We start from the raw sequence: 112,813 nt of genomic DNA, 5'->3' as shown, positions 1-112,813 counted from the left end.
GATGGACAGGCGGTTTGGTGCGGGCGTTGTACCGGACCGTCGTGGTGAAGAAGGAGCTGAGCCGGAAGGCAAAGCTCTCGATTTACCAGTCCATCTATGTTCCAACCCTCACCTATGGTCATGAACGTATAGTGACCGAAAGAGCAAGATCGCGGATACAAGCGGCTGAAATGAGCTTCCTCCGTAGGGTGGCTGGGCTCAGCCTTAGAGATAGGGTGAGGAGCTCAGACATCCGGAGGGAGCTCGGAGTAGAGCCGCTGCTCCTTCGCGTCGAAAGGAGTTAGCTGAGGTGGTTTGGGCATCTGGTAAGGATCCTCCCGGGCGCCTCCCGTTAGAGGTGTTCCAGGCACGTCCAAATGGTAGGAGGCCGCAGGGAAGACCCAGAACACGGTGGAGGGATTATATCTCTCTCCTGGCCTGGGAACGCCTTGGGGTCCCCCAGGAGGAGCTGGACATTGTGGCTGGGGAGAGGGATGTCTGGAATGCCCTGCTTAGCCTGCTGCCCCCGCGACCCGGCCCCGGATAAGCGGAAGAAAATGGATGGATGGATGGATGACTTTTTAAAGATCTGGGCACCCTTCTTAAAATATGCTGGTAAAAGACTCACAACTATTGTATTAAAAGGGATGATAGATGACAATGAGGGAAACTGGGTAACTCATGTTTTTGGGTTATAAGGCAGGACATTCATTTTTAATTTTCCTATTTAAAAAAATAGCATTTTCTCTCCAAATGGAAATTGAGATAATTGTAAAAAAAATGTTGTTGTTGTTTTTTTACTACTCTTCACTTCTTTCCAGATGTGTATTTGCTACATCACTGTCAATTGTAGGGACAGAGGATTTTCATTTTTGTGGCCACAGTGTGTTGTTTGTTGGTTTTGTCTATGTTGGAAAATGCAATAAAAATATTACTATTTTGTCCATTTTTGAATCCTTTTTGTGTCTTTGTAAGTCATTTTGTGTCATTTATTGGTCAGTTTTGTCTTCTCATTTTGTGTATTTTTTGGTCATTTTGTGTCTTTTTTTAGTCATTTTGTGTCTTTTTTTGGTCATTTTATGTCTTTTTTTAGTCATTTTGTGTATTTTTTTGGTCATTTTGTGTCTTTTTTGGGTCATTTTATGTCTTTTTTTAGTCATTTTGTGTATTTTTTTGGTCATTTTGTGTCTTTTGTAGTCCTTTAGTCCAACATAAAATGTAATTTTGATTATTTCTTTCTACTATCAAAACACTATCATGCTCAATAAAAAAATGTAAATGTTCAAATGTGAAAAAAGGAAATTCAAATATAACATATAAGATCTGGATGTCATGAAGAAGTCATGCTTTGGAGCTTTTGGTGACTCCAGAGGGTTAAGATCTGTGTTTCTTTCTCTTTGGTGGCACCTATGGCAAATTTTGTCATCTGTAGGCATCATCTTTTCTTTGTTTTTTCAGCCAAACTGTTTATTAAAAATGCTAGCAGAAACCATAAAAAAATAGTACTCCACTTTACACATGCGCTTTTGTCGACCTACCCTAGGTGATCGAGAACACGTCTCTAACTGTACGCCCCTTGGGATTTTTTTCCTGGGAATGTCGCCACAGACACCCAGCTTGCAATACTGCAAAGCCAAGGGCTTATTTCAATCATTACTTCCTCCACCACTGACTAATGCAATTTATAACCACCAGGTACATTACCAGCCAAACTTAATAATAACATAATCACAGTCATGATTCAGTGAATAAAACTGACTATAATTATCTATAATTACTCCATCAGTTAACCGGCCAAAAAAAGCAGGAGATTTACAACAATAATATCAGAAAAAAGAAGCAAATTTGATTTATGCGCTCAAGATATTCACTGGCTTCAGTAAGACTAGGTCCAGTGATAGTGAGTGCTGACAATGATCCCACATCTAAACATCAGGCCTGTCCAGCTGTTGTGGACTGTTCAGCTTCTAATCAGTCAGTGAACAGTCAACCATGTGAAATCAACATTAGAGAAGAAAAGGTTTTTGCTTGTACAGCCAATTAATTGAATTTTGGAAAATTTGTTTATGAGTTCCTGTAACCCTACATGTTTTTTACTCCTTTTTGAAAATTATTTTATTTATTGAAATATATAATGAATTAATATTTTTAACCAGTTCCTTGCTATCTGTTTCATAGCTGCCATTTATACGTTTGCTTGTTAGTTCAGTTAGTGATATACCTCCAATAATTTGCTTCACCAGTGCCTCTTTAATTTGGAACATTTTCAGAGGTTATAATAAGTTGCCTGAATGTTCTTAAAAATGGGCAGAAAAAGAACACTGTGGTTCTTTTTGCTCTGAGAACAGCATCAATGACAGTGAAGTCCCCATCAAGCACCATATGGTCATGTGGTGCAGACTCTACAAGAGCCTTCCATGACAACGAAGGCGAAATAAGACAGGCCCTTAAGATGATAGCAGCCGGCAAATAGAAGAGACAGGACACTCAACATTAGGAATCTGCACTTTGGGTTGAATTAAAAAAAATGTTTTAATGAAACTGCACTGATGGCTTCATTATTGCATACTGTGCTACTGAGATTCAAGTTGACCGGCAGGGTCTTGCAGAACAAGGTGCACCTGTCAACTGCTGTGCAGCTGTTAAGAGTTACTGCAGTCCTGTGTGGCATCACTGTGTGAGCGGCTCCCAGAGTTTGAGACATCTGCCCGGGCTGTCTCTGGTGTATCGAAGGCAAATCAGCAGGAGACGCAGCTCAAAAGGAAACGGGGGGAAAAACTGTTGACAATTTACAGATGCTTTGTCGGGATGAGAAATTCAAGGTAGACCATAACACTGACAGCTTGCTTTAATGCTTTAGCCAACAGCTGGATGCTTTGGTATCTTAGTTAATGTCATCTTAAATGATGCATTGGTTACTCTAAAATTAGCCAAGCTATTGTCTGCACTGCATCTACATGATTCAGTCAAGGCCTTTGCAGTTGCTCTAGTATAGGGACCACAGAGCTCAGCAGAGAAAGATTATCCTCCTACAAATTTATTACAAGTTGAGAAATACCCTCCAGGCAACTTTCCTGTAATATTAGCACTGAGGGTTTTTCTAAGATTACCTGTTACCTCAGAGGGAGGATCTCTAATGAAATGCACAAAAAATGAACTACCACAGGGAATAAATGTTGATCAGCAGTGATTTTGCTGGATTTTGAGGATTTAAAAGCTCAATCCTCTCGACAAAATCAAGAAGAAAGGCTCAGCTACTTAGCGTTGATGTATTGTTTCATAAAAGTGTCCGGTATTGATGCGATACAGTTCACTTCCTCCCTGAAGATACAGGAATAAGCAGAGCTGGTTATGTTGGCCAAAAATCAATGAATGCAGCTTCTGAAGGAAACATTTTGCTGTTGCACATAATCATTGACTCAGGTTGAATGAGCAGGGATATCATTCATATGCTTCTCCTTTCTTACTATGCCCCTTGCATTGCTTTTATGTAGGTGTTTTAAATGTGAAATGATGTGTAATTCAGTTTCAGTAACAATGAAACACTGTAAATATATATATCACCCAAAACTGTATTTTTAAAAATACATTACTCCACTGCAAAATACACTGGCACCATGTTTGTAACAAAAATTTAATGTAATATATATATAAAAGCCATCACTGTAATTTTTGCATTTATCTTTTGCAAAAAATACTTTTTCTCACTGTTAAATGTGCTAAACACCATATCTCTAACAAAAATATACTGTAATATTTAATGGTAAAATCTTTAATTTATGCAGCATTTATAAAGTATTTTCTTGTCAATTATTTGGCAGAACAGCGTTTCTTTTGATGGAAAAACTTTTTATTTATACGGTAAAATATGAATAAAATGTGAAATCAACAGTGCTAATATCATTTTACCGCAATATTTTTAAGAATTGCACCGTATTTATTGCGGTAAAGTTCTGGCAACCACAGCTGCCATTTTTTTACCGAAAAAACAACAGTTGGGTTATTTTTACAGTGTAATTAACCCGCTCACAGGCCCCTTTTGACACCTCATTCACTACCACTACCTCTCTTTTGTGTGTGTATTCTGTCATTTCTAAATAAACAATTAAAATACATTTATTTCAACCCAGAGAAAAAAGTATTCTGAGTGACAAAATATTATTATCAGCATGTATGCAAAGGATGAGAAATGTGAATACTCTTTGGCAATTAGACTCCATCGTGACTTCATATGTTTTAAGGGAATGGTGAAGCAGAAGTGGAATAGGAAACACCCCTGTGGAGTCCAGACACTGGTGATGGTGATGAGACGAAGAGACGAAGTATTGATTCAAATATTATCAGTGGTTAGCAGCCCGCAAGTATGGGCAAGTGCACCAGACCAGTAGGTCAATATCAGCTATATTAATGTCATATATCATCGTATATATTAACATAGGTGGAAGTGACATTAGAAGTGTAAAAGCAAAGAGGGTAGCAAGGAAACAAGGAGAACTAGGCCTGCAAGCAGGACTGAACGGGACCGAGTAGAGGGAGCCGTCGGGGGAGGCCACGTCGGGGGAGGCACTGTGGGCTCAGTCCCTATGCATACCAAATGGCGTGTCCCCTACCACTGTGCTGGTGGTAGGTGTAAAACATGTTACTTGCTGTTGCCAGCAGGGGGCTCTATGACTGTGTGTCAATATAGACACGTGGGTGTGTTCAGGGCTGGACCCTAATCACGTGTTTGAAATTTGGGACAGATTGGACAATGTATGGTCAAGTTATCCAGTCTCGTGTTTTATGGCTAGACGGCATATTTTGGCGCCATGCCACGGCCACATAGTGTGACAGTCGGTAAAGTTTTATACAACTTTTGATCCCAAAGGCCTTGTGATGGTACTGACCAAGTTTGAAGTGGATCACAGTAAATCTGTAGAAGGAGTTCGTTAAAGTATGCAAGCTAGAAATGGCAAAAAACGCTGAAGTTGGCGGACTTCCTGTTGGGTTTGAGGTATGGGTCCAAGAGGCTTTTTGGTGCATCTCCACATGATTCATGTGTGTACCAAATTGCGTGTCTCTACATGAAACCTACTGCTAGGGCTAGGTATAAAACATGTGACTTCCTGTAGCCAGCGGGTGGCGCTATGACTGTGTGTCAATATTGATTTGTGGGTGTGTTCAGGGCTGGCCCCTCATCACATGTGAGAAATTTGGGACAGACTGGACAATGTATGGTGAAGTTATCCAGTCTGGTGTTAGATGGCGAGACGCCATATTTTGCCGCCATGCCACGCCCACATATTGTGAATGTCAGTAAAGGTGTTGATAAGTTGTGTTCCCAAAAGCCTTGTGATGGTACTGACCAAGTTTGAAGTCATTGGGATTAAATCTGTTGGAGAAGTTATTAAAGTATGCAACGTGGTCATTTTATGAAAGGGGGCGTGGATAAAGCATAAGGGGCGGGGCTTTATGAAATATTATGATTTAGAAGTGTTAAGGGCTGGACTCTGATGAAGCATGAGAAGTTTGGAGCAGATCGGACAAAGAATGGAAAAGTTATAACAATCCCGTGTTTTATGGCGAGATGCCATATTTTGGCGCCATAATGTGACTGTCGGTAAAGATTTGAATAACTTTTGATCCCAAAGGCCTTGTGATGGTACTGGCCAACTTTGAAGTGAATCAGGTTAAATCTGTAGGAGAAGTTCATTAAAATATGAAATGTGGTCATTTAATGAAAGGGGGCGTGGAAATAGCATAAGGGGCGGGGCTTCATGAAATATTATGATTTAGAAGTGTTAAGGGCTGGACTCTGATGAAGCATGAGAAGTTTGGAGCAGATCGGACAAAGAATGGAGAAGTTATAATGATTTCGTGTTTTATGGCGAGATGCCATATTTTGGCGCCATAATATGACTGTCGGTAAAGATTTGAATAACTTTTGATCCCAAAGGCCTTGTGATGTTACTGGCCAACTTTGAAGTGAATCAGGTTAAATCTGTAGGAGAAGTTCATTAAAATATGAAATGTGGTCATTTAATGAAAGGGGGCGTGGAAATAGCATAAGGGGAGGGGCTTTATGAAATATTATGATTTAGAAGTGTTAAGGGCTGGACTCTGATGAAGCATGAGAAGTTTGGAGCAGATCGGACAAAGAATGGACAAGTTATAACGATCTCATGTTTTATGGCGAGACGCCATATTTTGGCGCCATGCCACGCCCACATAGTGTGACTATCGGTAAAGATTTGAATAACTTTTGATACCAAAGGCCTTGTGATGGTACTGACCAAGTTTGAAGTAAACTAACCCTAGCCCTAACCCTAACCCTAATTAGGGTTAGGGTTAGGGTTAGGGCTAGGGTTAACCCTAACCCTAATTAGGGTTAGGGTTAGGGTTAGGGTTGTGGCTAACCCTAACCCTAACCCTAACCCTAATTTGGATTAGGGTTAGGGTTAGGGTTAGCCACAACCCTAACCCTCACCCTAACCCTAACCCTAACCCTAATCCAAATTAGGGTTAGGGTTAGGGTTAGGGTTAACCCTAGCCCTAGCTAGGGTTAACCCTAGCCAGGGTTAACCCTAACCCTAACCCTAATTAGGGTTAGGGTTAGGGCAAGGGTTAGTTTACTTCAAACTTGGTCAGTATCATCACAAGGCCTTTGGTATCAAATGTTATTCAAATCTTTACCGATAGTCACACTATGTGGGCGTGGCATGGCGCCAAAATATGGCATCTCGCCATAAAACACGAGATCGTTATAACTTCTCCATTCTTTGTCCGATCTACTCCAAACTTCTCATGCTTCATCAGAGTCCAGCCCTTAACACTTCTAAATCATAATATTTCATAAAGCCCCGCCCCTTATGCTATTTCCACGCCCCCTTTCATTAAATGACCACATTTCATATTTTAATGAACTTCTCCTACAGATTTAACCTGATTCACTTCAAAGTTGGTCAGTACCATCACAAGGCCTTTGGGATCAAAAGTTATTCAAATCTTTACCGATAGTCACACTATGGCGCCAAAATATGGCATCTCGCCATATAACACGAGATTGTTATAACTTCTCCATTCTTTGTCCGATCTGCTCCAAACTTCTCATGCTTCATCAGAGTCCAGCCCTTAACACTTCTAAATCATAATATTTTATAAAGCCCCGCCCCTTATGCTATATCCACGCCCCCTTTCATTAAATGACCACATTTCATATTTTAATGAACTCCTCCTACAGATTTAACCTGATTGACTTTAAAGTTGGTCAGTACCATCACAAGGCCTTTGGGATCAAAAGTTATTCAAATCTTTACCGATAGTCACACTATGTGGGCGTGGCATGTCGCCAAAATATGGCATCTCGCCATAAAACACGGGATTGTTATAACTTCTCCATTCTTTGTCCGATCTGCTCCAAACTTCTCATGCTTCATCAGAATCCAGCCCTTAACACTTCTAAATCATAATAATTCATAAAGCCCCGCCCCTTATGCTATATCCACGCCCCCTTTCATTAAATGACCACATTTCATATTTTAATGAACTCCTCCTACAGATTTAATCTGATTCACTTCAAAGTTGGTCAGTACCATCACGAAGGCCTTTGGGATCAAAAGTTATTCAAATCTTTACCGACAGTCACACTATGGCGCCAAAATATGGCATCTCGCCATAGAACACGAGATCGTTATAACTTCTCCATTCTTTGTCCGATCTGCTCCAAACTTCTCATGCTTCATCAGAGTCCAGCCCTTAACACTTCTAAATCATAATATTTCATAAAGCCCCGCCCCTTATGCTATATCCACGCCCCCTTTCATTAGATGACCACATTTCATATTTTAATGAACTCCTCCTAAAGATTTAATCTGATTCACTTCAAAGTTGGTCAGTACCATCACGAAGGCCTTTGGGATCAAAAGTTATTCAAATCTTTACCGACAGTCACACTATGGCGCCAAAATATGGCATCTCGCCATAAAACACGAGATCGTTATAACTTCTCCATTCTTTGTCTGATCTGCTCCAAACTTCTCATGCTTCATCAGAGTCCAGCCCTTAACACTTCTAAATCATAATATTTCATAAAGCCCCGCCCCTTATGCTATATCCACGCCCCCTTTCATTAAATGACCACATTTCATATTTTAATTAACTACTCCTAAAGATTTAACCTGATTGACTGGCAACAGGTAGTCACATGTTTTATACACAACTCATCAACACCTTCACTGACCTTCACAATATGTGGGAGTGGCATGGCGGCAAAATATGGCGTCTCGCCATCTAACGCCAGACCGGATAACTTCACCATACATTGTCCAATCTGTCCCAAATTTCTCACACGTGATGAGGGGCCAGCCCTGAACACACCCACGTGTCAATATTGACACAAAGTCATAGCGCCCCCCACTGGCAACAGGAAGTCACATGTTTTACGCCTAGCCCGAGCAGTAGGTTTCACGTAGAGACACGAAATTTGGTACACACATGAATCATGTGGAGATGAACCAAAAAGCCTCTTGGACCCATACCTCAAACCCAACTGGAAGTCTGCCATCTTGGTTTGAATATCGCACAATTCATCGCTTTTTCCCATTTCCACCTCGCATACTTTAACGAACTCCTCCGACAGATTTCACCCCATGGACTTCAAACTTGGTCAGTATCTCAAGGGCTTTGTACTTTGGGATCCAAAGTTATTGAAAGCTTTACCGACTGTCACACTATGTGGGCATGGCATGGCAGCAAAATATGGCGTCTTACCACAAAACTACACATCCTTATAACTTTTACATACTTTGTCCCATCTGGTCCAAACTTCTCATGCTTCATCAGAGTCCAGCCCTTAACACTTCTAAATAACAATATTTCATAAAGCCCTGCCCCTTATGCTTAATCCACGCCCCCTTTCATAAAATGACCACGTTGCATACTTTATACTGCATACAAATTTATTCCCATTGACTTCTAAGTTGGTCAATACCATTACAAGCCCTTTGGGAACATAACTTATCAACACCTTTACTGACCTTCTAATATGTGGGCGTGGCATACCGGCAAAATTTGGCATCTCGCCATAATACACCAGACTCTATAACTTGACCATATCCTTGTCCAATCTGTCCCAAATTTCCCACACCTGATGAGGGTCCAGCCCTGACCACACCCACATGTCATTATTGACACACAGTCATAGCGCCCCCCCCCCCGCTGGCTACAGGAAGTAACATGTTTTACACAGACACGCCATTTGGGATGCATAGGGACTGAGCCCAGAGCGCCACGCCGGACGTGGCCTCCTCCAACGGCTCCACTCTGCTCGGTCCCGTTCAGTCCTGCTTGCAGGCCTAGTTTTATTTATTCTTGTTTATTTGTTTTCTCTCTTTCGTTTGTGTCCCATGTCAAAACAAAAGTTGACAATGCTATTAGAAGTAGCACAATTAACGTACATGTGTCCCATTTTTAACCATGTCACTTCCAGTGCTCGCATTTTCCTTTTAACACCTTAACTTCCGGCATTTATGTGCATTTATTTTACTTTTTAAACTATCTTTATAATGTCTCTCCAGGTGTTTTTTTATCCCTAACCTTAGAGAAGTACTCGTAAGAAAACTGCAGATTTTTATCTGAATGTAATTGCTGTGTTTTCAGCTTGCAGCCATTGAATGGGCTGATAACAACCTTCTCAACGTGCCAGAGCACTTACCCATACTTATGGGCAGATAACCACTGACAAAGCCCATTCAATCATCCAAAAGCATTTGAAACAGGTGCAAAAACTGCTGGTAAAAACATCAACTTATCTGTGGTTTGCAAAAACACATAATGTTAAAAAATGTTGCTGGTTATGGGTTGCAAAGTAAAACTGGGGACTCTGGGCCCCTTAAGGGATTGGGGCCCAGTTTCTGTTTGCCACGTTTGTTCACCAATCAATGAGCGTTTGTATAAATTAACCAAATACTGGTCAGACATAATAATTCATAAATCCCTAATTACTTAATTAGTGATCAATGTGTTTGAATGTACTACACAAGAAGGCAACATACTCCATGGACCCTGAATGAGGACCCTCATGACTTCTTGATATGTGATGCATTGATAGCTAAGTAATTGTATAATAAATGAAAATAAATAAATAAATAATTGAAGCTAAGTCATGACTGCCTGAAAAAACCTTTCATGATAAAGACTCTCTTCCATCATTGCAGTTTGAATTGTTTAGTTGTATTTTTCAGAGCCACAGCTCTCCGGGGCCCGTCTGCACAGCCGAGCAGACATCTGCGGCAGAGACCCCCTTGTGACTCCCATCATGGGATTACAGAGCTGTTTGGAGCAGCCACATTTGATTTAAAGCCTGTGTCACACACACACAGAAAGCACTGCTTGCATGTGCGAGCAGGGACGATGGCACACTTCAGCATGAAAAAGGTGCTGAGGGAGAGAGAACGGCTCTGCCTCTCTGTGTCTGTCTGTCGGCCTTTTCCTCAGTGAAGTACCAGGGATAATTACTTATGAGTGGGCTGCTGTTGTTGATGGGGCAGGGATGGAGACAAGGGTTACACTGAGGTTTTAAAAAAGCTATATCTAACACATAAATAACCCCCTTTATCTCTGTCAAGAAAACACAGTGGTCATTTAAATGACCGCACTGCATCCAAAGCATTATTAAAAAAGGTTTGGCTGATAAATTGAGTATTTGTCAACTACATTACATTGTGTGATGATAATCTGCTTTATTATTTTGTCAGTCTGACAATAGTCCTTTATAGAATTGACAACAGTGTCTCCCACCTTCCAATCAAATAGAAAAGGAACCTCTTACACACTGCCTGGTGGTCATTTCAGTGCGTTTGTTTATGCAGACAAAAACCCAAGTCGTTTGATGTTGTTGTTAAAGACAATGATGAGAGTGGCGCTAGACTATTTTCTGGGCCACCCACAGAGAGCGTGCATCACTCAGCAGAAAAAAAGAAACAAACAGGATCAAGGAATGTAAGTGGAGACAGGATGAAACACTCTCAATTTGGGCACACGGGATGAGACAGAATGCAGAATGGTGCAGCCACGTCTTGGTTTTCCTACTTAAGCCAAGACAGAAAAGGCTGCTCTTTTAAAAAAACTGAAATAGGATGGCAGCAGACAGCGTTGCAGTGTGTTCACCAGAGTGAGTGAGTGACAAGAGCTGCAGTTGAAGTATACATTACCTTCTGCGGCACATATTGGCACATCCTTGCCACTCAGCTCTGAGTAATGATCTGTGCTGGCTCCAGGGGAAGTAACAAGGATTTATCAAGTCCTCCCCCTCCATATTCAAGCCCCCACAATGTCTATTTCACATGTGTGTGGGATAATGTGTGTGCATTTCAAAATATGCTGCAAGGTAAAAATACTGCAAGGTATGGACAACATAAACACCTTTAAATAATGTCTGCACCAACTGCATTACATTTTAAAGTTTAAATTGTAAATTGCCATATTTACTGTTAAACAGCCATATTTCACAGAGAACATATTTTCTGTTATACCTTTAGCTTTGGGCAGACTAGAGGTAAGCGTTTGCTGGTATTGTTACATTTTCAACTGCTTTCGTCTCCTCTTTGCCTCAACTACACACTCGATGAAAAATAGAGGCCTTGTTATGTCATTCACTGGTTTGTGTTAAAGCATTTTAGAGAAGGTAAGGCAAAGAGCTGCATCCAATTGCTCACATTCATTCATGCTCACAAACTTCAGCAAAGAAAATTGCCAAGCGCTATCCTGTTGGGTTGAATGCACACAGGATGCTCTGCTGTATTTTCATCAGCTCCCCTCCAGACATTTCACGTTGTTTAAGCTTCTCTGGTTCAGTCATACATATGGCTGTGGGGTTTATTGTCTTACCGTTTTATGGCTTCCCCATACAGAAAACTCCAAACACAACTATGTGCATGTGTTTAGTGTCTTTGCAGAACAGAATAGAACAGAGGTGTAGGAAAACTAATCATCTGTGCAGCCTCACACTGTCTCTGAGTATAAGAATAAATCATAAATTGAAATGGTTCCAATGTAAGGTTAGATGCTGTAAATATGTATTATGAAACAACAGCTTTACTTGCAAAGAGTGAGAAAACTGATTTGCATACTGAGCCGAAAGGCACTATTTATATAATATATACAGAAGACTGAGCACTAATCTGGGAAACGCAACTGCTATTTGCTTTTTTATTACTCATATTATTAATCTTCTGCTCTGAGTGCACTTCTATTGATTTGTGTTCATCATAATCTGCTATAAATATTGTTCAAGTTGTCTTGATAATGTTTACTTGATGATGCAATCTGCCCACTTTTTAAAAGTCTCAGCCATAATAAGTGAAACCTCAGCAGCTTGCTGTTTCAACCATCAACATGCAATATGCTGGAGTCCTTGAGGCACAAGGTTATGGAAGGGTTCAATAGCTGCTGCATTCATTCACATTCATCTCATTTTTCTCTCACTGATTGGCTGAAGGAAAGATTGAACATGTTCTATGAAACAAGACCAAGACTCAATCTATGGTAGCGTCTCTGTGAGGCTGTACTTACAAGGTACTTTGAGATAAATGCTGTAGTCAACAAGCAAACATTCAAATTCAAAGTCAATGCTAACATAATGATGGTCAATATCTTTGGTATCTTTCACACATGCATTGCAACCCTGAAGTCATCTAGACCAGTAGTTCTCAACCTTTTTGAGTCGCGAACCCCAATTTAACATGCATGTTGTCCACGGCCCCCGCTCACTGAACACAATCTCACAGTTCAGATCATACAAACTCAGTTGATACGACGAATTTTGTACAAATGATGAAGCAGACAACAACTAAAACTCTCTCTGTCTGAGCATTTCTATATATTTTTATATTTTATTGTTACTTTTAATCTAAGTCCTTTGCTATAAGTTTAAAGGCCCATTCTGACCTCCTGAGTGTGTAACAGTCAGCTTCAAGCCAGAGACTCCTTGGAAAGTAAGACCTTGATACTTTGGGATTTGTCAGAAAAGACAAAAAATTACCCAAAAAAGAATCAAATGGACCTCTATTCTCAACCTTGGGGTCAGGACCCCAAGGTTGAGAATAGCTGATCTAGACATCACCTGGAGAACCTGTATGTTGAATGCAAATGTATGAATCAGACAATCTTAACACTTCCAGTTTTAATGTATAAAGTCTGTGTAATGTCTGATTGAGCCCATGTGTGAGAATTCACAGTGGACTAGTGGGTGCCATTGTATCATACCACTGGCACAAAGGCACAAAGCGACCCCCAGAAATCATCTCACGACCCCAATTGGGGTCGGGACCCCAAGGTTGAGAATAGCTGATCTAGACATCACCTGGAGAACCTGTATGTTGAATGCAAATGTATGAATCAGACAATCTTAACACTGCCAGTTTTAATGTATAAAGTCTGTGTAATGTCTGATTGAGCCCATGTGTGAAAATTCACAGTGGACTAGTGGGTGCCATCGTATCATACCACTGGCACAAAGGCTGAAGAATACAAACATCCAAGGGTGAAGAGGAAGGCTCTGATTCTCTGGACATTGTGAGGAGTTGTGATGACAAAAACAGCTTTAGTGTTATTGCATGCATGTTTGCATGGTGAGATCAGGGGAAAAGTCATGATATCACTAAGAATACATCATCTGGAAACCCTAAATATACTTACCAAATTTTGTACATGCATGAAAGTCATGATTCCTACTATTAGGACTATGGATATTCTACTATTTGATTAAAAATACATTTCACTAAAGGAAACACTGCAAAAAAGGTGTGTCTAAAAACAAGATAAAAACACTAAATCTGAGGGAACAGATCATTTCACTTGGCAAGATTTCTTAAATTAAGATTATTAAATCTAGAAAAAAGCATGTTGTACACTTAAAATAAGAAATTAACTCTTAAAACAAGATAAATGATTAAAGCAGCAAGCAGTGATGAACTGGCCCAAGCAGAGTGCACTGACAATTATTTGTTTCTTATCAAGATAAAAAAAACTTTAGATTTAAAAGTGTCAGATATTTTATTTTGTTTTAAGAATTAATTTCTTATTTTAAGCGTTCAACATGCTTATTTCTAGATTTAACAATCTAAATTCAAGAAATCTTGTCAAGTGAAATTATCTGTCCATGCAGAAATATCATTTCCCTCAGATTTAGTGTTTTTATCTCGTTTTTAGACACACCTTTTTTGCAGTGCAAAGATGTCAACCTCACAGTGGTGCTAGAGGGAAAGTCACAAGATCACCAAATCAAAAGGATTCATCATCATGGGACCATGAATGTTTTTACCAAATATGTTAATCCATCCAGTAGATGTTAAACTATTTCACAGAAAAGGTGAAAACCTTGACCTGCAGCTCGCACTGAGTAATGGTAAATGGACTGCACTTATATAGTGCTTTTATCCAAAGCGTTTTATACTACAGACTGCACTCATTCAACCGTTCACACACATATTCATGCTGGTGGCGTAGGCAGTCTTACAACGGTGCCACCTGCCACCACTGGGAATTCATTCACAAACCGATGAATGCAGCATCAGTGCGAATAAGTCAGAGGATCACTAAAGGATTCATCATCTGGGCACCATGAATGTCTGACATGGCCAAAAAAACAACTTCACAGACCAATTAGCTGTTTCAGTGTTTATGCAAATAAACATAATCAAAGTGTGGCAACAAACATTAAAACAACCACAAACTCCAATCATGTTGAGGAAAATAATCTTGTATTTTGGCATTTGAAATAAAACAGCTCCTCATGAATCATCAGATATGTAATTAACTCCAAAAGGTCAGACAAGATTAAGAATTATTATTTGTCTTTGTACTTGGTATCTTTCTCCTCGCTGTTGGGCAAACCTGTCTGCCCAGGAAAGGGGGCGATCTTCAGGAAGAAATAGGGGTTACTCTGAACCCTCAAAGCCACCAGGATGGGGGTGGCTGCATAGAGCAGGTTAGCTGCCAGCACGGACCAGAAAGCATCATTTGGGATACGGTACGGAGCCGCGGTACGAGGGTGGAGGGACCCCCCGATATGAGTCCACTGGCACTGGAAGGAGACATGGACAGAAGGACAGAAGTTAGACGGCATTGTCATATACTGTGCTGCAAATTGTACCAATCAGCACATCCTTTCACTGTTTGTTCTATATTCACACTGATGGCAGGTCATTTGAAATGTCAATGTTTCTTTCCACAAACGAGACACAGGAATAAACCTGGAGGGAATGAGATACCTCGAGTTTGTCTTCCACAGTCATTAGTCTACTTTTAAAATATACAGAAAATGATCCTTTAAGGGAAGATAAGCTGCTGCACAGTGGATGCACAGACTTAAGAGAGAGAGAGAGAGAAAGCGGATAGAATGTGCAACCTCTTCTAAACAGTAAAACAAGGCTTTAATCAAGTGCTTCCTCACGGTTCATGGCTCCAATCTTCCTGTCAGGTTAGTATGAGAGAAAGCACCAGCAGCTTGTTTATTACAAAAAAATATGCTTCAAAGGATAAATGTGGTCCAGGTGATTATAAGCAGGATGAAAGCTCACAAGGAGTTGAATTGCAGCGATACGTGTGGTTGGTCAGACCTCTTTGTACTGAACGTAAACTTTTACTTTAATGTGACTTTAATCAATCAGAGTAATTATCCCGCTGACTTAGGCCCTGTTAACACTAAGGGAAAACGCAGATATTTCCATGCGGTTTGGCCTAAAACCCAGTTTTTATCACGGAAAACGATTATTTCTTAAAACTCGGGGCAAAGTGGAGAATTTGGAAAAGTCTGGTTATGTGTTGTCATGTCAACTGGGAGAGGTTCCCAGTTGGGTTAGGTTCTCACACTCATTCTATCTAGTTGTTTTGAAAGGAACAGGAAGTAGCTCGTGTTATTCGTTGTTCTTGATTCTGAGGATTCTGATTGGCTTGCATGGCTTTATCCTTCTCCCTACACTGCCGGTCATAGGTTTGGCATAGTTATAATGGCGCTCGACAGCGTATTTATGCGGGTTGATGTAAACGACAACTTTTTTGAAAACGGGGGGGGGGGGGGGGGATATTTCTTTCTCTAAATACCCTGCTATGTATAAATGTGACCTTAATGAAATACAACAAGCGCACTTCAGTATGTAGTACCCGTATTGTAAACGATGTAATCAGAGCCAGTTTCACATATCGACTGATCGTCTTTGTGGTGTTACCTGCAGCATGGCTCCGGCTAAGAACACAGTCCAGTCTGACATCCATGAACATCCGGGCTTGAGGAGACCGTAAACGAATGCACCCAACAGAGGGAGTCCATAGAAGAACAAGTGCAGCATCTGTAAAAACAAAACCAATCAGTTTATTTTGAACATTTGAAAATCACAAGACAGTTGACAGTTGTTAGTGTATATTATAATGTATATTCCAGTGAATAGGGATTCTGAAGCCAGTGAAAAGTGCCCCACATAGTGAAGAAGTGCTTTACACTCCATCACTGTCAGACAATGTTGTTGTTGGGCCCTGACCAACAATCCAGCAGATAATTAATGCAGTACATCCTCGTTCTCCTCTGGCCTGCACTGAACTTCAACTACTCTTACTGAATACAGGAGAGGGATGTTTTGAATGTTGGAATAGCCTACAAACATTACAACCACCCTCAGAATAACTGGCTGCATTAAAGCTGCACTACCAGTGTGGAAAAATACTTGAAAATGACAGTAAAAGTAGAGCATAAGATAACGAAAAAAATTCCTCTGGGGAAATTTTGAAACGGCCATGGGGGCTACTGCCGGTGTGTGTACACTAAGATGAGATTCTTCAGAGATTTCAAACAATTAATACTAGTAATGTTATGATACTATATTATATACAAGGAGCATGTTTCAAGTATGTATTTATACAGCAACCTATGCCCTTTAACCTCAAAATGTGTTTGTGTGTGTGTGTGTGTGTGTGTGTGTGTGTGTGAAACATGTGTATCTGGAGGAGTGTGCGCGCTTCCGCGCGCATTTGTGTGTGTGTGTGTGTGTGTGTGTGTGTGTGCGTGTGTAACAAAAATCGCCTAAAGTTACCTGTGTGTGTGTGTGTGTGTGTGTGTGTGTGTGTGTGTGTACGTGTGTGTGTGTGTGTGTGTGTGTGTGCGTGTTTGAAGCATGTCTGAGTGCATGTATCTGTAACTGTAATCAGAGCAAAGATCAAAGGCAATCAGAGCAGAGCAATCAACAGAATTAACTGCCACCAACTGCCAAAGTTCCGACACAGTGACAGCAGCCAGAGGTGGACAGACTGGAATTTCTGGCCATGAACAGAAAGCATTTTTGGCAAAACCTTAATACCTATCATTGATCCGACTTCACTTTTAGTGTTCTTCCTGAACATCTAAAAAATAGCTTTGTTAGAGCAATCTAAAAAAACTGTTACATTCTAACCCTGCATCATTTTATCACCTCAATCTAATCTCACGTTGAGTGTAATATTTTATTCTGCAGTGTGACGTAACTGCAGTCATAACATAAATGTAATGTGAAGTGTAAAGAAGTAAAATGAACTGTCACAAATTGGAAATACTCAAATAAAGTCTATTAAGTGTTCTTAAGTGCAGGTCTCAAGTATTTTGCCACCTTGCAAACACAAATTTGCACCCTCAGCACAAATTACTACTCCTACACAATGGTCGTTACGGAGACTTTCTTGGCCTTCAAAAATATTTGGTGCATGAAAGCCAGCTTCCTCCTTTAAAGAAAAAAAAAATCAAATTATACCACTGAACAGTTTCTTTTCATTCTCACTCTGAGGTCTAGATGAATTCTAATAAGTTCAGCCCAAGGCCTGAAAGCCAATCATATATGCCCTTCAGTCTTTTGTTCAAATGTCTTTTTAGTGCTGCCACGGTAATCTGTCACATACCGTTCATCATCATCAATGAATAAAGAGGTCGGTCAGTGCAGAAACAGTGCAAGTTCTGCTGATTTTGCTCAAATTTGCTAAGTTTTTATGTGTTTTCATAATATTTTGATGGCTACTTCTGTTAAGAGAAGAGTTTATTCAAGAGCTTTTTTAATTGAAACGGAGCAAGTCTGGAGGACACCATCACCCTATTCCAGCTGAGTTGAAGAGGGGTTTTCGTGGCTGTCATGGTGGTGCAAGAGTGAAGACAACTCAGGCAACCTTCTATTGAAAAGCAGACAGTAAGATAGGTGTTGGAGAATCAGTCAGTTTTAATACATAGACTATGGGTTACATGGTGCTTATATGAGAATCATGTTCTTTGATCTTTCAAGCACATTCAACACTATCCAACCCAACATACTCAAAAACAAGCTCACAGAGATGGGAGTGGATCTTTCCTTCATCTCCTGTATCAAAGATTACCTGACAGGAAGACCACAGTATGTCAGGTTGGGGAACTGTGTTTCTGGGACATTAATGAGCAGCACAGGGGCTCCACAAGGCACTGTTCTGGCTCCATTCCTGTTCACACTGTACACAGCGGACTTCCAATACAACTCTGAGTCCTGCCACATCCAGAAGTACTCGGACGACACTGCTATTGTGGCGTGTATCAGGAATGGACAGGAATCTGAATATAGGGATCTGATAAAAGCCTTCAATGACTGGAGTCACAAGAACTATCTCCTACTGAACACCTCAAAGACTAAGGAAATGATCGTAGATTTCCGCAGATTCAAGCCCCCTCTTCAGCCAGTGAATAGTTGTGGGGTGGACATGGAGGTGGTGCCAAGTTCTAAGTATCTAGTATACCTGGATAATAAGTTGGACTGGTCCCTTAACACAGACACTCTCTACAAAAAGGGGCAGAGCCGCCTCTTTTTCTTAAGGAAGCTCAGATCTCTTGACATCTGTAGTAACATGCTGCAGATGTTTTATCAGTCTGTGGTGGTAGTGTGTTGTTTTATGCTGCAGTCTGCTGGGGAGGCAGCATCAGACACAGAGATGAAAGGCGGTTGGACAGGCTGGTCTAAAGAGCTGGTTCTGTGGTTGGAGCCAGGTTGGACACACTGGAGGAGGTGGTGGAGAGATGACCTGCCAAGATGTTCAAGGCCATCCTGAAATACCCGGATCACCTGCTCCACAAAACCTTTATGGACCAAAAAAACAGCATTGGACGTTGCAGGACGGAGAGATACAAAAGATCCTTCTCTCCTACAGCCGTCAGCCTGTCTCATTCTGACAGAGTTACTAGACTAACTGAATTTCCCCTTGGGGATAACTAAAGTAATTTTGATTTGATTGATTGATTTGAACCCTGTGCAACAAACCAAACTTCATTTCATTCTTCACTCCCACACAAACACCCACGAGACACACACAAATACAGATTTGCAAAGGCCGCTACCTCAGACATACTTTCACATGCTGCACACACACCCTCCTCCCACCCAGTGAGATGCTGATGGGGGGCTTTGGGAGAGGGATTAGCTTATCAAGTTCTCAGCATGCGGTTCGTCTGTCTGATCAATGACTTGCAATTGTGACCGGACTGCAGCCTCGACAAGGTCTTTGGATAACCTATTGACAAAGCTGTGTACGTTGAACAAAACACACCAGAACCCGCAGCCGAGTAGGGTCAGAGGAAGAGAATGAAAGAAAAGCACACCCAGCCGGAGTAATAATCTGTTATCCATCTTACGCAAATGAAAGAGAGAGACAAAGATTCACTGGCCTCTCTACCCTCGCTCATTGTTGCTGTAATGATGAAAAATGGCTCCGTAATCAGCTGCGAGCTAAGAGAGTGGAAGAGATAAGGGCAAGCCTCCAGCACACTCAGAGTGATATCCATGAAAGCAGAGGTCCATTATGTGGCTGGTTATTTAAAACAGGCTGCAGAGGAGCGTTCAGGTGCTGCAGCAACAGACACATAGGCTTCATGTGGAGAGGCTCACCATCACTCTGGGGTAGCCCACAGGATCCTTCAGGTACGGCTCATAGTGCCTCAGGTAGATGGAACAGGCTTCTACTGGAGAGTCCAGAGCCACCTACATACAGGGGATGGACGAAATATGATAACAAGAACACCTCAGAATATAATGCATTCAATCTGACAACACTGCAAACTACAACAGCAAATTAATGCTCATTAACTCAATTAATTGAATATATTGTTTGTTAAAGCAACATAATACATCCTCCACACTTGCTCAGATTGCAAGCTATGTGTCTTTTAAAACTACCATTACAGCCTCTTCCTGAATTATGTCCATAACAGGGATGTGATGTACACTCACCAAGCCTCTGATTGTAGTGAAGGCCATGGCAGCTACCAGGAGCAGCACCAGGATCAGATCCAAGGGACGCCAGATCAGCTTCATGCTCTGAGCGTGCTGAGCCTACGGGCCAACACCACATACAGTATTGAGCTGGTTAGTCAAGGTTGTTGTTTCACACTGTCCTCTTATTCTAACTTTTAACTTTTAACTAAGGAATAGCTCTTTTACAGTTTCATAAAGCAGCTTTTTGGGCCACTTGAAAAAACAGGAAACAATCTGCAAAGACAGCATTGACATGTCCTCATAATTTAAGTTGATAAGGCACACTGCAAAAAAGGTGTGTCTAAAAACAAGATAAAGACACTAAATCTGAGGTAAATGATCTTGCTGCATGGACAGATAATTTCACTTGACAAGATTTCTTAAATTAAGATTGTTAAATCTAGAAATAAGCATGTTGAATGCTTAAAATAAGAAATTAACTCTTAAAACAAGATAAATTATCTAACACTTATAAATCTAAAGTATCTTGGTAAGAAACAAATAATTCACAGTGCACTCTGCTCGGGTCAGTTCATCGCTGCTTGTAGCTTTAATTTATCTTGTTTTGAGAGTTAATTTCTTATTTTAAGTGTTCAACATGCTTATTTCTAGATTTAATAATCTTAATTTAAGAAATATTGTCAAGTGAAATTATCTGTCCATGCAGCAAGATCATTTACCTCAGATTTAGTGTTTTTATCTTGTTTTTAGACACACCTTTTTTTGCAGTGCAACTTGTGTGTTTTTACACATCCAATAGCTACATGAGCCTTCATTTGTTGTCCTGTTTTTGTCCTCATGATGAATCATCAAAGTCCAATATTCTCCCTCCTTTTAGCTCTGTTTTTGGTCTCCACTGACTCCTGAAAAAACACTGGCTGTAGTTTGAATAAATACTCCACTGTGTTCACTCGCAGGTTGCTAACTTTCTGTCTGCTCATGGTGCTGGGTGAAGTCGCTTCATTTGAGTTAAAAAGCAGCTAAACACAACAATTGTAAGAGTGAACCAAAACAGTAACATTGTGAGCCAAAAAACAAAAGTATGAGCTGAAAGATGCTAAAAGAGTCTTTAAATTGAGGGGAACTGCAGTGTTGTATGATCATTTTCTGTTGGTTCATCACCATGAACAACATAACTAGTCGTGACACATTGTTAATAGGAAAAAAGATGATGACAGCTGCACTGCAAAAAAGGTGTGTCTAAAAACAAGATAAAAACACTAAATCTGAGGGAAATTATCTTGCTGCATGGACAGATAATTTCACTTGACAAGATTTCTTAAATTAAGATTATTAAATCTAGAAATAAGCATGTTGAACGCTTAAAATAAGAAATTAATTCTTAAAACAAGATAAATTATCTAACACTTCTAAATCTAAGGTTTTTTTTTATCTTGGTAAGAAACAAATTATTTGCAGTGCGCTCTGCTCGGGCCAGTTCATCGCTTCTTGCAGCTTTAATTTATCTTGTTTTAAGAGTTAATTTCTTATTAATGCGTTCAACATGCTTATTTCTAGATTTAATAATCTTAATTTAAGAAATCTTGTCAAGTGAAATTATCTGCCCATGCAGCAATATAATTTCCCTCAGATTTAGTGTTTTTATCTTGTTTTTAGACACACCTTTTTTTGCAGTGTGCTGTACATCCAAGACATATCGAAGACCAGGCTAGCTTGAGTATGAATCTAGTCTGCAGTAAGTTTAGGCTGTCCCAAGGCTAAGGACGTAGCAATCATCATCACCTATTCACTATAGTGATATGGTTCAGAGTCAGCTACTGTATATCATGACTCAAGACGGTTACTGAATGATGTGATAGGAAAAGGAAGTGGCTAACATAAAAACATTTGGTAAAACATTGTAGTTCCACTTGCTAACAAATGCCACTGTAAATTACAGCAGCTCATAAAAATAAATGACTTAATTGGCTGACCTGTGTTATCATTCATGTATCATATTCAACTTGACTGCGCTGTATGTTACCCTGATTAAATACATTTAGCGGTACATACTGCTCTAAAGCGCCCCACATTCATAGCAAGAAGTAACCATTCATGGGGTAGACTCACATTGTATCCACCGATTAGCGGTCTGTCCTTGGGCCTGGTGAATAATGTGATGGCTCCCCACACAGGCATCAAAAGGAAGAGAAAGTTGAGCCAGAAAGCTGGACGGATTTCGGACCCATATTTGCCTGCCATAAAGAACAAAAAAAGACACTTTTAACGTTTTTTTACTCACCAAAATACGAAGACAAAATCATCTCGATGTCAATCTGTAATTAAGCTTCCAGATGAAACCTCTACAGGAGACTTCAGGCAAAGGCATACAGTACAGTCGCTCTGTGAAAACACAATCTTGCCTGTAGACGGGATTGATCTTGTGACACTCATGTATTCAGTTTGAAATGCCAACAACAGATGCTTTAAGTCTGTTTCTGCTTTGTTCTGAGGGTTGTGACGGCAGCCGAGGCGTCGATAGTGTGTGTGTAGTTGGTTGGCAGACTGAACTGTGACACTGATGCTACACGGCAGTGCAGATGTTCACTTGATTAACGCTTGTCATCACGGGACAGGCTCACCTGCCACTATTCCAGCAATGAACACACTCATGTTGGCACACAAAGAGCCAGCCCAGAACAAGCCCAGGGTGCGGTAGGCTTTCCTGGGAGAGAAACCAAAAAACAAGAGGGATTATACTTTTGTAGAGACAGCACTGCCCTACAAAGCCTCACTGCAGTTGCAATGCAACTACATTTTTGGTCAAAATTGAGTTAGAACTAAAAATTAACTCCTTAATGTCTTTTTTATCTTGGGACAAAGTTTTAGATTTCAATTTTGCTTTATTTCAAAGAAATAATGATATAAAAACCACAAAATCCAACTCAAAACCAAGCAGTAATTGCACTTACCACAGTGTGCTTTGGATATATATATTAATTTAAACATTAAAATTATAGAAATTATACGTTTATTTGAAAGGGAAATTATTATCTAGATATTGATTAAGTAAAAAAGTGAGATAAAATGATATTAAGACTAAAATATAAAATTTCTTTATAATATTAAGTCTAAAATACACAAATATTTGAATAGACTTGTTAAACACTTTTAAATACACTTGTAACAAAATCAATTTGAAAATGTTTATTCACTGAAAACAAAATGTAAAAGCTGAAAGAAGACAACAACATTGTAGTTACTGCACTCTGTTTATCATTACTATTAAAACTTATTATAGCAAAACCAGAGTGCAGTAACTACGTTTTTGGGGTCAAAGGTCAAATAAATCATAATGATTTTAGAGCATAAAAATGACATCATCAATACATGTAGAAATAAGTGTCATATCACTTACATACCTATAACCCATTTGGCTGGCCAGTTAAAAAAATGTTTTAAAAAAACAACTTTAAAGCAGTTTTTCTCAGTTTTACCTTTTGTGTAGTTACTGCAGACTTTGTAGGTCAGAAAGAGTAAGGTAAGAAAGAAAGTACAAGAAGTTTGATCAAGTGCTGGTCAGTTGAGGTAACACAGACTATTTAACCACTGTGCCACCGGGGACATTTTCGGCTTTTTAATTCTAATGAATTAATTTTTAATTTAAGGTGTTTTTAATTTTGGAAGTTTAACCTCAGCTCATAAATCCAGACACTCAGAGCCTTATGGACAATAATTTCCCCATTGATACCCATTATAACTACAGTTTTCCATCCTACGGCCATTACATCATAAGATAAGGCATTCTATTATTTCAGTTTCTGCTATTTTCAACTAGATTGAGCCATTTCATGTTTGTCCTACAGGGCACTTTTTTCTTGGTTTTTCCACTCTGATTTTTACTGCTGTGAACTACTACTGTGGATCACTGTGGTGTTTGATGCAATGCATGAAAAACATGTTGTTGCTCATCATTGACATATCCCAGATAGTGAGGATATTTCAAATTTAATTTAAATATTTAATATTCAGAAAATAATTAAATTTGGTGCATTTTTGTTTTAAAAGAAAAACTGGCATTGTGTAAAAAAAAACTGGCATTTAAAAGGTTTAAATACAGAAAATGGGTTAATATTTGGTAACGATGATTAGAATGCATGTTGATTAAAAGATTTATAGTTGGAAAGTAATATTAATGAAAAAAATGTATGGCAGTTTTTGACACTGACATTTTGTCCTCTAAAGACATCTGAGCAACTTTTTTTTGAAAGTGAGGCACAAGGGCTAGTGGTAATCTCACACATCTATCATACATGTTTTGTGTAATACAAAGCCCAGCACAGTTTCTCCCAGTAGTATAAAGCTGGCATTGTTTTAAAGAGGATTTCATTTCAATGAAAGCACCTGCCCGAAGGCAGCACTCACTCTGAACTCCTGAACTGACTAAACTTTATGACTAACTCCCTCTAGAGGACTCCCTTTTCTATCAAAATAAATATTTTATTCAGGCCATTGGGTGAATTTTACATGAAAAAGGCAACTTGTGAATCTCTCTTTCAATTTTTCTAATAAAATGAAATCTATAAAAATAACAGGTCTGAAGCCTATGATGTGCTGAAGCTAAGTTTACTCTTGGTGCTGATATGTATTGTATTACTGCTACCTTATACTGCTAGACATAGAGTTGAAGATGAATGAGTTTGTGTATGTATTTTTATTGTATTCATAACAGAAAAATATATACAAATTAAAAATAGTTGGTGGTGCTACATAGAATTGTTTTTTTTGACAGAGTTTGTGACATGAGACAAACAGGACATAAGTATAAAATAAATGGCACAGCAAGAGAATAGCACTAATTCAGTTTTTAGACATTAAACCGAGAAAAGGTTGCCAGATTTTTTTAAAAGATATCCTCTTAAGCAGATATGATGTACCTGATTTTCTCCAAGTGTAATACATTTCCCAGCTCTCTCAACCACATTTCAAATGTAGCAGCCCTTTCAGATTTCCAAGACTGTAAAATTAACTTTTTGGCTAACAATGGTGAAAGGGAGATAGCCTTAGCTTCACAACTACTTTTCACACCATCTGGATTGGCCCCGAACAACACGGTGAACAGGTCTGGGTTACATGGATAATTAAGGGCCTTAGTGAAGAACTCGAACAAGGAGCCCCAGAATGGTTGTAGCTTATGACTAGCAAGAATAAGTGGGATAGTGTTCCCTCTTCACTTCGACACCTAATTCATTGGGGTGAGACATCTGGAAATATTTCCTGCAATCTGGAGGGAGAATAATGTAGTCTATGTACTACCTTGAATTGAATCAAATGATGTCTTGCATTGATTGAGCTACCACGGATGGACCATGGATATTCTTCATACAATTCTCCCATATCTCATCAAAAGTTTCCCTATCCAATTCCTTCCCCCAAGCCTCTTTAAATGTGTCTGACAATGTGTTATTCACATTTTGTATGATTCCATAGAGTTTAGATATTGCCCCTCTCGCATATGGTTTGATTTGAAAAATAACTGTCTAATGCTACGTGCTGAGATTTAATTTGTATTGTGGAACACAAAAAACTTTCGTTGTTTTTTGATATTTCAATATTAGGTTCAGATCAAAAGTTACGAAATGGAAAAACTAGCACCAGGAATTAATTTGATTTTAATATTTAATTGGTCAGGTTTACGTGACCCGGAAGTGAGCCGTTACTCGCTTCTCGATTCTACAGGACCTCAGGTATATTCTCACAAACTTACAGGACTTTTCACTGTGGAATATCAGTTTAAAATGCACTTGAATATTTTCTGTACAGTAAATATTCAAGTGCATTTTATGAATTTTAATATAATGAAAGTCAACACAACAAATACATCTTCGGCGCGACGCAATTTAGTTTTTTCACGTGGTGTGTTCATGTAAAGTTAATACTTCATCTCCTCTCTGCAGGTAAGAGTTTTATACTGAAAAAAAGTGATAAAGAATGACAGTTAAGGTTTTATCCTTCATGTCAGCCTGTTTGGAGCAGTTTCAATGGATTTGCCATTAATATCACAACACGGGTCACTACATTATATAGTGACGGCTGGTTTGACTACGGAGAAGCGAGTGACTGGTCACGTAAACCCGATCAATTAAATATTAAAATCAAATTCAGTCCTGGTGCCCGTTTTTCCATTTAGTATTTTTGATCTGAGCCTAATATTAAAATATGAAAAAACAAGCATTTTTTTCCCCGTCTTTTTGTGTTATAATAGAAAACAAATAACCAGTCAATTTTTTATTATTTGATTTTTGATTGCCAATTGAAAATGGAAAGAAAGAATGATACACTGATTGGGAATGCCTGCTGTTACTGTTGAAAGGAGGCCAAATGACCAAACATTTCTCAATGTGAAGATTAATGAGTTTGATTTGACTTTAAGTATCTTGACCATCACCTACCTGTCTGTTATCCTGCTGATCATCACCAAGTACATGATGAAGTGTGCTATCCCATCCCAGTAACACATCATGATGGCGTAGGCTGTTCCCAGATAGGGCTCTCCCTAAAACACAGACATTTCATGGATAATGTGCAAATGACAGAATGTGGTTTGAAAAAGAGCTGGTATAAATCCAGTTATTGGTGTGAGAATGAGAAACCTACTGTCTTTTGGTAGAATTCCATAAAGCCGGAGATAATGCCGTCATATTCCAAGGCACTCACAAGGTCAATGATGCAAGTAAAGGAGAATTCTGCAAAAACTGCAACGGCGAAGACAATAAAACATTTACCTGATACTTCACATTAAAAATGCCTTATTGTATGAGTAATTTTGTTTCAGGTGTGAGTATGTACAGTGCTACACACATTTATTAGACAATAATAATAACGTTGTTATTACAATAAAATATGTATAACAACAATAAAAACGTTGTTGTTTATATGGCAAATAAACTGAATTCACCGTTTTAAACCCATATTTGAGTCAGAAATTAATCAAGCATAACATTCAACCACTAAAAATAAGTTTTCTGTTCAGGAATGCAAGTAAATAACTATAATTTGACATCTTAATCAAGGAATAATAATGTGCTTTACTGTATTTTACATTTTTTTTTGTCAAGTAAGTAAAGTAAATTTGAAAATTCATGGATAACAATAATAATTTTATTTTAGAATTTGAAATATCATTTCCATTAAAGAGCTTCTACATACTGGTCTGTTAACCATTACAGAAACATAAAAAAGGATTTTTGTAATTATTAAGGACTTAGGACATCTGTGGCACAAACCGGTGGTCTATAAATTTGTTAAGCACTGTGTGTGTGTGTGTGTGTGTGTGTGTGTGTGTGTGTGTGTGTCTGTGTCTGTGTCTGTGTGTGTGTGTGTGTGTGTGTGTGTGTGTGAGGACTTAGGACTTAGGAAACCTTGACATGCTAAGCAGCTTTTTCAGCTTTAAACAAAGATGTTTAGAAACCACTGTGATTTTGCAATTTTCATGTAATTACTAGTCTGCTTGCTCCAAAAAGCCAGTTCACATACAATGTTTTAGCAAAGATTGGCAAGACTGTAATGGCAGAGAACCTCATGTCTCTTAAAGTTCTGTTAAACAGCCTTTCTTTTCTCAGCTTTTTAATTGACTACTTTTGAGTTTAAGATATTCTCCTTCATCTGGCTAGTCAGTGATTTATGGGACAGCGTGGGGAGAAAATTAAGTCTTGAGCAGTGAGGTGGGCTGGAGGGATATTTATATTGAGTCCATGGTGAACAGGCTTCTTCTATCTTCGGGTTAAGAGCTCAGCACACCTGAAAGGCCATGTCCACAAGGCAGAATTTAAAGTGTAGAGCTGCACAAACACCTGAGTGGCATATGGGTCCAACTAAAACCTTAAACTAAAAACCCCTTACCAATGCTGGTACAATGGCTGTAATAGACTCTTTTATATCAACACTTCTACTCCCTGAGGGCTTTTTGGAGGTGAGAGTTTAAACATTTTTACTTTATACTCACACTCCACCACTTAAATAGCAGATACAGTCTGCCCTTCCACATCATTTGCATATGTATATCAAGTATGCATACACCAGTAACTCCCTTTCCAGATTCACATACTTTCTTTACAAATGACTAGATTGCAAAAAAAAAGGACTTTAACCCTCTGGAGTCACCAAAAGCGCCAAAGCATGACTTCTTCATGACATCCAGACTAGAAAACAAAGCAGCGTGGAGCCCTACTGTAAATTTACCTCTAAAGTTCTGGCTGTAAACTCCATGAGGCCAGTTTCAGTTTGATGATGATATGCCAAGTAAAACTGGAGACAAGCTCAAATATATTTTGTATAAAATGATAGAACTGGATGTAACCTGGATGTTATATTTGCAACATTTGTTCACATTTGCAACATTTAAAATTCTTTATTGAGCATGATAGTGTTTTGAACGTAAAAAAAATTATTCAGAATCACATTTTATGTTGGACTAGAGGACTAAAAAACACAAAATGACCAAAAAAAGACACAAAAGACACAAAATGACCAAAAAAAGACACAGAATGCCTAAAAAGGCACAAAATGACCAAAAAAGAAACAAATAAGGAGACAAAATGACAAAAAAACGCACAAAATGACAAAAAAAACACAAAATGACTAAAAAAAGACACAAAATGACAAAAATTGTTACGCTAAACACAAGACACAAATAAAATCAAATAAAAAATCAAATAAAAAGAGTCACACTAGAATAAAAAACAGAGTTGGATGACAGGATCACACACAATCACAAGATCACATTTATGTTGGTTTTCTTTTTTTCCTTTTTTGGTTCAAAATGTTGATCCATTATGTCAAAATAAAAAATAATCATTATTAGGTCATATAGGTGAAGTTGTGCTGAAAAAATATATACCAACATGGCATTTAAACATTTTTAAGTGGTGTATACAGGCAGGATGGAAAGGATTCAAAAATGGACAAAATAGCCCTAGACTCCATAGAGTTAAACATGATCAAAGCCTTTGTCGAGGGGGTACTGTGAGTGCCAGGAGGGCAGGTTTGTGCATCCCCAAGGCCATTGTGGACATTTTTGAGGGAGAGAATCTCACTTAACAATGAGTGGACCACACAACAGATGCCAGCTTACCAATACATTGACTACAGCATGTTCAGCAGATGATCGTGGGGAATGATCAGGTGCCTCAGACCATAATAAGTCATCATCATTGTGCAGTGCAGCATGAAATTCACTGTCACAATAAAATTGAGGAGTATAGCAACCAGTTTGGGCATGGATGGATTATGAGACAACGGGCCCCTCAGCACAGACATGCAAAAGGCCCCACAATCTTTTCTCCCTTTTACCCTTGTAGTCATTACAAATCTCTGTTGTGTGTCTTTGTGATCATTTTAGTCTCTGTGTAATTGTTATCTTCCTTTTTGTAGTCGCTTTTTTGTCTCTTTGTCTCTTTGTAGTCTGTATGTGTCTCTATGTAGGTCTTGGCTCTTTTTCATTGTTCTTGTGAGTCTCTTTGTGGTGTCCAATTTTATGTTTCTTTGTGGTCATTGTGTGTCTCCTTGAAATTGTTTTGGTCTGTAATTATTTTTCCATTTTTGTAGTCATTTACTATGTCCTTGTTTATCTCTTTATATTGTTTTTTGTGTTTCTATGTGGTTGTTCTTTATCAAAGTCCTTATGAGTCTCATTGTGGTCTCTTTGCAGCTACTTTGTCTGTCTTTGTAGTCGTTTTATGTTTCTTTGTGGTCATTTTGAGTCTCTTCCTTATGGGTACGTGTCTCTTTGAGTGGCATTTTGTAGGTGAAGGTCAGGTGGGCTTCCGACACTTTGAGACCCTGGCCCTGTGCCCAGTACTCCCATTTAGTAATGCATCTGTGAGTTTGGGCACACACAGGGGTACCTCTGCTGTCCATGATAAACTGTAAAAGGATGATTTGGTGGAAAACATGCCCATTGGACTGTTAATGACTGGTAAATGTTGCCTGGAGTGATATCAACTGCACAATACACATCCATGGTGGCAACATGTGGCGTAAACAATCTGAGGCAATGGACCCTTTATCCATGGTTACAACTGCAAACACCAGTTGGTGAGGTATGACTGTTGTGGACATGCAATATGCACACACCGATTCCACTGATAACTGTAGAAGGATACTATCTAGTATAAATGAGTCCAGAGCGTCTGAAGTTTGATTGTGATGACTTGCTGTGTGGACTTTTTTCAGAATGTCATTGTAAAGAGAGTGACTGTGTTGTGACACGGGCATCTCTCCACAGATATCACGGCTTAAACCATATCACATCCCTCCTATCTGTCCTTCACACACACACACACACACACACACACTTTGTCTCTCCTGTGTACCAGTGTCTCTGTAATCCTCAGGACACCAGGTTTATCTCTGACATCTAACAGGTGAGATAGCAAAGGGATTATGGCTTTCTATTATTGAGAAGAGCCTGTTACAGCGTTGTCCTCATTGTTGTGGTTCTCCCGCACAACACTAGCATCGCCCTGGGCTCTGACTTCCGCTATATCAACAGTCCCACTAGCATAGCCCCTGGCATCTGCTGCAGGGCTGTGTTTAGGGGGAAAACCCTTCGCTGGTAATGGAGAACATATTTGACCTATAGCTTTACACATGTCAAGTACAATATGATTCCCTGAACCAAAGATTAATTAACCCTATAAAGCCTGAACCATGAAATAATTGCCAGAAAATTCAATTTTTGTAAAAACTGAGTGCTTATTAACCTGCTGACGAATTTTAAGAAATAAATAAATTGCATATATGAATTCTAATTTGTATCATATTTGATACATCAGGTCTTTTTGTGCATTTTGTTGCTCACAAAGTTTGTTTTTTTCTCGAACTAACAAAAACATATAAACCCTAACATTTTTAACCTATTAAGACTTTGACTTTTCCTTTTTCCTCAATCATGCAAAATACATATTTTTTCCATATAACACAACATCATACATCTGCAGATATGAAGTTTTTTAATGCAGCAATGACTGATTCATTCGTGGAACCTGCATATCATTTTTGCTACATCTGGTATTTTTGTGCAATTTCTTGCTCAGTTTGTTTATCTTCAACACATGTATACATCAGGTTTTTGATGATGTAGAGGTCTCAAAAATAACTGTATCTAATATGATACACTTGGCTTTATAGGGTTAAGGGCATGCTAAAGGTGCACAAGCTGCCACGGTCCTGTGATCAAACTAATAACAAAGTTCATTATAACTTTCAGAGTAAGTCAGTAGTAAGCGGCAACCTCCAGGTCTGAAACTTGCATGCTTTCTAAAGGCAAGCAGGGGGTGGAGTCACCATTTTGGCTGCAAAATGTCTGGTTCATGAGAAAATGACACTACTTCTCTCATTTTCCTAATAAATGTATGGTCTCAATTTCTAGCTTCAAGTCTTCTTTAATACATATGATGTTCATTTTGTAAATTATGGTCCCATTTAGAGCGAACTAGATAATAAAGCAGGGTATGCTTTGGGGCGGGGCTCTTGTGATTGATATAGTTTCTGTCCTGGACCCTTTCATGATGTGTTTTAAGTTCATAAGAGTATTAAATGTAACATAATGGCTGCCTAAAAATGTCTTTTTACAGAATTTGGTTGTGCTAAAAGACACTCAGAAGAGTTGGCCTTTACGGATGCATCTTGCTAAGCAAGCTAGATGGCTATTACTAGCATTAGCTGAACTTCAAGTCACACTCTGGTTCCAAGAATAAAGATGGCAACCGTCGAAAGCCATATTTGAGGCTATAAAACTGTAGTCCACAAACCAGTGAGTGAAGTAATGGTGACTACATCCACTTCTTTTACACATCCTGTGGTTATGAGTGGACTATATGAATGGTTTTATACAGGAGCAGTGACTGTGGAGTCTTCACCTGTATGAACACTGATTGTGTTTGCCTCAAGTTCAGTCAAGGACTCAGCCTCAAAAGAATAGCTAAAACGTTAAGTGTGTTCAAGTGCTGTGAAGGTCCTCAGCTTGCAGAGGGTCTGGGATCAGTCTTGCTCCAGAAAAGTGTGGCTAAGCTTGGCTCTGAGCCTGATCTGGTCTGATATGTCGAAAGTTAAGCAGCTTTGTCAGGTGAAACATTGAATACAAGTCATGCTTCATACAATTCAACCTTTGTAAAACTGTATTATTTAGAAATATATTGCATGTGAGTTGGGAAATGTACATTGTGGTGCGACTTACCAAAGAATAAGACGTCTTTAGGCGGGTTTCCACGAGTGATGATGAAGTAGAAGAGGAAGACGACCACCAACACAGCAACGCCGATCCCCAAGATGGCATATGGTCTGATAAAGAGGAGATATTAAACATTTATCTAGGAAAAATAAAAACACATAGCCACAATCTCACTACTGACACTCTGCACTTTTCAACACCAATCTCCTTCTGATTTTCTGCTTCATTCTCTTTACTAATTAGTTTCTCTCATGGAAGTTGTGCCAGTCCTCTCCGCAGTACTAAATTAGTAAATGATGATGAATGGGAAGTCAGAGAGAATGTTAATCACACAGTACCCAGAGTAACCACATGGAGAAATAATGTAGAAGGGGAATGTGTGTGATGGATGCACTGATCCCAGGGCGAGAACAGGCACTGCTGGTGTACCTGGAGATCCCCGGTGAGACGGCCGCGTCACATTGGATTTAACTTTGTGATCTCCTACCATCTCTGGTTGCTTTTAGTACCAGGAGTGGCCTCATTTTAACCAGAGCTTTTAAAAATATATTGAGTTTGCAGCATCATTTGGCAAGAAAATCCTGATTCTGTGTTGCTGACAGTGATCTTATAAAACTCTTGCAATACTGTGTCTTTCTTATATTGTATTATATGAACTGGATTGCTTGAATTGGAATGGAGAATATTTATCTTGTTAGTCTAGATTGGGTTATCCCCTTCTTTCAAAAACAATGTTGCAGACTTGTTCTATTAATCCATACTTTATATGACAACAACACTCCTTTCTCCTATATTCCACCTCTCATACTGCAGTGGTGATATGGCTACCAGTGGCATAAAAGCACAGCTTTACAAAGGTTTAATCAATCATAGGCAGAGGTGTTGGAAGCAGGGAACTAAGGCCATGTTAGTTCAGCACTGCCCTCCATGTTTACTGGTCAAAGGTAGCACTGGAAAAGATTAATGTGTTCAAGGTATCTCCTGCTAAACAACATCACATCCTCAGAAAACTCACAATGTGTGCTCACAGAAGGAAAACAAATGTTGCAAGAGCAAAGGGAAGCTCCCTTGCTACCCTCCAATTCAACAGTACAGGAAGATTTATGCACACAATACTGTTTGTTTGCTGAGTGGTAGAGCACCAGGCATATTGTATGTCAAGAGCAATTTATCAAACTCGTCTGTGAAGTCTGTATTGATTGTCAATGTCCACAAACTAAAAAAAAGAGCCAGCAGAGATATTCACACAAGAAGAGTGTAAAAAGTCTGTCGGAAATGAGAAATATCATGCGGTAAAAAGTGTAAGAGAGGAGTGGAACGAGACCACAGGCTCTGTTTGTTCAGTTTATAGTGATGCAGTACACAATCAACTGCAGACAATAAAAGCAGCATCTCAATGAATAAGCAAACGAGATAACCACTGAATAAGAAAATTATCCCTTACAGCTTACACAAGTAATTATCTCCAACATCACATCGGAATATCTCCATAAATTCTATTCACATTTCCTTCTTTTTGCTCCCTATTCATCCACTTGCCCCTCAAAGAAATGGCAGGTTTAATTATTTAAAGAGTTTACACAAATAAACACACAATTGGCAAATTGAAAATCTTGGAATTAGCAGTGCTCAGGATTTAGGAGATATTCAGAGTGAATGTTTGAGTTTTAAGCCTGCAGTGTGCTCTAGTGGTAGAAAGGTATATTGTAGTACTTTTAGTCTCATGATATGGGAAGGTTAACCTGCAATATTTTCATGTATATTCTTTAAATTGTGTAATGATTCTCACAATTGTTCATTGTAAATCAATACATGATAGTTTAGTTCATAATTATACATGTTGTTGTGGTATAAAAGTTTTCCTTATAATTTTATAGCAATGATTTGCAGCTTTTCTTTACCCTAAAACAGAAAGGTGAAGACATAAGACACAGTAACTGAGCAATAAGAAATCAATAAATGTTCAGACTTACTCTTGGAACTCAGGAGTAGTGTTCATGGCATAAAGAATGCCGAGGGCAGAAAATGAAAATAAAAAGACAAAGGTCTCCATCTCTTCAGAAAATGTTCAGCCTCCCTGCAGAACCACAAGACTGATAATAAAAAAAAATCAACACAGATATGAGTTTAAAGTCAGTAGAATCTGCTCCAGTATTATTAGATCAAATCAATAGTCAAATGATGCCAAGACATCAATATTTTTCTGGAACTGGAATGAACGAAACAAATCTTTTAAGTAGAATTAAATTATTTGAATGTCATGACATAAAATCCCATATGAGATCTGCAATATTTGAATAGAATGGAAAAGAAGCAGAGCTGGCTCTTACCGTCTGGCTACCCTTTTGGTGGATTAATCAAATTACAGCTGGCCTGAGGCAGACATGGCCTTTACTGGGGAAATAATGAAGTGGAGACAAAGAAGCTTTTGCGGGAGAAAGTTATGCAATTTGGTTTTGTCAGAGATTTACATAAGTCGTATTAGTGAAAAGGCCGACATTCCATTTTATGCAGCAATACACTTTCAATTGATACTGATTCATTTCCAACAGAGCTCCTAATGCTGCGTTTTATGAAATGTTTGCATTGTGTTATACTCACAATTACTAACAATGTTATATGCATTGTGTGGATGTGACAATAATACTTTATTATTTTAGAAGAGTGAATTGTGGGCTCCTTTTTGCATTCTTGCTTTCTCTATTTATTCATTTTTAAATCAGTAACAGTTATAAACATCCTGGACAGAAATACATGAAAATGTCAATTTATAACAACCATAATTAATAAATGATAAGCTTATGAATTAAACTTTGGTTAATAGTTGTTTTACTGCTAACAAACAATGAGATGATAATTCGTAATATTTACAACCCTGAGTCCAAGTACTGGAAAGCTGTGTAGAAGTTAAACTTTAAATCATATTATATTATATATAAAATATATTGTTGTTGTACAAGTCTCAATTGCATTAGCAAATTATGGCATTCTGTTTTATTTACAATTAAGCCAATGTCCCAACTGAAGGGGAATTAGTGCTCTATTAGTGTGTTATTTTAACACACATTAAACATTTTATATACTATATTTAATATTTCTTAGTGATTATATTCATTTATTTTGATGGCTGTACTTAATATTATAATACCTTGTTAAATTCAAGTTATTATCTAAATGATGTTCACAGTTAACAAATAATTCCCACATTTATACCACATTTATATAGAAATGGTTTAAATGTACACAGCAATAACGTGCAAAATAACATACATTATACCATTGCTGATAATTAGTAATCATTATTAATTATTATGTAATTGTTTCCTAACAGTAACATAACCATTAACAGTGTTAATTAAGTTAACTATCAACTAAAGCTTTCCATGGTTGTCAAGTATTATCAAAAAGTGCCAAAAAAACAAACAAAAAAACACAAGATGTGTTAACTTCCAATGATTGAAATTAACCGCCAGTCTGAGTTTTGTAACAAAAACTTTTTTGCTTCTTCTGCAAAGGCATTTCAGAAAAACCAACTGAGAGTGCTTGTACTGTACTATTTACAGTAACTTTTATAAGAGTCACAATGAACAGCAGCTGAATAAGCAAAAAAATATGAAAGAATGGTTCTGCGGTTCTGTCGGGAAAAATGTTTTTACAGACCAATTTGGCCGTGACAGTGGAGACACTAACAGGAAGTGGGAAGTATATCTGCACTGCTTTTTCTTTCTCCTATTGTGATCAAAATTGCTCAATAGAGGCAACTCCCCGGGGTGTAATGGCTGTTTTTCTATGCTTTTTCTATGCCCAGTAATTCTTGTTTGCTACCGAAAGGTTTGCTGCATGATTCTCAACAGAAAAAGTATTGAGCTGGCTAAAATAAAAAAGAATCATCTCTCAATCATCCCTTATAACCAACTAGTGCTGCAGCATCTGCAGAGACCCTGTCTTCTGTCTGTATTAACTCTTCTCTTTTCCTTTTGCTGAGTGCGAGATGTTTTCAGGTGGCACCCATTGGGCCCAGAGATAAGAAAATAGCTGACACAACACAGAAAAAAAGATTAAATACAGCAAGGCGTAACACCAAACGGATAAACAAGAGGGAATCTGAGCTTTTCTTTCAATTTTTTTGAGTCAGAGATGAGGGGCCACTTTTGAATGCTGTGTTTACCAACGATAAGTGACAATTCCTGCATAGCATGTCTTTAAATCCCTTTATTAATTTGCTCAAACAGTCATAACTTCAAAATCCAGTTCACTTCAAGTATGTGCAGTATGTTTCCAGCAGGGTGCACCAAATCCAACTAAAAGAGGAGACTCTTTATGATTTGAATGACACTTAGTTTTGAGCTAAACATGCAATTAAAATATGAAAACTGTCTCAAACAACAGGTCTGTGCTGTCATTGCGTTGAACCAGATGTGATGCAGTGATGGATCAAGAGCAACTGGAATAGTCCTCAGTCATGAGCTAACCTGTATTATAAAGGTGTGACTAAAATGTGCCAGGATGCTGCTTTTACATCCTGTATCGTCAAGCAACACCTTGCTTATATAAGACAAAACAACAATATTAGACAGGGAGGACAAAGCACAACCCTGCCAGTATCTTACACCAACAATACCTTCCATTTGAACACACACTCGTGCACACACACGCACACACGCCGCCCGTTGCTTCCCAACACCCTCCTTTGTTGGGAAAAGGGGGGACTGTAATACCAGGAAAGCAGTGGCAGTGTGTGTTTGCTGGAAACAACTGGAGCTCTTCCAGCTCTGTCGTTCAATATCGTGAAATGGACGGATGGATGCCAAAACGAGACAGCATCCTGCAGGAGGAAGATGGACATGTACTCCATTTAACATCTAAAAATTAAATAGGCTTTTTTACAATGACTGTTTGCAGGGAAGTAGTCCGGGTGATTTGCTAAAACAAAATAATACCGTGCATGAAACAATGAGGAAGGATATTCAGTTTCAGTTTCAGAGAAAAGCATACATCCAGAATACAGAATGGGTCAATGGGTCTTTTTTTGTGCAAAAAGGTTTTAATGATCTACGTTATTCTCCTTTTTAAACTGAAACTTACTTAAATGTAATTTATATTGGAGATTTTTATTTTATTGTGCATTGATATTATTGTATCCAAATGCTTTTTTTTCCCAGCGTCATCTCTAAACTCAGTCATTAGTTTTTATCAATATTATTGGATATGACAGTAATAGTCATAGGAGCAGTGGCATTGTGGGCTAAATTTAGGCCCATGGCCTCGAAAACAATGGTCTAAAGTTAAGATATGGTCCCTTAATGGTCTTAAATGACTTGGTTCTTGTGTCAAAAATATCAGTTTACCATAATTTGTTTTGTTTTTTTACAAAATAAAAGGATATCTCTGAATTAAAAAAAACCCACACAATTTCTTTTTCAGATTCTCAACTTAAACAGCAGATAATAAGTGTTGCAGGGATATGTGCTCTGTGTACAAGTATATCAGTAATAGTTAAATTCTCATGGAAGAATTATTATATATAGACCTCTTTCCTATAAAAAAAAGTGATTGGAAAGACCTGAATAAATGTTCAGATATTGTAAACTTTAAAGGCTCAGATAACTTTAGAAGCATTTAACTGTTACAGGTACAAAGGATGTACAGTAGGCATATTGTATAAACCACACCATGCTGTATAACACAATAGTAGTGTTGCAGATAAATACAAATTAACCATCGACATTGAGTAGGATAGTATACTTTATTAGGCAAATTCTGAACTAATCAAGGTTTTAGTATAATTTTTATTATTACTTGGTGATAAGTGCTGATGTGTTGCATTAAGGCTAATAGTTGAGGTGTAACTGGTTAATTTCTCATCTTCTTCATTATTTCTGTTTATATGATATGATATGATATTATTTATTCTAATTCTAAGTGTTGGTTCAGACATTATTTATGTTTATTATAAGTGTATTACATGTATATTACATGTATATTATATTATAATATTGTAATGTAAAGCGTTGGTTCAGGTGTGATTAACTATTTCTGGTCTGGCTGTTTTCAGTGTATTTTTGATATTTTATTATATTATATTATATTTATATTTATATTATATTATATTGTTTTTTATATTATATATTATATTCCGGTGTATGAACTCTTTCTGGCCTGGCTGTTTTCGGTGTATTTTTCTATTCTATTCTATTCTATTCTATTCAGGTGTATGAACTATTTGTGGCCTGGCTGTTTGCTGTGTATTATTATATTATATATTATATATTATATTCAGGTGTTTGAACTATTTCTGGCCTGGCTGTTTGCTGCTCGCGATCACCAAGCGGCAGTGCGCGTGACGACAGCGGCGGAAATATTTTTTCGCTATTCAAAATGGCACCGTCTTAATCAGGAAGTGGAGAAAACAACTAAGAAGAATAAGTTGGATAAAATCCCTTATCACTGTTACTTTGACGCGAGTCTTCGTTTAAAGTCGGCCCGTGTGCTCGGGGTTTGGATTGAGAAGAAGAAACGTATTCCCGGTAAGTGTAACTGGAGGATCTAGTGAAAAGACGAGCGACACATCGGCAGCTGCCTCAACAAGACGCGTCCTGGCAGCAGCCTCTCCTAGGCGCCACGGTTTGAACCACGGGCTACCCGGCTCTTCAGCGGCTGACTTTAGCCTTATCATAGGCGACAATATCTGTAAACATGGACTGAGTTGAGACTGGGGGAAGTTGGGCTAGATGGAGAACATTAAAAAGGGACGCTGTGTGGTTGATATCTCCACATTATTACGCCACCAGTGAAGAAAGGCCAGCAGCTAACCAGGCTAGTTACTACGTAGCGAGCTAGTAATGAGCTATTGCTTAAGACTGATGTTAACCAGCAAGTAGCTCATCAATAAAAAGTCCGTGTTGGTGTTACCTTTAAAACAGGGACATGTTTGTTTGCGTGCCTGTCACACAAACTATTTTAATTACAGTGACAAATGGTAGTTTCCCCCAGCAAACTAACTGGTCAGATCGTGGTGATAATCCAATAGGCAGGCAACAAGGTACAAAACGAACGTACCCAGAGTCAGAAAACGGCTATGAGCTATGCTAACCTAGCTAACGTTAGCACACTTGGCTATACGAAGTATGCCTATTATTGTCAAAATGGTGTTGTCTGGATATATTATCGTGGTTATTGGCCGGGAAACTAAAGTGGACACTAGAGAATTGCTCGGTAGCCAACATTAGCTTTAGTGCTAGCGCCTGTTAAATGTCTCGTTTGTCGATGGACAAGCTAACAGTTGTAACAGTGTAACCTAGAGCCTTGGTGCTTTTCTTTGTGCTCTGCGGGGACCTATGTGCCTCGGTACCTTTCTTTACAAGATATGCTTACAACGGGATTGGTTGTGAAAAGAAACGTTGTACAAAGTCCATTTAAATGTATGCGCACTTGTAAACATGTAAACACAAGGAAATATTATGTTTAAGTTTAAAGCACACCTTGAGTTAGTTGTAAATGACTGGAGTTCTCCCACAGCTTTCGGAGATTAGCCCCAGTTTGTGTTTATTGTTTTATTTGGATCCCCATTATCTGCAGCTATTCTTCCTGGGGTCCGACATATAATATACAGTACATACAACTTAAATTAAGACAAACTGAAAGAGTTAACAATGGGAATAGTGAAGAAAAAAATAAAATAAAACCAAGAATATAAAAAATAGAAATTCTTCTTTTATACATTCTTTACACTTTATACATTTAATGCACTATAGCTATATTCATTGCGTAGAAGTTAATATACCATACTAACATATTATTCTATATTTTTAATAGTACATTAATAGTAATACAGTTGATTTATTAATAACAATTTCATTATTAGTATATGTATCCATTTAAGAGATTTTTTTTTCCAATTTAAAGTCTTTTGTGTGTGAAATGTGTTATCATCAACATAGGGAAAGTTTAAATGATCATTTTAGATCTAGGTTAGTACTGTACTTAGTGACATACTTTGGTCGGCTGCGCAGTCAATTGTGCAATGGTAGCTAATTGTAAACAATGCATGTTACTCATGGATGATGTTTCCCAAATACTTAAATGATGTTGGACCTGTGTATGCTGTGTGGGTTTAAGGTTACCCGGCAACTTGTCACTGTAACACCATGATGTGACTAATACAACATGTCACTGGTGTTTTTTCATAGCCTCTTTGTTTTAAGATCCAAATAAATATCTGACCTATAAACATTGGCTTAATGTGACAGAAACCATACATACTGGGATATTTGGGGGGTGACTAAGAAAACTGTGATCAGGAGGAAATGAAAATTGCCCTCACAAAGCTGTCCCCTCTAGTTCTTTTTCCTTTCCTGCAATTTTCACTCTAGTTCCCAGTGTGTCTGTTGCCTGAAGCCAAGGCTGGTCAGGCCTCATGCAAGCCTTGTCATAGTGGATTGCTATGGTTACTGGCTATTTTTTCTAATTATGTTACCCCCCTTTGGTGATGGATACTATTCCGTAACTGTAAAGTCAATGACATAGATTGTCTGACTTTTGCTTGAATTCCCTTAACCCCAGTAACATGGTCAATGGCCTTGGTGTCACTTGCTGTCAAATCCCTCTCACAGACAGGTCCGTCTCTCCATCCAAATATAGGTTTTAATAGCAATAGGCAGGCTGTTTATCTCTTAGGTTGTGGAGCATAAATACTACAGCTCACTGCTCCTTTTTTGTTTTTCATTTTAACAACCTATAGACTAAAACTGATCAACAACTGTCAACAGACACAGGTAGAAAATGGCTTCATTATATGGTACTGATTGTTTTGGAATGTCTTAAAAATTGTTTATATATTTCACACGTAATACTGGCTACTTTTGCCAACCAGTGTGCCATGTAATATTTTAAGGATATGTTGTAATGCCTGCCCCCTGTCCAGGCCTGTAACAGCATATATTGAAGTTATCTTCTGTACACTGCTGTTGGGTGAGTGCTAAGATGCATGTTTTTGCTGCACAGCTCCTCCTTTTCTAATTTCCCACTGTGGCAGACAATTGATGGCTCCCTGCCCTGCAGGGATGCAGAGGGTCACAACACACCGGATCTGTTGATAGTGTGTTTCGAGTCGACAGGAACTGTAAGGATGATACGCGGAGAAAGTGGGGGTATTTCACAAAGCAGGATTAGCAAGTTGGTCCGATAACTTTGAGAAGTGTTATGACATATCCTCTAAAATGTAAACGTATATGTTCTTAAATGTAATGTTCAAGTTTTGTTTACAGAAGTAGCATACTTTTTTTTTTTTTTTTAATATATAAATGCTCACTTGTGATGTGAGCTCAACAGCTGTGATCCATGGCTCCATAGTGGTTCGTGTCCCCCTGCTCTTTGTGACTTGGTTTCCATTCTCCCTTTGCCTTCATCTTTGCTATAGCCCCCTTTTTCTCCCCTCTCCTATTGGTGCCAGTGATAAATCTAATTTATGGCCCATGGGCTGATTAGAGTGAGAGTGAAAAATGTGGAGTGGAGGAGGGGATTCGGGGCTAGGTAATACGTTTGATTCAGTTCCTGCTTTCCTGGAATATGGCCTTCATTAGATAATAGTTCATGTATTAAACATAACCATGGATGTTTGGTCAGAAGAGAATAAAGAACAAGTGACGGTTGTTGGGAACATGTGGCCACAGTGTTCACTTCTACACTGTGACAAGAAACAACTAGGTCCATAACAATGGGATATTTGAGTATCCCATGTCCCAACTAGTATCCAGACCTGTAGGCTATGTGGATTTCTCCCAAGCCACATAAGAGGTCTGTAAGAGATGACTGAAATGCAGGAGAGCATGCCACACTCTGGCATTCCTCACTGCTTTGGTTTTCTGTGGAAAAAGTGTGTCACCAGCTCTCTTAGTAAAGCAAACAATGATTTCAAAATGGGTCTCATCCAGGAAGGAAATATTGGAGAAATATTTGTGTCCACATTGATGGATGGCTGAATACCTTGTGTGTCCTTGTTTCAGTTATCAGCTCAGTTTAACAACCAGCCTCATATGATAGGGAAGTAAAGAAATAAACAATAATCGGGGGCTGGCATACATGCTGGACTGAAAAATGTTTGTAGTCATATGCCACATTTTATACCCAATGATTTTTTTAAACAAATAATTTCCTAAATCTGTCTGTCCTCCGAGCATGTGAGTCTTATAGCAGACCTGATAACCTACAATGGTCTTTAACACATGCAGCCAGGCTCTATACTGATCTGCGGGTGATTTAGGTCACTGCTGGGCATTGGACTCTTTTCCCCTGATGTTTGACATGTGATGGATGTGGAAGTTACAGCGATATTTGCATGTATGATAGTGGATACAGTAAGATGCAGATGTTAAGATGCAAAGTAGCTAGCTTTCTTTTTTGTTTTGTTTTTCTGATGACTACTGCAAACCTGATGGCAGCATTTTAAGCATTAGTTTAAAAAATAAAATAAATAGTTTTTTTTACACACATAGCCTGTAGATTATTATTGTTGGTAGTCCAGTTGGTTCCATTAGATTTAAGGTCAAATCTGTCATGAAATTATGAATTGATAATTTCAATACAATACGTGGTCTTCTCTCCGCTTTGAGCACTCATGATCAAAGTGGAACAAAGCAACCAAAACAAATTCTTTATGTGGGTGATTCAAAAGTAGTGAAAGGTGAACATTACTGAGCTTTTTTTCTTTAGCCCACTGCTTAACCACAAATGTTGAAAAAATCAGTTTACTGTTACAACAGTTAAGTTGAAGGCCATATTATATCATGGCCATATTATCACTGGTCACTGTAGTCCCTGTCTAGTGAGATGATCCAGTGTCAAGAGATATGATCACTGCACACCACACTATTGATATAGTGTGCTATTATTGTAGAAAATTAGCTAACTAACTCACCAACTTACTTCTTTTTTTGTTTTAATGATTTTGGAATTTCTGGTCTTAGTGCCTAAATGTCAGAGATGTCACGGTGTCCTTTAGAAGTGCATTTGCATTTCTAAATGTAACTGCCCTTTACAAACACGTTACAAGACAGTGAAGTTTACCTGTCAATACAGTATGAGTAAATGTTTGCCATTCTTGTTTACTAGAGGCTTGGTAATAAATCAGTCTCAAGGATATTTGTTTTAAATGGGTTGGTTACGGAGAGATAGACATCTGTGAATCTGTATTGGTCAGCCTATTCTGACACACAGCTTCTCCCAACTACTTCATTTTTAACCTTTTGCCAAATTTTAAACTGCGTCATTCTACATTTTTTGTATTTCCATTGTTGGCAGCCAGGTTTATTTATTTGTCTTACCTTACCTTTTTCCTTACAGAATGGTTCAATTCAACTCATGTGACGTGCAGCAATTGCATGTGTGTGTTTGTTTTGTTTTCTTAAGTGAGGCAACAGTTTTATTTTCCCTTGTCTTCTACCCATCCCTCACAGTTATGGAGGTGAGACTTGTGAGAAGATTAAATGGATTAGAGCATGAAGAGAATGAGTGCTGGCAAGCATGACTGGAGGGAGTAGGATAATGCAGTACTACACTGGAATTCAGATTTCTTATGAATGGCATAACCAGACTGATCCAGGATTATCAGGCCGTACTGAGATGATATTTAAGTGTTATAAAAGTATCAATATGTTGGTTTATATGAATTTCTTTACTGTAATACTTTTAGTTTAATGTTAAATATGTTGTATTAGAGATTTCTTGCATTTATTTTTTGTGCACGGGGCACTTAACAGTTACAACTTAAACTTTGGCAGGAACACATGCCCTTATATCTGAAAAGAGCTATTGTACACATGTACACAAATACGATATTGTGGAAAACATACTTTCACAAAGATGACTAGGTTCTTCATTTGAAGTCATTTCTATCCCCATGGGCAAAGGCTCAATTTCATAGGACATTCAGAACAGAGGATGTTTCGTGGGAAGGTGTCACATGGCCCTGACATCTGTCTTGACATTGCAACAATGCATGCACCTAGAGGTGTGATTGACCCAATATAGCACGAGAAAATGCTTGCAAAAATGTTATGTTTGTTTTCATAATAATAACAATATCTTAGATGTCTCCTAGATACATCCCAGATGAGATCAGAGGACTGGAGAGGTGGCAACAAAGTGCATTTTCTGAAATTCTCTCATCTGGAACTTGTCCTCTAGTGGGCGCTTGTTCTTAACTTCATTTACTGTTTTTTTTAATTTTTTTTATTTACACTCATTGGGTTTTCTACTCCTTTTTTTGGTCCACCTAATCACCTCATTTTACATAATATGTTGAGAGCAGATTGTGCCTATCGGACTGATTTTCTGCATGATTGACTGGCTTACAGTGGCTTTACTGTTCAAGAGTACGATGGCAGCCTCAGTTGATACCAGACAGATGAACTGAATGTTCATCTTGATGTTAGCATAGCAAAGTGGCACAGACAGAGAGACAGACTCAGACAGGGACCCTGAAGCTGTGCGTGTGGTGCAATATTTTCAAGCCTGCCAGAGAAGTGAGGTCAATCTGAGTGGAGCAGAGTTCTGTCTGGGTTTAAACAGCAGCAGAGAAAGAGTTCAGAAAACTTCAACACGAGGCAAATTCCCCTACAGAAATGGAATGAGTATATTTTTTTGTGATTTCATTTTAAAAGTTTTGTTTTAATTCATGTAAGGAGTATACACTTTAGACTAGAATACTACACAACATGATATTTGGATAAACTGACTTAAAATTTTGTTTGTAACATCACAACATACATGTCCTAGACTCTAGTGCAGCAGTGGAGATTTGGAGAGTGCATTAGATCGTTTTTGCCTGGTGTTTTGACTGACTCTGATTAACCTAACTGAGAGGGGTGGTTAGGGGGCGGAGATTCAGATTCAGGGAACCAGCTGCCTCCAATCGGCAGCAGAATCCATCAGGGGGTCAGGCTGGGTGAGAGGGAGAAAGAAAAATGAACATAAGTAATGATGAACATACATACATAATGAACTAGTGGAAACACGGCTATAGATGAACTAGAAAGGCACAGGGAGAGCACAGACCTCCACCCGGATCATTCCCTACCTTGCAATGTTAACCAGAGTGAAAAGTGTATCGCTCCAATCTGCTTCCTTGGCCACAAGACACAATTTCCATTTATAGCTGTAAACAAAATATATCCAGATTCCACATCAGTAACTTGCATTATGAGTATGCACAAACTATTAATAACACTATGTCCAGCCTTCTTGTCCAGAGTACTTTGGAAACACATATGTTTAAGTAAAATAGGCTTTTGTCTGTTTATGTAATTGGTTGAACCAGAGCAACAAAGGATAGAGAGCCACAGTCAGCTAGCATGTGTCATCATCCTTTTCTGAGGAAATTAGATGTCAGAGAAAAACGGGCCAAAGAGGCAGCTAAGTGGATCGTTCTCTCTGATCTAGTCAGCCTTTGATCTATTTTTGGTGGGTGCTGGTGGTGGTGGTAGAAGTAAAGGGATTTGCTCCTAAAATGAGTGTCATAAAGCCATCACAAACCAGTGTTTGTGATCTTCTTCTCTGCTGTTTGCCATGCTCTGCTATGGCCTTCATTGTCAACGTCTTTTCTGCCCTCACCTTTTCTTTCTCCTTTCATTTATTTACCACAACAAAGGCATCCTCTGAGCCACGAGAGCTTGATTAAGTCCCTCCTTGGTGGATAAATCACTTTAATGTCTCATACAGCAGGTGTTTGTGGGCACAACGATATTTATCATCATGGCAAAATGGTGCTGAATAGCCACTTGTAGTGGGTTGATGAGAATCTAATTAAGATTAATTGTTATTCCCCTGTAAGTAACTAAATCTTTGAACCCTGCCTTTCAGTCAGACCAAATCATTTAAATGACTGCCCATGTGTTCAATGTGTTCCTGTGCGCTGTCCCAGTCCAGAGAGCCTCTTTGATAAATATTTGAACGGGCGAAATGCAATAACAACAGGCTCTTAAAACCCAATTTGTTTCCATTTCCCGGCTTTTGATAAGACAGTAGATTGGGTTACACAGTCATTCGATCATTATTCTCCATCCAGTTCCTAGCCGGTCATTGGGCTGTCCACAGCCCCTTTATGGCAATGTCTGTGATACTGAATGGAAGTTGTGGTTGTGGGGAGGCGAACAGGAACAGATTGGTAGCTAACGTTTATGTCCTCCCATTTATGTGCTTAAGGGTATGTGCCGTGCATTTGTGTGTTTGTGCATGTGCACACAGTAACAAGTATAGGCGAGCCTTTTGTGTTGAAAAAGGTGCCAATTAATAATGTAGGCTGTTTTGAATGACGAAGCTCTGCGTTTCCCTGAGAAGTAACTTGTTCCTTTTATGAATATTTCATCACAGTAGCTAATGAATCAAGCCAGTGTAGGCAATCATAACCAACTAACAGCCCCCTAGATGGTCTGGTGTAAAGCAGCTGGGCCTTGATCATTTCTAACCTGATTACTGGTGATGCTGATGGACTCTGATTGGTGATGAGTGAGTGTTGTGCGTTGGATTGAATAATTGCCATCAGCCTGCTTGTTAATTGTGAAGACATGCAGAATATAGGAGAATGACAGATGCCTACAGAGGGCAGTCACGGGAGAAACTTGTTTATTTTTGCATGCACTAATACTTTATTTCCATGGCATGGCTCGGATAAACTCAACTTGTCTCAACTCCCTTTAAGTACTTAGTGCTTTTCTTCATTTCATTTTGCACTGCAGATAGTAGCCTCTCTATAGACGGGGTGATCAGCTGATAGCTATATCCACGCCACGTGAAACTGCTGTGACATCAGTCAACATGACACTTGCTGGATCCTGTCATCTGCTTATATTTCAGCATGTTGTCAAGTTTATGGTGTTGAAGGGCTAAACAATATTATCAGAATTGTAATATGGATTAGAATGATATCCAAATCCCCAGGAGGCGCAATATTTGGTGAAGGCAATTATCTGCCAAAATCCCAATCTGATTTAAGTGTTGCTGTAGAGATGTCCCAGAAAAAATCTTGGTCCAGATCCTCACCATGTCACACCATCATCATTATATTATATTTTTCAGTGAAAATGAAAATAATGATGCAAAAATAGCATTCCCTCTAATATCATATTACATTTGCATTATCATTTAAAAAAAAATGCAATTAAATTGTTTTGGGATTGTTCACCCCGAAGGCAAAGTATTTTTTCAAAAACCTGGGCTGAGTGGATAAAATATTGCTGCCTCTGTGGTAGCATGACTATTATAACTGGCTAATAAAAAAACAAAAAAGAGCGAGTTGAGAGCCATGTTGTACCATGCATTGGAAGTAAAACTTTACTGTACATGCTTGTGTATTATTTTGAACGTCATACAGTATCTCTTACTCATACTGTTTTTGCTTGTGATTTCTTTTTCCTGGCCTTTCCACGTATATGGGTGGTTGACGTGAACTCAAATTCAAAGTGAAAAAAATAATAATTGAAAAATATATGTCAAATGATATATAATTATATTCCCTTATATGTGAATAATTCAAAAATGAATGTGTCCATTTCTAATTCTTCACATATTATTCACTTTTTGGTGTGGTAGTCCTAAAATGTGTCCACCGGTGCAACACAATAAAGAATGTCATTATTTAATTCAGAGAATGTTGGACAGATAAGATAGATAAGCCAAAGGCATATTAGTTTGTCCCAATTATATTTCCACATCAAACATACCCCAAAAAAATTCAGAATTATGTTATTTATATACTATAAGATGTACACATAGAGACTTCACCCAAATGCCTGGGTTACGTTCATTATAATTGGTATAAAACCCAAGGAATCTTCATTTCATCCTTATAGCTGCATAGTGATGATAACATTATTGTACTGTCCCACACTTTTTACATACATTTTTCATTAAAATACCTTTTCCACTCACTATTCAATTTGTTGCACCACAGGACATTCCGTTGCACCATTGGACAACAGAGTACTAGTATGCCCATGTCGTGTACAAAGTCAAATTAATTATCAAACATTGTCAAATTTACTTTCTGCGTCTCTCTCTCAGGAAGTTCTCTTTCCTCTCAGGATCTTCATTCAGCCTCTCCCTAAACTTCCTAGACCTTTCCTTGGTGGTCATCTCAGCCTCTCACTTTCAACATGGAAATCAAACTAGCTTTAACAAAACAGGGAAGGAAGGTTTGAGTTGTGTTGTCCTCAAATTCTGAGGTTAAGAGAAAATGCAAAAAAGCTACTTAAATTAGTCATTAAAAGTTGCTCTCGTTAAGGTTGAGGAAGTTTGCACCCATCCATGATCTGATGTCAGCCAGACAATCAAGCAATGGCTGGAGTGCAGCCTGCCCATCAACATTAAGAGGCAGATATAGCTGGACATCTTCTGCAAAGCAGTGGAAGGAGATGTTATGTTTGACTAGGATGTCCCCTAGGGGTAAAATATATAATAGGAAGAGGATGGGACCTAGTATAGAGCCCTGAGGGACCCCACAGGTGAGGGGGGCAACAGAGGAGAAGAAATCCCCAAGCAGGACAGAGAAGCTCCCGTCAGCCAGGTAGGACGGGCCATCCAAATGCGGCCGTCCATTAACCTCCATTCATTTTTTAGACTCGGATTATATCTCTTTTGCATATTTAAACTAATTTTTCAACAAAACTTGTAATACAAAAAATGTTTGTTTACATGTTTGCTTTCACTATGTTAATTTTCATTATGATAGGAGTAAAGGAAAAAAATAAGTGAAACTGACTTCATGTTGTACTATAGGACAGTGCGTTTCACCAGTGGACATTTTCGAAATCAATGCTAGTTTGCGGCCTAGCTATATGAGAGACATTCTTCATCCTGAGAAACAGTGTTAAGGTTTACATTATTTTCAATTATCAATCAATGTAAATTGATAAAAATATTCAGATCAATACTTAAACTGCGTTGTACCAAAGGACTACCTTAAGACGACCAGTTCCAACACTGCACGGAAATAGTAATATTATGAAAATATTTGAGACAGAACTGATCTTGTGTGCAGTCCACCTGCTCCAGAGATGTCTTCTGTCCTTCCTGATTCTGGAAGGACCCCTCTCAGTAATGGGGTGGTCACATTAATGCCTGTTTTATATCTACATAATGGCGTCGCTCCAGGAGGACACCAGTTTTGCGGACAAAATGTAATGTGTCATAATAACTCTACGTAGGGACCTTAACACTTATATCCTCTAGATTCATTAAGTAAACACTCGTATGACATGCATTCAAGTATTTTAATGTATTTAGATTAATTTTTCATTAAATTACAGTTGTTTTAAGATAAGTAATGCTACCTAGTACAGTTGCACCGGTGGACAAATGTCATGTTCAAAACAGAATATTTGCACAGTTGAAGAACGATACTCATTGTTTGCAGATGGATTAGATGTAGAAGAATGAACTGCATATTAAAACATTAATTTTAATGAAATATTATTAAATTTTAGTAATATTTGTCACTGGGAACACAAAAATTGAGCGTCACGTCAACCACCCATATACTAATTGACTCATACACAACAGAAACAGCTGTGTCTGCACTGGACTTGTTCAGCCAGTGATGCTTCGCACTTTGCTGAGCTCACAGGCACAAATATGTATCCAAGATGTAAGTGACCAATATATTGACTTGATAAGGTTCCAGTCGGTTTCACGCACATAAAATGCAAACTGCCTTGCAGCCAATGTACCTGATGGATGGAAAATGGAAGTGAGAAATGCGTCTACAATGCATCCACTGTCACCCTGCGTGCCCCATAAAGCTGATTTTGAGAATGTGGTTAATGAAGATGAAGCAGAGCTGTGTGTTGAAGGATTTTCTCAATGCCTTAAGACGGATTTAGTATGTGGCCCAAAGAAAAGAGATGAGATGAGTGTGACTGAGATTCATACATGTGAGAGGTGGTGAGTCCACAGCTGTTTACAAGATCGAGAGATAAAGATAAAAGTGTGAAACTAAATTTTTTTTTTTGTGAAGCCACAGAACAGAAAATGCCTTCCCAAGGAAGTAAAGTGTAACTGTAGGGACACAAGACAAAGAGATAATAACTATGCTTCTGTCTTACACTTAGCAAAAATACAGTGTTGTCTTCCTGTCATACATTTTCTTTCAGTTGTTACTGCAGAGAGACACATGTATACATGTGTTTTACAGCTTTATAACCAAAATGCCTTTAATGTAAGTTAATTATTGTACACGACAAGATGAACACCCTTAATCCATCAAACGTGCACCTACACTAAAAAATCTGTTCTGTGGAAGTGTGATTATATAGCAGCACCACATATGAGTGTGCATTTGGAAGTGAGGTACCACACGCGCCAGGCTGGGTGGTTGCGCTCCTCGTGAGCGTTAATCGTGACTTAGCAGCTTAAGGAAGTCACACTTCCCTGGATGATCCCCATGTGCTCTGGCCACCACTGATACTCACTAAAGGCCACCAGCATACAACCAGGCAGTTCCTTCTTCCACAGCATTTTTTTCCATCCCACCTTACGTACTTGCAGCACATGTTGGGTGCTGTAATAATCATATAAACACACATCTTGTGCTTTTGAAGTGACAGAGGCATTCTGCTTGTTAACCTCTGTCTGGCTGACTGATAGACACAGTAACTCATGCAGCTAAAGGGAACCAACTGGCCTCGGATGTGGCCACAACGCTGGAAATACTATTTATAACGTCACCAAATGTCCATGTTTACAGTCCTTCTGCACTGATAAGTCTGTATATTTTGACATGTTCAGCAGCAGTATGGGCTTGTTTCAGTTTTTAAAGATATTACAATTACTGCATGTGAAATGGCCTAATCTCCCTGCAGTGAGCTTTTGCACAAGGCCACCCACAGAGAAAGAGATGGAGGTGGAGGGGGTTGTACAAAAACCCAGCAGTAACCTTTGAAGTAATTAACAGATTTAACCGATTACACTGCAAAAGAGTCTCTCTCTCTCTGTTTCTCTCTCTCTGTGCTGCTTTATAACAAAGGTTTTGTGCAAATAGGACATTTGTGAAACAGACTATAAATCCAGATATTGACAAAAAATAGACCTTTTTTTAAAATAACCAGGCAGGGTTATAAAAATGACTTATGTGTGGGCTGCTTTTTGATGAATGGACTTCTTGTGTCCCTTGTGCTCCTGTGGGCATGTTTCTTTCTTTATCTTTGCTTTTCTTTCTCCCATATCTCCAACCCTCTTCCCCCGACTGAGAGCTTTCTTCATCATGTCCCTCTTCCTCTCCATGGTGGTTAGGGGTGTTTTCCGGTAATGAGAGGCCTTACAGGAAGGAGATATGTGGGACCACTCTTACAATGATCAGTATTGATTATCCTCAGAGGCTCGCTGGAAGGGTGGGGGTTCGGCATTTTTCTGTTGCTAAGAGACAGCAAGTGACATGGTGGTGGTTGACGTGGCTATGGGGGATGGAATGACGGCGCCTGTCTGCTCAGGTTCATCAGGAGAGCTGGTAGTGTGCTTTCAGCTGTCACACTAAGGCTACGTTCACAGTGCAAACTTTGGTGCTCAGTTCAGATGTATTGCTCACATCCAGTTATTTTGTTTGTATGTTTACAATATCAAATGATAGTGCAGGGGTGCTCAAAGAGCCCAAAAGAGTGACAGTTTAGGTAACAGTTCTGAGCTAACCCGGATGTGCAAAACATAACAAAGATGTCGTACACAAACATTAATTTATAAGTTGATGTGCAGTGAATGGCAGCAAATTTGAAAGCAGATGATAACAAGGATGAGCATGAGAAGAAAGAGAGCCAGATTTCAATATTGACGTTTTTACCGTATCTTCTGTACGGAGGTGTGTGTGTGCAGATGCAGAATTCCTCAGCTGATGTAATTAATCAAATGATTCTGTCAGCTGAGGAATGTGTCCTGTTACTATCAGTACTACAGCTACTACTACCACCACTACTCAGTTGCGTCATATTTTGCTGAAATGAGCTGTACTGCTGTACTAAATGTACTTTCAGACTGCTATCACAGAATAATCTCTGCATGAAAACTAGAACTGTAGTTTCATATACATCACTGCGGAACCACAGGCTTCAATAGAACAACACAGAATTACTTTAAAAAACGTAAGTAATTTAAGTTTCAGTTTAGTTTCTCTGTTGCTAAGCTGGTTACATTAATGCTTTCGCTTTCTCTCACTCAGTCTTTTTTCTTCCTCTCTTGTCCATTACATAAATTTTGCTCCGTTTACCACCAGGTAAAGTCAGATTGAAGGAGGGTTGAGATTAAGTACAAATGAGCCTTTGACCTGCATGTAGCCTGCATGTTGAACTGAAAGGGATATAGCAATGTATCAAGACCTTTGACCCAGATAAACTGGCAAGATGCTTCATAACCTTTGATGCATCCAAGCTTTACAGCCCCTCAGGGTTTTGCAAGTACAATTCTGCAACACCGAAGATGCCTCAAAAGGCCATCTAAACACACTCCCTGATTGCTCTGAGCTGCCTTGCTTTCCTGTGCCTGTCGTCATCTGGGGATGGAAGCTGTCCATTAGGGCTGCACAATTAATCGATTTTAATCGTAATCACGATTTTGGCCCCACGATTAAATTAACCTGATCGTCGGCGATATTTCCATTTTAAAATGGGGCTCTTCTACATATCTAATCAAGCACTTTCTACACCAGTAGTCCACCAACCACCAGGGGGCGAACGCATAGTTAACGTTTCATGTAGCTGCCTAAATAAATAACCAGCCAGTGCTAAGCAGGATGTGACGTAGTACTGGACGGCACAACAACATGCTCCATTTGTAAAAGTTGGCCAAGCACTGTTGCCAACTTAGCAAGTTATTGAATGTGCTGCTGCTGCAGGAGGTGTTCACTTAGCGATCTCTGTTTGTTTACAACAAGCACCAGACACTGTACATACACTAAAAACTGTTCCTATTGTTTGTTTAAAAATAGTGCAATAAAAATACAGATGTTTTCCCTAAGATGATTAAAAATCGTGATTAGTAATCATGATTACAGTATTGATAACAAATAATCGTGATTATCATTTTGGCCATAATAGTGCAGCCCTACTGTCCATTCATATTCAGAAGAAATCAAATGTCCTTTGCTTCAGATGTTCTGCCTAGAAAGTCTGCTAGATGGTCTTTATTTTGGGGTTTCCCCACATTTGCTTCAACCTTATCCAGACAGTATCACACCGGCAGCTTGTGGATAAAATGGCCTCCCTTTTGTGTGTATTGGCTGTGTGAGTGGTGAATATGTTGGGTCAGGTCTCTTACATGCACACACTCAAATAAACAAAGGCTCTCTTATTTAGACTCTCATGAACTCTATTAGGATTTATTACCTCAGCTTTGTCCCCAGTGAACACGTATGGCCTATGTTACAGACTGGGGGCAAACTGGAGGAAGGAACAAGCGAAGGGAGAAGGGTAACAGTTTGATTAACAAGGTGTGCCACTGACGTTACACAGACGTGCATTGTGGAGTGCTGAGAGATTAGATTTATTCAGCAGTAAAAACTGTTGTTTGCTTGGAAAATATATATATATAGGGTTGGGGTCTATGCCTCAAATGAAGGCAAAAATGGCACCAAAAAAGAAACTTTTATTTAAATAAAAGAGAAACAGATTGTATAAGCACATATAGTGATAGTATACTTAAGCTGACTTCATACACATTATTTCATATTTCTGCTGTCATAAAACCTTAGTGTTAGACAGCAGCAGTACAAGCTGCCAGTGTCTGGCTCAGTTATTTGGTCTCTGTGTGAAATCATATCTGAAGAAAGTAGGTCATTGTGGTCAGTTTCCCAATTAAGCCTACAGGGGACTGTGTCTAATTTATTCAGACAGAATAAAGAGGGAATGCTGTAATGTCGATGTGTGACAAAAGAATAATTCCTACCCCCTGCCTGTATATGTTTTATATGGGCTTTAATTTCTAAGTTTTATATATATAAATGTATATATGTGTGTGTGTGTGTGTGTGAGAGAGAGAGAGAGAGAGAGAGAGAGAGAGAGAGAGAGAGGTAGAATGAGAGAGAACTTTAGCATGCAGGAAGCCTTTTGACTATGTCCAGACAGTCTGGTCTAGCTAGCCTAACCTGTCATTATATTGGGGGGGAAAAACTGCTTGAGCTGTAAAACACGCACGCACACGCACACACACACACGCACACACACACACACACACACACACACACACACACACACACACACACACACACACACACACACAGTGTCATGTAGACTAATATCTTGTGATACCTGATTGTGAAAATGTATATTTGTGATAAGTCTATAACGCAACATGTATTATAACGCAAAACCAAATTATTGTCTGCACTAACAAGGACTAAGTTGTACCCGTCACAGTATTGACTGTATATTTTGTAAATACCACTAAACGTCTATATGCTTGTATACCTGAGCATAGGTCAGTTCCTTTCCTTTGCATCCCAGCCTGTTTGTTCTATGTGGACCTCCTGCTGGGATTTTAATTGGTCCTCTGATAAATATTGAACCTTCAGTGATGTCAGATGACAGCCAGCTAATAAGCGCTGTCAATCAATATATAAGCTCACACTGCATTATGAATAAGATCTGAATTCAGTTTGTGTTGTAACAGATGGAATCACTCTTGAGAAGTGAGACCAATTATTTGTCTAACCTCCTTCATATGATTAAAAAAAAATTAACAAAAATGTATTATTATGTAAAATGTTCATACAGTTTTAACTCTTTATATATGTCTGTTTATCTTTTATGGCAGACTTACAGTAATACGCTCTCTAGGATGTCTTTTTTATTTTAATCTTAATTGTTTGCTTTGTGTTTCCCTTCGTTAAAGTTCAGGTACAAATGGTACTTTTATCTCCTTTACATTTCCTTTGTCTGCCAACATTACAGCTCTTTCACTGTGTTTTGGAATGAGGGTATTGCATTAAGAAACATTTTAAAGAAGTGATATAAGCTACACTTTAATATTTATTGGAACTCTTGCGTTTGTACTTTTGTTTACAGATTTTCAGTTAAATAACAGATGTGGTATCGGTCACTTTGTTTGCTTGAACAAATTTGCTGCAACTCTTCTAATGTCTCTTCGCCCATCTCTCCCTTTCCTCCACATCCCTCCATATCTGCTATCTTCTTCAGGTCATGGAAAGCATTTGCCCTTGTTAGAAGTACTATCTCGGACACAGCCAGCACGTGGGTGGCAGTCGAGGGGTACATATCCTAAGTCAGTTGGTGGTCATGTGTGAAGCTGTGTTCTGATGCCCACCCTCCCCTCAGCGCTGGCCATGGACGGGGAGAACTACCTGCATCCAGAAGGCCCTCAGCTGGACACCAGCTTGTTCTCTGTGGCCTCCTCTAACATGGAGGTATGCTATGGGACAGGGCTGTTGCAGGGGTGGTTCAATGCCTTCTATCAATTTGACGTGTGGGGAGCTGCTCATTGACATGCATACACATGAATCAATACTTTTACAATACAGCATACTTTTGACAACCCTACACACAATCACACACAGCGATAATAGTTCTATTTCACACAGCCCAGCCGACTTCTACAAGGTTGCTAAAGCATACAGATAAATATTTTTGCACTCTTAGTTAGTGAATAATTCCAAGCGCAAGACGGTAGGCCTCCATGCAGGGTCTCCATGCACACTTGTGTTTTTGTTCATGTTTGTGCAGCAGAACAACATGCAAAAAGACTGAGTGAAGCTGAATATAAATCGGCATGTGTGGTTATTATTAAATACTCTCTCAGCCAGTTATATGGCTGAAATATGTGCCACCAGAAACTGAATTTGAATTATTTATATTTGAATTTGAATTGCGAAACTTGAATAATTGCATTAAAAAAGATGAATTTGAATCACATAATTTGAATTAGCATTGTTCAATTTGAATCATTGCATTGTAAAACAAAAATTACAAATATTTCAAATTACAATCTGAATTGTAATTTGAAATTTAATTTATTAGTTTGGAGTTTAGTTAGTTTGGAACTGATCATTCAGAAAAGGCGTTCTGTGTATCTGCGCTCGATTGCTCTGCCTCAACTACCCGGATGTTCGTTGCAGAAAATTTAAATTTAATTTTGTGAACTGAAACTGAACATTCAGTTCTCACAATTCAAATTCAAACTAATACATTCAATTTCAAATTACAATTCAGATTCAGTTTTTAAATGCAGTGATTCAAAATGAACAATACAAATTCAAATTATGTGATTCAAATTCAGTTTCTGGTGGCACATATTTCAGCCCATACAGTTACATCTTTGGTCTCGTAGCTCTGAAACTGCTGTCCCAATGTCACATAGTTTGTGTACCTAAACATTAAGACACAAACACTCGTATATTTACTCTTAGCCAGATATGCACTGGTGTATGTGACTTCTGCATAACAATTATCAAAAAAAGTGCTGAAGGAAGTGATCATGCTCTTGGTATTAATTGTCAGGCACTGTTCTAGGCAAATATTAATGGGTCATGCCACCCAAATGTTGTCATATCTTTAGCAGCATCTAGGCATGCAAATTGTTTAGTCTTAAAGTTCCATCACGCCATCTTTTTAAATGAAGTTCAATGGAATTTTACTTTTTGGTGATAAGTTAAATTAGGAAAAGCTCAGTTTCACTTTGAAGTGGAAGTGATCTCTACCGTAAAAAAAATTCCATTAAACCCCACTGCAATCAAATATGACAGAAATTCAGAAGAATTTCCAAAAGCCTCAGCTCATACAACTGAACTATCTGCCTGTCTAAACAGTTACATGTGGTTTTTAGTTCCAAAGATGTGGTTTGATGGTATATCTGATATGAATATCCTATGTATAGTTCTCAACAACTGTAGATCGCAAGAGGCGCTTGTGTGACTGACAGTATTTCCTTTTGCTGTATTGTAAACCTAACAAATGGAGTTGGTTATGTCTGCCAAAATATTCCTCACTGAAGGGAGTTATTTGTTATTTTAACATTATAAGTAAGCTCTATTTCACTTATGTTCAGTGCTATTTTTCTTTGCTTGTTCTCTTATCATGACAGATTTCCATTTTGTTCTGTTTTAGAGTTCAATATATGCCTCCTCTGGTTCATGGGGATCCTACCCTCAGCAGGCTGGATACAGCATACACTGCCCTATGCAATCTGGAAACCAGTAAGTGAATACAAACTCACAAACATGCTTGGCAATATCGAGAATGACAGTATATCAGCTGAAAACGTGAAGTGAACAAGTGAAGATGCAATTACTTTGAAGTACGTTTTCGCGCTGTGCACTATTTTATACTTTATTGTGGCTGAGAATGTTGCGTAACAAATACCAGCAGGCAGTGGTGTTAAGATTATGTGCCGAAAACTCTTGAAATTGGGTGATAACAACCCACAGGAGTTTCACACATCAGCTAACAAAATGCACATTAGCCCTGAGACTTTCAAGTATCATTTATTTGTAGTTATTTTTATTATTATAGTGTGGTGTTTGTCTAGAGGGTGCCTTATGAATGTTTTGCTAATGGTGTGTGTATTTTACTAATGCATTTGCGTGACTGCCTCATCCACATGACAAACAATTTCCCCTTTATTTATAGACCTTGTACATAGGACACACAAACTGAATTGCAAAATCAAGTCATTTATTATGTTTAAGTGAAACCAGACAGATATGATGAAGTCAGAGTTGTTTATTCTGTGAGAGATATATTTTACTATAGGAGTAATACAGGATCTAAAAGTCTATGTTTATAGTCATAAGTTACCGTGTGTCTGTCAGTGTTGAACTGGAATATAAGTGAAGCTGCTTGTGTCTTAATCAAGGTTATTATAGTTAACGAAAACTAACGAAATAACGAAAACTAGAATTGAAAAAACATTTTCAGTGACTGAAATAAAAATAAAAACAAGAGTTTTTAAAAAAAAAACAATAACTAACTGAAACTGTATTGTGTGGTTACAAAACTAACTAAAACTTACAATGAAAATTTCCTTCGTTTTCGTCTTTGTCAACTTTTTTCATACATAAACCTTTTTGGTTGATATGAAACCTATTTTATCTGTCTGGTTTAATGGCTTAATAACCTTATTGGGGCTGAGATGGATAAAAAGGAAATAAAGGATACATTTATTGTGACCTCTGGCACGACCTCTGGTTGGGTGAATCTGGCACCCAACAAATACCCCATTACAAGAAAACTAAAACTAACACTAAAACTAATAAAAACTAAACTAAAATGAAGCATTTAAAAAAAATGAAAATAATTAAAACTAGCAAACTCACTCTAAAAACAAATTAAAACTAACTGAATTTGAAAACAAAAAATCACAACAAAATTAAAACTAAAACGAATAAAAAAAACCAAACTGTTATAACCTTGGTCTTAATTGAGTAAATTCAGCACTATGTTTGTGCCCAGTGGGTAGCTGTCCATTGTAATTCTTTGCTAACCTTTTTAAGGTAAACATTCGATCCTTTCTATGAACTTTTTGAAGTTGAAAATTGTTTGAACAGAGCCTTGAGTGTTTGAGACGTTATTCATTTCGAATTGATTATTTATTAGTCAATATTTATTATTTCCCACACACACGTGAGTGTGTGTGTTTGAATGCGTGTGTACATGAGAGACTGCACAATTCAATGCTGGTGTAAGACCTTTTGCACAGTGGCCATGTGGCAAAAGCAGCATGTCAACAGAGCAGAAGCATTTGCGGTCCTTGTCTGTGTCTACACTGCATCCGTCGAGCAATAGGATTGCTGTGCGACTGTGCAAATATGTAATGATCACACTTTATATATACGCTTTGGATGTACTTTAAAGATGCAGCTGAGTCATCTACCTGAATGCCTTTTCCTATGTAGATTCGGTTTAGAGGAGGTTGGACGCCTGACTGCTGCAAATAACTGTTTCAACTAGGGGTGGACATTTTATTTCATGTTATTGATATTAAACAGCATGTCAACATCTTGAAGACCAGAGAGAAAGATGACAGAGTATGTAAGCGGAGAGAGAGAGAGAGAGAGAGAGACTCAACTGAAGCTACTGTCACGTTGCTCTGGCGTGTGAAAGCCCTACTAAGAAATCTATCAGTGCCTTAAAAACTGTTAACATCAGCATGGTATTATTTTACCAATATAAGGACACATAAGGGATGTGTGGTTAAAATTGAGATTTGCGTGGTTTTATAATATATCTACCGGTACATGAAGTATTGGTTTTGTGATTGAATAGATAAGGACTTATTTTATTATTTTAAAGAGATTCCATTGTCTGTAAATCAAAACTTCTAATATGACTTGGGTTTAGTCATTACTAAACATGTGTCACACAACAACTCAGGAAGTGTTTGTTCAAGTAGTGTATTTTGTATTGTTATTGCTGTCTGTGCAGTGTTTCTTTGAAAGTTCAAGCAGCAGATGACGTGAGAGCACAGTCTGTGGTTTTCAGGTTCACTCAAAGGAGAATTTTCTGACATCAAGCTGTTTCTACAACAGGCTTTCCTCAGTTTCCAACTCTCGGTGTAGAAATATCATGAGCAAAATCATGATGTGTCTGTGGTTTAGAGTGATTGAATGTCATCTTGTGACCTTTTTTTGTCTTACTGGGCCTTTACAACACAATAATAATGCCTTGTGGTTTGAAAAGGTCTTAATTCAGGATTTCTCTCTGTCGATAAATGTTTTGTCCCAGAGTGACCACACATGTTCTTTTAACTTAGCACCAGTTACTCACTGTAACCATTTTGGCTGCAAGTAAAAAGCTAACAGGTTTTAAGGCTCCAGCTTTTTCATCTCTCCCTAGTAGGGCTGCACAGTTAATCAAATTTTAATCGTGATCACGATTTTGGCCGCCACGATTAAATTTCCATTTTAAAGTACGTCTCTCCTGCATATCTAATCAAGCACTTTCTACACCAGTAGTCCACCAACCACCAGGGGGCGAACATATAGTTAAAGTTTCATGTAGCTGCCTAAATAAATAACGAGCAATCGATAAGCAGGATGTGACATAGTACTCGACATCACAACAACACTCGCCATTTGTAAAAGCCGGCGAAGCAGTGTTGCCAACTTGGCAACTTTGTTCCTATATTTAGCAACTTTTCAAACCCCCAGAAGCTCGTTAAGAAGAGTAAGAACGAGTCAAAGCGGCACAGTCCTCCTGCAGCAGTCTTTCCTAGCTGCAGAACCAGAGGGGATGTTAACCCCTGTAGCGTCCAGTCTGCAAATTGCTAACAGGCTAACAGTTAGCTCTGTAGTAGTACAGTGTGTATGTGCTGCTGCTGCAGGAGGTGTTCACTTAGCGATCTCTGTTTGTTTACAACAAGCACCAGACACTCTGTACACACTAAAAACTGTTCTTATTGTTTGTTTAAAAGTAGTGCAATAAAAATACAGATGTTTTCCCTAACATGATGAATAATCGTGATTAGTAATCGTGATTACAATATTGATTTAAAAAATCGTGATTATCATTTCGGCGATAATCGTACAGCCCTACTCCCTAGTTCTGTTTTCTTCACTCAGTTCACTATTTCTGATATTCGGAGAGGCTCTTTTTTACATGACCCTGCACTCGCTCCTCTTTTCTTCCATGGTCTACAGCTGACTGCATTACACTACACTGTTACAGTCAGGATGTAATTGATTGAACTTTAAATCCAGTAGTTTTCTTCTCACATGGCCATTGAGAACAAGCAGAGGAGTGAATGGATCACATGGCACCAGTGAGGAAAAACTGTGAATGAGCCAATGCTCTGTTTGCATTGATTGATGCAGTGACAGACACTGACCTCTGCACAGCAGAAACTATTCTTATGAGATAAAAATGTCACTCTTACTCTTACTCTTACTGCTTTGAGTTAGCAGAACAGATTTATAGGTCACAACACTGGACAGCATTGGCATCATAACAACAACTTCTGTACAACATAATACAATCCAGTGTACCAGCTTTCTGAAAGGTAGTAATTATTAAAAAAAAACAGTTTTTGTTGAGACTGTTTTAGAGGGGTGTTGGTTCTTTTTCTATGGGTGTAACGTGCTGTGTTCCTGGGAACCAAACAAATCTGACGGCTCATGTTATATTTGTCCTGGCAGATGTATCTGCTCCCCTTCCTGCTCAAACAAACATTCTTCAACTGGCTGAAAACACAAAAACACAAGCTACAGTTTTATTCTGATTATGGCATTAATGTCAGTGAGACAGATTGATTGTGACCACCGTCTGTCTGACCACCTTCTGTCACCTGGTATCCAACTAATACTTTCCCTTGCTCATGGCCCCTCCTTTAACTCAGGGCTCTCTTTCCATCCCTTTGACGGCAGCAGGTATCTGTTTAATTTTCAGGCTCAATCACAATCACATGTAGCAGATCTGCTGATTAGATTTTGTGGAACTAGCACCAAACTGCACCAAACTGCAAAATAACCACAGAAACGTTTATGCATATGTGAACAACAAACTTGGCGGTTGTGATTAGTTATTCTGTACAGTTTCCACTGCAGTGAAAGCGTAATTCACTTCATTCCTAATGCGTGTTGCAGACCGACATATGGGGACACATAATGTAACACACACACATAACAGTATCACCATATCAACAGTGCCTACTACTTACTGACCACATTGTACCTGCCTAAAAAATACAGTGTTGTACAGTAAAAATCTTGACACTGCCTAAAATATATTAGGTTTTCATGTTGTTCATTTATTTTATAAACTATTTAAAGAGGGAAAATGAGTGCAACTGTTTTTGAATCATTTTAACTAACAGCAATAACAGTCTGAGAGAGAGAAGAATAAGAAACGGACCACAAATCTTCTTCTGTTTTAATGTCTTGTTTTCTGATTTCTGATTACCCACTCTTAAGTCAGTCATGAAGATAGTGTGAAGTATTTAAGGTTAACATTGTTATGTTAAATAGGCTTACTTTATATCACTTGATTCTGAATCTTATATTACATTTTGAAAATTTGAGAGAAATATAAGAGCATCTGTCTTTTGTCTTCCTTTTTGAAATCCTTACACCAAACTTGATCTGCTGTCTGCCCGTTCTCCATTATTGGCTGTTGATACAGTATCAGCAGTGCCAGTGCTATGAGTCAAGGTCCAATTACTGCACCCTGGTGATAGCATGAGAGTTGGATTACTTGATTGTGCTGGCTGTAAGGAATCATTCTTCCAAGGAATCTTAACAGCAGGCAATGAATGTGTCACTGTTTACAGTATCATCTCTACATTGCGTAAATGGGGCAGTTCTCACTAAGAAGCTTCTAACATAGTGCTCTTGCTTAATTTTGCTTTAAACCTCTGAAGTCCAGGAGATTTTGGTTCAAATTTGTCAACTTTCTATGCATTCATTTCTGTCTCTGTTTAGCATCTTTCAGTCTGTCCTTACATCACATACATGGCTCCTTTTTCTCCACACAAACTTGGCTATCAGTCAGATATTTCATTTTATTTTAATTAAAGTATAAAGCTGCCAGGAACCGAAAATACAAACAAAAGACACAGGTGTCTATGGAAATGTACCATTATTTATTTATTTTTATTTTTACCATTTATACACACAAAAACAGCAGAAAAAAATTATAAATAATAAAACTACAAATTCTATTTGCATGTAAATTAAAAATAGTAATAGTTTTCATTGCAGAAAGAAAATTCACAATTTACAAATGGTCTAGAAACATAAAAGGCACACCGTGAAACCGCTATTATGATTGCACTTTCAACTGGCTTTCTCAGTTTGTCTAAATATCATTTATAAATAAAGTTATTACTGTAAATAAAGCGTGTATTTTCAATTAATAGATGTACTCCAGAGGGTTAATACGTTATGCCCGTCTTTGTCTTAACAGAAAAATAAATCTGTGTCTTGCTCAGGTCCCACATTTATGCATTTTTCACTGCTGATACAAGGTGTAAAGAAATATTTAATTATTTATTATTATTAATTGAGTATTGGGCTTAATTTTCCATTGCACGTCCTACTGCAGTTGAGGTGTGTTGAAAAGATGCTGCTTAGTCCACTCTGAAACACTTTAAGTCCCCTTTTTTACAAAGTAATCAACAAATATACAATGAAAAATTAGTATCTTTACAAATAGCATTGGTACCTGCCTGGCTTATATGTTTTTAGCCTCAAATAAGAGATTGTGAAAGAATTACAAGGATCAAAAGATGACCTGTACTTAGCTTTAGTCTGCATAGTATAAGAAGCCTACATGTACACAAACAGTAAGTCAGCTCCTTTGGCTGAGAGCCACCCGACCAGATTTGTGTTGTTGGAAAGCGGCTAATGTCGGCCTGCCAAGACTTCTGCTGTAATAATATCACTGTCATATCACTCTTGGCTGAAGGGCCAGGAAGGGGATTTCCACTGTGGATGATTGTTACCATTACAGCGCTATGATCTTTCCAAGAACCAAAGCGATTATTTTACCTGTACCATCTCATGACCTTTCTAGCGTAATTTATGTTTATAATTCCTCACGAATACTATAGTTACTCTGTTTTGTTTTGTTTTTCAATTGTATTAATGAATTTCTTATTTGGGCGATTCTCATGAAGCTTTGTAAACATATTTTTGATTCACATATTCATTACTGCATGCACCCAGATAAAAATGTCATGGTTTCCCCACACTTATATACAATAAATATTTAATAAACTTTATAAAAATAAATATACATTTGTTTAAAAATGTATAATTTAACAGAATATAATCAAACATAATGGTGAACAATTTATAAAGAACAAAATCTGAATGAAAATTGAGAAAAAATGTTATGGTAATGATAAAACTGTTTGCATTAAAATGTGTACATTTTAATAAAATACATTTTGGTGATACCAGCTACCGTTGAGCATATTTAAGTGCTTGCCAAAGAAAAAAAAGTTCTTTTTTTTATTATTTAAAAATGTATTACGGTAATGAATTTTGTCCAGTGTCTAAAAATGTCAGAAAATACCTTACATTTTTTTTTAAATGGATATAAATTCATATTAAACAGTGACTTTAGATCGTATATGTTATAAAGGGTCAGCTATGAGCTGTACAATGTTCATGAGAATCACCCATTTGCCTTATTGCAGAACCAAAGCCATAGCACATATCCCAAAAAGTATGTTTACATCAGAAATTGACATGGTGAGCTGTTTACATCACAACCCAGTGATATTTAGCATTATCTAAAATAAAGTAGCTGAGTCTTGAAACTGATACTCACCAAAAATAGAACACTAGATGGACAGTTAAATTTTGCTACATGCTGTTTGGAGAGTTCAACAAAAAATAAACAAACACAGGAAGTGTGTTTTTTGGGTAGAGCGGCCTCTATGTACTGGCTAAAGGCTGCCCTCTCATCCTCTCGGTGAGTTTTGAATCAATCAGTCTCACTGAGCTCTGGCCCCTGGTTGAGCACCCAGAGCCAAATCCTGTGAATAGCTTTGGCCAAGCTCAATCCCTCTTGAGCCCGAGCCCTGGCGCATGATTGGATAAGAGAAAAGTGGGAGGGTACAGTTCCAGTTCCACCTTATCAAAGGTTTAGTTTTGCTTTCGTTTTGAGTGTATGCCAACCACACAGCGAAGTTGGACGTTAATTTATGGTGCCTTTTACTCAGGAAGAAACTGAAAATATTTCATGTTGGGAGTAAGTTGGTGGACCTGTGTCTGCTGTTAACACTAGGATCAGGGAGAATGATTGGTACTAATGAAAGTTGGACACTGGATACTCAGAGCGGGTAGGAACTGTTCTTGTTCTCCATTCTTTGACTTTCTGTAGATGTCTCGCTCATGCTCTCTCTCTCTTTCCCTCTCTACCTCTCACTCACTTTAATTAAGCCTTTAACTCTTCTTGCCTGTCTGACTTGATATATGTGTTTCTATTATCCTTCTTGTATCTTTGACATTTGAAGTTGTTACTTTGTTGCCTGTGAACACCTGAAATCTTTGACACTATGATTTAGAGATATAAGAAAGAGTGTATTGCTTCACTCCACTGGCATTAGTCCCTTCCATAATTAAATCTTCAGACCATCGAAAACAAAACAAAATATGAAAGTGTTTCCACTTGTTACGTTTGTGTGATGTGTTGGAACAGCTAAAATCGTGATGCGATGCAGTAGTACAGTGTTGGGTCATTTAAGTATAGCAGTGAGGGATTACCATCAGAAAACATCATCCTCTGCTCTCACTATGACACTTGACCACTTGATCACATGAGATTCTTTTCAGTGCCCCTTTCATTTCTCTACTTGAGCTGCTTATTTAACAGTAATAGGAGGCTGCTCTTGTACTTGGCAGCTGTGAGGTGTAAATTTGTGTAACTGTATGAGGCTGAAGAAAACACCATGTGTCAGTTTTACTTGGAGAAGTAGCTGTTAAACAAACTGAACCTCTTCTTTCCCCTCCAGGCAATACCACAGCACTACCACCACCACTCCGGTGGACATGTACTCGGGATTCCCTGACGTGGACTTTTCTGGCATCAACCTCCCGAGGAATGGAGACTTCCCCCAGGTTTGTTTCATAAATCTCTTGTACAAGTTGGCGTACACTTATAGCTGCAAATTGTAGTATGTACTCTATGTATGTACTCAAACACAGTTGGATGGATTCTAGTTTTCTATTTTTTTCCTCTTGATCTTTCCATCTGTCTCCCTCCCTCTCTTCATTGCTTATCAGAGGGAAGGACCATGCCTCCCACCCACATCTTTCATCCTGTCTTCCATGTGTATTCAGCCCTGCTTAATTTACCATAGAGGAGCCTGATTAAAGGCTAGTGTTGTCTAGACGACTGCAGCACTACCTGCCCCGTTCCTGTCAAGGCATGTCATTAATAAGACACTGTAATTTACCATTCTTGTACACCTCCATGCTGCATCTTCACAAATCACTGTTAGGGAAACCGTGGATCTCTTTGTAATTTTTCTGCGATGCTTGGAATGAGTCCAAAAATTGAGATATGTAGTTGGAAATTTCTTTTTACATTTTTAACTCTTGTGCATACCTTAAAAAGTTGCTCTAATCTCTGTCAGTCAGAATCTTCCATTAAATTACATTTATAAATTATATTATTTTCCACTATCAGTCCAAATCAATGCTACCTTTTTTTGTTTGTTTACATAATGCTGCTGTTTTTTAAAGAAACACACACACTAATTATTGTCTGTATACTGTCTAGTATACAGAAAATGTTGTATCAAAAATTTGTGGTTTAAATTGGGCCGTTTTTTATCCTTTCGTATCAGAGTATCTATATTTCATCCACACAATTTATTATAGTCTTTTTTTTTTTTAAGACAAAAATGTCCTTACTGATGCACAAAGATTAAGTTATAATTTGAATCTCTTTGGGATTTTCTCCAACTGAGGAAATACAACTGTAAGAATAGGCTTCTTTTTAGGATGCACATTTCTTAGACGTAGACAGCGAAGCTTCAACTCACTCATACATTTACCTCTGTAGTCCAGATGATAAATAGCCATCCTTTGCATTTTCTATTTCTGTGCACTTGTGTGTTCATCCAGCCAATTCCTTTATAGTTAGAATCATATGAATAGAAGACAATTGTAATGACACAGGCCAATGAGTTTCTAATCTGAGGCCTATTTGGGTTGAGCTGATGAGTGCCATTAGGTATGATGATGAGTTCTAAAGAAGGGCAGTCATGGGTTACCAAGCAGACCAGCAGTATCCCCCTTATGATTAGCCTGTCTGACAGTAGCTATCTGGGTTTTTCTTTGGTTCAACAAAAGGCCAGAGCAGTAAATAATAAGGGATGGGTGAGGTGGGACACTTGGCTTGAGGAAGAAGGCATTCCATGCCTTGATAATGCGTTTTTTAAGCTTTTTACTAAATAATACAAAATGTCCTTACAGTATCAGTTTAAACTGATGTTGGCCTGGATTTTATGTCTCTGCGTATCTCTCTCAAAAAGCAAGAGTGTGTTTATTTTCTGTAAATAAAATCGCTATGCATATTACAAGATAATGAAACCCAGAGGATGGGGAGCAAAAACTAACAAATGATAAGAAAAAAATATAATTTGTCTTGCAGGTTGTTTGATTATTTAATACATACAGCACTCACAAGACTGCAGTGCAATAAATTAAATATGATACAATTTTCATTGAATCACTTATAATGCACAGGGGAATGCCATTGTTAGATAAACCACAAAATACTATAAACAAGCCAATTAATATTGTGGGATGTTGCTTTCTTAAACTACTGTGTGCTGGAGCTCAGTCGTGGTGTTTTGTTTGATTTTGTTTGTTTGATTCTTACAGCCTACGGGTTTGATTAAAGCTTTAGACTGTCCTTTACAGTTTATTCAATTTCAATGTTGTGCCAAATTAAATTAGATCCTTACAGGTGTATCTTATAATGTGGCTGGCATGGGAAAGCTTTCAAGTTCTGGATATATTAACACATTTTTACATCACGGGTCAATGAATATTTACAGCTGATATTAGTGGTTTGCTAGCTTTTGAGGTCTGTATATGCAGATTTTGTTGCACTCTATTAACCCATTAGCAGAAATCAAATTCCTAAAAAAATATCTGGAGATACATGCTGTTGTTGACTGTAAGCTACAGTTTGAAGGGAAGCACAACTAGACACAAAAACTTTTCATTGGTTTCACTTCATGTCTGAGTCCAGGTGTGGGGATGAACATGATAATACTGTGGGGGAAAAAAGATGAATGCTTGAAGTTATATGAACATTTTTTTGTATTTAATCTGTAGGGATTTCAAGAACAAAGGCGACACGTGAATGCTTTTATACACAAGAAGGTGATGTGTCATCGTCATCACGTGCTTTGTTGTGCTGAAATGGATTTCATGATTCACGTGGGGTTTCCCTAGTTTTCCCCATTTTAGCCTTTTCCTGCTATAGCTTTTTACAAGTAATGAGGAGGGTTTGTGATTATGTGCATTCATGAGCAGCAAGTTTGGTTTCCCGGCAGGAGAGAGAGAGAGAGAGACACACACACACACACACACACACACACACACACACACACACACACACACACACACACACACAGAGTTAGTGCTTGTGTTGTGCTTTCTCAGCTGTTCTTCCTGGTTTTGGACACTCCCTGCCATGTGAGGCATGCAGAGAAAATGCAAGTCACGGGGTCATCATGACTAATCCACCACCTCACACTCGGACCCCTTTTTCATCCCACAGTTTCTTTCCCACCATCACATAGCATGCTGACCATGTCCATTTTTCCCCTAGCTGTCCACAACCAGAACATTCCTTGTTTTCTTTGCACTTTTGAACCACGACGGTGCAGAAGACGCTCAGGCATGTGTGAGTGGGTGGAATTTAAGATGTGATTGTTTAGTTTGTCAGGTGACTGTCTTGTTTGTCTCAGCCATTTCCTAGCTTCACTTACAGCTGTAGAGCTCTTGCAGCGCTTCCCGCAGTGTCACAGTTTGTTGATGCAGTTCAGCAGAACTCTCTTGGAATATCCTCATATTGTAAGGAAGCATTCTGTTGGACAGGATATCTGTCGCCAGATTGAGCCAAATGTTTGTTTGCATTAGAATTAATAGACTCCCATTTGAGACTTGATATCCTTCTTAGATTATCCGTCAATTACAATTCATCACTAGCCGATAACAGAAACAGAATACCAATGTACAATGTGGATACAGTTGCTTCTTACATTTTTAGTAACATTTATTTGATTTGGACAATTGAATTGTGCCTCAGTGGCACCAGAGAATGTCCCAGTTATGCCACATTAGAAAGTTGCACAAAAAGCTATTTATTTTTTTCTTTATGAAGCATCAGTGTCTCATAATGTAATTATTAGGTTCATGCATGTCATAAGTCAATAATTCATGAGCAATAACTTACGTGACTTACATTTTTCAAGATGTTTTTTTCTGTTTTGTAGGTACATGGAATAGCTTTATTTACACTTTAAAACATATCAAAACTCTGAGCTCTTGGACAATGGACTTAAGATATACCAGAAGAAACCTTTTTTCTCTTTAGTGACAATAACTCCAGCCATGCCGACCTGACACACACACACACACACACACACACACACACACACACACACACACACACACACACACACACACACACACACACACACACACACAACATAAAAAGTTTTTTTAAAAGCTGTAGCCTGGACTAAGTACTACAGTACTATAAAAACACTAGTACTTTCTCATTAATTTAAAAGAAGTTCAATGTTAAACTCATGTGGTTTGAAGCAGTGACGTGCACACCTACCTGGGGTTTGGTCATTGGTGGATCTTAAGTATGTGAACTTTTATGCACAGCATCAGAATGAAATCAAAGACTTACTGGAAGACAAAAAAACAACTCATTCACTAACCACTCTGGCTAACCTCAAAGAGCTAACAGCACGTTGCAAGTGCACAGATTAACACACATACTGTATACTCTATATATATGTGTACAGTACACATTTACACTGTGGCACGTTTCAGGATATTCACAGTGTTAATCTCTTGCTCTATACTCTTGTTCTTTCTCTGTGGTTCCACTCACTATCACACAGATACTCATGTGCACAGTGCACTTCAAGGAAGAGTTGTATTCAATTTTCAGTTTTGCTTTATGTGGAGTTAGATTCACTTCTTTGGTATGTACTTAATGCAAACCAAAAACCCCTAACATGTCTTCATCCTTTGACCTATCCTAACTGTACATAATAATGGGCAGCCAGTATTCAATGCACATAGATCAGCTGGAGATTTATGGTCTGTGCCATTTTAAGGGCGGTGGTGGGACAATATACCACATACACACATACATTATATGTATTTAAAGTGGGAAAATCCCAGAGCACTTGTGTGGGCATAAAAAGAACATGCATTGCCACTTTTCGTCTCAGATTGGGTTGAAAAAAGCTTCAGAATCCAACTGCTTCTGGAGATAATAAATCTGCCATGATGAATTACAAGGAAATATTTATCTTTTAAAAATTTACTGGAAATGTCCAGCTCCTATAATTAGATTGATTAATAAAAACAAATCTTTCACTCTGAAGCTACTTTGCCTTTAGATTTTTATTATACTCGTAAAAGATTATCTTGGTTTTTTTCATGACTTTCTCACGTCAAGCCAGCCGTGTAAGATTCTCTTAACACTTCAGTGTCCTAGTTTAAATGAGGAAGTCAAAGGTTAATTTAAAAGGTTGTTAATAGGTGCAGTGTTTTCCTTGGGGTCTGTGTGCTCCACCTGATCCACTTTAGTTGTAGATTAGCTTTGGATGGCTTGTATTTTATGAAGTACGTTTTTAAGCCAGTTCTTATAATTCCTAAAAGCAAAGTTTACACCAACTGCAACTTTGTTGACATTGCCAGTTATGCAAGTCCACATTTATAGTGTTTGCAACATGCCAGCAATTCTAACATATATTAGTGAGACAGAAAAATATAGTGAATGTTCAAAAACAATTTAATTTCACAACAGAGGAAGTTCATCCCTCACGACAGCATTTCCTGCAGCATGGCCCAGGTGACTAATGTCACATTTTCCATGTATTCATGGGTAATCATAACAGCCCATAATAAGCTAATGCCAGCATGTACAACTGAATTAAAATGGAGCTAGGAATCGTTGACAACTGGAATCATGATCAGAATGAAGTCAGGATTTTAAAAATGTAAAAATAATCTACTCGTATGTGTTTTCCAACAGCCACATTACTATCATCACCAGGAAAACAGACAACAAAACAAAACAGCAGATGGGTGATTGTCATGAAGCCAGTCTAAGTTATATCTTTGAAGATTAAAAGGACATACTTTATTTAACTAAATATATTTCACTTTTATATGGATTTACGATATAGCCATAATGAGGTCCAATTAACTTTGTTACCCCACACTTGTATACAATAAATATTTAATAAAACTTTATAAAAATAAATATACATTTGTTGAAAAATGTATAATTTAACAGAATATAATCAAATATAATGGTTTTAAACCATGTATAAAGAACAAAATCTAAATGAAAATTGATGATATAAATGGTTAGATGTTACGGTAATGATAGAATTGTTTGCATTAAAATATGTGTGTATTTTAATAAAATACATTTTGGTGATACCAGCTACCCTTGAGCAAGTAAGTGCTGGCCAAAGAAAAAAAAACATTTCGTTGTTTTTGTATTTCTATTTAAAATGTTTTACAGTAATGAATTTTGCTCACAGTGTCTCTAAAAATGTCAGAAAATTGTTTCAAATAGATTATAAATTCATATTAAACAGTGACTTTAGATTGTATATGTTAAAAAGGTTATAAGAAAATGTGTATTCAATGCTCTTGGATTTTTGCTATGAGATGTATCATGTTCATGAGGATCACCCAGGAGTGAATGTGCTTGTGACGATGAGGCTGGATGTTGAAGTAGCTGGTCAACAGCTGTGTTGGTGTGTTGTCTGTGAAGCCAGGCATGGATCCTTCTCCTTCTTTAGACTGTGATGCAACAAGGTGTTTTTGTGTGTTTAAGTATTCAAAAGAAGCTCATCAATGATTCATCCCTCCCCGGTGACCCCCTATGCCCCACTAACACAGACACACACACACACACACACACACACACACACACAGACACACACATTATTTAGAGGATTCCCACTCATACCACGATGACACCATGGACAGGCGCCACTCAGTCTGTGAGAGTCTGACTCCCCTTGAGTCCAGCAGAGATGGACATTATAATACCTCACCATGCTGACTTGATATCACGTGTTCCTGGAAGCTGGTCGAGCAAATGGACTCTTCTCTTCCAGTCCTAAAGGAGACAAATCACATTATTTCTGTTTTTAAATACTTCTATTTCACTCATTTATGACTGGCTCCTAAGCAGTTAACATTGCTTTTCTATCAGGAAAACAAATGTTACAGCACTGTCTTTGATCAGCATCTTGGAATTGTTGAAAAAATCCATTTGCCACCAGATTCCCAGAATATTATTTTTTTCACGATTGTGCCTCTAGTTCCAGTAAGCGGGACCGACCATTTATGATGAAGTATTGTGTGTAATTGTGCACTAATAGAAGTAGCAGCTGATTCCTGAAAGCCTTTAAATAGGCAAAGTTGCAGCTTGTGTTGGACTTGCTAATACATTTTTGACCACTTCAGCTGTCTTTTCTGACTTAAGTTATATAGTGGCATAGGAAGAAAAAACAAAAAATGTGCTTGTCAAATCTTTTTTTGATGTTGATTTCATAACAGTGATGAATTTAATAGGCAGATGTTTTGACAGCCAAGTGACAATTCAAGTGTACTGGGAAGTGCACCTGTATTCTCAGAAGTGACATACTGCCCCAATGGTCCAAGTGGACCATTTGTTTGCTTCTTGCTTATTAGCTTTTACACCTCTAAGCCATAGTTCATAATATTAATCAGTAATCATTACCAGACCAGCAGCCTTGAAAATGAGCCTGTACAGACAACTAGACAGACAAAAAGCAGAGTATGAAATATAACAGACAGCCAGGCACAGAGTCTGTCTCTAAATATAATAATCATTAAATAGTGAACCAAGCCCATTAAACATAGCGGTAAGCAGCGGGGTGTGAGGAGCGGCCAGGTCCACAGCGCAATACTGTTTACACTACAAATGCGGTTGAGTTACACCATGTACAGTAAAATGGGCCCGACTGCCAGTAACTCTAGTCACTTACCAACAAAAGCATCATTTCCTGAAAGCTCCTCCCTCCTCCCTCCCTCTTCTCTCCACCTCTCCCCTCCCCTCCCCTCCTCTGCTCTGCTCTCTCACTCACTCTCCAACCACCTTGAGCTCAGAGGAACTAGTCCACAATCACTATGACTAAGCCTTCTATGCAAATACCTGACTGTCCTGGTGAAGCAGGAAGCATGTTTTAGACTTGCCTCTTGTTTGTGAGAGGAACAGAGTTTGTATGTGTGAGCTCATTGCCCAGAGCATACCTGCAGTAGAGGCAGATGTGTGTATTGAACCAGAGAAGAACTGTGAAAGGGCTAGTGAGAGTCCACTATTGGTTGGGAGTGCACCAGCTGTAAGGTGAATACCAAGACTTTGAGCAACACATGGAAGAGGCTGTCGCATTCAGGGATTCAAGGTGAACCAGGAGTGTGTGTGTGTGTGTATTTTACCCCCATACTGCAGCGTTTGGACCCATGTCGCTCATGCAGCTCTGGACTAAATTGTATTCACAGCTGGGACGACAGCTTCCCAAGGTACTGGAACTGTTTGCTTCTTTTTTGTAAATGTTACATTGAATTAAGTCTGTTGAAATACATGCTGTCATTTGTTGAAAAGTTTTTATTTTTGTCGCCATGATCAGTGTTTTAAAACTGTAAGATAAGGAACAGTGACTAACTGAAAGCTGCTTGTTTGAAGAGTTTTATTGTCCTAATCAGGGAACTTCTGGATATGACCAGTAAGCACTTTATTACCCACATATGGCTTTATTTTAAACTTTAACTTCCTTGAATGAATTTTTAGAAATACTTCCGTTACATCAGAACATCGATGAGGGCAGGAAGGATGTCGCGATACCTGAATTTTAAAATTTATTACAAGACTGGTTTTTAAAAAACGATACTTTCTTCCTCTGTTACTAACACGGCATAAAGGGAAAAAAAGCCTTAGGCTAAAAAGATAGAATAATAACCTTTTTTTTTTTTAAACAAACCACCTGCAAGCAGTGCCAACACAGCAAAAGTCACAGAACACATCTCAGTACACTTTATTTTATTTTCCGTTGTTTAATCTCCGCAGCCAGCCCTTTTTTTAGTGTGTTTTGTGTTGTTATATGTAGTATTGAAGTATGAATAGTTCTGATAACCTAAGATGGCAGACATGTTTTTTCTGTCTAGAGCTTGGTCTTGGTTATTAAAATATTATATTACACCTTAATAAAAAGTTAGTAGCAAAAATAAAAAAAATCCATTTCAGAAAATTATTATTATTGAATTCGTTTTTCATCAGTGATTTAAAAAGGCTGGTTTCCTGATAAAAGACTTGGGCACATCTTAAACAAAAATCATTTTTCAATAGAATTTCATTTTGTTTCAGAGTAGGACTAGGCTTATTGACCATTTACAGAAAACAATATAGAAAATACTAAAATCTAGTCTCCTTGTTTTTTTTTTTTTATCTGCATATGACACTAAACCTTCTGTTCTTTATTCAAATAGAAGATAACCAAGGCTTAGGATTTGAAAGTTAAAAGTTGGCCTGTTAGTTAATATTTCTGCTGGTCCGTCTGGTATGCCTTTGAGACTCACATCCCCAGCCAGGAACTATGACAAATGGTTGTCTGCCTCACTCCTTGCTGTCTTCCAGTAAGTGCGAGAACCTGATATCTTGACAGGCTAAATGGCACTCTTGACTGTTTACTGGATGGCTATTAAATATGGCCATTGTTGCACCGCACTGTAAATAGAACTGCATTGTTCTTTTTATTTGTCATTCATTAGACTACATGTTAGTGGAATTGTAGCTCAGATGAGTCTAATGTCTTTTATGATACGAGGCTTTTTGAGCCCACTTCCACTGAATTTCTGATGAAGCTGATTAGCTAATCTCACCACGTCAGCACTTCTTCCACTGCAGAAACCTCAGAAATTACACAATCTGTGGTTTCAATTAGTTAATGCTTTAAACAACAATGTTTTTTGTTTTTGTTGAATGAAAAAAGTACACAGCAGGCTGAAGTTTTTGCAGTTAATCCATAGTCCTGTCTGACATTAGCTCATGTTATGGACGGTCCTTTACCCACCTTTTCTTATGTTGGGTTCTCATTGACAATCTGTTGGTGCATGTCTCTGTCCAAACATATGTTGTTAGTATCTGTACATGAATATTATTATCTGTGTGCGCTTACCACCCACCTCATGCCAAAAAATCGGTTCTACACCCTTCAAAGTGAGTGTTAATTTTAACACACAAAAAGACCCGCAAAATAGGTGCCCATATGAACGATGAAGGAATTTTCCTGTTCATACTGGCCATTTAGAGATACCTTCCTAATGTGCTTTCGATCTCAGAGATGGGACCCACAATTCACAGAACTGTTTCCAGGAAAAAATGGCTTTCATCTGAAGTGAATCTGAGGCTTCAGCAGTTTGAATTAGTTTGTTTCTTCCAAAGCTACAGTCTTTTTTTCTGCAAGTTTCATGATAACAGAAGATTGAAAAATTGTGAACCTGTCCTTTAAGACCAGGGTTGCAGCACGGCAGCCTCTTGCTGGGCACATGTTGTCAGTTTCCTGGTATTACGTTAAACCTCAAGCATGACCTAGGCATGCGGCTTACGGGTAGTGAATAAACAATGATGGTGAGGATGAGTGAGAGCATGGGGGATGGACTGGTGATGACTGGTGGAGAGAATGGGGGAGCCAGAAAATAAGCATGGATGCCAGAAATGCAGGTGTCTAATGCTGCAAAGAGAAATGAAAGGTGGCTGGCTCGCTTAAATGCATGTTGTCTTTAACAATATCTAAGAACCTATTTCAGTAACATTTTGCCACAACCCCATTTCCAAAAGAGATTGTGATGTAAATAGAACACAATGCAATCATTTTGCTAAGCCTTTTTGACATATGAAATTGAATACTGTACAAATGGAGTTTATGTAATTTTTAAACTGATAATCTTTTGTCATTATTATTTATGTCTTAAACACCTACAGTTTCAGATTCTGGTTTGGAAAAGTATCACACACCAGTGCCAATTTTAATTGCAACAGCGGAATAACCCAGGGTGGTTCAAGGAAAAAAGACAACATAACGGGGTTATTTCCTCACTAACTATTGCTGGCCATTAAAAATGAAATGCAAATTGAAAAAATCAGGTGGAAAGTAAAATAACTGAGTAAAATATTATCCTCTGCATTTATATTCAACCATCACTTAAACTTTTCTTGTTTCCTTCGCCCTTTGTTTTATGTCAGACATGAACATATTTTCCATAAAGTAATTGAATGGTTCCCATATAAAATAAAAAGTTGCAGTTTTACCCTTCAGAATAGATTTCTTTTTTTTCCATTGACAGTTATGTGCAGCCTATTTCCATTTTTCCATGATAAAGCTATGAAAAGTTTAGCATGTCGCAAGCTTTCTTTTGTTTCGTGAAATTAGATCAGTTGGATATATGCCTGCCTAGTAGGAAAAATACAGGGTGTAGATGTAGACTTACAGCATATTATACATTGTCTGTAATACTTCCGTCCAAAACTTGATTATGTAATTTTTCCTCTCTTTTGCCCTCTTGGTGGGATGCCACAGTACTGTGTTCGAACTTGTTTGATGAAAATAGTTTTGGCCCACTGTTTCTCCCACAGTGTGTTTCTCACACTTCTTTCCCACCGAATTGATATTGAAGCCGTGTGAAACAGATTCAGTAAATGTGTTGGGTTTTTTTAACGCCAGTGCAGTGCCTGTAGGAAGTATGTATTCGTACATTACATGCCGCACTACAACGTCTACAACTCCATAAAACACTTACTTTTCATAAGGTACCACACCATCCAGCACATACACATTGAACATTGATATCCGCTGGAAACTATTTGAATATTATTGGAAAATCGAACCTTGTAGCGCACTTGAAAACTCTAAAAGTAGGTAGGCTACACTGCAAAAAGGTGTGCCTAAAAACACTAAATCTGAGGGAAATTATCTTGCTGCATGGACAGATAATTTCACTTGACAAGATTTCTTGAAGTAAGGTTGTTAAATCTAGAAATAAGCATGTTGAACGCTAAAAATAAGGAATTAACTCTTAAAACAAGATAAATTATCTAACACTTCTAAATCTAAGTTGTTGTTTTTTTATCTTTATCTTTTTTATCGTTTTTTTTTAGCCGATATATCCGGCCGATATTTGCGTTTGTTGTTTGTATCGGCATCGGCTGATACGTGCGTGCGTTCGCCCATCAATTAGCCCATTTCACTGAGCCAACAGCAGGCAAGGCTCGGTGCAACATCTGCCATTCTCTGGTGAGCTGCTGCTGATACCAGAAAAAAGAAAAACACATCAAATATGTGGATCATCTGAGGCGCCACCACCTCGAGGCCTAGAACAACATACACATTGTTTGCTATCGAACTGTTAATATGTTTTGTTTGTTTTGTTAATTAATGTTTCTTTTTTTGTTTAAATTGAGACTTGTGTAACATTTGTTATCATTGTGTCATTTTTATCATGTAAATGGAGGGAGAAAAGGCAATATAAGCTTCAAGAATCGGCCCAAAATTATCAGCAGCACATATCGGGGATCGGTTAAGACTGATGTCAAAATAATCAGCATCGGCCTTAAAAAAAACTGTATCGGTCGACCACTAATCCACACACAGACGCTTCTTGCTTTATAGATAGATGAGATGGTTTACAGGATAATCAAGATAAAAACTTTTTAAATTTGCCTGTCAGCCAACATGCAACTGTCACAATGTGGCAGCTCTGTGGTTTTCTGGTATCCAACCCATTGTTCCCATGGTTGTAAAATAGTAAAAAACCTCATCAGTTAGCTGTTAGTTCTTGGTAGAGAACCAACTCAGCGACTTACGAGCATCAAGCCCACCATCCTGTGTCACAGTGTGATTGTAGTCCACTGATCGCAGGTGTGAAAGTGTGGGTGTATGTCACACACAAGACAAGAGCAAGGTTATTTAAGGTAATACACAAACCTGAATATACAATTCAATTCAATTCAATTGGCTTTATTGGCATGACGTAAAACTGTACATAATGCCAAAGCAAGCGTCAGAAAAAAAAAAGATAACAGTAAGGAAAGCAATATTTACAATAAATTATTATAATTCTATCATTCATTTTGAAAGAGAAGAAAAACTAATAATAAAAGAAAGCAATATTTACAATCATTGAATTGCAATCAATCTATCATTCATTCAATCTAACCGTCCCAGCAAAGAAGAAAAAATAAAAACAAAACAAACAACAGCTGTGTGTCACTTGCTGTCTCTCAGTGTGTGACAAGCAGAAACATAGACTGCTGCTAATCTACAAATCTAAATATACACTAACTGTGAATATACACGATACAGATGTTTTGTTTCATAAAACTGCAAACCTTCTTTTAATGAGTAGAAGGTCCCTATTTCATCATAAGCCAAGAGAAACAGAGACTCCCGTTTTACATCCTTGATAGATAATATCATCATTTTAACTGTAGGTAACTTTAAAACTATAACCAATTGGCATATTGTTTCACTTAAAACGTAATACCATTCTGAGTTATTCTCTCAGTCACGTTGAATGTGCCCCTGTTGCAAGTATTGTGTGGTATGTTGAAATTTCTGCATAACTTAGACGTCATCTTGCGTCAACACTCCTTCACATCCACTTTTCTCAGCACTGAAGAAACAGTCACACACATGCAATTAGTTTATTACACACAAACACACATAAGGTTTCAGACGGTGTGAGTCACATTTTTGTTCTTTTTTTTCTTTATCTTAATTTCACAATCCTATCCTTTGTGAAAGATGGCCATATTTTTATTCTTGTCAGTTCTGATCAGTCTTTCAGTGTAAGATTCAGGTTTAAACTTCTCATGACATGCCTCTGTGAATGCCAAGCCATCGTCATGGCACTCTTCTTTTGGTGACTTCCTCATGGCACCATGCCAAAAACAAAGCAGATGATATTTCTTGCACTGCTCTCTCTTTTTCTGGCTCTGTTCTTTCTCTATTTTCTCAACTAGAACAACTTTTCTCTTCTTCCACTCTGCTTGTCCTTCAGATAGATTTATTTGCTGGCAGTACCATGAGGATCGTAGAGCCTTGTTAGGTTCATAGTAGTCAGTTAGTGCAAGTTTGAAGCGCTCCCACATGCACAGCTAGCACAACAATTCTTCAAACCAACTTCGTCATTCGACCGCTTGCTGGGACATTTGACATGGCATCCTTTTATTTCCCAGAACATATGAAAACACTGGAAAATTCCAGCAGGCTTGTAAGCAGTCCCTGGCTTGGTTTAAGCAGACTTGGCACGACATGAAGGCTTGCCTGTGAAGAGGTTGCTGGACTGGCTTTGCTGCTTTGATTTGGCCTTGAATAGTCAGTCAGGGATAGGCTAAACTCCACTAGACAAAGATGACACTGTTATTTGACCCCACAACTAAAAAATTGGAAAAACAGTGGAAATTGATCATTCCTCTTATTATTTCTCAGACCACCCCCTTACATAATATATACACATTTAATTTCACCACTGCTGCCAAGGGGAGTCATCCTTGGTGTTGATATCAGTTTTGACTGGCAGGGGCCCCACAAGGAGCTCTTTGTGATCAGTGGAACATCTGAAACCGTGCTAAGCAGAAAGGTTATAATAGTTTTGGATTTTTCATTGGTTTAAGTTTTAATGTCGTTGTCAGTTTTTGTTTACAAATTCAGTTAGTTTTAATTTGTTTTTAGAATGTGTTTGCTAGTGTTAATTCATTTTTATTATTAGGAAAATGCTTAGTTTTATTTTAGTTTTTATTAGTTTTAGTGTTTTTGTAATGGGGCATTTGTTGGGAGCCAGATTCAATAAGGTCACAATAAATGTTTCCTTTATTTCCTTTGTCTGATCCACCTCTGCCCCAATAAGTTTATTAAGTCATAAAACCAGATACATTAAATAGATTTCATATCAACCAAAAGGTTTACGTATGAAAAAAAGTTGACAAAGACGAAACTAGCTTAGTTAGTTTTGTTACCATAAAATGCAGTTTCAGTTAGTTATCTTTTTTTTTTTTTTAATTCTCAAGTCAAAGTCCATCAAAGACCAAACATGCCAACGAGAGAGAGAGAGAGAGAACGAACTTGGAGCTGTGCTATTAAAGTCCCAGCCCAACAGATATGTCAGGGATGTAGGACATGCAGACAGCTTGGCATAACATAATCCAGACAGAAAGAGAGACACCATGGTGGCTTTTTAGTTTCAGGCCCATGAAACATGAAAAGACACACACACACTCTCTGGCCATCAATCAGGTTCTGTTGACTGCATGAAGGTCAGCAGCTGACCCGAGGGGGGTGGGGGTTGTTTTAGTCAGCTGATCATAAATGTGGGGTGGGTGGTTTCACTTCCTTTTGCCCAACCTCCACATACACTTTATTATTTATCATCATTTATAGCCCCCAGATTCCTGATTGTGATTTGACTCACAGACTTGCTATATTGCTAGGATTTACAACCAAACATAACAATACAGAGATGGTTAAAAAGGGGGCTACACTGCGGTCTAGTGGTTAGCACTCTCACAGCAAGAGGGTGGCCGGTTCGCTTCCCGCTTGTGGCTCTTCTGTGTGGAGTTTGCATGTTCCCCCCGTGTCAGTGTGGATTCTCACCGGTACTCTGGCTTCCTCCCACAGTCGAAAAACCTGAACTTAGGTTTAATTGGTGACTCTAAATTGCCCGTAGGAGTGAATGAGAGCATGATTGTCTGTCCCTATGTGATCGACCTGTCCAGGCATTGGATTGGATTGGCTCCAGCCCCCAAGTGCGGATAAGTGGTTAAGGGTAATGAATGAAATTAATGGTATAGTAGAACTCTATGTGTATAATTTCCTTCATCATTTGGTGCAATAATATTTGTAATACCATGCCATTTTTTGTTGTCATTTAACTATATGACAGTGAGAATACCTCCCAAAAAGATGTTGAGCTACATGCATATTCATTCAGCATCCTATCCACATACACACGCCACAGAAACTGACAGATAAGACTGTATTGTACTGTAGTGCATGTGCTTGTCTCATTAGGGTTATGTTGGCTTATTCTGTCATTTTGCATTACCTACATTACAAACAAGCCATGGCATTTTTCAGATTCTGGATTGTGATTTGACTTGCAGTCCCATTGTGCTACTATTGTTACAGCAACATTCAACATTCAAGCTCAAGCAGGAGTTACAGCCATACTGAGTAATAAAGAGAGGATTGAAAAAGGCCCAGTGGGTAAAGTGTTACAGTTGCTGCTCCATGCAACCCTTTTTCTAAAAATTCTCTTAAGTTGTAGTTGGCCTTGGTCAGTAAAAACTACAGTTTACCGTTGTGGGCTCGGATTAATGTGTACATTTTCATCATCATTTGGTGCAATAATGGTGTTATAATATGCTATAATTCAATTGTGACCTCATTTAATTGTGACAGTGATAATATTTCCCAAAAAAAGATGTTGAAGTGAACAAAGTCTGTGTATCTGCAATAGCCTGGGAATATGATAATTAGCATGATACAGGAGTTGCAATTCAGTATATTGTTATTCTGTAAGCAAATTGATATATTGCAATATTTTTAAATTAGATTTTACAGAAAACTTTCATAGTGTAAAGAACATACTACCACCATATGCAGTTAAGTTAAAAAAAAATGTAAGTAGAACATTGGGATCTGCATTTGCATTTTTTATATCCAACATCACATAACTATTATTATTACTAGAGCTGCAACTAATGATTATTTTCAATATTGATTTATCTGTTGACTATTTAAACGATTAATCGATTAGTTGTTTGGTCAATAAAATGTATAAAAATATCAATGAGTGTTTCCCAAACCACAAGATGACATCCTCAAATCTCTTGTTTTGTCCACAAACCAAAGAGATATTCAGTTTATTGTCATAAAGGAACAATGAAGCCAGAAATATTCACACTGAAGAGGATGAAATCAGAGAATTTGGACTTATTGTCTTTAAAAAACTGCTCAAACCGATTATTCATTATCAAAATAGTTGACGATTAATTTAAAAATTAATTTAAAAATCAATTATTGTTCGATTAATCGAATAATTGTTGCAGCTCTAATTAGGGCCACGGGGCAATCGCACCGAGCACTGGTCCCATACAGCAATAGCTGTAGGGACCAGTGCTCGGGATTTTCTAGATTATTGTTCTAGAATCTTGAAATGCTTTAGAAAATCTAGAGAAAGACCGATAAAAATCTAGAAATATCTAGAAAGATTTTGAAAAATTAAAAGGATCTAGAAAAATCTAGAAAATTATCTAGAAATGCTCTTGTAAAAACTAGGGAAAAAAACCCAGAAAAAGATTTTTTTTAAATCTAGAATATGATCTAGAAAACAAATATCTAGAAAATCCAGAAAAAGATCTAGAAATATCTAGAAATGCTTTCGAAAGATCTAGAGAAGGATTAAGAAAAATCTAGATCTCTATATTTTTTTTCAATATCACCTTCTAGATCCTTCTCTAAGCTTTTCTAGATATTTCTAGACTTTTTTCTCAATTTGTTTCCTAGTTTTTCCTAGTATGTTTGTGTCACAGTGTGAGTGTAGAGGGAAAGAAAAAATCGCTGGTGCAAATTCTACTCTACAGAAATTATTTATACATAGAAACGTAGGAAAATTTGTCTTCTCACTCACAATCCTCTTGTAAAGCTGTCAGAGTTATAGTTTGGGCATAAGACGCACAGACGCGCCATCAGCACACACCAACAGCCTCATTGGCTCCCATATTAAAAACGCAGGAAGATTTCTGAAAAAGGGAGATGTAACAGTTTTTTTTCGATCGCTCTAACAAAGCTATTTTTAAATTTTTCTTGAAAAAAAAACAACATATGTAGATGTTCAGGAAAAAACCCAGGACGCTCAAAGTGAAGTCGGATCAATGATAGGTATTATGGTTTTGCCAAAGATGCTTTCTATTTGAGGCCAGAAATTCCAGTCTGTCCACCTCTGTCCCGGAACATTCGGCATCTTATCATAGTGGACACACACCGGCAGTAGCCCCCGTGGCCCTTTCAAAATTTCCCCTGAGGAAATTTTCTAGTTATTACTACTATCTGTCTGCTATCCAGCTTTGCATGTAAACTATTAATTAAATCATACTGTAATGCAGATGAATATCAGTAAAAAAGTATGTGTGGGTTAAATACATCCTCTTCCTGCTGCACAATTCTGTGGGAAAAGAAAACTATAATAACCACACGATGAGAGGCTGAAAGTGCAAGGAGGAAAGGTGACAGAGATGGGGTGGGGAACAAGGGGGATGGAGTTTAAAAGGCTGGGAGAAAATAAGGAAGTGGTGACAGAAACAAATGGGTGAGATGATGAGGTCATTTGAGGTGTGTGTTTGTGTATATATGTGGGTGTGTGGGGTAAGTGGGAGGACAGGGTGACTTGTTTCCTGGCCTTGGAAAAGCTGGCAGTGTGGAGGAGGGGAAAGCCCGGGGCCTGCTCTGCCTGCCTGGGGCCTCGCTCTGGCCTTGCACTGAGGCAGGTTATTGAGTTTAACAGGATGTGGCCGAGGACTATATGCAGTGATTGTTACCTGACGTTTGCTTTTTGACAGCAGGGGGAAATTTTAGGCCCTGATATGGAGCAGTAATGTCAGCTAAAGGCAGAGAAATTAATTTATTTTTAAAATTCATTCAAGAATTCTTCAGCCTTCTAAATGGGGTGTCTTTACAGGTGGAAAGCAAGTTAGAAGTCATGTCCCTGTCGTTGCACCAGTGAAAACATGTCGACATGTCAACTGTTGTGGGCATTTCCAACATGCCAAAGACAATTCTGGTGAGAAGTAGCAGCTGGCAACACCATGTGTATCGCAGGAGGCATGTGGCAGTCTGTATACTCCCCTCGACAACACTGACGTTAGCAGGGAAAAGAACTTCAAGAGACAGGATTTGACCACACCAAATTTGGAGGAAAAGGTTGGAACAAATCTAGTGACAGTCAAAATAAAAACAGAGTTAAGGCATGTGTTCTTAATTTGATTTGGGAGGTTCTGATTGCAACATGACTGTGCTTATCGGGAAACAGAAGCTGCTTCAGCTGAACTTCTTGTAAGGACATGTGCTTCAGATGGTTCCTATCTGTTATTTCATACCTGAATAAAGTTTACTATGTCATGATACACACCCAGCATTGATTGGTTTTGTGATTAGAAGCAACACTTGTAGAAGAAGAGAGGTACATAGATCATTGACATTTTTTTGTATAAAGCTCACATAAAGATAAGTATGTCAGACTTCCTTGTATGGTAGTGCCTGAGCTGTGTCATTGTGGTCATTATATATGTGGCTGTTACTCACTTCTCCAGAAGCAGTTGTTGAAACTGCACGATAAACAATTAACTGTTTTTGTAATTACTCATATTTATTTTAACCTTAATTTGCTTCTGTTATCTCTCAAGATGATTTATTTGCAGATTTTTTTAAGTGGAGGAGAGGATATCTTTATTTCAGATTACTCATCACACTGTAAATACATCAAACATAACAGATGATTAAGCCAAGCTGTTTGTGGGCAGATTATGTTTAGAAGTGTATTTTTCCAGTTTGGATTCTTAGAACTGATAGCCGCCGCCTCCAACCACAGCCATCGAATTACTCTGCAGTGCTGCACTGACATACGCCTCCATTAATCATCGGCTGGCAGACAACTGTTCAGCCACTCAAACACAATTAACCGCTTCTGTGGATACATGATGTGATAAATGCATACAATGTATTTCAAGCTTCTATGCAGAGCTTCTCACTGTAAGTCCATTTGAACATGAAGTAGACCTGTTCTGGACTAGTAGTCAGAAGGATGACAGTGGTGGTTTCCACTTTACTGAGCCGGTTGTACAGGAGGATCTGCTGCTGGCTTTAGGAGGAAAAATGGAATGGAAGTAGAAGAAGGAACACGTGACAGGCAAACGGGAGGACAAATGATGTGCACATGGTTTTCTTTCACATGTTCTTCTGTGTACATGTAAACACATACACCACACACACTGTGTTCTTTTTTCCAACTATTCTCTGAAATTACAATAAGACTTCAAGCTGATTTAATTCCCAGAAAACTATTTTAAGAGAAACACACACACACACACACACACACACACATTCAGAGAGAGGGACGGAGAGAGAGAGAGAGGCAGGATTAGTAGTTATACGGCTGTGTGGCTGTGTGGCTGTGTGGCTGTGTGCCGTGGAGGGAACCAGATTAGCATCAGAGCAGTTGGAATTCAAGCCTTATCTCTGCTCGGCAGGGCCCAGTCTTAGGAACAGTAGATGAACTAGCCCTCGGTACGGGCCTGCCGGGGGACAAACACTGCTGCCTCTGTTCCGCTCTGCTTAACAACTCGATTAGCATGGTGCTGAGGTCGACCGTGTCTTGGTTAGCACCAAACCAACCTGCTGCAGCTTTCTGTGATTCCTCTGTATCAGGACAGTTTGTCCTCCTAATATCAACACTGCCTCAGAACAGTGTGCTCTGTTGCATGAATTCACACAAAGTGGAAAACCTAGAAGTCACATCGTAGCGTAACACGGAGCAATGACCTGCAAGTCTAAATACAAATCACATATTTGGAGAAAGAATTGATTAAGGTCTAGCTTCAACTTGAACCTAAATTACTTCAGCATGATGGAGCACATTGAAGCCATTTAGAGTTTCATGACCATTCATTTTTTTAAAGCAAAGCTATTATGACAGCTCACAACTCATCTGATTAAGTTGCTTTAAAAAAAAAAAGCATCAAATCTATCCTTGTAACAAAACTTGTTTTTTGTTTCTAGTGTTTTGTTTTCATCAAATTTTGGTGATTTACTCAGCTGCAAGAAAGAAAGAAAACAATAGTTTTCCATGGTAAGATACATGTGTCAATGTGTCGCTGTGTGTTTCCACAATTATGCTTCTGTGGAATGATGTCTCTGCTGACACAATGTCCCTTTTCCATCCTTGTTGTTTACTCATCTATCCCTAGTCAGTAGAGCCAAAAAAAGAGGGAGGGGAGCAAAGGGTGAGACAGAATAGGATGGGATGGGAAGACACACAGCTGATAGGATAAACAAAGAAGATGGAGAGAGGAAGCATGATAGAAAAGGACAGGTTATGTGTAAGGGAGTGGTAGTAATATTCTGCTCAAACCCTCTCTACATCTAACCCTCTGTCGCTGTAGTAAAAGCAGTCGTTCCACTCAGCTGTCTGCAGGGCAGAACAACTTTGGAGAGCCTGCTTTCAGAGCTCATGCCTGATCTTGCCCTCAGGAGGAGCACACACACACACACACACACACACACACACACACACACACACACACACACACACACACTCAGCGAGAAAAGGAAAGAGAAAGGTGACTGAGAGTTAAAGAGAAAAGCATTCTAACAGAGCTCCCAGAAAACACTGATAAGCTGAGTGCTCTACCCTTGAAAAAGCTCTTTCCAATATACAAAGAACCATACATTATAGTCAGCGAGTCGTTTCTATCACGTCTGAGGGCACAAATATACACGTATATGTAAGGGGTGAGGCTCTGTTTGTCTGTCTTCTGTTTAACACCCCCACAAGGCCCCATTCCCACATGATTTGGTCATGTTAACAGTAAGAGCTCTACGTGTTGTCTTCTCATGCCTGTGAAACATTTTCAGCTGAACTGTGACTAATGGCTAATGGACAGCAATGACAGAAGTCAGCACAGCTTCTTAGTGTTCATCAGAAACAGCATATTGTTGAGATTGAGATAGGGATGTTCCGATCAGGTTTTTTTGCCTCCGAGTCATCCGATACTTCTATAATACATTTAAAAAATGAAGAAGAGCGAAGGAACAGATCCAGGATGTGCCTTTTGGATTTTATCATTTAACACACATTCTTTGAGCACTTCTTTTGAGGTAGCTTGAACAATCAAGTAATAATTACAAATAAAATTCTTCACCTTGTGTGGATTGGGCACTGATTTCTTAAACTAATTCTAAATAAAGAATATTTAACATTGCCATATATTGTACAGGCATGCAATTACATTTCAATGATAAACAATTCTAGAAATGTACACTGAGAAAATAAAGAATATGTAAAAACAAAAGGAATATCTAAATAAACATAAGTAGTGTGTCAATTTCTGACCATTCAAATATGTAAATAAAATTGAAATGGCTGGCACTATTTCTACAACATCCGATTCATCGTTTTCTGCGTTATATTTTCAGGTGGTAGATTCATATACAGAGTCTCATCTAAGTGAATAAGCATGTTTCAATAAACAATGTGGTAGTATTATAGTCTGGTAGCATTCAAGGCTGCTTCATGGTCCTCTGGAGGGTGTAGCTGGAACACGGGGGTGTGGGAACTCCGCACATGGTCCACAGAGTATAAATATAGTTCATGCACACATTCACACGCACTGAGGACTACAAACACAGACACACACATACAGTGAAGTGGAGATCCATACTCCCATTTACAAAAACACTTACTCCTCTGTTCAGCTTGTTGTTGTCTACCATTTTTCTCTCCCTCCTCCCCATCACTCAGTCCCTATCTCCCCACATCCATGTTTATAAGTCTCAGGGGGCCCAGGGGTGCCTGTGAGAGGCTAGTTAAAGAACATGGCGACTGGAAGGCAGCCATAGCTGAAATGACACACACAGACACAAGCACTCTCATTATGCCTGCCCCTCGCTTTCTATTTTACGTGCTCCCTCACGTACACACATCTGTGTGTGACTAGATTTTTGTTTAGGCTACTCGTGTTACTCTAAAAAGAGTGGCTGAAATCCAGAATGAATGGGCCACCTTTATTGTCTGTGGTTCACTCCCATCCATACACCTTTTTTCTTTTTTCAGGTATACACTTATTTATTACTCTGCTGTACAACCTGTGTATTGTATCTGCTATAGGATATATAATTACACTGCAAAAAAGGTGTGTCTAAAAACAAGATAAAAACACTAAATCTGAGGGAAATGATCTTGCTGCATGGACAGATAATTTCACTTGACAATATTTCTTAAATTAAGAAAGAAAGAACAATATTTCTTAAATTAGAAATAAGCATGTTGAACGCTTAAAATAAGAAATTAACTCTTAAAACAAGATAAATTAAAGCTGGGATGAACTGGTCCGAGCAGAGTGCACTGAAAATTATTGGTTTCCTACCAAGATTTAAAAAAAAAAACTTTAGATTTAGTGTTTTAAGAGTTAATTTCTTATTTTAAGTGTTCAACATGCTTATTTTTAGACTAATCTTAATTTTAGAAATCTTGTCAAGTGAAATTATCTGTTAATGCAGCAAGATCATTTCCCTCAGATTTAGTGTTTTTATCTTGTTTTTAGACACAACATTTTTGCAGTGTAGGGTTTATTTATTTCCCCAAAAGACGTGATGGAAAGGCTGTGTCTGGCTGTGGTTGCATTCATTGGTTTTGATTTGAGAACCTACATGTCACTTTGGCAAAATGAAACTGTTCAGAAGCCGAAGAAAATGAGTATGCCTGTCTTCTCTGCCCCAAGCTGCATCTCTCCCTTTTTCAGAGGTTGAACTTAACGCCCCCTCTCTTTGTTTCCCTTCAGGACCTGTCCTGCATTGATGACCTCTCCACAAACTCTCTGTTCTCCTCTCCGGCTGACTCACTGTCGGAGTATGCTGATGCCCAGCCCTTCATCAGCCCAGACAACCTGAACACAGTGCCCACCCTCTGGGATGTCAACACTAGTACCACCACCACCACACCAGCACAGAGCCAGCTAGAGGTCAGTAGCAAGCACTCACACACGCATGTTATCATCAAAACACTGATTACCACACCGACAGCTCAACTTAGGCAAACTTGTTTAAATCCGTACATGCATGTCTGTACTGGGGGAGGACCTCCTACTCTGTAAACATTCAAGCTGTTCTGGCCTGCTGCCACCTTTTGCTGTCAGATGGGACTTTCATGGTGTGGCTGGGTTTTTGTTTATTCTTCTGAAAATACAGGAAGGACCAAAACGCTACAACTCAACTGTTTCAACCCAAGCCTCAGTGCTTTCCTTTCATGGGAAAACATTTGTTTTCTTTGATTTCTATTTAATTTGATAGTAGACAGGGCAGAGCAGTCACATGGTTGAAGGGATTTTCTGCATGTTACGATGCATATTACTTGTTTCTTAACAAGATTTTTTTTAAAACCTAGATTTAGAAGTGTTAGATAATTTAGCGTTCAACATGCTTATTTTTTAGATTGAACCTTACTTCAATAAATCTTGTCAAGTGAAATTATCTGTCCATGCAGCAAGATCATTTCCCTCAGATTCAGTGTTTTTATCTTGTTTTCAGACACACCTTTTTTGCAGTGAAGATACCGATTTGTTGTGCAATGGATTTAAGTTTCATTTATCTCCTTGGGAAGTAACAAATCAACACCATGATCAGTTCCCGAATATTAAGCAATCTTTAGCTGTAACACATTTAAAGCACCAACAAATACTTTGCATTCCAGTAACCATATTACCCTATTGTTGAGTATGCCAGAAAAAGATTTAGCATGTCTTGATAGATGAATATACCAGCATCCGTTGGCAGTATGCAAGCCAGCACACTTTTCTGGTTATTCTGGTCCATAATCCTCTGGGCAGCATAAACATGAGCCAGAGGGTTGAAGGGTTTCCCAGTTATATGCATGCTGCATGCAACAATACTTGCTTTGTAAGGGAAGCTGCAGTATCTATTAAAAGTTAAAGAAAAAATAAAAAGTATGCAAGTTTGAATGCAGCTATGGCATCATTAGAGAGACTTGAGCGAGTGTGGAATACAGTTACAACACTGTGAATAGCTAGTCTTTTACTGAGCTAAGAACAAAACATGCATATTTTTCACTTTGCAAATGCAAATCCATTTCAGCATGCCATTATTCTACAATGTTAATACTTTATTTTACTTATAATACTTTTTAATAATACTTTATTTAATTCATATAACCATTCATAAGCAGTTATTTTAAAATGTCAGGCAGAGCAATTCAGGGGCCTTGGTCACACTAACTCCACATGAAGGGCCGCTTCAATAATTGCATATAAACATTGTACAAAATGCTTTAAGTATTGCAAAAAGTTGTTTTTTTAATGAAAAATGTATTTTCCAAATTCCCTTTATTAACATCTTATAAAAGATACATTAAATAATATTTCCAGATTAGCTACAGAAGTCCATGACACAGAAAGTAATGACTGTCTCTTCAATGAAACTTATTAAACAAATATTGTATATCACGCTCTCCAAGTTGGTGATCTGAAAGAACAACTTTGTTCTCTAGTGTTGATTCTCTTTCCCTGCTTGTGATACTGTTGGGTCCAAGGATATATTTTTGATATGAATCATTGTACATGTATTTTGCCTTGTGAATCTGAAAGCCTTTCATGTCTTCCTTTTCATTCTGCCCTCATTTCATCCATTATGTTTCCCAGACACACGGCTTTATCTGCCTTTGTTGTTGTTGTCATTGGCTTTTCACCGCCAGACAACAAATTTTGTTGAGTGCTGCTCATCAGACATCCATGAAGTGCCCACATGCTCTCACGCACATTTATATATACACAACACACACATACAGTAATTACTAATGGGTTTTTTTGTTACTCCTTTCTTATGCATTTAGCACTGTTTTCATTTGTGTTTTTTATTTCTTCATTTTATGTTTTTTGTTGACAGCTGAATGGCACCAGCAGGTTTCATGGCTTGGCCAGTTTGGATGATATAACTGCTATTATCAGCACCCCACCTTTAGGAGGATACCAGGTAGCCACACCAACCTCTCCAATCTGATGTTAAAGTAAAAGCAAGCTCTCTAACTAGACGTGCCTAATGGCAGTTCCCAGTAATGAACAGATATTTAGTTTATGTTCTAGTGTGCTCTCTTATTGTCCTGTGTGTTTGTAACACAAGATAAGGCTTAGATTGTTTTACATAGCAACATAACATGTCACTTATCTAAGACTGAGGGCCTCATTTTGACAGAGTATTATGTGATAAGTGATATTGTAATGCTTGCGCCTCCTTTGGCATGTCTGTATTACCACAGATGATGAAACAATTGCTGCATGTTGCATGTATTGGACTGTCCGTGCAGAGAACGGATTATTCATACAGTGCATTGTCTTTTTGAATAATCTATGTGACAAGAATAGAGAGAGTGTGATACTAACCTGTCTGTCAAAATGGGACCCTTTTTGCATTTGCAGTTTCTCAGATAACAGTAATCTGACATTGCCTGAATATGTAAAGCACTCTTTTGTCTATAGTTGCAAACATGTTTTCACAGCTCATTCATTCTGCTTCAGCTGCATTTACACAGTTTTCAATCTTATTTGTTATTTTACTGTTGCTCTGGTGAACATTCCCTGAAAAGGAGCTCTAGATGTGCTGTACTTACATTTTACTAACTGCTTACCTGCCTCTGACTTTCAGATTTCTTTCCTAACTCCCAAACGTGCCTGTTATTATTATGAGTCACATTACTGAAGTCTCTTTGGTGTTTCTAGCCTCAGAGAACCCAGTCACCCCCAGAGGAGGAAGAGGATGCTGAGGAAGAAGAGACGGAGGAACTGGGACATGTAGACACATATGCGGAGTACAGACCTTCCAAATGTAGGCTACTAGACTGAATGTCAACATCTACTTACCTATTAATCCATCTACATATCTCTTAATATAGCATGACACACAAATGTTCCCTTCTTTGATCGCCGTTCTGCTCTTCGCCTCTCTTCAGCCACTATAGGAATTTCCCATCCTGACATAGTGGTGGAGACCAACACGCTATCCAGTGTCCCACCTCCTGACATCACATATACTTTGTCTATCCCTGATTCAACTATTAACTCTGGCCTGCTGTCTGCGCTGCAGCTAGAGGCCATCATCTACGCCTGCCAGGTAAAACACACACACCGGCTCGCATGCAAGCACAACATAAAGCACTTATTCATTTAGGGTCTATGAATGATTAATGTTTTGATTATGCAGGCATTTTTGTTCATGCATTTGCTCCTTGTTGGCCCTCAGCAACACGAGGTTATCCTTCAGAACCACCAGAGAGCAGGCTTCCTGATCGGAGATGGGGCAGGGGTCGGAAAGGGACGCACTGTGGCAGGAATCATCCTGGAGAACTACCTTAAGGGAAGGAAAAAAGCACTATGGTAAGAGACCTTTACATCTCTGGTACAACTCATAGATGGATCTTGAAAGCTAAATACCTAACATAGTTTCAGTGGCTTTTAATAATTGATTTCCATGATATTGTTTTGTATCCAGCTTTATGCCATGATATATTGAGCATGAAGAGGCCAGTTTGTGCAGAAGCCAACTGACTTTTCTGCTCCTACCCTCAGGTTCAGCATATCCAATGACCTGAAATTTGATGCAGAGAGAGATCTCAAAGACATAGATGCAGCGAATATTCCTGTGCATGCCTTAAACAAGGTGAGTCCAGGTGGAATTAGCGTGGCAAGCTGACAGAATTTTGTTCTTCGCAAATGTTGAATTACTGTGCATCTGAGCAGAAAAAGAAACAAGCTATATTTAGCACTAGTCCAGCTCTGTCAATGTTGATACATATCTCACAAGTATTCTCTTCTTTTGGATGTTTGATGTGTTATTGTAGATTAAGTATGGAGACACAGCTACCTCAGAAGGAGTCCTGTTCGCAACTTACTCTGCTCTGATTGGAGAGAGCCAGGCAGGAGGGCAGCACCGGACCAGAATTAAACAGATCTTAGATTGGTGCAAGCCAGACTTTGATGGAGTTGTATCCTTTACAATTAAACAAAAAAAAAACTCACATCTAACAGTTTTTGAACACAAATTGGTAGTCCATGACTGCGTTGTTTGCCCTTGACTTTCTACCTTTACAGATTATTTTTGACGAATGCCACAAAGCCAAGAATGCCACATCTACAAAGATGGGCAAGGCAGTGCTTGACCTGCAAAACAAGCTGCCACGGGCCAGAGTGGTGTATGCCAGTGCCACAGGTAAGCCAAATAAACACCTACTCATACACTTAATACAATACAACAGAGGATTTTAGAATTGACATTTTCTCCATTTCTGCCCCAGGTGCCTCTGAGCCAAAGAACATGATCTATATGAGCCGCCTGGGAATCTGGGGTGAGGGCACGCCCTTCAGAGCCTTTGATGACTTCCTGCACGCCATCGAGAAGAGGTTTGTTTGGTGACATGCTGCAGAATATCCCTCACAAGGATCACATTTCTGAGAGCCTTTCAATCACGTGGATATGTATCTTTAAATCGCTGTGCTTAGTGAAAAATACCTTACAAACACTTTGTGGTTATGGCTGATTGATCCAGGATTGAGTTATGTTGGATCATTTATACGCTGTTTGTAAACAGAGGTGTCGGTGCCATGGAGATTGTTGCCATGGACATGAAAGTGAGTGGGATGTACATCGCGAGGCAGCTGAGCTTCTCAGGGGTGTCTTTCCGCATTGAAGAGATCCCACTTGACAATGACTTCAAACTGGTCTATAACAAAGCTGCCAAACTGGTGAGCACAATGCCTGTGTTTATTATATGTGTATATGCTTATGGCATTGTGTGTGAGATAATAAAAATTAAAAAAAACACTTCTTTTCATTAATTCACATCTGGATTGTGTGTCCAGTGGGCGGAGGCGTTGCAGGTGTTCATGCGTGCAGCTGATGACCTGGGTCTGGTCAGCAGGAAGTCTCTGTGGGGGCAGTTCTGGTCCTCTCACCAGCGCTTCTTCAAATACCTCTGTATCGCTGCCAAGGTCCGCTGCCTGGTGGAGCTGGCCCAGAAAGAGCTGCAGGCTGGGAAGGTCAGTACAACACGCTCTTGAACACTGAGTCATATAGTATGTATAATCAAGAGGACTATAAATGACCCAGAGGACAATCCAAACAGGAACTGAAATTCTATAGATGTTGCGTAAGTGGGAGAACTGCAAGGACAGGTTTTTTTAAAGGATAATTTTGCCAATTCATTGCTTTGTCTGCATAGGAACAGCAGAGTTTTAGGTTATTTGTTGGACCTACAAGCCTCATTAAGATTTTATCTTGCTCTTCCCTGTACACACGTTGAGTAAAGTGCATTTAGGACATTTTTACACTTATAGTTCGTTTACTCTGGTCCAAATCAGTTGATAAGTTCCTAAACTTTTCCCCTTGGCTCAGTGCATGTGTCTACAAACCAACTGAGAACGTTCACTCTGCTTATAAATCAGATGTTTCTGGGGCAGGAGCAAGACAGTTTATACAGAAAGGTTGTGTTTTCTGGACTGATGCATATTTCTGTGAGAGAAACATTGCTATTCTGTTATCCAACTAGCTGCTTCTTCTTAAAAAAGTGCTGGTGTTAAATTGTCCCTAGTTGTTTCCACGAGGAGGGTATAATATGTGCCATCATGTTAATGGATTTTTGTTTCTCCTCCACCTCAGTGCATCGTTATCGGGCTGCAGTCTACAGGAGAGTCCCGCACCAGAGAAGTCCTGGATGAGAATGACGGGCATCTCGACAGATTTGTATCGGCAGCAGAGTGAGTGAAAAGGAATATTTCCTCCGTTGGTTCGCTTGTTTCAATGTTAATAGGTTTATTTAACCCATTGAAGCCTGGAAAGCGGATACGTCGTTTTGTAGTATTTGTATAAGCTCTCAAATACTTTGAATTTCTGAACTTTTGAATTTCATTTCTATCTGCTACAGAGGCTGAAAAATCTATTATTGAGTAGAAGCGTTGACACTTCTGTTGAATTTACAGAAAAACTTCAGGTTTTAGGGGCTTAATTTAAAATCGCCCAGAGGTTTTATAGGCGTTTCAGGCCTCAATGGGTTAAAAGATTATTCACTAAAATGACAAAATGTCATCACTGGGTTACAGCACAGTGTCTGAACAGCTAAATGCTCATTCACAACAGCAACAGAAAAGTGTTGTATTTTCCCCGTTGACACCTTTCTGATATCATTTAAACCTGTTTTAAGGGTTACTGTTTGTTTACTGGAAACTGTAGCAGTTTGTGGGATTTTGTTGCTTCATCAAACTGCTTAATGATTTTCCAGTTGTGAGAACAACACCTCCTCTTTATCACTCTTTAAAATGAAGAAGTATTTAGGCCATCACCTAGATATCCTTACCGTTGATCTTCAGTTCAACCTAACAATCTCTTTATTTATTAGCAGCTATTTAATTATGAAAGAACTCGCACAAGAAAATCAAGACAGGATGACAGCGTTGAATGCTCTGAACTTGTTTGACCTTAAAAGTCTCAAGGCAGACACGCCTGAAGGTTTAAAGTGATTATTAGATCACCTGACGGCTCTAATGGGGGCGAATCAGGAATGTATGGATTGTCAAACTGTCACTGTGTCTTGTCCCGATCGGTTTGCTGTCAGATTAAAAGTTTCACTCCCTTTTACTCCTCTTTTTTTTCCTTTAGGGGAGTATTCCAGTCATTGGTATCAAAACATTTCCCTTCAGAGAAACAGAGGAGAGAGAAGGCACCAGGGAATAAAAGAAAACGTAAGTTAACCCCATGTGTTCCTTTTAAAGTGTAAATAGAACAGTTCTCGTATTGCATTTTTCACTCTTATTCTGTGTAGCTCAGCTGACATGTCAGGCATTTGCCCTGAAGTCTGATTCAACAGTTAACAGAGTATTGATTGTATGTAGTTATTTATTTCTATGTTTCTGGTTGTTTGCATAGCATCCAGAAGCATTGATTCACAGCGAAACAACATTTTTCTTACAGCCTGCTTCAGTGTATTGGCTTCTCATTTGATAATGCAACAAAAAGAGTTGAGTTTTTCTTGATGTTCCTTAATGTAATCTCATGTTGGGACATCCAATCAGGAAAGCCTAGAGGTCGGCAGCACAAGGTACCCAAGCACACTGTGGACAGCGGCGGTGTGATCAACATCAGCGATGACAGCAGCAGTGACTCCGATGGCATGGACACGGACTCAAACTCCTCACCAGACTCCCTGCTAGACAACGATGATGTCATCTTTGTTAACCACACTAGCTGCCAGACAGGTAGGGAGATACCTCAGTTTTTGTTGTCAGTGGAAAGATATTTTGGTCTTGATCAAACAGATGCCTGTCTAGGCAGTCAAACTAATGTGTTAATTTATGTGTCCTCTGCTTCCTGTTCACAGCCAGGATAGAGGAAATGAAGCAGGGCCTCCTCAATAAAATATCCGTGCTGGGAAAAGAACTACCTCTCAATACCTTGGACGAGCTTATTGATAAGTTTGGAGGACCAGATAAAGTCTCAGAGGTACGAGCCTAAGACACTGAACTAGAAAACTCCCTGACCTAAGCCTAAATGGTACAGGCATGATTTACTGTGACCATTCTAATTAGTGTTACAAAAAATGATAATTCATCTTATTTCTTTTTTTTTTTTTTTAAACATTTTTTATTTTTATTTTGTGAGAGCATTATAATACAGTGCTTACTTTCAGACAATATACAATAGTATATCTGCCACTCACAATCAAGGTTTTTTTTTGTTTACAAAACAAGAAACAAGATACAGAAAGTTAAGTGTATTACATTTGAGGATTTTGAACAAACTGGGAAAGGTAGGCATATGTAAAAGAGCAAATAGAAAAGAAAAAAAATAAATTATCCACCAGGGAGTTTCCAAATTAAATATAAGTAATGCAAACTAATCATTAGACCCAATAAAATTATAATAAAGTACTAAAGTACAAAACAGCATTACAGGGTCATCCATACAGTACTTCTGTCTGTTCCAGATTATTCATCTTATTTCTTAAGCCAAATGTCTGACAATGTGGTGAATATCTTTTCTGCAGATGACTGGCCGTAAAGGGCGTGTGGTGCGGCGCCCTGATGGCAGCGTCCGTTATGAGTCGAGGGCTGAGCAGGGTCTTACCATCGACCACATCAACATCAAAGAGAAAGATCGCTTCATGAGTGCAGAGAAGGTCAGGCATACTAATCCTAATGATATATTTCTTGGATAAGAACATTAAAGAATGCAAACATTCTGTATGTATTAGAATGTACTTTATAGACGTTGCTTAATAAGATCTTCAACAATATTCTGACCCTTTTTTTCCTTCAGTTGGTGGCCATTATCTCAGAGGCAGCCAGCTCTGGGATTTCCCTGCAGGCGGACAAGCGAGTGAAAAACCAGAAGCGCAGGGTCCACATGACCTTGGAGCTGCCTTGGAGTGCAGACAGGGCCATTCAGCAATTTGGTGAGTCAGGAAATATAATCTCACAATGACCCTTGGAAAAGTAAAGGCGAGTCAATGTTACAGAAGAGGACAAAAAATAGCATATAATGTAATTGACAAAATTCTTGGGTCTCTCAAGCCAATTTAAAGTTTTGCCGTTGTTTGTTGGGTGTTACATGCAAGTCAGTTTGTGTGAAAGATGACTTATTGCAGCTTATCACACAATGTCAACCAATATGTGCAATTTCTGATGTCAGAGGCAGTGGTCAATGAAATATGAGATTTTTGCTGCTGCACTTCATGATGTAACAGGCTGAAAGAACGGCAAGACTCTGTTTTTCTAATTGTCATGAGTACGTCAGCTTTCTGGCTTTGACTGTTTTCTATGTATACGACAGAAACTTTGCGGTCAAAGGGTATCAGGAATGTTGAGAGACATTTGGAGAGGAGAGGGTCACTCTAAGGAGCCCTGCCTAGTTTTATGTCTTATTCTCATGTTTTGACCGATAATTACCAATCAGGACAAAAGTTGTCTTGTCCCATTGAAACACTAACTATTTATGAGGTGGTGGTTGCTTCGAGTTATTCCACAGGGTATGATCTAAACATTTGACCTTTTGTTCTGAAAAGGGTTGTTAAGTCTGTTATTTAATATTAGCACATACATTGAGATATATTTAGCATCAGAATGCTGCAAGGCAAAGATTAATTAGAATATATTAATTTATCATGCATTTATTTTTTTCTCTTTTTAGATTCTGCACCTATAACACACACACACACACACACACACCATCACAGAAGAGTGGATGAATAGATTGTTTGCAGTAATTAGCAAGCTGCTTAAGTACTTCTTTTCATTAGCAGCCTTCCTGCTTATTGTTAAACTCTAAGCTTAATTCTTGTTTGGCAGGTTAATGTTCTCTCTCTCTCTCTCTCTCTCTCTGTCTCTCTCTCTCTGTCTCTCTCTCTCTCTGTCTCTCTCTCTGTCTCTGTCTCTCGTTCTCTCTCAATTCAATTGGCTTTATTGGCATGACATAACACTGTACATAGTGCCAAAGCAAGCGTCAGAAAAAAAAGATAACAGTAAGGAAAGCAATATTTACAATAAATTATTATAATTCTATCATTCATTTTAATTCATTAAATTAAATTAATTCATTAATTTAATTCATTATTTTATTCATTTCTCTCTCTCTCTCTCTCTCTCTCTCTCTCTCTAACTCTCTCTCTCTCTCTCTCTCTCTCTCTCTCTCTCTCTCTCTCTCTCTCTCTCTCTCTCTCTCTCTCTCTCTCTCTCTCTCTCTCTCTCTCTCTCTCTCTCTCTGTCACACACACACACACTTATTGTACAACTACACACAGACGGTCACATTTAATTGTAAGAAATTCTGAGGAATTCTCCTTGACTTCCAGAGTAAAACTTTGTGGAAAGTTTTTTTAGCTGTTGGCGGTTGAAACAAGGGATCTTGTTTGTAATTATGTATATACATTGTGAAGCACATTGAGTCTGCCTTGTGCATGAAATGCGCTCTATAAATAAAGTTGAATTGAATTGAATCTTCTCTCAGAGTGTGAATATCAGAATTTGCTGCAGATCTGATAACATTTGATGTTGCAAATCTTATCATGTCACCTAGAATATCCCCTTCATACTTTTCAGTTTCTAATCATTTATATCCATTCTGTGAGTGGATGCAGCGTGTGTGTGTGTATGAAATATGGGTCAGATCCAGCCACCGTTTAAAACCGAGACATTCGAACACAGTGACTTAAAGATAAGCTGGTGTGAAATGACTATTGTGTATGATAACAATGCTTGTCGAGGATATTTTCATTCACTTCATCTGGCTACATTTCCTCTTGACAACATCACAATCATGACACTGGGTGCTCATCCATCTATCTTTGTTGTTCAAACTGTAAAATGATGGATTTTAGCTTTTAGGAATTAATGAAGTACACTGTAAACTCCACTCAGGGCTGTCAGGCTGTGTCCTCAACTCTTTTACTGTTTTAGTATAAACACTGTCTCATCATTGTCTTTTCTTTTCTCTTCCAAGGTCGAACCCATCGGTCCAATCAGGTGACAGCCCCAGAGTACATCTTTCTCATCTCGGAGTTGGCTGGCGAGAGACGTTTTGCCTCCATCGTGGCTAAGAGACTAGAGAGCCTGGTAAATATCATAGCTCATTACATGTGTTTGTGTGGGTGTGTGAGTTGCATTAGCTGTTCTTATTATGCACATTTACTTGATATTTCCTTTCGTGAAATCTCTCTCCTGGGGAAATAATCCCTTTCATCGTATTGTCGTTAAGAGTGTGAGAAGAATTGTTGTGCTGTAAACAGAGAGGATCTGTGTTGTGCCTTTATTGATAGTTGTGATCTGGGTTGCCAACGACTCAGCCATTTGCCCCTTCACCCTGCCCTCACCCTCTGTCCTTCCTGTTTCCTGGGGTATTCCCTCATAAAAGATTCTCTTTTATAGTCTGTTCACTTGAAGTTACATCAACTTTTCTCCGCAAACCTCAAGAGATTATGGGTCTTTCCCTTCTTCCAGCTCAATAATGGAAATCTGAATAAGCAGAAAAAGCAAAGTGGATCATTTATAAGTCTTGGTTTATTTTCCGTAATTATCAATGCATTTCAGCACTAGTGGTCATTTATTTCCATAGTGACACAGCATGACAGTTCTTTTGGGAAAATGGCAAGGAGGGCGCCATGGGACGGCGGTTCCAGGAAGTCATTCATGCGTTTGCCAGCCGTGTTCGGTAAATCTGAATCAAGAATAGGTCACATCTCGTCTGCCTCCCTGAACCCGATACAACACAAGTGCACAGACACACAATCACTTTAGCTTAGACTGCTGAATTCCATTGCAACCGGCTGACTCCAGATCAGCAGTGAAGTCATATTTGGCTAAGACATCCCTTTGTTTTGGTATCTCAAGGCGTTTTTCTGTGTAGGCAGAGCCAGCAGCTGGCTGCAAGACTAGTCTGCTGTGACACCTCCCTCACAGTTAATTTGATATCTTAAAAGTATGGAAAACAGTCAAACACAGGCTGAGATCTGAGATAAACCTGGTGCATTAAAATTTAAGTAAACATTTAGTTTTATGTTTGTTTTGTAGTGGTTGCATGTCTCTGTCTCTTAAATGTTACCCAAAGTCCTGTTACGGCACCAAATGATGCCAGAATACGGTTGAAGTAAAAGTTTCGTTTCACACCTCAACCTCATCTGTTTCCTCTTGATACCTTGGGCAGAGACCAGGTTGTGTAGTCACACTATCTGACGTGAGTGTAATGAAGCTTTCACATACTGCTGTTTGATGCAGAGTGATTGAACCTGCAGCTAAAAGAGTGTGGCCCATTCATTTTAGGCAAATATCTGAGGTTTAATTCCTGGAGTCTTAAACTATAATGTCGTTCCAAACACATCACTAGTAAACAACAGAGTTTTTTCAGACTTATTAAAAAAATATGCAAAACATTTTCGGATTTCTGAGTAATTTTAAGTGATGCCTGCAGTGAAGATTCAATGCAACATTCATATGAAGTCAGTTTAAAGGATTTCTGTATTTAGGCTACACGGTATCCAGTAGATTACCTTTGATTTCTATACTTGAAATTGAAAGCTCTAATGTTAATATCATTATTTATCGTTTATTTTTCTTGCAAAACTAATAAAGTCTAAAAACAAGTTCATGCAGTAACTTCAACTCTACAATCATGTTAAATACTGTATCTGCTGTATTTAAAGAGCAGGTTTTATATTAAAGAGGGCTAGAAGTCCATACTGTTATCTGCTTTGAAGTCGTAGTAATCCTATAAGGACTGTATAGTAACCTGTTCATCCTCTGGTACCAAGGCAATGGTGATCAATAGCAAACAGATTCATCCCATGTCACTTTTTCCATCTGTGTTAGTGTGATGATGCTCTGACGGCTGTGAACCCAACACCACTTATACTAATAAATCTACTGTTGCTAATCCACTTTTCAGGGTGCATTAACTCATGGAGACAGAAGAGCCACAGAATCCAGGGACCTGAGCAAGTACAATTTTGAGAACAAGGTAGGCAAATTTATCACCCCCTAAAAATTAAAATGCTGTTCTTATAAGTGTCAAAATATGACTTTAATCTTTAACCTTTCAAAGTTTTTCTCACTTATAACAGTATACAGAATTTAGTTTTTAACTGCTACTTTCAGTTGCTGATTGAGCCTCAGAAAGAATTTGTTTGTACAAATTATTTGTCCCTTTTCTTGCAGTATGGTACCAAGGCTCTGGATAAAATAACCAAAGCAATCCTTGGCCACATAGAGAACAAAGTGCCCCCTCCCAAAGATTACCCCGGGGGTGACGCCATGTTCTTCAGAGGTGTGTTTGAGTTTCGGTTCACTGTCACCATCTGTAACCTTCGAACAACTTCACTAGCACAATATTTTCTGTGATTGATGAGTAAAAAACTGTTTTTCTTTATTCCAGACATGAAACTTGGAATGATGGATGTGGGTATCTTTTGTAGAGAGTCTCGCTTTGGGATCAATACTGAGAAAGGTAGGGTACCCAAGGCATAGTGTACGCCTGTATACTTAAGATGAGGCTACTAACTTCAAAGTTGAACCCAGTTGTGTTCATATGCCAACACAAAATCAGGTGCATTAACTGTTCTGTGTTGTGTCTTTGTCCCAGACTGCAGCATCACCAAGTTCTTAAATCGCATCCTTGGCCTGGAGGTCCACAAGCAGAACTCTCTCTTCCAATACTTCACGGAAAACTTTGACTACCTAATCGAGAAGGATAAGAAGGAGGGCAAATATGACATGGGAATCCTAGGTATGTGTGTCGAGTCTTTCCTCAAAACACACCATGGGTTTCAGTTTTACATAAAGGCAATTCAAGCACTAAAACCAAAAAACACAATTTTAATCTGCTGCCATTGTTTAAAATATATTGACAAGCCTTTAAAGCACAGACCAACACTACATAACTATGTAACGTATTTATGAATGACATCAGTAATGTTGTAAAACAAAATCGTTTGTTCCCTTTTTCTCTGTCCTTCAACATACCTTAACAATGACTGTGATTTGCCTGTGAGGGATTGGTTTTTAAAAAGAAAGAAAGTTCCTAAACTTCTAATGTGAGTAATTATTTTGGTTCTCTTGTTCCTTTGTGTGTCTGACAGACCTTGCCCCGGGGAACGATGAGATCTATGAGGAGAAGCAGGAAACTTTCTTGACAGTTGGAAACCCTCAGGATGGTCAGGTTGTCCTCTATAAGGTAGGCACCACATTCAACTTCATTTTAAGTACATTTAGTCCCGTGTTGTCAGACAGTCAGTACTGTGTGCAAAATATCATTATTATATACAGAGCCAAAATAAGAATTGTGTTGCACAAACTAAGAGCAGATCAGCAGGCTTGTGTCGCCTATGTGGACCTGTATGCAGGTGTAGCAGCCACCAGAAGGGCCACAGACAGTCTGATGAGCGCAGGAACATTTACAGGCCCAGGCTGCTCTTGAGGCACTACACGTCATTAACCAGAAGTGTCTCTATGAATATACATGATGTCGAAAAAAATCTTTTACTCTCTCTCTCTTCTGAGTTAAATCCAGTCAGGCTTTTATGCACCCAAAAGACCAAAACAATGAAAAGTTCATGTTTAATGGCTGCTAACTAAGCAATCCTCACAGCTGAGATAGCAAATACCAACAAATATGAATTCATGAAGGTTTTCAAGACAAGCTTTGCACTGTGCACAGTTTTTGCATACAAAGAGACCTGGAACAAATTTGTTCTACATACCCTGAAGTCCCAGGGGTAACTCAAGCAGCTGTCTCTGCACTGTATGATGATTGATGTCACTTTTCCAGCTGAAAGACTGTTATCATACAGGCTTAGCCCAGGGCTGAGGGGCCTATGCAGACACTAGTGGCAGGTGTGAACAGGATAATTACCGATATCTTCTGCTTTTAGCTGTCGGCTGCAGGCTAACCTGCAGCTGACATTTCAAAGCTGGCAGCCGGGCAGAATGCTGCACAGCTAGGACCAGTTTAGCAAGTATAGAGGGGGGTGTCGGATACATTCATGACTGTGGCAGACCATGAGTTTAAGTCACCTTTACTGTCTATCTGAGTGTTTAGTATGCATTATTTAAAATATACGTTAGCAGAACGACTATCTTACCTTCTGGACAGCAGTGTGTGGTTTCTATCATAGCATTGAGATCCTTTTTGCTCCTGTAGATCAGTGTGGACAGAGGCATGCCCTGGGACGAGGCCTTCGGCAGGTCACTGAAGCACAGCAGTCCTGAAGAGGGATTCTACCTGTCCCTGAAGGTGAGTCTATGTTATAATAATCAGCAAACTAAACCCAGGCTATACCGTAAGAGACACTATTTGTGTCTAATTTATTACTTAATACAGACCTTGCAAAAAAAAGCATGTTTTTATTAGTCCCCAAGAAGGTGCAAATAATCCACTGTCTGCATGGCTTCTCCACAGCTGCGAGGTAACCACCCATGTGTGCTGCTAGCTGAGCAAGGAAGAGGCAAGAACCTCACTGTCTACAAGCCTAATATTGGCAAGCAGACCCACCCAGAGAGCTTGGACAACCTGCAGCAGCGCTACCGGAAGGTAACCGACTTGAATATTTTTTTGTCGATTAATCATTTAGGCTTAAAGTTTAGACTGTATATATATCAGTGTCTATATACTGAATTAAGTCCACACAGTAGAGAGAAAAATGTTTTACTTTCACCAACACTTAAAACATTTTCAGGACTGAGGTCTCTCTCCTTTTGCAATTGCTTTGGAGTTTCTATATGGAGTGTGATGCCCCCTTCTGGCCATGAGGGAGTACTGAACCAGGCAATGTTCATGACACTGAACAATGAGGGAATAAATTACAGACTCTTAAACTCAATAACAGAAACATAATTGGGAACCAGAATAAAAAGCATATGTGAATGCTGGTTATAAAGTCCCTTTATAATGATGGTGTTTATTAAAGCTGTACCTGTTTCCCATTGCTACAGGATATGAACCACAGATGACCTGTTTAGCCAACTGAATACAACATTTATAACATTTCTGTGTTGGTAAAGATGTTTTTTAAGCTGTGTTGCATCAAAACTGTTGAGTTCTTTGCTGATGTTTTTCATTTCCTTTCCCAGGTGACTCCAGAGGAAGCCAGGGAACACTGGGAGAACCAGTTCACCTTCTCCTTCAAGAAGTGTAGCCATGCCAACTGGTACGTAGGAATCCACAATGTCCCTTGGGATTACTGGCTAAATGCATCCAATCAGGCTGCTACTTATTCAGAGGGTGGTTTTAAGGTCAGATGCCATTCCCAGGGATTTGCAGATCACCTGAGAACTAGTCATGAAGAAATAAACCTCAAGTCTCACATGTTCCCTGGTCAGCGGATGGCCAGTGAACTGTGTTTCAAATGCCAGGATGGAGGCAGTCCCTCAACCTGCCGTGCAGTTTCCATAAAACAGGGATATGCAAGAAACATGTGCGTTCTTTTTGCTGTTTGCATTTAATATTTGACTTTTTCTTTCCTGTTCTTCCTCCCTTAGGAATGGAAAGTGTAAGAAAATAGAGCAAGGTGAGGAGTGTCTGCAGGGCATGCGCCTCCGTCAGTACCACATGTTGTGTGGCGCTCTGCTGCGTGTGTGGAAGCGCGTATCGGACTTGGTGTCTGAAATCACCGGCTCCAGCATCCTGCAGATCGTCCGCCTTAAAACCAAACAGCATAACAAGCAAGTTGGTCAGTACACCTTATGTTCTCTAAACACTGATAAAAGCCCTTAATTATGTGTCTGCAATTTCAAAGAAAAAGGAAAAAAAAAGAAAACTTCCCTTTGTGATGAAAAAAGATAAAGAAACATATTATGTCATAATAATGACGTGCTTATTGTTTGTGCAATATTAAGCCACTAACTGTCATTAAGGGACTAACAGGACTTTAAAAGATGTCAGTAAGTTGTTATGATGGTCAAATGTGAAAAGTGCTGACGATTCTTTATGACACAATGAGGAAACGAAATTGTCACCCGCAATCGTTATTTGTCTCCTGTGAACTTTAGTGACTACTTCATTGACATTAACTAACAATTGTGAAATTATTAGACCGGGAAAAAAAAAAGAATATGTTGCAATTCAGACATGAAAACAGCATGAGGACACTAGCTGGACGTTCAATGTCTATTTTCTGTTTGCTCTATACACTGATTGTTTTAAATATATTTTTAGAATCATATAATGCAGCAGGCTTTAAGATCTGGGTTTAAAAAAGTGTTTTGAAAAGTGTTTTGATGATTGAGCTCCCGCACACTGTTGCTCAGCATCACAATGTATTGATCACACTAATCATCTCTTGTCATGAGTGTTTATAACCGTACTTACGAGATGTTGTACAAGCCGCAAGCTTTTTTAAATTTATTAGATTTGTAATTTCTGTAAATATTATCATATTATTTGTTGTGGTGTCCAACTTATCCCTATTTTTCTATTCTTTTTTTGTTCTTGTTTTTTTTAATTGTATGTGGATTATAATGTAACAGATCAAAATCTTAGTTTGATCTGTAAATTGTGATGCTGAGTAGGAGCAGTGTGTGGAATCTTCCTTTTTCTCAAGACTCAAGTGATACTCTGCAGAATATTTCCTTTGAAAGAAAAGTGTCAAGTGAATGAATAATGTCCTTGTGTGTTAACCTCACTGATAACCGTACTCCTCCTTTCTCCCAGGTATCAAGATCCCAGAGAACTGCGTGGCCCGTGTGCGTGAGGTGCTGTTGCAAATGGACGAGGAGGTGAAGACGAGACGAAAGGAGCGGGAGCAGCAGGCCGTGGAGCAGCGGCTGACTGAGGAGCGCATGCGTAAGATGGAGCAGGAGAACAAACACCTCCTGGCAAATCTGTTCAACCAGAAACCCATGCTCAACCAGTCCCTGGCTCAGTCTCTGGCCCAGAGTCAGATCCTCAAACAGAAACTGAACCAAAACGCTCTGCAAAGGACACAAACTGGGAGCATGTCTCAGCTGCAGAGACTGCAAGCCCAAACCCAGTCCCAGTCTTTACAGCAGCCCTCCCAGAACTTAGCCCTGTTGCCCTTACAGAGAAACCCCAGCCAAACGCAGCAACGGACCCATAACAGCTGGTCCAACAATTCCACCACCACCAACCAGGGCGCCGTCCCCAACACGGTTAGCATCCGCTCCAATTTCTCCCAGTTTTACCCGCAGTCCTTTGTGTCCCCTTATCAGCAGCTGAAGAGCCCGTCACTTCCACTCCATCAGACCACACTGTCTCCCAACTTGTCTTCCAAGAATCCCCTGGATGAGATCTTGGACCTGACAGTGAGCTCACCATCGCCCTCCCCTGACAGCACGGAGGCTGCGTTGAATCTGGAGAGCCTGGCTGGACACTCTGCAGCGTTCGGGGACGACTTTAATCTAGAGTCTCTGATTTCTCAGAGTGTGTCGAGCGCCCAAATACAGCAGCCTCTTTTGCTACAACAGCAGCAGCAGCATTTGCAGGCGACACAGCAGCAGAGCCAAACCCTGCTGGCCAATAACCACCAGGACTTATTAGATTTACTTGACTTACCCCTGTCCCCCCAGATGCCCACACAGAAAGCCAGCCCTTCCTCCTCTACCTCCTCCTGCTCTTCCTCCACGTCCTCCACCTCAAACAACCTGGTTTCCCACGGCGTCCCTGCCGTCCTCCTCCCCGGCTCCTCCCTCATCCCATCATCGTCCCCCTCCTCTCTCTTCTCCAGCCCGTCCTCGTCTGCCTCTCTCTTTTCCAACTCCTCCCCTCGCTTCTCCTCCAACTATCTCCTCCCTCAGTCGGACTCGCTCCCCTTACCCAACGGCCACTCTGCCACTCTTGACGTTCGCGAGGCTCTGAACAGCATGCTACAGGGTCCAGACCGCAAGTCTGTCATTAAGTACCGACCACAAGACTAAGAGCTGCAACAGCAACGGCTCGTCTGGACTTCTTTTATTTTTTTTATTATGTCTTTTAAAGCAGATTGTGTCTTGTTTGCTGCTGTCTACGATCGCACCCTCGGACCTACTCCCTCTCCCCTCAGGGCCTATAGTCACGTCACTGCCTGTCCCGCACTCAGCTCACCCTTTCTCTTCATCCACCTGTAGCGTTCACCAGCTCGAGGCGATAGCGGGCTCCATCAATATCAGATTTCTGCACCAAAGTGTGTCCTCCACAGTGAAAGGCAGCTGTAACAAAACAAAAGTGAAAAAAAAAACATGTGACAAGAGTATTTTATTGAACACACGAGCTGTCAAAACAAAAGCTCACTCATTGAGGTGTGGAAATCGTTTAACGAACCTCCGGCTGCTGATTTTACGAGGTATGATTGGTGAAGTTGCTGGAAGCTCTAAATGCCTTTCACCAGTTAAAACCACATCTTTATTAGACTTTGCTTTACTGTTACTTCGCTTCATGGCCGTTTGTCTTGACTAAAACAAGGCTGTATGCAAGGCTTGGTTTGAGTGAAACTAAACATAGCGCTGAACTGGAAGATGGAGAAAAAAAAACAGATGAAATCTTTTAGCTGATAAGCCATGAAATGCCTCAGTTTTCTTTTTTTTTCTCTTCTACATGCTCCCTCTTGTTTCCCTCCCTGCTTTTATGAACACTAGTGTGAAGAAAAAAGGGAGAGGAAGAGCAGTCTGCTGTTGCAAACAGTGCCTTTGGAGAAATCTATAAATGCAGTCTTTAAAAATCCATGTAGCCTAATGTATAGATTTGTACTCTTGAGCATTGGTTTTCATTTTAATTTAAACATGGTATATATTTGTATTTAACTTTTAGCCCCCTCAGTCCGTCAGTCAGTCGTTGTTTGTGTTACACTATGCTGGTGGTGGTTTCAGGAAGAAGCCTCCATTAAGCCTGTATGTGCTCGTATGATTGTCTGTGGAGCTGCTCTTAAACAAGAGCAGCGGACTTGTCATTTTTTTCTGTGTCCCTTTTGTCCCTGTTGATGCACCGATGTGTTTTGGGGGTCAGTACGGCATGGATTATTGAGCAGCATGGATACAAATTAAGTCAAAAAAATTTGATCACCCTTTTTTTATTTTTTTATTTTGACGATAACATTTAGTGACTCCTGGTTTGATCTGATTTTGAATTTCTCAGGAAAGTCTCGAGTGCTTTGTTGTTGTTGTTTTTCTGTGTCATTTTGACCAACCAACGAAAATGAAATTTCAGTTCAGTAGATGACAAAGGATTTCAAGGTTTTATTGTCTTGGGGTCTGAATAGAAAATCCTCTTAACTTCACTTTGATAACAGCAGCAAGTGTGAGATCAATTTCTCATTAAATGTGTTTCCATTTCAGGCATCAACATGTGAAACGTGCAGACTTGTGATGTTCACTGTGTGTGATATTTAAAAACCTGTGAGATCTGGCCATCTTTGTGTGAAAACGATGCACTGTAGTTGACAAAACGCCGGGATACGTTCAAGTGATCAAAAAGCAATAAAACCATATTCTACATTTGTTGTGAAACAGAATGCCTAAGTACTGTTTACGCTCAACAGGCAAAGCTTTGTGGTTACCTTTGCATGGTATGAATCTTCTCGTTTCTGTTATGCTTCATAGTATTTTAGTTAAACAGATTCTGAAATGCATAAAACCTTTTGTATAGTAAGTTTTCACGGGATGAACGCAATGCGTTCTTGATGTTTTAGTCATCGTTATTATAAAAGTTATTGTTATTTATATTTAAGGGATATTTAGATTTTAGATATGTTATCCTGCTTATTAGAATAGTTAACGAAAATGTTTGGTCAGGGAAGTTTCTAGTTTTCAAGATTACTATAAAACAAATTATATTATAACCTGCCACCAAATAAGATTGCACTGTTCTGTACTGCTGTACAGTGTCTGGATTTATTTCTGCTCATTTCAGTTTTGCTTTTCTCAATTGTTTCTCCAACTCGTAGACCTTTTTGTCAGGCCTTCAGTTTGCAGAGAGATACCAAAGTATTCCACAGACAGACACCCCTAAAGTTACTTAAAGATATCAGACCTTTTTATCAATCTCAGGAAGAAACCTACAAGAGGTGTAACGGTCGGGGCGTTAGCAGAAATCTATCATTTCCCCTTCTAACAGTGGTGAAACTAACCAGTACATGTGCTATTTTGTTCTTAACTCTGTGCTGTGACTCTTGCTGTATTTATGTTTTAGACTTAATGTGATGGGTTTGTTGTTTGTCCTTGTGAACATGTCAGTGATTCTAAATGTTTATGCCTTCTTAGGGCAAAGATCAAAGGCTTTTTCTTTTAAAGGAACATTATTTTTTCTGTGGACATTTATATTTTTCATTTGTGTTGGACATTTAATTCATGTTAAAGCTGACAGATTTTCGAGTCGATTGGCACCAGGGTTATACTGATATGTGCAATTGATCTGTCCAAGCCTTCGCCGCGCCCTCTGAGCAGCACATGTTCCAGTTTAGACTCACAGTTTCTTGTCAAGGCTTCTTCTTTTTTTTCTTATCTTAGCATGTTTTCCTGGTACCCTGGTTATTTTGCTTTTAATATTCCTCATCAGGCACATTCCGAGACATCAGTCTGCAAAATCTTTGCTTTCAATTTGTGTTTTATAGTAACACAAAGAAAGCTTTATGCATTTGAGGGATATGGACCGCATTTTTAGGAAGAAAAAACTTTTTTAAAGATTGGTAGTGATAGCGTAGTAAGGCCTTTTATCGTTTTATTATCATTTTTGCACTAAGAATGGCATAATCAAGTTACTGTTCTCTTGTTGGTTATGATTGAGCTTGTTGTTTTTCTGATCTTTGATGGATAGCTCTGTGTATACTGTAACCATCTTTCTTGTTTCTCCACCGTTTGCATATTACATACATGTTATCACTCTCAAAAATAATTTATTGCTAACAAAAAATGAAACAAAAAACATGCTACTGATTGTATGTATTTTTAAACAAAGCCTATTTTTTCTGTAAAAAAAAAGAAGAAAAAAAAGAAACCGTGTTCAGCACTTTTATTCTGGGTTGTGCTTTTGTTTTCTATATATTTATAATTTAGATCCAAATGTATATATTGTAAAATTTGTGCCTTTCGACTAATTCTTTAAAAAGGTTTTCTACTCATTAAAGGAAGGACTATATGAAATTGCAATCTTAACTTTGTAAACAAATAAAAACTTGAAGATTGCTGAAACTGAGTCTTTTCTTGTTCATCTGGAATGTTGTCCCACTCTTCCCCTCGCAACTCAGGGAAAGGCCTCGGTCCTGCTTAGTTTCAGTTTAGTTTTACTGTTTTTGTAATGGGGTATTTGTTGGGTGCCAGATTTAATAAGGTCACAATAAATGTTTCCTTTGTTTCCTTTGTCTGATCCATCTCAGCCCCAATAAGTTTAAGTTGTAAAACCAGATAGATGAAATAGATTTCATATCAACCAAAAAGGTTTACGTATGAAAAAAGTTGACAAAGACGAAAACAAAGGACATTTTCACTTTAATTTGAGTAAGTTTTAGTTAGTTTTGTAACCACAAAATACAGTTTCAGTTAGTTATAGTTTTTTTTTTAAACTCATTTTTATTTTTATTTCAGTTAACGAAAATGTTTTTTCAATTCTATTTTTCGTTATTTTGTTAGTTTTCGTTAACTTATAATAACCTTGGTGTGGATACAGTTTTTTATTGTTGTGTGTGTGTGAAATTTTTAATTGGTTAAATCGTCATACATGAAAGTCTGATTTCAACTGATCGAGCAAATCTACATCACACCAATTTTTTCAAAATGTTCTTGTTTTAATGCCCTTTTTGTCATAAGAACCCCTGATTTCCTCAAGGTCAAAAACACAAAATATGCAATATTTTCAAAAATAAAGTGGAATATTTGGGGTGAGGTTATTACAGCCTTGACTAGGTCAATAATTGATAACTCCTTTATATCAATCCCAACACACTAAGACCATTTTTATGGTGTTCAGCTTTTTCATTGTCATTTATTTTGCAAGTTAAGAGAACCATTGGAACTGCATGTGATTAAGCTCTGCTGCCCCTGGTGGTTTGATGGGGGTCATCACACCTAAAACCTATTTTCCCTTTATTTTGAAGGGAGAGGCTTAGATTTATTAGGTATTCATGGGAAAAGCATTATATTATTTCAGGATTACAGTGTATCAAAAAATATGTGTTTATAATGGGAGTCAATGGGACCAAAACGGGCCTTAAGGGTCAAAGTCTGAGTGTTATGCATATCTCCTATTCCTATTCTATTCTTAATTAACCCTCGAGGCACCTTAGGGACCAAATGTGTACGTTCAGCTAATTTTGTTTTTGATTCTCTCTCTCTCTCTCTCTCTCTCTCTCTCTCTCTCTCTCTCTCTATCTCTCTATCTCTCTCTTTATATATATATATATATATATATATATATATATATATAGACAGAGAGAGAGATAATATGTAATATATGAAAGTTAACTGCTATAAAAGTGTCGACTTTATGTTATCATTTGTAAGGTTTAGGCTGCCTTTTATACTTTTCTTGTTTTCAAAACAAAACAAAACATAAATTGTGAAAATTGAGCAAAACAATATTCTCGCTTGAAAAATGTGTATACACACCATGTATATTAATGTGTATTCAATTAATTTTTATTTTTTAAACTTTATTGTACTGTCTTACAAACCATATGTGTATAGAATAAGTCCACAATTACAAGCACGTCAGGAGAGGCTAAAGCAGGGTCTCAAACTTCCGGCCCGCATCTTGACGTAGAAAGTTAAATGCAATTTAGCCCTTCAAGTTTAGCTGCCTCCTTCATTCCCAGAGCTGTCCAGAGTTTACAGTTGTGTTATGTGCCTTTTTGGAAGCACATATGTGTGTTCTCTACAATGAACTTTAATAAAAGCAAGTACAGGACAAGGCTTACAGATATTCATCTTGAGGCTGTACCCGGAGTTTCAACTGCAACGTCCATCAGAGGAAATATGGCTCAGCTGTGAGCAGAAGCGCTGCCAGGTATCTGGCAAGAAATAAAGCGCAAATGGACTCAGAAGTGATTTGTCTGTTGAGCGAAATGTTAAAATAAGTTATTTAAGGTAAAAATTGCACTGTTAAAATGTGCATACAAAGCTTGAGTTCTTTTTGTGTTTATTTAAGACAATGAACAGAAGTGCTGTCAGTTAGTTCATGAAAGACTTTGATTATTATTTTAAGAATGAGGCCAAAAACATTTGCACTTACTGTGAATGTAATAGTTTTGGAATATTATCATACAATATTTGAAAAATAAACCCCGTTTTCAGAAATATTTGTGATTTTTTTTCATACTTGAACACTGAAGTGGCCCCCCCACTGAGATGACAGTGTCAGCAGTGGCTCATTTGAGTTT

General features: G+C 38.6%; 2 protein-coding genes across 4 annotated transcripts; one reads left to right on the top strand and one right to left on the bottom strand.

Annotated features, from left to right (window-relative positions):
* Window positions 1–14,646: 14,646 nt before the first annotated feature.
* tm6sf2b (transmembrane 6 superfamily member 2b) lies at window positions 14,647–34,465 on the bottom strand. Its single transcript, XM_059341702.1, has 10 exons — window positions 34,386–34,465; window positions 32,419–32,522; window positions 26,838–26,935; window positions 26,633–26,736; window positions 22,823–22,905; window positions 22,311–22,435; window positions 20,217–20,318; window positions 19,875–19,967; window positions 16,185–16,304; window positions 14,647–15,040 (listed from the first exon to the last, which is right to left on the bottom strand). Exons 1-10 carry the CDS (start codon window positions 34,463–34,465, stop codon window positions 14,804–14,806), a joined length of 1,146 nt encoding a protein of 381 aa, XP_059197685.1. The 3' UTR covers window positions 14,647–14,803.
* Window positions 34,466–38,774: 4,309 nt separating this feature from the next.
* On the top strand, window positions 38,775–110,630 carry sbno2b (strawberry notch homolog 2b). Of its 3 annotated transcripts, XM_059340634.1 has the most exons (32): window positions 38,775–38,939; window positions 55,581–55,807; window positions 57,504–57,592; window positions 65,851–65,956; window positions 88,761–88,940; window positions 90,877–90,963; window positions 91,707–91,812; window positions 91,937–92,097; window positions 92,227–92,360; window positions 92,553–92,643; window positions 92,825–92,968; window positions 93,075–93,192; window positions 93,278–93,383; window positions 93,572–93,725; window positions 93,843–94,019; window positions 94,639–94,736; window positions 95,635–95,717; window positions 96,048–96,230; window positions 96,353–96,474; window positions 97,019–97,150; window positions 97,291–97,426; window positions 99,469–99,581; window positions 101,407–101,478; window positions 101,676–101,784; window positions 101,893–101,964; window positions 102,100–102,243; window positions 102,596–102,690; window positions 103,657–103,749; window positions 103,915–104,046; window positions 104,586–104,662; window positions 104,994–105,184; window positions 106,165–110,630. In XM_059340634.1, exons 2-32 carry the CDS (start codon window positions 55,700–55,702, stop codon window positions 107,385–107,387), a joined length of 4,836 nt encoding a protein of 1,611 aa, XP_059196617.1. In that variant the 5' UTR covers window positions 38,775–38,939; window positions 55,581–55,699; the 3' UTR covers window positions 107,388–110,630. The 3 variants fall into 3 exon arrangements, with proteins under 3 accessions (XP_059196617.1, XP_059196618.1, XP_059196619.1); XM_059340635.1 differs by lacking the exon at window positions 90,877–90,963; XM_059340636.1 differs by lacking the exons at window positions 38,775–38,939; window positions 55,581–55,807; window positions 57,504–57,592; window positions 65,851–65,956 and adding an exon at window positions 73,290–73,675.
* Window positions 110,631–112,813: the final 2,183 nt, after the last annotated feature.

The sequence above is a fragment of the Centropristis striata genome, chromosome 9 (assembly GCF_030273125.1).
Source record: "Centropristis striata isolate RG_2023a ecotype Rhode Island chromosome 9, C.striata_1.0, whole genome shotgun sequence".
Taxonomy (NCBI): Eukaryota; Metazoa; Chordata; class Actinopteri; order Perciformes; family Serranidae; genus Centropristis; species Centropristis striata.
The sequence above is the reverse complement of the archived record's forward strand: the minus strand, read 5'-3'. Positions and strand labels throughout refer to the sequence as shown.

Excerpts from the sequence above, each read along its gene's own strand:
- tm6sf2b (XM_059341702.1), bottom strand. The coding sequence starts at position 34,465 with ATGGAGACCTTTGTCTTTTTATTTTCATTTTCTGCCCTCGGCATTCTT. Across the intron at positions 26,737-26,837 it reads TGGAATTCTACCAAAAGACA|GGAGAGCCCTATCTGGGAAC; the intron begins GTAGGTTTCTCA and ends TCTGTGTTTTAG. Across the intron at positions 15,041-16,184 it reads TAGCCGGAGCCATGCTGCAG|TGCCAGTGGACTCATATCGG; the intron begins GTAACACCACAA and ends GTCTCCTTCCAG.
- sbno2b (XM_059340634.1), top strand. The coding sequence starts at position 55,700 with ATGCCCACCCTCCCCTCAGCGCTGGCCATGGACGGGGAGAACTACCTG. Across the intron at positions 91,813-91,936 it reads GGAGTACAGACCTTCCAAAT|CCACTATAGGAATTTCCCAT; the intron begins GTAGGCTACTAG and ends GCCTCTCTTCAG. Across the intron at positions 96,231-96,352 it reads CCACACTAGCTGCCAGACAG|CCAGGATAGAGGAAATGAAG; the intron begins GTAGGGAGATAC and ends TCCTGTTCACAG.